At 61.8% G+C, this 134,415-nt stretch overlaps 7 protein-coding genes and 1 long non-coding RNA gene across 37 annotated transcripts; 5 read left to right on the forward strand and 3 right to left on the reverse strand.

Annotated features, from left to right (window-relative positions):
* Nucleotides 1–4,038: 4,038 nt before the first annotated feature.
* SYT8 (synaptotagmin 8) lies at nt 4,039–5,583 on the forward strand (the record flags this gene model as incomplete). The annotated part of the gene is given in 6 exon segments (XM_043923264.1): nt 4,039–4,228; nt 4,231–4,289; nt 4,418–4,585; nt 4,641–5,198; nt 5,301–5,405; nt 5,408–5,583. Coding segments are annotated over 6 exon segments (1,185 nt in total), but the record flags the coding sequence as incomplete, so codon positions are not given.
* A 1,346-nt stretch (nt 5,584–6,929) lies between these two features.
* On the forward strand, nt 6,930–9,398 carry TNNI2 (troponin I2, fast skeletal type). Its single transcript, XM_043923250.1, has 8 exons — nt 6,930–7,037; nt 7,592–7,621; nt 7,795–7,801; nt 8,333–8,374; nt 8,466–8,594; nt 8,717–8,806; nt 8,922–9,098; nt 9,209–9,398. Exons 2-8 carry the CDS (start codon nt 7,614–7,616, stop codon nt 9,302–9,304), a joined length of 549 nt encoding a protein of 182 aa, XP_043779185.1. The 5' UTR covers nt 6,930–7,037; nt 7,592–7,613; the 3' UTR covers nt 9,305–9,398.
* Nucleotides 9,399–15,860: 6,462 nt separating this feature from the next.
* LSP1 (lymphocyte specific protein 1) lies at nt 15,861–56,091 on the forward strand. Of its 9 annotated transcripts, XM_043923292.1 has the most exons (13): nt 15,861–15,922; nt 16,249–16,294; nt 17,038–17,264; nt 43,306–43,443; nt 45,596–45,766; nt 47,339–47,534; nt 47,889–47,978; nt 48,173–48,216; nt 50,154–50,235; nt 51,017–51,151; nt 51,413–51,490; nt 51,633–51,735; nt 55,682–56,091. In XM_043923292.1, the coding sequence occupies exons 1-12, from the start codon at nt 15,876–15,878 to the stop codon at nt 51,720–51,722; spliced, it is 1,344 nt and encodes a 447-aa protein (XP_043779227.1). In that variant the 5' UTR covers nt 15,861–15,875; the 3' UTR covers nt 51,723–51,735; nt 55,682–56,091. The 9 variants fall into 9 exon arrangements, with proteins under 9 accessions (XP_043779227.1, XP_043779259.1, XP_043779284.1 ...); XM_043923324.1 differs by lacking the exons at nt 15,861–15,922; nt 16,249–16,294; nt 17,038–17,264 and adding an exon at nt 29,944–30,125; XM_043923349.1 differs by lacking the exons at nt 15,861–15,922; nt 16,249–16,294; nt 17,038–17,264 and adding an exon at nt 30,582–31,451.
* On the reverse strand, nt 53,192–58,444 carry LOC122677287 (proline-rich protein 33-like). Its single transcript, XM_043877244.1, has 2 exons — nt 58,313–58,444; nt 53,192–54,739 (listed from the first exon to the last, which is right to left on the reverse strand). Exon 2 carries the CDS (start codon nt 54,728–54,730, stop codon nt 53,192–53,194), a length of 1,539 nt encoding a protein of 512 aa, XP_043733179.1. The 5' UTR covers nt 54,731–54,739; nt 58,313–58,444.
* Nucleotides 58,445–60,214: 1,770 nt separating this feature from the next.
* TNNT3 (troponin T3, fast skeletal type) lies at nt 60,215–76,205 on the forward strand. 19 transcript variants are annotated; one of them, XM_043923478.1, is made up of 17 exons: nt 60,296–60,341; nt 63,394–63,426; nt 63,540–63,553; nt 63,968–63,985; nt 65,048–65,065; nt 65,219–65,261; nt 66,206–66,226; nt 66,425–66,439; nt 68,763–68,781; nt 71,317–71,362; nt 72,060–72,176; nt 72,280–72,357; nt 72,628–72,741; nt 72,819–72,928; nt 73,013–73,103; nt 73,991–74,031; nt 76,006–76,205. In XM_043923478.1, the coding sequence occupies exons 11-17, from the start codon at nt 72,093–72,095 to the stop codon at nt 76,058–76,060; spliced, it is 573 nt and encodes a 190-aa protein (XP_043779413.1). In that variant the 5' UTR covers nt 60,296–60,341; nt 63,394–63,426; nt 63,540–63,553; nt 63,968–63,985; nt 65,048–65,065; nt 65,219–65,261; nt 66,206–66,226; nt 66,425–66,439; nt 68,763–68,781; nt 71,317–71,362; nt 72,060–72,092; the 3' UTR covers nt 76,061–76,205. The 19 variants fall into 19 exon arrangements, with proteins under 19 accessions (XP_043779303.1, XP_043779333.1, XP_043779363.1 ...); XM_043923488.1 differs by lacking the exon at nt 73,991–74,031 and adding an exon at nt 74,593–74,633; XM_043923368.1 differs by lacking the exons at nt 65,219–65,261; nt 73,991–74,031 and adding an exon at nt 74,593–74,633 and having other exon boundaries at nt 60,215–60,341.
* Nucleotides 76,206–86,348: 10,143 nt separating this feature from the next.
* LOC122707726 lies at nt 86,349–107,623 on the reverse strand. Of its 2 annotated transcripts, XR_006344894.1 has the most exons (5): nt 107,551–107,623; nt 105,856–105,975; nt 104,685–104,928; nt 92,716–92,962; nt 86,349–90,406 (listed from the first exon to the last, which is right to left on the reverse strand). It is a non-coding gene; the product is annotated as an uncharacterized LOC122707726 (long non-coding RNA). The 2 variants fall into 2 exon arrangements; XR_006344892.1 differs by having other exon boundaries at nt 104,685–105,975.
* Nucleotides 106,148–112,804, forward strand: MRPL23 (mitochondrial ribosomal protein L23). Of its 3 annotated transcripts, none has more exons than XM_043923526.1 (5): nt 106,148–106,230; nt 107,938–108,060; nt 108,912–108,994; nt 109,505–109,560; nt 112,600–112,804. In XM_043923526.1, exons 1-5 carry the CDS (start codon nt 106,214–106,216, stop codon nt 112,762–112,764), a joined length of 444 nt encoding a protein of 147 aa, XP_043779461.1. In that variant the 5' UTR covers nt 106,148–106,213; the 3' UTR covers nt 112,765–112,804. The 3 variants fall into 3 exon arrangements, with proteins under 3 accessions (XP_043779461.1, XP_043779454.1, XP_043779470.1); XM_043923519.1 differs by having other exon boundaries at nt 106,150–106,230; nt 109,505–109,578; XM_043923535.1 differs by lacking the exon at nt 106,148–106,230 and adding an exon at nt 106,311–106,458 and having other exon boundaries at nt 109,505–109,578.
* Nucleotides 112,805–113,009: 205 nt separating this feature from the next.
* LOC122677291 (vegetative cell wall protein gp1-like) lies at nt 113,010–126,612 on the reverse strand. Its single transcript, XM_043877255.1, has 4 exons — nt 126,608–126,612; nt 126,167–126,343; nt 125,949–126,027; nt 113,010–113,459 (listed from the first exon to the last, which is right to left on the reverse strand). The coding sequence occupies exons 1-4, from the start codon at nt 126,610–126,612 to the stop codon at nt 113,010–113,012; spliced, it is 711 nt and encodes a 236-aa protein (XP_043733190.1).
* Nucleotides 126,613–134,415: the final 7,803 nt, after the last annotated feature.

Here is a 134,415-nt window from a genome sequence, read left to right on the forward strand (position 1 = left end):
GCGCAGAAGCCCCGCGTGTCTCCAAGAATCCCCAGGAGGGAGGAAAAGATGCTCTGATGGTGGGGGTGCCCACATGAATAGATCCCCCAAGGGAATGTGAATGGGGGCCCCAAAGCTGCAGAGGAACCAGGGGTCCCAGAGGCCCTTGGGAGATGCAATGCGGGGAGGGAGCTGATGCCGGGGTCACAGAGAACCCCTGTGTTCTGACACGGGTACTGGTGAGCAGGTCTCACTGCACACGCAGCCGGATGCCGGGTACAGGCTGCCTCAGTCTCCAGATGGACAGGGTGTAGTTCACCCAGATGCCCCAGGAAGCAGGGCTTGTATCCCAGGGAGACCCAGGCTCAGAGTCATCAGGGAGACCCTCTGCTGGAGAGGAGCTCAAGGAGCCAGCTCTGCGATGCGGACCCTCCGCGGAGGGGGCAGGCTCCTCGGGTGCCCGCGTGACACGCAAGGCCCTCCTCACACTCAGATGATGGGGTGCAGGCGTCCAGATGAAGAAGGCGCAGTTAGCCTGAGTCAAGGACCACCGGGGCACCCTCAGGCTGGGACCCAGAGGATGGGCAGCGCATACCCCAGCCCACGGAGGCCTGTGGCGAGCTGAGTGCCCGCCCCGCGCGGGTCAGCGCGGGCGGGGTGCACGCGTGCTGTCCCAGCACGTCTCATGGTTCCTTGCCAACAGCTCCCGGCTCCCCCAAGCCGGCGACTGCCATGAGTTCCAACCTCAAACATTCCCCCAGCAACCTCAAAGGAAGCATCCCGTCCAGGAGCCCCGCCAGGGTCTCCATGTGGCTCTTGGCTGCCAAGCCGCCGTCTCGGGGCCGCGGGGCTGGCCTGGGGCTGCCAGCTCTGTTTGGTTTTCCCCTTCCTGCCCTGGAACCTCAGACGCCCGTCTGGTCATGGAGGCGCCCGGATCCTGGGAAAGGCACAAAGACCCTACACAGCTGGGCTGGGGAGAGCCCCTCGTGGGGCAAACGCTGCAGGCGGGCCCGCGCCCCCGCGCCCACCCACGCGCCTCGCCCCCCGCAGCACAGGAGCCCCAGCAGGCCTCCTCTTGGCCCCAGAGCTGTTTCACTGCTCCTTCCGAGCCCCCAGCCCCGGGTGGGACAGGCAGAGGGACCCAGACCTTATACGGGGGAACACGTGCCCAGAGGGACACACACACTCCCAAGCTCCATGAGCCCCCAGAGCCACACGTGACCAGCAGGGACACACGTGTGCACATGTGTGTGCACGCATCCCATCGGTGCTGTCCCCAAAACAGCCTTGGCACCCGGGTCCAGTGTCCCAGAAGTCCTGCCCAACGAGCCCCGCGGGCTGGCTAAGCATTAACCAGCCCCACGTCCGGCCGTGGGTTGATAATGGGTTGGGAGACACCCTGACCTGGGTGGGCCTCTCAGAGCTGGACCCAGGGAGGAACCGGACCTGGAGTAACTGGACCAGATAAACTGGCCGGAGCAGAGTGCGGCTCCGCTGACCGGCCCTGCTGGGCCCGCAGGAGCAGGAGGCACTGAGGCAGACTGGAGCAGGTCTCCACCCGCTGCCTCCACAGCCGGGGCCAGAGGCTCAGACAGAGTGGGCTCCGGAAGGCTCCCTGGGCCCTGGGAGCAACGGAAGGGCCAACAGGCCCAGGCAGTCACCAGTGAGGGCGCCTGGCCCTGCTCACTTTGCTGGGTGCCAAGTGCCCCCGGGTTTGGCTCCAGCAGACCCAGAAAGTCACTCGCCTCCAAAGCCAGGCATCCTCCTGACTCGGGACACCGCCCCCCACACCCTGGTGTACACCTTTCACAAGCTGAGTGCAGCCCGACCTCTCCATTGCCCACCTGAAGGTCAGTCCCAGGGGGCTAGCACACCCCCCGGCAGGGCCTTCGGGAGGACCTGCGATGCCCCAGGGGAGCCCTGCGGGTGGGGCTCTGGGAGGGGCCCTCCTCCCAAGGGAGTTTCCCGGCCCCTGAGGGCCAGCAGTTCCGGCCCCGAGGTGGGGCTCCCCGAAGCCCTGCCTCCCACACCCTGCCACCCCCCCCACCCCACCCGAAGCAGAGTTTCCAGCCAGTGGAGGCTGAGCAAAGCTGCGCGCTCGGGCGCCGTCTTCCAGGGCCCAGGGCCGAGGGGGCGGCCTGGAGGCCGGGCGTCAGGTGAGAGCACGTGGTGGCCGGGCGGGCCCGCTGCGCCCCAACATCTGGGGGAATCCTGTTCTTCTGGAAGGAGGCCCACAGGAGCTTTGTTTCCTGGAAGAATCAAACATTCCAGTTAGACCAAAGGTGGCGGGGTCAGTCAGCGCAGCTTTGGTAGGTGCCCGGCCCCAGGTGGACAGGGAGGCCCTCCCCCAGGGAGAGCTGACATGCCCGACTGGGGGAGGACACAGCGTGGAACCCAGCATCGCTCCTGCAGGTCCCAGGAAAGGCTTCCTGGAGGAGGTGGGAGGCTTGCTCAGGTCTCCAAGGCCAAGCAGGATGGGGAGGGGGCGGCAGCGGGAAGCTCATGGGGCAGCAGGATGGCTTGGCAGCTGCAGTAGCAAAACGGCTTGTGCCAGGAGGTGGGGAGGGGGACGCCACCCTGCCCGGAAGGGGAGAGCAGGGAGGCCTGGAGGGAACCCTGGAGGAGGTGGCGGGGGCTGAGACTCCACTCAGGAAGGACCCAGCCCCCGCTTCCTGGGAAAAGCAGCCTCAGCACCCGGGCGGTTTTCCCCAGCAGGGCCACAGAAGGTAGACTCCTGCAGGGACTTCCTGGCCCTCCTGAGCGGCTGAGGCACTGCCCAGGCAGGGAGGGCATCCAGAGGCCGGCACGGAGACAGGGAGGGCTGAGCAGGGCCCGTGAGGCTGCCCCTGGGCCATCTGCCCTCCCGGGGCCCCTGCGAGCGCCCACCAGGACCCCAGGCCTGGATGCCGGCTGGCGGCCCCGCCCGGCCGCTGGAGCAGACAGTGCCACCTGGTGGCCGCGTGCAGGCCGGAACCCTAACCACCGCAGGAACCGGGCAGTCCAGGGGGACCATGCGCCTGCCCAGGCCTCGGGGCCCCCACCACTCACGGCTGGTGTGCCCAGGGGCCCGTGGTCCCCTCAGGTCGGCTCCCAGGCCCCTCTTGCGGTTCTGGGGCTCCCCCTTCACCAAATCCCAGCGGCTTGAGGTCCACGACTCTCTGGCCAAACAGGAGGGGGACAGCAGCCAAGCGGGGTGCAGGCAGGGTACACGCACACACACTCACAAGTGTGCACACACACACAAACACACACACACATGCACGCACACGCACCCACACGCACCCTCAATCAGGTAAAGGGCTTTCAGCCCCATGTGGGAGCTGGGACTCTGCGTCCACCACAGGGCAGCTCCAGGGGCCCGCGGGCCTGCGGCTCTGGGCAGCCCACCCGGGCGCTCCTCCAGGCGGCCTAGGAGGAGTCAGCGGGGCCGCCTGGTCCTGTGAGCGCCCCGAGCGCCCCCACGCTCCACCACCAGGGCCTCGCCAGCGGCCCCCGGCCAGGACTGGCTCCACAGCTGTGGGGCCCACGCAGGACTCATGCGGCCTCGTGCTCCAAACCTTCATTCCCCAAGCTGGCAGTGGCGGGAGTTAGAGCAAGCCCAGCCTCTGCCCGGAGTCCCTGCCGGCCTGACGCCCCCTCCTCATGCGGGTGGCTCCCTGGGGCTGGACTCTGCCCGCTGCGATCGGACAGCCCCTGTGGGGACGAGACAGGCTCATTTGGGAGGAAGGGGAGACAGCCGGGCTGTGCGGCCGGACCCCCGTGGCCAGGACCCCCTGCTTTGATGGTGGCCCCTTCTTCAACAGGCTGGGCCGGTGCTGGCGGGGGCCACTGAGGCCGTTCGTTAGACGGAGGGGCCTCTTCTGACCCTCCCCGCACTAGGCAGCAGGGTGGGCGGGGGACACGGAAGTGTGGGGTCCAGCCCTGACATCTGCCTGTTCCTGGGGGGCTATGGCTGGGCTGGACCCTACGACCAAGCCGCCGCTGCCCCCGGGAGGAGGGGAGCCCAGGACAAGCTGTCGCGGGGAGCCGCAGAGTTTCCGGAGGAAAGCAGCGGCCTGAGAGGTGGATTGGGGGGCGTTGCGGCCAGCCTTGCAGGGCCGAGCGGAGGGTGGCCTTCTAGTGGCCTGGAGTTCTGCTCCGTCGCGTACCCGCTGCCTGCGGGTTGGGGGCTCCGATGGGCACAGCGGTCAGCATCCTCGCGACGCCACCCAGGTGCAGCCGGAGGTGGGTAACGTGGCATCTGGACCCGGGGGGCCCAGCAGTGCGTGCGCCTGCAGCTGTCCCTGGAGTGCGACTCTTGAAGCCAGGAGGTGAGGGGGTCCCAGAGGATGTGTGGGATTTTGGAAGGGGTGACGGGTGAAGGGTGAGTGCCCAGTGCTGGGTGGCGCAGGGCTGACCGGGGAGGGGCACCTGGCTGAAACAGTCCCCTGGCTCCTAGATCAGGGTGGGCCTCCAGCAGGCCGCGGAGCTGAGGCCCGGGGCGCCGGGCGGCACGGCGGACCCCTGTGCCCGCCTGAGCCTGTCCCCGGACGCCGGGCGCACGCACGAGCCGAAGGTGCACCGCGGCACGCTGTGCCCCGTGTTCGAGGAGACCTGCTCCTTCCACGTGAGTCGGGGCTGGGCCGGGGGCCGGGGCGGGGCGGCTCACACCCCTCCCGCAGGTGCCGCCCGCGGAGCTGCCCGGCCCGCCCTGCGAGTGCTGCTCCTGGACCACAGGTGCCTCTCCCAGCACCGGCCGCGGGGCGCTCAGCCTGCCGCGGGGCTCCGTGGATCTGCAGCGCCTGCTGGAGCTCTGGCGCCCGCTGGGCCCGCCCGCCCCGGGCTCCCGCCCCCCGCCCGGCTCCTCGTGCTGCGGGGGCGCTGAGGCCCTCTCCTGCTGCCTGCTGCCTGAGCAGACCGCGGAGCTGGGCTTCTCACTGAGCCGCGTGCCCGGCTCGGGCCGGCTGACTGTGGTCGCGCTGGAGGCCCGAGGCCCGAGACCGGTGCTGGCAGGCGAGCACTGGACCCGCCCCTCCACGTGGACAGAGGAAACCCAGGCCCCAGCCCTCAGACCTGGGAGGCCCCCGACCCCTTCTGTGCGCCCAGACCCCTACGTGAAGGTCCAGCCCATGCTGAACCAGAGGAAGTGGAAGAAGAGAAAGACGTCGGCCAGGAAGGGCACGGCCGCCCCTTACTTCAACCAGGCCTTCACCTTCCTTGTGCCCTTCAGCCAGATCCAGGTGGGCTGCCTGGAGGAGGGGGTCGGGGGGGACCTCACTCAGGGCCAGACTGACTGCTGTCTTTCCCCCCCTCCTCCTACACCTCGGCCTGCTTCTACCCAGGGCGTGGATCTGGTGCTGCCGTGGGCAGAGCCTGTCGGCAAGGTGCTGCTGGGCTCCCGGGCCTCTGGGCAGCCCCTCCAGCACTGGGCGGACATGCTGGCCCAGCGGCCCGGTGGCCCGTCTCCCAGTGGCGCCGCCTGCAGCCGGCCAGGGAGATGGACCGGGCCCTGGCCTTGCAGTCCCACTGGCGTCTGCCCTTGCCCAGCTTCTGAGGCTGTCCCTGGGCCTGGGTCTCCCTGCGGGTTGCCCCGGGTCCCGCTGTAATAAATGCCTTCCCCCCACACCATGTGTCCTTTCTGAGCTCCGCCGGCACGGCAGGGTCAGGGTCTCCTGATACCGCCACGGCCCCTCCTATGGATGAGGAGAGGGTCTCCTCTCATGGCTCAGCCAGGCCTTGAGGCCTCTGACTGGTGCCTGACCCCTGAGTGAGGGCAAAGGGGCCCCTCTAGGCCCGCTGGAGATGATCCTGGAGGTGGGGCCCCCTCATGTGTGACGACTAGAGAGTTAGGGATGGGTCCCTGGGGACACAGTGGCAAGAGGGAGATGTTTGGGGGTGGTGGTGACAGTGGATGGAGGGAACTCCAATTCCTGGGACCACCCCAGTTCCCCACAAAGCCCCCAAACCGACTGGATGGTGCCGGGCCTCCCCTGCACGCGCAGCAGGGGGCAGTAGATGCCTGCAGAAGCCACCCTGGGGCCTTTGGGGGCTTAGCCTGGCCCAGAAAGCGGCTCTAATCCCCACACATCTGGACGGCTTTAGCTCTCCCTGACCCTCCCCACGGCCGAGAACCCCCAGCTCGAAGGATGCCAAGTCATGGTCGTCTGGATGCCTCTGCTGGGCGGGGGCCAGGGCGGGGGGCCGCAGGCCCGGGGCTGGGATGAGGAGAGCAGTGCTGGGCCTGCCTGAGCCGCCAGGCAGGCCTGGGGCCCCCTCGAGTTAGGGAGAGCTTCCCAGGCCGGTGGCACCGAAATCTGGGGTTAGAAGGACGTGTTCCGAGCTGTGCGGGGAGCCAGCCCACAGGCACGGCGCTTGGGCAAGGCTGCATGTCCATCTGGGACCTCCCGTCCTGCTCTGGGAGGATGGTGGGGTCCCACTCTGGAGGGCAGTCCCTCCACCCTCAGCCCAGAGTCCCCGGGGCTGCTTCAGGCCCCAGAGGCTCTGTCTGGGGTCTGGCCTTGCCCCCGGCCAGCTTGAGGCAGGGAGCACGTGAACAGTTCATGCCCAAGCTGCCCACTGGGCTAGAGGGGACAATGGACAGCAGAGTGTAAGCAGCCCAGGGCTGTTGTTTCCCGGGGGCCCAGAGGCCTGGGGAAGCCGAGGGGAATGCAGAGTGAACCCTGACTCTGGGCAGACAGGGCTGGGCCGGAGTGACCCTTCGGCTGACCCCTGAGCTGGGCCCCACAGCTGCTGAGGCCGTCACGTTGTCCTCGGGCTCCTTGCAAGATACAAGGGAGGCGATTCGAAGTCGTCACCTTGCCCTAAATAGACCAACCCAACCTCAGCACCCCCTCCCAAGACTTCTTGGCCTGGACGGCGGCAGCGGCGGCGGGGACGGGCCAGGCGGCCCGGCAGGTGGGGAGGTCCCTGTGCCCCCATTGGTCTGAGGAGGACTCCATGCCCTTTCTGAGCGGAGGCCCAGCCCGGGGGAGGCCATTTATAGCCCTCCCCCGGACCCACCAGCCCAGCTTGCCGCTGCCGGCCTGACCTCGGTGCCACTGCCGCTGCCCAGACGCGAGGTGAGGCCGGCCCGGCCCGCCGAGGCCAGCACGGGCGCATCTGGAGCGCTCCTGCAGAGGGACGTCTCCGGGGCCAGGGTGGGGGTCTGGGGTCTGGGGGCTCCGCAGAGCAGAGGGCTGCAGGGAGACACCCCTGGAGGGGGCTGGCGTGGCGTGGGGTTCCCGGACGGCACAGCGACGGCCAAGTCTCGGCTCTGGGCCGTGGGGAGGGGACTTCATGGAGTGAGGGACCCCAGGCCCTAATGGGGGGCAGTGTCTTCTATGCACTTGGGCCAGAAGCCGAAGGAGCAGAGCTAAAAATAACCAGCGCCTCGGGTGGCCACCTGCGCTGGCCAGACCCACCCTCCCGCAGGGACAGCTGCAGCAACTCCAGGCCCGTGGGGACATTTCGGGCACACTTTCTCCTCTTACTGCCCCCCCCCCCCGCCCCGGGGAATTCCAAGACGTGGCCCTGAAGGAGGTGGGGGTAGGGGGCGGGTTGGTGCTCCCCCCGCCCCGCTGGGTGCAGGGCAGGCGGGCAGGGGCCCTGACCCCCTCACCTTTCTCTCCCACAGGCTATCAGCCCAGGACTGCACGATGGGGGAGTAAGTGCAACCCTCAGCCCGCTGCCCCCGGGGCCCCCACCCCCGAGCGCTGGGTGGGGGTCTCCGCATGTCCCCACCTGGCCACCCCGTGTGCCCACCCGCCCCATCACATAGCCCCGTGGCCCTAACCTCTCTTCTCTCTCCCCCACACCCCGCCCGCCCTCCTGGGACAGTGAGGAGGTGAGTACTGGCTTGGGGGTGAAACACGGAGGGGATGGGACCCCCAAGTCAGAACAGGCCTGAAACTGGAGCTCCGAGGCCCTGGGAGACCGTCTGTCATCCTGTGGATGAAACTGCCCCACCCCACCCATCGAGACAGCGGGAAACAGAGGAAGTGGCCTCCCCGCCGGCCCCTCCCACGGGCCAGGGGAAGTGAGGCTGCGGCCTGGTCACCGGGGAGTCGCTTCTTCTTTCTCATGGCTGCTCCCCGCCCCCACCCCCGGAGCCCAAGGGTCTCCCCTGCCCTCCTCCCAGCCTCCCCGTCCGAAGTCTCTTCTCCAGACCCCAGGCCTTCCAACCGGAAGGGCCGCCCCGGCAAAGGGTCAGCACGCCGCACCGTGTCCCAGGCTCGTGTCCCCGCACCAGGCCCAGGCCCTGCCGTCCCTTGGGCAAGATGCCCTGGCTGGCCGGGTGGGCAGGGAAGGGTGCAGGGTGCCGGGATCCCGCGCCCCCTGCCAGCCCTGACCGCGCCTCCTCTCCCCTGCCCTGCAGAAACGCAACAGGGCCATCACGGCCCGCAGGCAACACCTGAAGGTAGGTGCGGGCCCGGGGGGGCGGCCCCGGGGGTCTGTGGCCCGGCCAGCCGCGGCCCCTCACCGCCCGCCGCCCGCCACCCCGCCCCCAGAGCGTCATGCTGCAGATCGCGGCCACGGAGCTGGAGAAGGAGGTGGGCCGCCGGGAGGCGGAGAAGCAGAACTACCTGTCGGAGCACTGCCCGCCGCTGCATCTCCCCGGCTCCATGTCCGAAGTGCAGGTAACACTGTGGGCCCCGTCCCTGGCCCGGACGGGCCTCCCCCAGGCCGGGAGGCCGAGCGGGGTGGTCAGGACGGGTGGAGGCCAAGCGTGGGGTCGCCCACCCGCGGTCCCCGCCGCCAGGAGCTCTGCAGGCAGCTGCACGCCAAGATCGACGCGGCCGAGGAGGAGAAGTATGACATGGAGGTGAAGGTGCAGAAGAGCACCAAGGAGGTGAGAGGCGGGGGCGCGCGGGGCCCGGGGCGCGGGGCTGCCCTGGCGGCGGGACCCAGGCTCCGCCGCCGCCGCTGCCCAGCCTCGCTGCCCAGCCTCGCTGCCCGCCCCGCAGCTGGAGGACATGAACCAGAAGCTGTTCGACCTGCGGGGCAAGTTCAAGAGGCCCCCACTGCGCCGTGTGCGCATGTCGGCCGACGCCATGCTGAAGGCTCTGCTGGGCTCCAAACACAAAGTGTGCATGGACCTGCGGGCCAACCTCAAGCAGGTCAAGAAGGAGGACACGGAGAAGGTAGGATGTCCCCGCCGGCGGGGGCTCAGCCCCGGGGCCCGCCTGCGGGGCCAGACGTGGGGGGCCAGGGCGGCGGGGCGCCCGCCTGAGCCCCGTCCTCCTCCCTGCAGGAGCGCGACCTGCGGGACGTGGGCGACTGGAGGAAGAACATCGAGGAGAAGTCGGGCATGGAGGGCCGCAAGAAGATGTTCGAGACCGAGTCCTAGGCCCCTCACCCCTGGCCACCGCCCAGCGCCCCTGCAACCTCGGGGGCCCCCCGAGGCCGGCTTGGCACCTGTCAATAAAGGATTCCAATCCCCATGTCTGCTCCTCCCTGCACTGGTCCGGCGCCGCCCCAGCCTCTGTCCACAGGCGGCCCTGGGAAGGCCCTGAGCCTGGGCCTGGGCTTGGTGTGGGGGAGCCACGCGCGGGCTTTGGGGGTCCTGGCTGTCCTGGGGAGGCGGTCTCCAGGCCAGGGGCCCTCCTCCCTGCCCACCCGCTGGGGCAGCCGGGTGGCGTTGGCAGTCAGACCCCAGGCCTGGACACAGGTGGCCGGGGCCGTCTCAGAGCGACACCCTGAGATGACCGTGCGTCTTGTCGCTGTTGTCACAAAGGTCCCCTCGAGGCCCAGAGACACTGTCCTCAAGGCCCCGGTCCACGCAGGGGCCTGGGGGGCCTCCCTCCCCACGCAGGCAGCCCGTTCCTCCCAGCTGCCCCTCCCCAGACCCCAGGCCCCCAGACGGGCTTGGGGGGTGGTCCTGGACCAGACTCCTGGGGGCTTCAAGGGGCTGGGGTCTGTCTCCCCCCGGAGACTGGTGACTAAAGAAGGCAGCCCCACTCTAGGCCCAGCGGGAGGCCTGGCCCTCCTTCCTGCCCGACCCTGGCCCTGGCCACCCCTTCAGGGGATGATGTCCCTGGCATGCCCAGACGGGACTGTCACAGCAAGGCCGCCTTCAGCCTCCGCCTGAGGGATGACGGCGCGGTCCGTGAAGGCCCCGTGCTCAGATCTCTGGTGGGGAGGCCAGGCCGCAGTGGTGATGGAGCGGCTGTCGACCCTGCCCTTGCCCTCGGGAGGCCCCCGGGACTGATGCACAGGGGCCTGGAGCCTTGAGCCTCGAGGGAGGGATGTCAGCCCGCCCAAGGCCTTGGCCCGTCCCGCTGCCTGGCCCTGCTGCTGCAGCCCGGGGACTGGGCTCCATCCTGCGAGCACCTTCCTGCGGGCCCTCCTGCTACCCTGCAGCTCAGGGCGGGCCCAGCAAGCCCTCCTGCTCGGCTAACCTAGCGCTCCCAACGGCGGGCAGCTCGCGAGTGCGGAGCCCAGCGCGGGCAGGCGGCAGGCGGTGGGCTCCAGGACTAAGTGGGCTGCGGTGGCCAGAGCTCCCAGTGGCAGAGGCGGTACCCGCCCCCCACCCCGCAAAGTGAGCCCAGCACCTGTGCAGGGAAAGGGGGCGTGACTCTGTCCCCGGGGCTGGGGGCGGGGCACCCCAGGGAGGCGACCCCCACAGGCGGGACCCGACTCTGATGGTTTGGGGAATGATCTTCACCCCATGGACTGTAGCCCACCAGGCTCCTCTGTTCATGGAATTCTCCAGGGAAGAACACTGGAGTGGGTAGCCATTCCCTTCTCCAGGGGACCTTCCCAACCCAGGGACTGAAGCCACCTCTCCCCCATCTGAGTCACCTGGGAAACCCCCAGGCTCATGGGTGCTTGTTACATTTTCCAATGAACAAACGACATGACTGAGGACCATGTGAACCAAGCCAGACCGGCAAACACCCACCGCATGCAGCTCGGCCTGGCTCCACGCCCTCTGCCACCCTCTGAGGGTGACCTGTGTCCCTGCAGCCGTATGGACATGGGGCCAATCAGGGAAGCACGTAGTCCAGCAGTGGGCAAGTGGTGAGGACTCGGCCTTCTAGAAAGTTCTCTGCAGCGTGGAGAATGGCTGAGGCTGGAGGCAAGAAGGAGCCACTGTCGCTCCTGGGAGGCAGGGGGAGAGCGGCAGTGGGTGCAGAGAGATTCGAGAGGCAGAGCCCCCAGGACGTGGTGGACCAGGGAGACGGGGCACCCAGGCCTGTGCCCAGAGCGGGGGCAGGGCTGGTTCTGCGGGGGGAGGAAGCGGCTGCTCCCAGACAGACAGCTGGGCACAGGGGTTGGGGCTGAAGACGGGGTCTGAGCATCCTCAGCGCTGGGCAAGGTCCCTGACGAGTGGGGGGAGGCAGCGACTCCTGGAGCGCCCGAGCCGGCACTGCCCGGGAAGAACCCCCGAGGGCAGGAGGAGGCGGCAAGACGTGCAGGGGACGTGCCCACTGGGGGTGATGCTGGAGGTCAGGAAGTCCCAGGGGACTTGGCTCAGCTGGGCCGGGGGCCGGGTGAGGCTGGCGGAGACTGGCTGGATGCTCCCGGGAGGTTCGGGGTGTGTACGGCTTTGGGCCTGCAGCTCGCTCCATCCTGCCCCTGCGAGGGCACCCAGACACCCGGGGCCTCGGTCCCCACACTGTCCTCCAGGAAGCGAGCACGGCCCCGGGGCGGACAGCTGAGCACAGGGGCCGTGGGTGTCCAGAGAGCCTGGACCGTCTCGGCGCCAGAAAGGAGGAGGGCAGAGCGAAGACAGAGCAGACCCAGGGAGGGCAGGTGGGCGGCAGGCAGGGTGGCCGGCGAGAGCTCAGCGGTGGACTGAGGTTGGGCCTGCACTGCAGTCAGGGGAGAGGGCTGCTCCTGTTTTAGGAAAGACTGTGAGTCCCTAGGAGTAGAGGAGGCTGGAAGAGGGATAGAGACGGCAGGTGACAGAGCTGAGGATGTGCAGGGGCTCTGAGGGTCAGTCTTGAAACTTTTCTGACAGCCTGAAATAATTTCCTCCCAATTAAACCTTCTTTTAAAAATGTCAAACCAAGAAACCTCTTAAACAATGGCAAAATGGTTGTTCTTCAGTTGCTCAGTCGTGTCTGAGTCTTTGTGACCCCATGGACTGCAGCACGCCAGACTTCCCTGTCCTTCACTATCTCCTGGACTTTGCTCAAACTCATGTCCATCGAGTCAGTGATGCCATCCAATCATCTCATCCTCTGTCATCCCCTTCTCTTTCCCAGCATCAGGGTCTTTTCCAATGTGTCAGCTCTTTGCATCAGGTGACCAAAGTATTGTTGCTTCAGTCCTTCCGATGAATATTCAGGATTAATTTCCTTTAGGATTGACTGGTTTGATCTCCTTGGTGTCCAAGGCACTCTTAAAAGTCTTCTCCAGCACCACAGTTTGAAAACATCGATTGTTCGTCACTCAGCCTTCTTTATGGTCCGACTCTCACATCGGTACATGACTACTGGAACAACCATAGCTTTGACTATACGGATCTTTGTCAAGAAAGTGATGTCTCTGCTTTTTCATACACTGTCTAGGTTTGCCTAACTTTTCTTCCAAGGAGCAAGCGTCTTTTAATTTCATGGCTGCAGTCACCATCTGCAGTGATTTTGGAGCCCAGGAAAAAAAAGTCTCTCACTTGATGGTGGGAGGCCAAGGACCCAGACGGGGGTCTCGGGAGGGTTCCGGGCCCACCCTTCTTCAGCAGGTCGGGTGAGTGCGGTGGGCCAAAGAGATAAGGCGGGGCGAGAGGTGCCAGCCTCAGGGATGGGATGCTGCCAGGAGTCCACTCGGGAGCGGACAGAGCCCTGTGGACTAGGACGGGTGTCTTCCCTGTCCTTCACCATCTCCTGGAGTTTGTTTAAACTCATGTCCATTGAGTTGGTGATGCCATCCAACCATCTCATCTTCTACTGCTCCCCTCTCCTCCTGCCCTCAATCTTTCCCAACATCAGGTCTTTTCCAACGAGTTGGCTCTTTGCATCAGGTGGCCAAAGGACTGGAGTTTTAGCTTCAGCATCAGTCCTGCTAATGAATATTCAGGGTTGGTTTCCAAGGGACTCTCAAGAGTTTTTTTCCAGCATCACAGTTTGAAAGCATCAATTCTTCGGCATCCGGTGGTTTTTATGGTCCAACTCTTACACCCGTACACGACTATTTGAAAAACCATGGCTTTGATTGTTTGGCCCTTTGTCAGCAAAGTGATATCTCTGCTTTTCAATACACTGTCTAGGTTTGTCATAAGTTTCTTTTCAAGAAGCAAGCGTCTTCTAAGTTCACGGCTGCTTACCAGCTGTAGTGATTTAAAGCCCAAGAAAAGAAAATCAGCCACAGCTTCTACTTTTCCCCCTTCTATTTGCCATGAAGAGATGGGACTGGATGCCATGATCTCCATTTTCTGAATGTTGAGTTTTAAGTCAGCTTTTTTACCCTCTTCTTTCACCCTCATCAAGAGGCTCTTTAGTTCTTCTTCTCTTTCTGCCATTAGAGTGGCATCATCTGTGTATCTGAGGTTGTTGATATTTCGCCAGGCAATCCTGATTCCAGCGTGTGCTTCATCCAGCCCAGCATTTTGCAGGATGCACTCAGAATATAAATTAAATAAGCAGAGTGATGATATACAGCCTTGACGTACTCCTTTCCCGATTTTTAACCAGTCTGTTCTTCCATGTCCAGTTCTAACTGTTGCTTCTTGACCTGCATACAGGTTTCTTGGGAGACAGATAAGGTGGTCTGGTATTCCCACCTCTTCAAGAATTTTCCGCAGTTGGTTGTGATCCATACAGTCAAGGCCTTCTTGTAGTCAATGAAGCAGAAATAGATGTTTTTCTGGAATTCCTGTGCTTTTTCTATGATCCAACAAATGTTGGCAATTTGATCTCTGGTTCCTCTGCCTTTTCTAAAGCTCATACATCTGGAAGTTTTTGGTTCACGTACTGCTGAAGCCTAGCTTGGAAGATTCTGAGCATGACCTTGCTAGCATGTGAAAGGAGTGCAACCGGACGGTAGTTTGAACATTCTTTGGCTTCCTGGCAATTCCAGGCCCACTGAAGCTGCCCCCCTTGCAGGGAGACCCAGCCAGGTGCCCGGGGTCCCAGGCGCACCCCTCGGCCTGACCCCCAGCCCCCATCAGGGCTCACGTGTGTGCACAGACACCCTGATCTGTTCCCCATCTCCGATGGCTCCTGTCACCAACCTGCCACCCCCGGGCCCCCACCTGCCCTGGCAGACTCCCTGCCCTTTCTGTCCCCAGGCCAGGACCCCAGGCTCCAGCTCCCCTGACGCGGGAACACGCGGCGGTGGTGGGGGGAGCTGCACCACCAAACCCCGAAGCTCCTCCCAGAGGAAAGCCCGTCCAGCGTTGCGCACGCTCGCTCGCGTGAAAGCCGAGCACACGATGAGGGTCACGGTGCAGCTGGAGACCCCGGGCCTCCCTCCGGCCTGCTCACTGCTGACCATCTCTCTTCCGGCGTCTCCCCGCTGTGCCCACACCCACACAACCCCCCAGGACGCCTCTGCTTGGGTTTCCGCAGTCGGCATCCATGTCCAGACCCTCTTGAGACACGACCGTCTCCCGCTTTCTGTCTGTGCTTGCTGATGTCACGCCTGGGTCCCCGGTGCCTCCAGGCACTCTGACTTCTCAACCCCGTCCCCAGCCTCTCTCATGGTCTCTCCACCCCTCCCCTGCCAGCCGGGGCTCCGAGGTCCTCGGAGGAGGGGCCTGGGGCCCCAGGATGAGTGTGGGCCCCTCCCCTCCCACCTGGATGGGGCTGAGAGTGACGCGCCCTTGGCGCTGAGCCCTGAGGTGCGGGGCTGTTTGTTGCAGCAGCTCCTTCCTTCCCTGACGGGCACATCCCCGAGTCAGCGTCCAGGGCACCGACAAAGGCGAAGCACAGCCCTGTAACTCAAACGGCAGGGCTCATGTCTCCAGGCCTGGAGGCCGGAACCCAGACCCTGGTGTGGGCAGGGCTGGCCCGCCTGAGGCCTCCCTCCTGGGCGTGCGGACGGCCGTCTCCTCCCCGTGTCCTCCAGGGTCGCCCCTGTGTGTGTCTGAGCCCTGACCACCTCTTCCTATAAGGACACCGTCAGCGCTCGGCCAGATCAGACATGCGTCACCCTCTTCCTGCCTTGACCTGTCCCTGCTCTGACCACTTTCCTGATCTTGACCCCTGCTCCTCACACACCCCACCCTCTCTCTCATTCACCACCCCTGCCCCCAGCATCTCATCACCCGGTCCCTGGAGGGTGGGGTCCTGACACTGCTTTCCCCGGGGCCCTGTCTCACCTGGGCCTCAGAGGCCACCTTGTCCGTGGCCCGGCCTCCCCGGGGTGGTCTGCCTGGGCGTCTCGCAGGCAGAGTCAGTGCCCCTGGGCACTTCTGCCCCCGTCCACCTCGCCCAGATCTCCTCCCGGCCAGCACCTCGGGCTCGGGACCTGCACGCCTGGCTCAGAACCTCAGGGGCCAGAAGCCTCCTTGGTGCGCACCCCGCCCTCCCGCAGGACGCGCTATTTCCCCGGTCCCTCTTGGTGTTGCTGGAGACCCTGGCAGGCTGGGCGCGAGCAGGGGCTGAACGTAGCCTCGGCCTCCTGAAGGCCCCTCTGGAGTCTGTGTGATCGACGGCACGTCTGCTTCCTGGGTGGACCCTGGGGTCTTCCGAGGAAGGCCAGCTCTCCTCACCTGCCCCCCAGCGGGGCACAGGGGCCCTCGGGCTCAGGCACTGGGTCCCCAGCGGTGCTGTCTGCCTCGCCCATGTGGGCTGGACGAGAGGGGTGGAGGTGTGAGGAGGCGGGCCTGGGGCATTTCTGCCTGAAGGTGTGAGGTTCCAGCACATGCATGCAGAAACGGGCTGAAGGGAGCAGGGGAGGCTGGAGGCATGGTCAGCAGCTGGCTGGCCCTGGGACTTGGGGGCAGAGCCTCAAGGCAGGAGCTGGACCTCAGGATGGGAGAGGGTGGTGGAGCGAGTTGCGGCCGAGGAGGGGGACCCTGGTGAGTGAGGGGACGCTGCCCTCCGTGGGCCCCAGAGCCCTGAGGCACCCTCGGACACGGCTGCCATGGGCCCCCACCTTCCAGGCGTGGAGACAGGGTGTCTCCCTTCCTTTTGTTTCGGCAAGTGTCAGGGCCACTTTGGTGGACGCACAGCGGGAGGCAGGGGTGTGAGCGTCCCCGAGTGGCTGCCACACCTCCCGTCCTGCAGCCCGGAGGCAGGGACCTAGCTGTCACAGGGGTTGCTTCTGGCCCCTCCCCAGCGGCTGGTGGTTTCCTGGGGCTTTTCGGTTGGAGACGCACCACCCACACCTCGCTTTCATCTTCAGTTGGCATCTCCCGACAGGCCAGTCTGCCTCCAAGTTTCCCCTTTTGGTAAGGACATCAGTCATCCTGAATTATGACCTAGTGACCTCATCTTAACTGATTGCATCTACAATGACCCTATTTCCAAATAAGGTCCCATTCTGGGGTGCTGGCCAGCGGGACTCCAGCCTACAGATTTGGGGACACAGTTCAACCCCTCCACAGGAGGGATCTGTTGTTTCTTGGCCTTCGAGGGTGGGGATGGGCTGAGAGGACACACTGTGGAGGGCTCTGGGGTTTGGTGAACCCTTGGTGGTGCGGGTCAGTCCCGAGTCCCCGGCCATGGGCGCTGGCAAAGTCCAGGGGCAGCAGAGAGACCCCAACAGTTCAGGAAAGTAAAGAAAACTGTGAGCAAACACGGGGGTGGGTGAGGGGGCATCTGCGGGCAGAGCAGCTCAGGCTGGGTCCTAGACGTTTGGAGAGCAGGGACCAGTGAGGGGTGAGCCAGGCGATGACCCGAGAGTCGGGAAAGGGGACCATGCTCTGGGAGTGCACACAGGAGACACCACCCAGGGAGGTCACCACGCTTCACGTGAAGGCTTAGGGACCGGGACCGTGCCCCCTGCTTGGGGACACCAGCCAAGCAGAGCTGGACTTCGAGGCCTGGACGGCGGGTGGGTGGGTGGCTCCGGTGTGGGGTCCCAGCCCCCACACCCTGCACCTCCGCCTCACCTCTGCCTCCGGGCCCTCCAGGCCCCTGCAACTTGCTTAACGCTTCCTGGCGACTCGTGTTTTTTTCTCTTCTCTTGCAGCAACAGATTAGAAAACAACACCCCAACCCCAGCCCCGATGCCTTCCAAACCTCAACCTGCAGCCGGAAGGGGGAAGTGAAACCCGGCTGGGGGTGGGGGCTCCGGGACGGCCGCCCCAGGAAGCGCCCAGAGCTGCAGCTCACACGCACAGCGAGGACCATGGCGGAGGCTCCCGGCAACCCCGGCTCCGAGGAGCGGCGGGAGCTGCTGGCGGAAGAAGACACAGGGTAAGGCCCGGCCGCGTGCGCGCCCAGGTCCGCACAAGCTTTTGCATCCGCACGTTGTGGGGTCACGCTTAACCGGAGGTCTGCGGCAGCGCGGGGCCCGGAGGAGGCTCCAGGCTGCAGGGCGTCTTCCTGGGTTCTTGTCCCCACCCACCCCCCCGGGGCAGCGAGATGCCTCCTTCCGTCTGCCTCTGCAGCTGGGCCTTGCTGGAGAGGTGGGTTCTGCCACCCACCAGTAGGATGCGAACAGGGCTCCAGGCGGGCTGGACGCCGAGGGAAGAGCCTGGGCCTCGGGCAGGCAGGGCGGAGACTGTGAGGGCAGGAGGTGGGGTGGGCCCCGTCCAAGAGGCCTGGCCAAGATGGGGTGCTCAGCCTCGGGACCCTCGAAGCCTGTGCCGGGAGCCCGGCCGGGCCCTCTCCCGGGCCGCCCCGCCCCGCCCCGCCGGGGTGAGCAGGCGGAGGGCTCCACGGGTTCTGAGCGCCCGGCTGGCGGTGGGCCGTGAGGGGCCGACCAGGGCTTCGGGCAGGGTGCGCGTGAGCACAGCCGGAGCCGGGAGGGGACGCTGGCGACCCGGGCGTCTGCAGGAGGCCGCTAGGCTCTGTGGAGCGCCCCCCACCTGAGACGGGGCGAGGAGGGGTCCCTGGCTGTGGGGGTCTGCTGGTCCCCGGGTGCGGGGGCTGGACACGGGAGCGGACAGGGCTCGCGGATGGACAGACGTCCTCACGGTCGGGGCGTGGGCAGCCGTGTGGAGAGAGACCACGGGCCCAGCGGGAGGATGGCAGAAAGGAAGGGCAGAGGGAGGGGGTGAGACGCCCAGAGCCACAGGACTGAGATGGAGCCGACCAACAGCCCCCCTACTCGCTCCAGAGCTGCTGGGGTTGGGGGGTGGGGCAAGGGAGAGCCCGCCGGCCCACTAGGACCCCCGCCGGCCGAGCCACCGCAGGCTGGGCTCCTCGCGGCCTCAGGCTTTCCTTGCAAAGTGGATTCTGACCCCAGCTCTCGCACGGGAGGCTGGAGGCAGTGGTACCCGGTTCCGTGATGATGCTTTTAGTGACGAGGAAGGGAGGCTGGAGCTGTTGGCGAGGCTCATGCACCAGCAGGTGAGGGAGATGCCCTTGCGTCTCCTCCCGGTCAAGTTCCAGGGGAGCTCTGGGGTGGGGGCCGTGGGACTGAGTCCTGGGGGGGCGGGGGCGGCTGGGCAGCAGCTGGGCAGCTGGGGTCTGGTGGGGTCAGGGTGCGCGTGCCCACCCTGGGCTGTCCGGGGTAGCCGGGGGGTGTCAGGTAGGACCCACCGCTTGCTGCAGAGGAAGGGAGGGAGGCATGACCCAGGCTTGGTGCCCCAAGGAGGCGGCCTGGCCTCCTGCGGGGGCCGGCCACACTGCACAGAGCAGGTGACGGGAACAGCTGTGTCCTTGCTCGGGAACGGCTCCTCACGTCAGCGCCGCCCAGCCTGGGCTCCCCTGCGCCTCCGGCTGCCGCATGCCCATAGAAGGGCATGGCTTGCGTGGCCTGGCAGGGGCCTGCCCGCTCCTTGGCCCCATCCTTGACCCGCCTCCTCCCAGCTGTTGGGCACCCGGAGGGGAGGGGGCGACGGAGGGCACGGCCACCAGCTCCAGGCCGGGCGGCTCCCCGGGGCCTGTACCTGGGACTCGGAGTCTGTCGGGCGCTTGGCGGGAGGACCAGTCCAGAGACACCCCCGCCCTGGAGCTGGGCGACCCCATGACATCCACCCCCCCGGCACGGTGCGCGTCCTGACCTTTCAGAGTGAAACTGAGACCCAGGGTGGGGGCGGGGGGGGGTGGTTCTTGTTTCACAAGGTGACGGAGGGAAGCAGGGATTTTCCTGTCGGGGTAAGGGAGAAGTCCCCGACGCCCAGGCAGGGGACCTGTGGCTGGGAAGCCCCTCCCGGGGGCCCCCGGGAGGGCCAGGGTCTGCTGGGGCAGAGAGCAGAGCTCAAAGACGGCCGCGATCTGTCTCCCAGCCCCCACTGGCCGCCCACGGCAGAGCCTTCAGGTCTGTGGGTCCAGGGCAAGCCATCCCCTCAGACTGCCCAAGCACAGGACCTGCCTCCTCAAACCGCCCCAGACGCCTTGGAGGCCCATGGGCACCCCAGCCGTCCCCGAGGCCAGGCCGGAGCATGCGGGTCCTCCCTGCACCCGCCGCCACCCGCAGGCAGCGTCCCGGGCCTCTCCCCACCTCCCCCGACCCCCCAGCTGTAGCCCTTGCGCCTCCCAGGTTGGCTGGGACAACAGGGTGGCCTGCAGACCCCTGCCCCTTCCCCGGCCACGCTCTTTGTCCACAAGCCATTGGACTACGTCCTTCCACGCGTGGAACCATGTGCCACGGAGCGGCACGACCCACGCCCCGGGGCGGCCACTGCTGCCCCAGCCACACGGCCCTCACTGCCCCACAGTCTGGCCTTCCCAGCCCTTCCCCGTTCTGGAAGGTGCCGGAATCATCTCGGACTTTGGACAGGACCCTCCTCAGCCTCCCTGGCCACCCCACTCCCTCTCCAAGCTTCTGAAGTTTCCTCTGAACTCACCTCCGTGGGTGGCCCCTAACCCAGGTTCCCTTTGCATCCACCACTGCCCATGGCAGGGCCCGTGTAGAGCTCCGGTCTGTCCCCTCCCGGGGACAGGGGCAGGCCCTGGCTGACCGTGACTGGGGTGGGATGGGGTGAGCAGGTCTCCCTGACCCCCAGGCCACTGTCGCCCCTCCCGGCCCGCCAGATAGGGTGTGACCCCCGCCCAGGTGACGCTGCCCCCTCACTGCTCCGTGTGCCGAGGTCAGGGGGCAGGCGGGCAGCGGGGGGACAGCTTGCAGGACCCCTTTCTGGGCCATCTGTACCTACAGGCCCTTTTCAGCCTGCCCTCTGCGCTGCAGGGTCTGCAGGACAAAGGCTGCTGGTCCCCACGGGGCAGCGGGCAGTGGATGAAGGTCTGAGCTGGCCTGGAGGCCTCGGACATGTCCGTCCGGCCGAGGGAGCCGGGCTGGGAGGGGCCCGTGGCGCCGGAGAGGCCCTGGGTGGGGACCCCCGGGCACCCCACCACTCTCCCTTTGCCCACTTGCCCTCCCAGCAGGCCTAGCGCCGCCTGGTACAGCTGGGCATGCAGCCTGGAGCAATGAGAGGCACCACAGCCTGCTCAGGGGGCGGCCGGGCCCAGGCAGCGTCAGGCACCCCCCAGCCGCGCGGGCTGGTGGGGCGGAGGGATGGGGGCCACACACTGGGACTGCTCTCCCGGCCTCCGGCCCAGATCCGGGGGCGGCAGTCAGAGCTGGGTCAGGCCTCAGGACCCCCAGGTGGGCCTCATCTCCTCCTCCCCCAGGTCAGGGGTCTCGGGCGCCCGGAAATTTCCCAGGGGAGCGGGAAGGCTGAGCTCAGCGCAGATGATGGATGCCTTCCTCCTGCGCCTCCTCCCGCCTCCATCTGGACCCTTCACATCCCCTCCTCGGTGCGGGGGAGGGAGAGGACCTTCACACACACTTGGGAAGTCACTGCAGGGCCCACCCTGCCGACTTGGGAAGCCGGAAACCCTTCCCTGCCTCCCCACCCCCTTCCTGGTCCCCATCTGCCTCCTCAGAGAACAATCCTGGAGCTGCCGGGGCAGAACCAGGGGGGTCTTGGGGCCAGGATGGGCGGCCCTGCCCTCCCCCCACGCCCCTAGCCCCGGCCCGCCTCTGCCCCAGCACCCCTCACAGGGCCCAGAGCGAGAGCCAGCCCGCCTCGGGCAGCAGCAAGAAGCCCCCCGGGCTGGCCCTGAGTGTCACCTTTGCCTTCCTCGGCTCTGACCCGGGGCAGGGGGTGGGTGGGCTCACCCCGAGCCCCAGGGCAGATGGCGCCAGCTGCTGGGACTTTCTGGGGTGACTGCACCCCAGCCTGAGGTCTCAGTTTCCTCAAGTGCACAGTCATCGCTCACTCACACCCTGAACCAGCCTCGCTGAGCGCTGTAAACTAAGGTGCTCACTGCCCAGCCAGACAGGCCAGTGCCAGGGCCCCCTTTCCACGGGCAGAGCTGAGGCTGGAGGGCAGCTGGTCGCCAGCTCTGAGCGTCTGCTTCCTAAGCCTGCTGTCCTGCAGGAGCCCAGGCCCCCCAAGACCCAGCGAGGAGTCGGGGGGACCCAGAGTGGGCTGGGCTGACCTCGCAGGCCCTCGGAAACCCCACACACTGGTGCCCCCTGAGTTTCCTGGGATGTGGAGAGCCAGCCCGATTAGGGCACAACTCAGGAGACACCCCGGGGTCCGCCCTCGAAGCAGACACGGGGTTGAGCACGCGCAGGGGGAGCAGGTCCTCTCCAGGGCCCCCTGGAGCGGTGCCCTCAGCTTCTCCCCCAGACCCAGCCCCAGCCCTGTGCATCTCGGGGTCCCCTTCCCACAGGCTGCGCAAGGCCTTCTTGGAGAAAGGGAGTGGGGAGGGGGCCTGGGCCACGAGGCCACCAGTGAGGGCAGTTCCCAAACCTCCCCAACCCTGAGCCAGACTCCCGCCGCCGTGATGAGTGGAGACCTAGCAGGGAGGGCACAGGCGGGCGCAGGCCCCGGGAAAGCTCCGCCAAAGGGAGCCCCTCACACCTCCCCTGACACCCGAGAGCGGAGGGAGGGCGCCGGGCCGGCCTGCGAGGGTGTGGAGTTTACAGGAGATAAGGGGATGGGGAAAATCAGGCCTCCTCACGCTGCTCGGCCAGCACGGCCCCGCAGTGCCAGACACAGGCAGATAAGGGGTGGGGGTGATGGGAGAGGAAAGCCCTGGCCCTTTCCTGGGGTCAGGCCCGTCTGTCCACACTCCGTCAGCTCCCCGCCTCCGAGCCAGGAAGGTGGGAGCGGGTGGGTGGAGGAGGCCGTCTGGTCCCCCTGGCTGGCGGGGAGGGGCTGTCTGGGAACCTGGGAGCTGGGTGCGCCTCGCCCCGCAGGAGCCTGGAGCAGGGCCAGCGCCGGGGGCAGGGGGACGCAGCGGTCAGCAGGCAGAGCTGGCAGGGAGCGGGGGCGCAGAATCAAGCAGTGGTGGTGGGTGCAGCCTCGGCCTCCCCACTGTCCCCCGTGAGAGTGAAGACCAGGAGAGGGTCGCCGCCTGACTCTGTGCCTGGGAGGTGGGGGTCTCAGACGCTGCCCCTTTCCACCCCCAGGGGGAAAACATAAGCCCCTCACTCCAAAGTGGTCTGTGTGCCTCCGGGAGAGGAGCCTGCTCTGCGGATGGCTTCCCTTCTGAGGTCCCAAGGCTGCCCAGGCACCTTCTCCTCTTCAAAAACAAGTGGGACTTGGGACAGACGGATCCAGCCAGTTGATTCTAGAGGGATCTGGAAAGACATCGTGGGTCTTTCTCCTGGTCCCAGCCCCTCCCCAGATCCCAGCTTCATGGGATTCCCACCACAGCACGACCCTGGCCCCCTCCCCGTGCAGGACTGAGACGCACACACGGCAGATGAATACTCAGGAACACTGCTCTACGGGGGCCACCCAGGAGCCCCTGCCGCTGAGACCGCCGGCCCTGACCCCTCTTACACACTCCGTCCCTCACGGGCTCTCACTGTTGGATACACACTTTTAAAGAAAAATTCATTGATCTGGCTTTACTGGGCCTTAGTGGCAGCACGCAGGATCTTCAGTGTATCGTGTAGAATCTTTTGTTCTGACGCATGGACTCTCCAGGGCAGCGCGGGCTCCAGGGCCCGGGGCTCAATAGTTGCAGTCTGGGCTTAATTACTCTGCGGCATATGGGATCTTAGTTCCTGAACCCGTGACCCCTGCATTGCAAGGCGGAATCTTAACCACTGGACCACCAGGGAAGTCCCTGATGCAACTTTCACTGAGATACAGCTCTGTAAGCATGTGTGTGTGTGTGTGTGTGTGTGTGTGTGTATTGAGAATGTCTAAACAAGAGGACAGATCCCTCGCTCCCCAGACCCTATTTAAGTTTTGTCGTGGCACTAACCTTACTGGGGAGAGGATATGGGCCTTTATCTTCTTTAGCCACAAGTTTATGAACCATGTCTTAGTCCCAGAAGAAAGAAAAAAGATAAAAAGACTCAACAAGAGAAAAGTATAAATGAAATGAACGGTAGATGAAGAAAGGTAGGAAGTAGGAACAACTAGATGATGGATGGGTGAATAGATGGCTAATAGGTGGGTGGAGGGATGGACGGATGAGCGAGTAGATGGATGGATGGTGGGTAAAGGGATAGGTGTGTGGATAGATGGGCGGGCGGATGGGTGGATAGATGTATCAGTAATGACTGAATGGATGGGTGTCTGGATAGATAAATGGTGGGGAGGTGGGGAGGTGGATGGATGGATGGATGAGTAGATGGATGGAGGGATGAGTGAAAGGATGATGAGGGGTGAGGAGACACATGGATAGATGAAGGGGTGAAAGGATGCACAGAAGGATGAAGGAGGAATGATAGGTGGATGGATGGAGAGGTGGATGGATGGATAGGTGGGTGGGTGGGTGAATGAATGGATGAGTGAATGGGTGAATGGAAGGATAAGGGGTGGATGAATAAATGGATGATGGGTAAGTGGATGATGAATGAATAGATGGATGGAAGGACAGATGTACAGACGGATGAGTGAATAGGTGGATGGATGAATGAATGGGTGAGTGGATGAGTGGTTGGTTGGGTAAATGGGTGGGTGGATGAATGGGTGCAGAATGGTGGGATGGCTGGCTGGCTGGATGATGGTTGGATGAGTGGATGAAAGAGTGGGTGGCTAGATGGAGGTAGAAAGGAGGGATGGTTGGATGAATGGATGCGTGGCTGATGGGTGAATGAGGGGATGAAGAGAAGGAATGAATGAGTGATTTATGGATGAGAGAATAGTTGGATAGGTGAATGGATGAATGAACAGATGGGTGAATGAATGAGTGTATGATGAGTGGATGGATAGAAGATGGGTGACTATAGATTAATTCTGGGTAGATGGATGGATGAATGGATGGATGGATGGATGAGTGAATGGGTAGATTGATAAATGTATGACTGGAGGGATGTTTGGATGGATGGATGATGTATGAATTGATTGGTGGGTAGGTAGATGGCTGGATGGCTGGATGTAAAAATGGATTGATAATGGGTGGATGGATGGATGAATGAATAGGTGGACAGATGGAAGTTGATTAAATGGATGGATAGATTATGGGTGGATGAATGAGATGTAAGGGTAGATGAGTGAATAGATGGATGATGGGTGGATGAGTGTATGGATGGATGTGTGAATGAATGGATAGGTAGATGGATGATGGATGGATGAGTTTGCGGATAGACATAGGAATGGCATTAGTGTATGGGTAAATAAATGTAATGTTATAGATAAATAACTGGACAGATAAATGCAGATGGGTATACATAATTGGTAGATTTTTATGAGTGGACAAATTTAATTCAAATGACCATTATGTTTGCTACTGTGGGAAAGAATCCCTAGAAGAAGTGGAGTAGCCCTCTTGGTCAACAAGAGTCTGAAAAGCAGTACTTGGGTGCAGTTTCAAAAAGGACAGAACTATCTTGGTTCATTTCCAAGGCAAACCATTCAATATCCCAGTATGCCCCAACCACATCTATGCCTCAGCCACTGATGCTGAAGAAGCTGAAGCTGACTGGTTCTGTGAAGACCTACATGATCTTCTAGCACTAACACCAAAAAAAGACATCCTTTTCATTATAGGGGATTGGAAGGCAAAAGTAGGAAGTCAAGAGATACATGGAGTAACAGGCAAGTTTGACCTTCAAGTACAAAATGAAGCAGGCAAAAGGCTAATAGAATTTTGTCAAAACAATACACTGGTCATAGCAAACACCCTTTTCCAACAACACAAGAGACAATTCTACACATGGATATCACCAAATGGTTGATAACAAAATCAGATTGGTTATATTCTTTGCAGCCAAAAATGGAGAAATTCTCTACAGTCAGCAAAAACAAGACCTCAAGCTAACTGTGGCTCAGACCATTAGCTCTTTCCTGTAAAATTCAGGCTTAAAATAAAGAAAGTAAGCTATGCAGGTATGACCAATAGGTCATTCAGGTATGACCTAAGTCAGATCCCTTATGATTATACAGTGGAAGTGACAAATAGATTCAAGGGATTTGATCTGATAGACAGAGTGCCTGAAGAACTATGGACAGAGGTTCATAACATTGTACAGGAGGCGGTGACCAAAACCATCCCAAAGAAAAAGAAATGCAAGAAGGCAAAATGGTTGTTTGAGGAGGCCTTGCAAATAGCTGAGAAAAGCAGAGAAGCTAAAGGCAAAGGAGAAAAGCAAAGATATCCCCATCTGAATGCAGAGTTCCAAAGAATAGCAAGGAGAGATAAGAAAGCTTTCCTAAGTGAACAATGCAAAGAAATAGAGGAAAACAACAGAATGAGAAAGACTAGAGATCTCCTCAAGAATATTATAGATACCAAGGGAACTTTGCATGCAAAGATGGGCACTATACAGGACAGAACGTTATGGCCCTAAAAGAAGCAGAAGAGATTAAGGAGAGGTGGCAGGAATGCACAGAAAACTGTACAAAAAAGTTCTTAATGACTCAGATAATCACGATGGTGTGATCACTCACCTAGAGTCAGACATCCTGGAGTGTGAAGTCAAGTGGGCCTTAGGAAACATCACTACGAACGAAGCTAGTGGAGGTGATGGAATTCCAGTTGAGCTGTTTCGAATCCTAAAAGATGATGTTGTTAAAGTGCTGCACTTAATATGGCATCAAATTTGAAAAGCTCAGCAGTGGCTACAGGACTGGAAAGGTCGATTTTCATTCCAGTCCCAAAGAAGGGTAATGCCAAAGATTGCTCAAGCTACTGGACAATTTAGCTCATTTCCCATGATAGTAAGTTTATGCTCAAAATCCTTCAAGCTAGGCTTGAGCATTATGTGTACTGAGAACTTCTAGGTGTAACAGCTGCGTTTAGAAATGGCAGAGGACCCAGAGATCAAATTGCTATCTGTTGGATCATAGAGAAAGCAAGGAATTCCAGAAAAACATCTACCTCTGCTTCATTGACTACAAGAAAGCCTTTAACTGTGTGGATCACAACAAATGGAAAATTCTTAAAGAGATGGGAATACCAGACCACCTTATCTGTCTCCTGAGAAACCTGTGTGCAGGTCAAGAAACATCAGTTAGAACCTTACACAGAACAACTGATTGATTCAAAATTGGGAAAGAAGTGTGTTAAGGCTGTATATTATCACCCTACTTACTTAAGTTATTCAGTTCAGTTCAGTCGCTCAGTCGTGTCCGACTCTTTGTGACCCCGTGGACTGCAGCACGCCAGGCCTCCCTGTCCATCACCAACTCCTGGAGTGTACTCAAACTCATGTCCGTTGAGTCAGTGATGCCATCCAACCATCTCATCCTCTGTCGTCCCCTTCTCCTCCTGCCTTCAATCTTTCCCAGCATCAGGATCTTTTTCAATGAGTCAGTTTTTTTGCATCAGGTGGCCAAAGTATTGGAGTTTCAGCTTCAGCATCAGCCCTTTCAATGAATATTCAATACTGATTTCCTTTATGATTGACTGGTTAGCTCTCCTTGCAGTCCAAGGGACTCTCAAGAGTTTTCTCCAGCACCGCAATTCGAAAACATCAGTTCTTCTGCACTCAGCTTTCTTTATAGTCCAACTGTCTCTTGAGAGTCCAAGGGACTCTCAAGAGTCTTCTCCAACACCTCAGTTCAAAAGCATCGAGTCTTTGATGCTCAGCTTTCTTTATAGTCCAACTCTCACATCCATACATGATAGGCAGAGTATATCATGCAAAATGCTGGGGTTGATGAATCACAAGCTAGAACCAAGATTGCTGGAAGAAATATCAACAACCTCAGATATGTAGATGATATCACTCTAATGGCAGAAAGCGAAGAGGAACTAAAGAACCTCTTGATGAGGATGAAAGAGGAGAGTGAAAAAGCTGGCTTAAAATTCAGTATTTAAAAAACTAACATCATGGCATCTGATCCCATCAACTCATGGCAAATAGGAGAGGAAAAGTAGAAGCAGTGGCAGATTTTCTTTTCTTGGGCTCCAAAGTCACTGTGGATGGTGACTGCAGCCTTGAAATTAGGAGATACTTGCTTCTGGAAAGAAAGCTGTGGCAAAGCTAGACAGTGTATCAAGAACCAAAGACATCACTTTGCCAACAAAAGTCTATGTAGTCAAAGCTATGATTTTTTCAATAGTCATATATGGATGTGAGAGTTGGACCTTAAAAAAGGCTGAGTACCAAAGAATTGATGGTTTTGAATTGTGGTGTTGGGGAAGACTCTTGAGAGTCCCTTGGACTGCAAGGAGATCCAACCAGTCCATCCTAAAGGAAATCAGTCCTGAATATTCATTGGAAGGACTGATGCTGAAGCTGAAACTCCAATTCTTTGGCCACCTCATGCGAAGAACTGACTCATTTGGAAAGACCCTGATGCTGGGAAAGATCAAAGCCTTAAGGGGAAGAGCGCAACAGAGGATAAGATGGTTGGATGGCATCACCGACTCAATGGACATGAACTTGAGCAAACTCTGGGAGTTGGTGGAGGACAGGGAAGCCTGGTGTGCTGCAGTTCTTGGAGTTGCAAAGAGTCAGACACAACTGAGTGACTGAACAACAACAATGTAAAGATAAATGTAGAGATGAATAAATAGATGGTTGGTTGGATGAGCTGTTCCCTGGTAGCTCAGACAGTAAAGAATCTGCCTGTAAATGCCAGAGACTGGGGTTTGATCCCTGGGTCAGGAAGATCCCCTGGAGAAGGGCGTGGCAACCCACTCCAGTATTTTTGCCTGGGAAATCCCATGGACGGAGGAACCTGGGGGGCTACAGTCCATGGGGTCACAAAGAGTCAGACATGACTGAGTGGACATGACTTAGTGAATGAGAGATGGAGGAATGAATAGATGAATGAAAATAATAGTAACTACCATTGATTGAAATTTACTATGTTCCAATAACTGTTTTAGGTATTAACTCATTTGGATGGTCTTATGGGCAAAATAATGGATAAATATGTATGTGTGTCCAGTTCTTTGCATCCCCGATGGACTGTAGCCCACTAGGCTCCTCTGCCCATGGAGTTTTCCAGGCGAGAATGCTGGAGTCGGTTGACAATTCCTGCTCCATCTTCCAGACCCAGGGATTGAAACCACATCTCCTGCATCTCCTGTATTGGCAGGTGGATTCTTTACCACTGCGCCACCTGAGAAGCCCAAATATATACACAAGAGGAGGAACATATATATTTTCATGTACAGGGGGATGTGTGAAGTGCTAGGCAGGAAGATGGGTGGACATGTGGATGGATGAATAGGCAGATACATAAATGGATGTGCGAATGGGAAAGATAGTGAAATATTGATATTTAGATGAATATGAGTACAATAGGATATTTAGAGAGATAGAAGGACGTATAAAAGAATGAACAAATAGTTCACCAGCTGAGTAACTGGGCAAATGGATATACAAATTGATGGATACATGGATAATAGTAATTAACATATGTTCAGTAGTTATTTTGTTCAGAATGGATGGATGCCTAGCTAAATGATTCTTTTAAGGTTTTACATGCTTTACATGTATTAAGGCCTTTAAAGAAATGCGCGGATGGACTTGTGGGGGATGGATGGATAGGTGATGGGTGGATTGAGTATGGATGGATTGATATTGAACAGAAGATGGATGGACAGATGAATAGATAGATGGATGGATGACAGATGGTGGAGGACAGATGGATGGAAAGATGATGGACGGAGGATGCACGGACAGGGGGATAGATGGACGGATGGAGAGAAAATGGTGAAGCTGACGTCAAATGCTCTGCCCTATTTTTCCTGTTGGGACGTGCCCTGGTTGTGAAACTGTGAACCCTCACCTCGGCATTTAGAGTTCTACTCTTGCTATTAATCCCTCCCACCCATAAGTCTGATAAGTAATTGTGCAATTCTATTTCAGTTTCAGGGACAGGAGACTCCCACCACCCCAAGGCAGCCGTTTCCCCTGTGGAAATATTTTTCCTTCTTTTGAACCAAAATACGCTCTGGCACATTTCATTCCTGGCTGTCTGTGCCTGGGATTACAGAACTAAGAGCAAGGGGCAAGGAGGATATGGCCAGTTGAGATGGGGACAAAACGTAAGCTTCCTTTCCCGGGGTAATCTGGCTCAGCCTGCAGCCCGTCCCTGCCATCGCCCCCCCAATCCCTCCTCCTCATCCCACCAGCATCCGGGGGTCTCTGCATCTCTGGCTGGGGGCTGGGATGCGCAGTGGGCACAGCGGCCTCTGCAGCGCACCCTGCGAAGTGTCTGGCCCCTCCTGGCTACTGCAGGGGGAGGTGGTGGGTCACGGGCTGCAGCCTGAGGCATGGGGGCCAGTCTGAGCCAGAGGGACCACCGCAAAGTCTCCAGCAGGCAGCACCACCCTGAGGACCCGCGGGCCACGTGGAGTCTCTCCGAAGGCTGCTGCCTCCTCCAACACACGGGGATTCACCCCACGCCCACCCACTCTCTGGCCTGATCCCAGCCTCGCTCTTTGCCCCCTCGCACGGCCACAGTGCTCCCAGCCCCGACAGGCTGGCGCAGCCAGAGGTCAGACGAGTTAGGCAGGCAGAGGCCGCTGAGTGGCGCTGGGGTGGCCGGCGGGCTTGGTTCTGGTTCTACCGGGCCCGGACCCTCTGACCGCGGGTACCAGTCCGAGCCTTGGTCTTCCCACCTGGGGCATGGGTCTACGGTGGCATCTGCCTCTCGGGGCGGTCGAGGGCGTGGGTGAGCCCAGCCAGCTGCTGGACGCGAGGCAGCCCGGCCCGGAGCTGGCCCTCGGCAGCCCCCCGAGGGCGAGCCGGCTCGGGCCCTCCCCGGTCCGGACACTTGCCCCATGTGCTCCGCGGTGAGTCACCCGGGGCGCCTCAGCCCAACCGGAGGAACAGTGGGCTGGGCTGCTGCTCTGGGGCCTCGGCCAGAGCCTGGGGGGCAAGGGGGGCTGCCGGCCAGGCCACCGCGCTGACCTTGTGCCACTGGCCACTGGTGGGGAGCACGGCTGTCCCGCCCCGACGGGCGAGCCTGCGGCGGCCTCAGGAGCCTCGGGGCCCTGAACCGCCCCGGGGCCGTCGGGCAGAGGCTGGGGTGGGCAGCAGCCTCCCCACCGGGGAGCAGACAGCATTCCTGGGGTGCCCCGGCCTGCCCCTCGAGGTGATAACAGGAGCAGGGAACTGGAAAGAAACAACGGGAACATGGAGACCAGGGGAGGGAGGGGAGGAGGGAGGGGAGGAGGGAGGGGAGGGGAGGAGGGAGGGGAGGAGGGAGGGAGACAGAGACAGAGACCGAGACACCGGAGGGAAAGAGGAGGCTGTGGGACGGGGGGGCTGGCGGGCATCAGGCGGAGCGCTGGGCCTGGCCTGGGGCGGCCGGGCGGCGGGCGAGGGCCGGGAGCACCAGGCCAGGGCCAGGCCCGGGGAGGCGGGCGAGGGCGGGTGCCGGGCACCAGCGGGCGGCGGGCCTGGGGCGCGGGGGGCGCGGGCGCTGCGAGGCGGAGGGGAGAGCAGGAGGGGCACCGGCAGGCGGGGGGCGGCCGCCCGCCCGGCACAGGCCTCCCAGGTCTTGCTCAGGCCCCAGGCTGCCGGGCGGCGAGGGCTTCCCTCTGACGTTTTTACTAGTCTCAGAAGGAGTGGGGGTGGGGGGTGGGGGTTGGGGGGGTGGGGGGTGGACGAGGACGAGGCGGGCGGAGAAGGGGGCTGCGGGGGACCAACGCGAAGCAGCTGCTGGGCGTCCTGGCACAGGAACGGGGCCCGGAGGCCTGGAGCCCGCGAGGCCGCAGAGACAGGGCCATTCGGGGTGCCCGGGGCAGCCAGTGGGCAGCCCAGCCAGGAGACCCCCAGGGGCCAGAGGGGCCAGGACAGACAGACGGACGGAGGGTCACAGACCCGCAGAGAGAGAGAGGAGACGGGGAGGGGGTGTCAGAGCCGGAGACCAGCCGGCCAGGCACAGGTAGAGGCAGAACAAGAAGGGGGTGGGGGTAGAGAGAGGAGGGGAGAGGGTCCAGGGCAGGAGGAGCCGGGCCAGCGGGCAGCAGCCTCTGAAGAAGCAGCCACAGCCTCCGGCCCCAGGGCGGGGGTCAGGCCAGGTCGCCGGGCAGCCGGGCACCCACCAGCATCATGAGCAGCTCTGCGCTCCTGAGGAGGAGTTCTAGCAGACAGGGCCTGGAGAGCCTCCTAAGGTAGGTCGCTCCGCCCAGGCCGGGGCGTGGAGGGCAGGGCAGGGTGCCCGCGGGTGCCACCCACGGAGGACGGCTCCGACCCACGCGTGTGGGCACCCGCCTGCCCGCCGTCTCCGCCGCCGTGGCGTCCTTCTCGGCTGCCAGCTGCGTGCCCGCGCCCCGGTGGCAAGCACGGCCCCCACGCGGCGTCCCCCGCCTGCTCTGGTCCTGGGGGCCATCGGGTCACCCCTGATGTTGCCGTGGGTGAAGCTGGACCTGGCCCCGCGTTCAGTGCCCTGGCCGGCCCTTGGTGCGCCACCTGGGGGGCAGGCGTCGCGGCGTCTGCCTCGCAGAGTCCTGGAGAGAGGGCAGAAGTGAAGGGCTGTGGGTGGGCCTGGGGCCCCCGCAGTGCTGGGGGCCGCGCCTCACGTGCCTCTGAGCCACCTGCAGTGCCCTTCTCCTCCTCCACCCTTCCAGGCACCAAGGCCGGGGAGGAAATGCGGCTTCCCCCACCCAGCCCGCCTCTGCCTCTCCCAAGCTGGGAGGACCTCCTGCTTCCACAGGGCTGCTGGCCTGCTCCCCACCTCCTCTGACGGCGTGGTGCTCCCTGGGCGGACTGCTCGCTTCTGGGGGGACGGGTGGCCCTTAGCACCCCAGGTCCACCGCGGCCCTGACTTGGGACGGAGCAGGGGTGCGGTGTGCAGGTCGGCTCCGCAGCGTCTGAGCGGAGCCGGGAGTCCCGGCCCGTCCCGCTCCGGCTTATGGGGTCTCTGCAGACACAGTCATGGCGTTCTCCCCGTGCCGCCAGGCCAGGGTTGGGCCCATTCAGAGTGTTTGCGGGGGCCGCTTTGCCCACCGAGCAGGCAGACCCCCGAGGGTCTGGCCCTGGCTTCACACCTGCCCATTGCTGGCTCTGCTGGGCTCCCCGGCGCCAGTCACCCTCAGGCGTGTCTCAGGGGGGACTCCCGGACAGCTGGGAGGAGTCACGATTGTCCCCCGTGCCCAGCTTGTGGCCCCAGCGTGAAGGGGTGCCTGCCGGGCCTGGAGGCCCAGCAGTGCCCTGTAACAAATGGGGAAACTGGGGCCAGGAGGGGCGTTGGGCGTGGCCGGGGGAGCCCCGGGCCTGCCTGTGTGTGCCTGTCACCCAGGTGTTGCTTTGCTTCGTCCCCAAACCCATTGCCAGATTGCGGCCCTGGCTGAGCCGGGGCACACGAGGTGCTGCTGGAGCTTGGACGGGGCGGCGGGGCTGAGGGCACAGGCAGGCCTGGCCGTGAGCCCCACAGACCCGGACGGGTGAAGGCGGGCCTGTGGGTGACCAGCCAGGGCAGGGACGGAGGGCAGCCTGCCTCCGAACCCCCTGAGAACGCCTGCCGTCAGGGGCGGGGGGAAGGGAGGTGCCTCGTGAACTGTGGCGGAGAGAGTCTGTCCACCCGGCCGACGGGCACAGGCCCGCACGCCCTCTAGGCCCCGGCCCAGTGCGCGTGGGCCCTGACACCCGCTCACCCACGTGGATGCCACTCCCCACTCCGAATCTAAGAGGCCTCTGGCTGGCAGGTCCGCACCCTTGGTGGGCAACAGAGCCAGACTCGCAGAGGCTGTGCCTAGCCGCAGGTGCCCTTGGGATCGGGGAGCCGCCCGCCTTGCCAGGCGGGTCACCCTGGCCCTTCACCCGGGACGCCTGGGTGAGGGGCCGGGGGCGCAGAGGGCCCCGTTTATCACTGTGACGGGTGCTGGGAGGGTTTGCTGGGCCAGCAGCGGCCAGGGTGCCTGGCAGCTGAATCCACCCGGATCCTCAGTGAGGCCGGGGTTATCCTGGGCTGTGGCTGCGAGGCTGTCCAGAGAGCCAGCAGGAGGCCTCAGGCTGGTGGGCCAGGACCCCAGGGCTGACCCCTCTCCCCCGCTGTGCCCCATGCCCAGCTCTGCCCCTTCCCAGGTGGCAGGGAGTTACCCCCACCCCCTCCAGCGGCCCCTGGGGGTCTCAGTCCCCACCGCAGGCCCATCTCAGGCCTGGCCCGTGCAGGGGACCGTCGGGGACAGCCACGGTCCCTGGCCCCGCGCCCTTCCAGAGGACTCTGGACTCAGGGCATCCTGTGGGCCACTTCAGTCGTCCAGGGCCTGGCCTTGTAAGGCGGGGCCGAGCTGATACAGGGCAGGGTAGCCCCGGTCTGCCCGGGGAGGCCCGTGGGGTGGGCCGCCCGCTGCGCTCAGCGCACGTCCGTCTCGGACGTGCCAGTCATCCCCGTGCCCGGCTCTCCCGCCTGAAGAAGCCTGGCCCAGGAGGCCTTGAGGGGCGGCCAGAGGGCAAGGAGCGTGGCCACTGCTTGCCGAGCTGGCCCGAGGGCACTGGGAGAAGCCAGGCCCGCAAACCACAGCGTCTGTGGGGCGGGACTGCCTCAAGCCCACCCAGGGCCCCGCGTCTGGGGGTGGGCGGCCCCCACCCTGGCAGGGCTGGGTGCCCGGGGGGTGGTGCTGTTGTGGGTCTGGGTGCTCTGCTGCTCAGAGCGAGTCCTGCCCCGGGAGCCTGGGCGAGCCGGCAGGAGGGGGTACGGGGAGTGAGCTGCCCAGCCCCATGGGCAGGCGATCAGGGCCGGAGCCCAGAGTGCCGAGGCTGAGGCCAGGCTCCAGCCCTGACCTGCACACCCGCTGGGGTCAGAGCAGCCAGCCAGCGCGCCGGGCTCCTGGGCCCCAGACGTGGCCGGAGGGGACGCGGCCCCCGGGGGCACCGCCTCGGGCTTGGAGCAGCTTGGTGCAGGGTGGCGGCAGGGGGCTGACCCCCTGCAGGTGAGGGTTCAGGACGAGAGCCCTGGGCGGCCTGTGGACTGGCGGGGCAGTGGGGCCCTGGCCACGCACAGCCACTGAGGGGGACGAGACCCCGGCCCTCCCAGGAAGGCGAAGGCACGGGGCCGTGAGGGCTGGCCGCTGCCCACGACCCGCAGGGCAGTTCTCAGCCCGTGGAGGTGAAGCTGCAGCCGGGCGCCGCGTGCCCTGCGGTCCCAGGGCTCCCGTCCTGCTGGGTGACGGGAGCAGGCAGGAGCGGAGACAGGCCGGGCAGGGTGGGGGCAGCGGGACCTCCATGAAGACAGAAGGAGTGAGCGGGAACAGGAGGGGTGGGGGGACAGGGCCGTGAGCAAGAGGACGGGAGGCCGCAAAGGAGACGGATGCTCGAGGGGTCCCGGGAGCCCCGGGCCAGGCAGTATGTGTGCCGGTGCAGGAGGTGGGGGCGACCCTAGCCGCCCGGGAAGAGGGGCAGGGGCAGGCAGGTGAGAGCAGGACGGGATGGGGGGGACAGATAGGAAAGCCCACCCTGGGGAGGGCGTGGCGGCCAGGGGGCCTCCTGGCCTGGGGTGAGGCTGCCTGGGTGCTGAGTGGGGCCTGTGGAGTTGGGACCCCAGCTGTGTCTCCCCAGGATGCGGGACCCCCAATGAGTCTGCGCCTCAGTGTCCTTGCCCGTGGAGCGGTCACTTTGCCCCCTAACGGGACCATCCCGGCAGAGCCCCCAGCTCTCAGCGGAGCCCTTGGTGGGCAGAGGACCAGGGCGGGTCCCGCAGGCTGGCAGAGGCTGGCCCCAGGCTCCCGTCTACGTGGATGGAGAGGCTGAGGCTCGGGGAGGTGGGGTCTTGCCCCTGCCCAGGGGCACGGGCCATGGGGTCTGCAGGGTCAGAGGACACGCAGTGGGGATGGCAGGGCCAAGTGTGCATTAGGGCCGGTTTGGTGGCAAAGCCCCCTCACGCCCTGAATGATCCACCCTGAGAGGGTCGGGGACGAGGCGCCCTTTGGAGGAGGGGCTGGGGGCCGGGCAGGGGCTCTGGCGGCAGAGACAGTGCGGAGGCATCGCCAGAGCGTCCCGCTGCTCCGCGTGCTTGGGGCCCCAGGGCCCTGCGGGGGGGCCGAGCCAGGAGCAGACAGACAGGCGGCCCGTGCCAGGCTGTGCCTGCCCCCAAGGTGGGCAGCCGAGTTTAAATGACAGGCAGACCCCTGGACTCTGCCGAGCACGTGAGCCCCTTTAGCATCGACTGCGGGCAGAGTTGCGTGTGGGGGCGTTGGGGAGTGGGAGCTGGACCTGTGGTCCCGTGCAGGAGGAGACGGGAGGGGGTGGCAGAGGCTCCAGCCGGTGCCAGCCACCGGTCGCGTGTCCCGGAGCGTGCCAGAGCCTGGCCTCGTGAGCGCTCCGAGGTCTGTGCCAGGCAGTCCCAGCTGGCTTGGGAGCGTCCGGCTCTCCTGGAGGGCTGTCCAGCGCCAGGAGGAGACCGGGCCGGGCCCGGGGCTGCAGCTGGAGCGGCCGCTCGGTGGGGGTGCCGGGCGGGCGGGCGGCCCCCCGGTCCCGTCCCCCGAGGCAGTGTGTAGGCGTGGGGGTGGGCAGGGCGGCTCGCTGGTGTGAAGGGTGGGGCGGGGGCGCCCGGGGAGGTCTCCTGGGCTGCCTCGGCCCCGGGCCAGGCCCCTGCAGCGCTGTGGTCAGTGACTCGGAGGAGAAAGGAGGGACCCAGGCGCGCGGGGCACGGGGCAGAGGAAGGAGCGGCCTCAGCCCCGCCGGGCCACCGCAGCCCAGATGGGCAGGCTGGTGAGAGCAGACGGGGGCAGAGGCGTGGGAGCACCTCGGCACGGAGGCTGGGCACGGACCACATCACGAGAGGTAGGGCGTGCGGCCAGGGGAGGTGACGGGCTGGGTGCCGGGAGCCCAGCCTGGGGGCCAGCCTTGGGCACCGAGGGCAAGCCTGGGGTCCGGAGGCGCAGGGCCCGAGTGCCCACTTCCCAGTCTTGTCGGGGTCTTCCAGGGTCATGTGTGGCCAAGCTGTCGGGGTGGGTGAAGCCCCCATAGGGAAGGTCACAGATGCCCCTTGATGGGAGCCTGGCTGCCTGGGGGCCCCGGTTCCCATCAGAACAGGACACCCTCACCATTTGGATGTTCGGGTGGCTGGTGGGGGTCTGCCCGGCCCGCCTGGACAGCTCTAGGGACAGCGGTGTGGTGGGCAGGCCTGACCTGCAGTGCCCCCCACCCGCCAGCATCAGAGCCTGGATCCCCGGGAGCTCTGTGGGTCCTGGGTCTGGGGTAAAGGGTACGGCAGGAGCCTGAGGTAGCAGGACAGCGGGCAGTGGCTATGGAGGGGGGCTGGGGTCTTGTCCAGAGTCTGGGGCCAGGCACCACCGGCTTGCAGGGGGTGGGCAGCGGCTGGGCAGCCACCTCCCCAGGAACGGCAAGCAGCTCCAGATGGGGGGCTGCAGTGGGAGCAGGGAGCCCCGGCCACAGGCACAGAGACCCCTCCTGGAGGGGCGAGGACCAGGGAGCAGCCCCCAGGAGGTGCCAGGGCCGTGCGTCCCCCGGGAGGGGTGGGCCTCCCCCTGGGCTCCGGGGAGGATGGGCAGGGAGAGGCAGGGCCTTGGGGGGGGTCGCAGCTCCGAGGGCCGCACCCACCCATCTGCAGGCCCCTTGGCCGCGACCCCCAGTGTGTCTCCCGGGCGGCCACTGTCCACTTGCTGCCCCGCCCCCTCCCAGGGCCTCCTCCTACCACGGCCTCTTGTCCCTCCAGGCTGAGTGCAGGCACGGGGGTCCCTCATCCGAGAGGATGCCCCCCTAAATGAAGCTCAGAACAGGGGTCCTCTTCTGAGGCCCTGGAGCCACACTGTGGAGCCAACATGAGCTTTCCTGCATCCTCTGAGGGCAGGGAGGGCATCTCACCCATCGCTGGGTCCCTAGGACCTGACAAAATAGAGTGCTGGCAAAAGAAGTGGGGAGGGAGACCCTGACAGGCTGGGGGGGTGGGCTGCACTGGCTGAGGAAGGTGATGGAGCAGGTGGCAGATGCTAGGGTGTCATCTGGGGGTCCCGGCCGGGGCGGGAGGCCAGGGCAGTGCTGGGCGGCTGTGGTCCCCTCACCCATCTTCCCAGGGAGACCACAGGCCCTGCAGCCTCACCCCTGCCCCATCTTCAGCTGTAAGCGGGCACTGAGTCTGCTGAGACCTGGGCAGTGGGGCCAGCAGAGACGGCCCAGGTGCCAGTGGGGTGACGGCCTAGAGGAGGCGTGGGGTGGGGACGTGGCCTGAGGGGCCCCTGGGGGCTGGAAGGCGAAGGCAGGGGTGATCCTCCTTGGTCTGCCCGAGGGGCTGGCTGGAAAGTCATGCAGAAGGGGGTCCGAGCCTTCGGGGGCTCTGGGTGGGCAGGCAGCCAGGGGTCCCCCAAGCGAGAGGCCCCCACGTGCTGCCCCACTGCTGGAGGATGGGCGGGTGACAGGCAGGGAGGCTCCACCTGGACCCTGAGAGGCAGCGGTGCCCAAGGACAGGGGCCAGGGCCAGGGGGAGGGGGCCAGTGCTGGGGGGAGGGGGCCAGTGCCGGGGGGAGGGGGCCAGGGCCGGGGGGAGGGGGCCAGGCCCGGGGGGAGGGGGCCAGTGCTGGGGGGAGGGGGCCAGGGCCGGGGGAGGGGGCCAGTGCTGGGGGGAGGCCAGTGCCCGGGGGGAGGGGGCCAGGGCCGGGGGGAGGGGGCCAGGGCTGGGGGGGTCTTTGGACCGGGGGTGCTGAGGGGGACGGGGCCAGTGCTGGGGGGATCTCTGGGCTGGGGGGGAGCGGGCCCATCCACAGGCTGCTCTGGCCTCGTCCCCAGGTCGGAGGGCCCTCCGCTCCCTTGAGGCCGGAGCAGCCGTGGTCCTGGGGAGGGCAGGTCGCTCGCTGTCTGTCCCTGGGCCGCCCGAGGGTGCTGCGGAGCCCCTGCAGGGCTGGCCTCTCTCCTGCGAGCTTCGGGCTCCCAGAGGTTGCAGCTGTGCCCCCTCGCCCCCACGCCCAGAGGTGCGGGCTGGATGCCCTGGAGACATAGCAGCCCCTCCTGCACCCCCAGTCTGCACCTCTGGGGTGCCATCCTCTCTGTGGTTGTGGGAAAGCTAGTTTGCAAGCTGATGCCCCCTCCTCCAGGGAGGCTTCCCAGATGTGACCTGCCCATGGGGCCAAGAGGACGTGGTGCAGGGGGTAGTGTGGGGTGTGCAGCCCAGACCTCTGAGGGCACTGCGGCCTCCTTCTTGTGGACACGGGTCTGCTGCGGTGCCGGCTGTGGGGAGCAAGAGCTGGGCCCGCCTGGCCAGGGCTGACCTCAGTTCTCACCTTGCCAAGCAGGGTCAGCATCCCTTTTCACAGCTGGGGAGCCGGAGGTTGGGCCTGGGGTCTCGCTTTGGGGAGGAGGGCCAGTGAGGCAGAGCTACAGCTCCTCCCCAGGCGGCCTGGGCCCTCCTCACCCCAGGGCGGGCAACAGCCCCCCTTCCGCATCCCTGGGGCCCCCTCAGTCACGCCAGGGATGGCCGCAGGCTCCCCACCTTAGGCCCCTGCCAGCACCTTCCCGTCTCCTGCTTGAAACCCTTGGTCTCCCAGGGCCCACAGCTCAGCCTCTGCGCTCGATCTTGCCCGGGCCACTCGCGGCCCCCTGCCCCTGAGTCTTGCTCCGGGTCTTGCCCCCCGGTGTTGGGGGTACAGCCGTGGGGAGAGTCAGGAAGAGCTGGCACCCCGCACCCCAGCAGAGGGGGCACCCCGAGGCCCCCAGTGGTGGCTGGCGGTGCTGGCTGGGCCTCAGCTGTGGACAGCAGGCCCTGGCGGTGCCCGTGGGGTGGGCGGGGCCAGAGGGCGGCAGGAGGGGCTCTGCCCGCGGTCGCCGGGAGCTGGATGCCCCCAGCTGGTCGCTCTCCCAGTTCCCCTGGCCGCCGAAGGGGTTACTAATCCCGGGGTGGGCCAGGGCACCCTGTCTGCCTCCTTCCCCACTGCCCTATCTCTCCGAGATCCCAGGGACCCCTGGGGGTCAGCGACCCCAGGCTGACCCTCCCGGGCTCCTGCGTGCCCCCTCCGGGGAGCTCCGGGAGCCTGTCCCTCCTCCCTGCAGTCCGCCCGCCAGCTCCCCACCACGTCTGCCCCTTCCCCGCGGCCCAGCTGGGCCTCCTTCCCAAATGCTGGTCCGACACCACCTGCGCTGCTGTGGGCTCACCTGACGCCTGCCCCCAGGGACAAGGGCACCGCCCCCCAGACACCCCACTCCCCTCCCAGGCCCGGCCACTCAGCTCTCCCGCCCACCCTATCTCTGCTCTTCCCACAGCCTCCGAGGTCCAACTCACAGACCCCTGCTCATCCTCCAGACCCAAGTTCAAGGTCACCTGCTGAGTGTCCCTGAACAGGGGGCGGGGCTGGCCCCGTGGGGTGTCTCCCTGGTCTAAGGCGCCCAGGCGGGCACACACACACCCAGGAAGGTGCTGCTGGGGGTGGGCCAGGAGGGGCTGGACCCGCGCCAGGACGGTCAGGAGGGTGGGGGCCCGGTTACCCGCCGCTCCGTGCCAGCCCCACACCGGGGCGGCCGCCCACACCCTGCGCCACCCGCGTGCTCCTGGCTCAGCCCTCCCGCTGCTGCGGCACGGGTGAGTGACGGCCGGCACCCTGGCCCCCGCGGCCCTCCGTGAGCTGCCTTGGTGGGGCCTGCACTGCACCCAGGGAGTCGTGGAGCGCGGGTGCTGCCCAGCCTCCCGCCCCCTCCCGAGCCCCCCGGCTGGGCCCCGTGCAGTCCCCCAGCCTGGAAGCCGGGCCGAGTGGCCTCTGGGTCCTTCCACACTGTCCCTGCACGTGTGGGCTCTGTGGTCACTCGAGGCACCGGCTGCTCTGTGGCGTCCACCGGGGCGAACGAAAGCCTGGGGAAGGGAGATCCTTTCAGGGGACCGGATGCCCTGCTGGTCACAGGCACACGGGCTGACCGTCCCAGGTCCCCAGGACTCCCGCCCGTGGTGTCCAGGGGACAGTGGTCAGGAGGGTGCCCTGCGGGTCTCCAGAGGGAAAGGCCCTCCACGTCGGCCTGGCCCAGCCTGGCCATTCTCCCTCAGGCCCCAGGCCCCCAGCTAAGGCCCTGGTCCTTCCCGGGACTCTGAGCCGAGCTTTAGGCTCTGGGAGATGGGCAGAAGGTGTGGGGGGTTAGGGGGGACAGGAGCTGCCTGCAGGGGGCAGAGCTGAGACGGGACAGAGGCTTGACGTGCCTTCTGGAGCCGCCAGGCAGGATGGGAGGAGGGCGGTCAGGATGCCGGGGAGACCAGAGCAGGCCTGGCACCGCCGACGCCTTGGTGGAGACCGGGGGGCTGTGGAGGAAGGGGAGGAGGGGCCCCCGAGGCGGTGGACGTGGCCAGCGGGGCCAGCCGCTGGACTTGGGGACCCCCGCTGAGAACGGGGACCCGCAGCTGGCTCACGGGGGCCTGCACATGCTCGTGAGCCTGGAGGGGCGAGGCTGTTCAGTGGAGCGTGACCGGGCTGGGGAGCGGAGGCCCGCTCCGCGGCCCCTGGGGCTGAGCCCTGGGCGCGCCCGGAGCCAGAGCAGACGCAGGAAGGAGATAATTGCGTTTGTGCAGGAACACCAAATCCCTCGCAGCTGCACGCGGGCCGAGCCAGGGCCACGGGCGGCCGCGCCAGCATCCTGACAGCTCCGCTTGGCGTGCCAAGGGGTCTGGGCCGCCGGCCGGGGGCGCCTTCCCAGGCCAGAGGCCCCCACCCCACCCCAGGAGAGCCGCCCCCCTCTCAGTTCCCAGAACGCGGCCCAGCTGCAGAACAGCAAGGGGGTGAGGTCATGGGAGGGGCCCCAGCCCGTGACTCACATCCTGGGGCTGAGGGAGGGGGGCCGGAGGGAAGGGGCCCGCGCCGCGGGTCAGGGCCCGGGGCAGCGCGGCCTCTCCCCCGGCAGGGGCTGTGGGGAGCCCCCCAAGCCCCTACCCCACGTCCCCCACTCTGTCCCCTGCCTGAGGCTGGGGAGTCACGTGCAGACCGCCGGGAGCTGGGCTGACCTTCGGAGGGGCCTCTTCTCAGGAGCGCAGTTCTCAGAAAACATGCCTTGGCCTCGGGCCAGCGCCGTTGTCAGGACGATGGCGGGAAACAGTAAACACGCGCTGGGGCACCCTGGCTGGGCCCGGGGGCCCGGCCGGGCCTGCCACCTGGCCCTCACCTGGTTCCCAGGCCTGGGTCTGCCACATGCAGACCCCCAGTGTGGGGCGCTGGGACCCGCGTGTGACTGTGGGCCTCTGCCCACGTGGGAGAAGGCGCACCCATGTGTGCATGTGTGTGGTGTGTGTGTGGCAGGGAGGCCCGTCTTGCTGGCGGGCCTGGGACCAGGGTTGGGCGCAGGCGGTGTGGGGACTGGTGGCCGGGACACACGGCCCGACTGTGGGTGAGCAGTCTGCGTGGTCTCTGCGCTTAGCTGTGCCGGCGAAGGGTCCCCGAGGCTTGGGGAGGGGGCTGGAGTTACAGCCTGAGAGAGGCCCCACCTGGGCACACTCACCCCCCACCGGGGCCCACGCGTACACACTCAGCCCCACATGAACACGCCGTGGGCGTGTGTGCACACAGCAGAGAGGGGGCCCGTGGCTGGTTTCGCCCCTCCAAGAAGCCCCCCGCCCCGGGTGCCTCCGGGAGACGGCTGTGGACACCTCTCCACCCCACGGCGGGGGGCCTGGTCCCACTGCCCGGCCCTGCTCGCCTCCCACCGTTGGCCTGGGGGGCTGTGGGTGCTCACAGGAGGGAGGACCCCCAGACCCCAGGTCCCCCCATCCTCAGGATCACCCAGGCTCTTCCCCCCTAGACAGGACATGGCCCCCAGCCCCCGCCTAGGGCCTGGAGCGGGAAGCTGGCTCCATCGGCAGTGTGATGGGGCCAGGTGTGGGGGATTAGGGGCTCCCTGGAGCTCGGGGGGGAGTCAGAGGCACTTCTGAGGCGCGGGGGTGGGCGGGCGGGGGGCGCCAAGGTCTGAGCGGGAGGCTGGGTTTGCACGGCTGGGGTCCCCTGCGGCTGCAGCGGGGGGGAGTGGGCCTGGAGCTGGGGCTGTGGAGGGGCCTGGCTTTTGTCTAGGAAGCTCCGGGGAGACCTAGGAGAGATTAGATCATGTGTTGGCAGGCCTGCCGAGACCACAGAGCCGGCCCACCCTGGCCAGGGGACGGGGCTCTGAAGGAGCGGGCTGTGGGGTCAGGCGGGGGACACAGCAGGAAGGCGCTGAGACCCCGGTTCGGGAGACCCGGGACCCTCCTCTCCGGCTCCAGGGGAGCCGGGGCAGGCAGGCTGGCCGCGACCTGCGGTGCACGCTGGGTGCCAGCAACTCGAGAGCTGCTGGGCCAGGGCTGGGGTGGCCGGCCCCGGGACCCGGGCTCAGGCCTCCTTGTGTAGCCTGGGTGAGGGACCTTGGGAATGCTGGGGGTCAGCAGGCCTGCGGGAGGGAGCTCCCCGGGGCCCGGCTCCACATGGGCCTCAGTTTCTCGTGGACAGCGCGGTCTGGAGTGAGCCCGCATGGGGTTCTGGGTTGGAGGGCGGCTCTGGGGGGGCTGAGGGCTCAGGCCCTGGCTGAAGGCAGCCCCTCCCAGGTCCTTTAATGGGGCCTCTGTCTCCCAATGCCTTTTACTCTCGTTGGGGTGGGGGGGCAGGCAGGGATGATCGCCCCCTGCCCAAGACGGCCTCCTGAGGGGCTGGGCTGCCTCTGGCCTGACCCCCACCCGGGCTACCAGTGCCCGACAGTCACGTGACTCAGGGAGGAGGAGGGGCAGCAGCTCTCCGCACCTCTGCCGGAGGTGAGGTGCCCGCCAGGCCCTGCCTGGAGCCAGAGCTGCGCTGGCCAGTGTCCGGCTGCGATGAGGGCCAGGGAGCCGGGCTGCTGGCAGGGGCAGAGGGTCTGGCCCCATCCCTGGGGCTCCCCAGGCCCATCTGACTGTGAGCCCCTCGTCACCAGGAGGCACGTGGACGTCCAGAGGCCAGCTCCACTGGCCGAAGGCACCTTCCTGACCCTCTCTCCTGGTCTCTGCTTTAGAAACGGGGAAACTGAGGCCTCGAGGGTCCCCAGCTGGCCTGCTGGGATGGGAGGCGGGGGCGTGGGCCCCGAGGTCACCCCTTCTCATGTCCCCAGGCTCGCCGCTCAGTGGAGTGTGGAGGATGAGGAGGAGGCCGCCCGCGAGCGGCGCCGGCGGGACAGGGAGCGGCAGCTTCGGGCTCAAGACGAAGACGAAGGAAGCCCATCCCCAGAGCAGTCGGAGCAGGAGAAGCTGTGAGCCCCCCTCGCCGGCTCACCCGTCCCGCACCACACTGCTGGGCAGAGGGGGCCCCGGGCTGGAGGCCCCAGAGCAGAGGGGATGAGGAGGCAGGGACAGGGCCTTCCTGGAACCCGGGCACGGTGGGGATGTCTTCAGGGTGAGGGTCACTGCAGCGCTGGGGGCCAGAGAACTCTGCTGGACCCCCTCCAGCCCCTCCTGGAGGGGCCCCCTCCCATCCAGCCTCCTGGGGCCCTGACTCAGCCCCGTCCCCCTGCACAGTCCCCCTGCTTGGACCGATTCTGAGCGCAGCTGTGGGGCCCTGGGCCCCAAGCCCCCGGCCCCGCTCCTCAGAGCCAGTGACTCACGGAGGCCACGTCCAACTTGGCGGCCGAGGCCGGCTCGTCCCCTCCCGGGGCCCGGGAGGCCGCTGTGGCTGGGCTGGGCTGTTTTTCCAATAATGCCCCCCCCTCCTCCTGGCCCTGTTTTGTTCCATTTTCTCTGAGTCAGCAGCTCTGGGTGGGGTGGTGTGCTGTAGCGGTCAAGGCCCTTCGAGCCAGGTCCCCATCCTAGCAGGCAGAGACCACCGCGGCCGGGGCCCGGCCTGAAGCGGGGCGCAGGGCGCGGGGCTCACCCCACTGCCCAGGGAAGGAGCCTGGTGCCGGCCCCTGCTGCCTCAGCTGGGGGAGCAGAGGGGGCTCCTAACCCACACTTGGGGACCCCAGGCTGAGGGGGGAGGCTCGGCCCAGCACTTGAGGAGCCCTAAACTGATGGGGAAGACCCAGCCCAGCACTTGGGGACCCCAGACTGAGGGAGGAGGCTCAGCCCAGCACTTGGGGACCCCAGACTGAGGGGGGAGGCCCGGCCCAGCACTTGGGGAGCCCCAGACTGAGGGGGGAGGCTCAGCCCAGCACTTGGGGAGCCCCAGACTGAGGGGGGAGGCCCGGCCCAGCACTTGGGGAGTCCCAGACTAATGGGGGAGGCTCAGCCCAGCACTTGGGGAGCCCCAGACTAATGGGGGAGGCTCAGCCCAGCACTTGGGGAGCCCCAGACTAATGGGGGAGGCTCAGCCCAGCACTTGGGGAGCCCCAGACTAATGGGGGAGGCTCAGCCCAGCACTTGGGGAGCCCCAGACTGAGGGGGGAGGCCCGACCCAGCACTTGGGGAGCCCCAGACTAATGGGGGAGGCTCAGCCCAGCACTTGGGGAGCCCCAGACTAATGGGGGAGGAACACCCCAGCACTTGGGGAGCCCCAGACTGAGGGGGGAGGCCTGACCCAGCACTTGGGGAGCCCCAGACTAATGGGGGAGGCTCAGCCCAGCACTTGGGGAGCCCCAGACTGAGGGGGGAGGCCCGGCCCAGCACTTGGGGAGCCCCAGACTAATGGGGGAGGCTCAGCCCAGCACTTGAGGAGCCCCAGACTGAGGGGGAGGCCCAGCCCAGCACTTGGGGAGCCCCAGACTAATGGGGGAGGCTCAGCCCAGCACTTGGGGAGCCCCAGACTAATGGGGGAGGCTCAGCCCAGCACTTGGGGAGCACCAGACCAATGGGGGAGGCTCAGCCCAGCACTTGGGGAGCCCCAGACTAATGGGGGAGGCTCAGCCCAGCACTTGGGGAGCCCCAGACTGAGGGGGGAGGCTCAGCCCAGCACTTAGGGAGCCCCAGACTGAGGGGGGAGGCCCGGCCCAGCACTTGGGGAGTCCCAGACTAATGGGGGAGGCTCAGCCCAGCACTTGGGGAGCCCCAGACTAATGGGGGAGGCCCGGCCCAGCACTTGGGGAGTCCCAGACTAATGGGGGAGGCTCAGCCCAGCACTTGGGGAGCCCCAGACTAATGGGGGAGGCCCGGCCCAGCACTTGGGGAGCCCCAGACTAATGGGGGAGGCTCAGCCCAGCACTTGGGGAGCCCAAGACTAATGGGGGAGGCTCGGCCCAGCACTTGGGGAGCCCTAGACTGAGGAGAAAGACTCAGCTCAGAAGCTGGGGAGGCCTAGACTGAGGGGGAGGAACACCCCAGCACTTGGGGAGCCCCAGACTGATGGGGGAGACCCAGCCCAGCAGTGGAGTGCTGCGTCTGTGCAGACCAGGGTCTCCCATGCTTGGCGCCCAGGGTCTGAGAGCCCCCGGCCCCACCTCCAGCCTGGCCCTGAGACCCTGCCTGCTCTTCCAGCCTCAGCCCCAAGCCCTCAGAGGCCCCTGAACTGGACGAGGATGAGGGCTTTGGCGACTGGTCCCAGAAGCCGGAGCAGCAGCGGCAGCAGCACTGGGGTGCTGGGGAGACCACGGATGCGGGGGACCCCCCTGGGGGCGAGAGTCCGGAGGGGACGCAGGAGGACGACAGGCAAGTGGAGGTCACAGCCTAGGGGTGGCGGGCTCCCTCCAGCCCCCTAACCCGTGTCCGGGCCGCACCCTCTGCGCCCCTCCCCAGCAGCCCCCCAAAACGCCCCTGCGGCCGTGGGGGCAGGAGGAGGAAGAGAACGAGACGGGGGCGGCGGGTGGGGCTCGCTCTGGGCTCCCAGGGCCCCGGCCCGTCCAGACCAGCTGCGGCCCGCTCAGCACGTGTGCAGCCTGCTGACGTCAGGGAGGCCCCGCGCCCCCGGGCCCCTTCCTCCCCGGGGGCGGCGCGCGCTGTTCCCACGGAGGGGAGCAGGTATTTCCAGATGTGCGGCCTCGAGGCGGCCTGGGGGACAAGCTTTCCAGATGCGCAGCCGCTGAGCTGGGGCTGGTGGGGGGAGGGGGCCTTGCCCCCACCCGCCTCGGGGGGCTCTCAGCCGGGCTTCGGGCCCTCGGCCGTGGTCGGGGCCCGGATGGGCTCGGGAGCGCTGTGCTTGGGGCCCTGGCCCCCTCCCCAGGCCATCTGCGGTCCCCCCACCCCAAGGTCCCAACCAGCCCGAGCTCTCACTAAGACCTCTCCCGTCCCTCCGTCAACCCTAGTCCTCCTGCAAGCAGCCCCCACACCCAGAGCCGGCCGGGCCCTGGTCCTGCTGTGGCCCTTCGGCCAGGACCCTTTCCAGGCCTCAGTTCCCCACGGTCTCTGGGGGCCGGGTGCACCCTGCATTGCTGAGCTGGGGCGGGGGGCAGCAGGGAGGCCCCTCTCCTCTGGTCGGAGTGGCCGCCGAGCCGGCTCCCTTTGTCCCCGGCGGCCTGGCCTGCCAGCAGGGGGCACTGTGGCTCTTCCGCGGACCCTCCTGGGCGCCAGGCCTCCCTGCCCCCCGCACCTGCCTGGCCGCCCGCAGCCGGGGCTGAATGGGCCTCTGTGAGGCTGCTGCTGGCTCCAACCCGGCGCACCTTGGGTGGTGGGTCTGGGTCTTGGCTGGCACGAACACCAAGGGGCCTGAAATCATGGAAAATGCGAGAATTTCCCATCTTCTTCTCCAGGTTCAGTCCCGCTCAAATGCAGGCCTGCACGGGCTGCCAGCGGCCGGCCTCCCCTGCCCCCAGCCAGCCGTGTCCGGCCTGCTCCTCTGGGCTGTGGTCCCGGCTGTGACCCCAGTTCTTGCCTTGTCTCCCACTGCACCAGCTCCCAAACCCCCCTCAGCCCCCTCCTCAGGCCTACTGGACGCCCAGGCCTGTCGCCCCTACACGGATCGGGCAGGAACAGGGGCCCCGCCTAGGCCAACCAGGCAGACACTGACAAGCAGGACACGGGCCCGGCCTGGGGCCTGGGAGTAGCCTCAGTGAGCCGGTGGCCCTCTGTCCACGGGGCAGTGGGCACTGGTCACCATGGGGCAGACGCTGAGGTCCTTGGCCTCACTTCCCCAAAGATGCTGGGGTCTTGGGATTCCTTGGCACTCAGCTGGTCTGAGGGCCCCAACTTACAGACGGGGAAACCAACGCTCAGACCTGGGGAGACCCTCAAAGCAAACCATCAGATGACCTTTGACTAATTGGATTGCCTCCCCCACGACCACAGGCCCCACCAGCGCACCTCTGGGACCCAGGGTGCCGACGAGCTGAGCCCCGCTGAGGTCCGTCTGGAGGAGCTGCATCTGAGCCCTGACTTGGAGCCCCGGGAGGGGCTGGCCGCAGAGGCCCCAGAGCCCAGCGGGCCCGAGGAGCCCGTGCAGGGCAGCCCAGGGCTGGCGGGGACCGAGGAGGCAGAGGTGCAGGTGCGGGGGCTCCCCACAGGTCTGGGTGGCACTCCAGCCCTGGGCTGGCTCTTTCTCTGCTGCCTGCAGGCCCTGTGGGCCTCATGGGACCGGCCCAGAGGGAGCCGTCACCCCCACCTGCAGACAGTAGCCCCTGCAGCCCCCGAGGGCGGTGAGGCTGGTGACCGAGGGATGGAACAGCATGTTCCCAGACTCACCAGCTTCCGCGACAGAGAATTCAGAATCAGAGCACGTCAGGCAGGAGAGGAGCCGAGGAGGCCCAGGGAGGGGCAGCGTCCGCTGGGGCCCTGGGGGGGCAGGAGGGGGGACGAGGGGACAGTGGTCCAACCCTAACCCCAGACATTCTGCTCCCAGCACCAGAGCTGCCGACAGCCCAGGACACCCAGCCCCCTGGTCTTGGAGGGGACCGAAGTGGGCTCACCTCCCCTGAGCCCCAGCACCAAAGTAGGTTCCGCCCCATGCCTTGTCCTTTTTCCTGCATGGGCTGCTGCCTGTGTGCCGTGCGGTGCTTGGCAGGGCCTGGGATGGGCATGAGCTGAGCCGTGGGACGGGGGGTGGGGCACGGGGCGCAGCTGTGGGGCGGGGGCTCTGGGCCTCGCTCCGGCTTTCAAGGCTCCATCTCCGCCCGCCCTCCACAGCTCAGCGACAGAACCGAGTCCCTGAACCGCTCCATTAAGAAGAGGTATGTCTGGCTGCTTCCCAGGCAGTACCCAGGTTCTCCAGGGGAGGCAGGACCCAGGGTTCTCCAGGGGAGGCAGGGCCCAGGGTTCTCCAGGGGAGGCAGGACCCAGGGTTCTCCAGGGGAGGCAGGACCCAGGGTTCTCCACGGGAAGGCAGGACCCAGGTTCTCCAGGGGAAGCAGGGCCCAGGTTCTCCAGGGGAAGGCAGGACCCAGGTTCTCCAGGGGAAGCAGGACCCAGGGTTCTCCAGGGGAATGTAGGGCCCAGGGTTCTCCATGGGAATGTAGGGCCCAGGTTCTCCAGGGGAATGTAGGGCCCAGGTTCTCCAGGGGAAGGCAGGGCCCAGGTTCTCTAGGGGAGGCAGGACCGAGGGTTCTCCAGGGGAAGGCTGAAGAGGGGGCCCAGGGTTCTCCAGGGGAAGCAGGACCCAGGGTTCTCCAGGGGAAGACAGGGCCCAGGTTCTCCAGAGAAAGCAGGGCCCAGGTTCTCCAGGGGAAGGCAGGGCCTAGGTTCTCCAGGGAAAGCAGGGCCCAGGTTCTCCAGGGGAAGCAGGGCCCAGGGTTCTCCAGGGGAAGCAGGACCCAGAGTTCTCCAGGGGAGGCAGGGCCCAGGTTCTCCAGGGGAGGCAGGGCCCAGGTTCTCCAGGGGAAGGCAGGACCCAGGGTTCTCCAGGGGAGGCAGGGCCCAGGGTTCTCCAGGGGAAGCAGGGCCCAGGTTCTCCAGGGGAAGCAGGGCCCAGGTTCTCCAGGGGAAGCAGGGCCCAGGTTCTTCAAGGGAAGACAGGACCCAGTGTTCTTCAAGGGGAAGCAGGACCCAGGGTTCTCCAGGGGAGGCAGGGCCCAGGTTCTCCAGGGGAGGCAGGACCCAGGGTTCTCCAGGGGAAGCAGGGCCCAGGTTCTCCAGGGGAGGCAGGACCCAGGGTTCTCCAGGGGAGGCAGGGCCCAGGGTTCTCCAGGGGAGGCAGGACCCAGGGTTCTCCACGGGAAGGCAGGGCCCAGGTTCTCCAGGGGAAGCAGGGCCCAGGTTCTCCAGGGGAAGGCAGGACCCAGGGTTCTCCAGGGGAAGGCAGGACCCAGGTTCTCCAGGGGAAGCAGGACCCAGGGTTCTCCAGGGGAATGTAGGGCCCAGATTCTCCATGGGAATGTAGGGCCCAGGTTCTCCAGGGGAATGTAGGGCCCAGGTTCTCCAGGGGAAGGCAGGGCCCAGGTTCTCTAGGGGAGGCAGGACCGAGGGTTCTCCAGGGGAAGGCTGAAGAGGGGGCCCAGGGTTCTCCAGGGGAAGCAGGACCCAGGGTTCTCCAGGGGAAGACAGGGCCCAGGTTCTCCAGAGAAAGCAGGGCCCAGGTTCTCCAGGGGAAGGCAGGGCCTAGGTTCTCCAGGGAAAGCAGGGCCCAGGTTCTCCAGGGGAAGGCAGGGCCCAGGTTCTCCAGGGGAAGGCAGTGCCCAGGTTCTCCAGGGGAAGCAGGGCCCAGGGTTCTCCAGGGGAAGCAGGACCCAGAGTTCTCCAGGGGAGGCAGGGCCCAGGTTCTCCAGGGGAAGGCAGGACCCAGGGTTCTCCAGGGGAGGCAGGGCCCAGGGTTCTCCAGGGGAAGCAGGGCCCAGGTTCTCCAGGGGAAGCAGGGCCCAGGTTCTTCAAGGGAAGACAGGACCCAGTGTTCTTCAAGGGGAAGCAGGACCCAGGGTTCTCCAGGGGAGGCAGGGCCCAGGTTCTCCAGGGGAGGCAGGACCCAGGGTTCTCCAGGGGAAGCAGGGCCCAGGTTCTCCAGGGGAGGCAGGACCCAGGGTTCTCCAGGGGAGGCAGGACGGAGGGTTCTCCGGGGGAAGGCTGAAGAGGGGGCCCAGGAGGTGGAGATCTGGGGCCCGAGAGACCTGTGGCGGGTGCTCAGGGTGAGGCCAGAAGCTGAGGGCGGGGCCCTGGGCCAAGACCCTTCTCTCCCCAGTAACAGTGTGAAGAGGTCCCAGCCGGCCCTGCCCATCTCCAAGATTGATGAGCGGCTGGAGCAGTACACCCAGGCCGTTGAGGTGGGCACAGGTGCCCTCACTTTCTGCGGGGTGCTTTGTCCCTTCGTGTGCCCTTTCCTTCATCCAACCAGTGTCCCTCCACTGATCCTACTGCCCTCAGCCAACTAACACCCTTTTATTCAACTAACCTTCTATTTGATCTACACTACTCCACCCTTCCACATTCTTCCATCTCGCCCTTTATCCATCCAACCACGGTTCCTCCGTCGATCCTACCCCCACCCCGCATCCAACTAGCACATTGTTTATTCAGCTCTCTTCCATCCAACCTACACCCCTCCTTGCAATCAACACCCCTTTATCCAACCAATGACCCTCCAGCCAACCAATACCACTCTGTCCAGCCAACATCCTTCCATCCAACACTTCTCTATTCAAGCGATGGCCTTCTATCCAAGCAACACTTCTTTGTTTAACCAATGTTCCTCTATCCAACCAACACCTCTCCATCCGACCAATGTCCCTCCTCTAATTCCACATCCCTCTATCCAACTAACACCCTTCCATTCAATCTGCACCCCTCCATCCAACCAATACCCATCTAACCAGTACCCCTCCATTCAGCCAGTGTCTTTCCACCCAATATTTCTTTGTTCAATGTATGTTCCTCTATGCAACCAATGCCATTCACCCCAACCCACACCTCCATACAACCAGCGCCCTTTCACCCAACTAACTCCCGTCCACCCAACCGTCAATCCATCCAAGGCCCTTCCGTTCAAGCCCTGCTCCTCCAACCCCGTGCCCGAGCAGAGCGAGGATGGCCCTGTCTCCTCTGCAGACCGCGGGCCGGACCCCCAAGCTCACCCGCCAGCCCTCCATCGAGCTGCCCAGCATGGCTGTGGCGAGCACTAAGAGCCGCTGGGAGACGGGAGAGGTGCAGGCTCAGTCGGCAGCCAAGTCCGCCCCCTGCAAGGTAGGCGTCCCTCCTGGGGCGGGGCCGGGCCCCTAGGCACAGCAAGCGCGGGCCATCCGGGCTGAAGTGTGGGCCGCAGGGCCCGTGGTCGCAGGGCTGGTCCCGGGGGAGGGCTGGGGGGCGGCTTCCGGGCCTCGTCCGTGGGCGCTCCCCGCAAGGAGGCACGCGGGCCGGCCCTGCGGTCCTGGAATTGTAGCCGGCCCGGGGCTCCCAGCTCCCCCGGTGGGGGCCCCCTGTGACGCGGCTTCCCTCTGCCCCCAGGATATTGTGGCCGGAGACATGAGCAGGCGGGATCTCTGGGAGCAGAAGGGAGGCCCCAAGACTTCGTCCACGGTCAAGGTGCGTCTGAACGCGGCTGACGCCGGGGGCGGGTCGAGCAGGTGGGCGGGGAGCGCGGCTCCTCGGCGCCCTTGGGAGGCCTTCCCGCGGCCGGCGTTGTCTCCCTCCGCGGCGCTCACCTTGGCCCCGGACTTCCCGGCAGAGCACCCCGTCTGGGAAGAGGTACAAGTTTGTGGCCACCGGACATGGAAAGTATGAGAAGGTGCTTGTGGACGAGGGCCCGGCGCCCTAGGCCCATCCGCCTGGTGAGTCCACAGCAGCGGCCCGCGTGCCATGTGTTGTGTGTGAAATTTGCCGCCCTGGGCGCCAGGTGGCCGGGGCCAGGAGGAGGCTCGTGAGGGCGGAGTGCCCGGCTCAGGGCGGGCCGGAGCCTGCCCCTCTGGTCCCCCTGCCCACCCCCGTCCTTCTGGGGTCCTGCCCCGACCCCGGCAAAGCTCGGACTCCCTCCTGGGAGGAGCCATGATTCCCCGTCTGCGCCGCTTGGGCAGGGGAGGCCTTCCCAGGCACTGTAGGGCGAGCGTGGCCAGAAGCGGAGTCCCGGGGCTCGGTCCCGCCCGTCAGTGGGCGGAGGGTCTCGGCGGGCCCTCCCTCTGGTCCCGGCGGGAGCTGCTCCTGTGGCTACCGCGCCCCATCACCTGGTGGAGGCAGAAAGCCGACGGCGGCGTGGTCATGCACAGTTTTATTAGTGGCCTGGATCCCAGGATCCATGTACAGCACGCGGCAAGTCCCCCTGCCAGCCGCCTCCTTCCCTCCTGAGTCCTGCCCGCCACACGTCCGTGTTTCTCTCCCACTGCTGGTCAGAGCCCCAGCGCTGGTCCTGAGTCAGACCCCGTCTGAGGGCACAGTGGGGGCCCCCTTCCCCACCTGTCTAGGCCTTGGCTGGACCTTGCCCACTGGGCCAGGCTGTTCTCCCCCAGTCTTCTCATCCAGCCTTGAGGCTGAGACACCCCCTCCCACCCCGTCTCATCAGCAAGTGCCCCCGGAGCTTGGCCCTCAGTCCGGGGGGAGCAAAAGCCACAGCAAAGGGCAGCAGTGAGGGGCTGGCTCACCACCCCCACCCCGGCCTCAGCCTGCTCCCAGCGCTGGCCAGGGCCCCGTCCTCGGGCGGCACGTCAGTCCCACCGCCAGGGAAGCCCACACAGGCGACCCCGCCCGAGCCCCCAGCCACTACCCGCCCCCACGGAGACACAAGTCTCCCCCCGCTTTCTCGGCAGAAGGGAGCGGCCCCAGAGTCCTCCTTGTCCTGGCACATGTCAGGACTCACGACCCAGAGCTCCCGGGATTCACCCTGGCCCTGCTTCCTGGAGCCGGGCAGACCCTCCCGAGCACCACGGCCCCTCCAGCCCCGCGGGTGACCGCCCCCTGCAGCCCCTGCCCCAAGCCCCGTGCAGATGCCCAGGTTGGCCCTGCCCTGTGAGGCTACTCAGACAACCCTGACCTCAAGGCGGCCTCCTGAACTGTCTGCCTCCCCAGAGGTTCACCCCAAAGCCCCCACACTCAGACCTCTCTCTGCCCCTCCGCACCGTCCAAACCCGCCTCCTGGCTACCTGCTTCTTCCCGCCGTGCTGCTTCCTGCTCCCGTCTGCCCCAGCGCCCCTCCAGACCCCAGGCCGCCAGGCTCCCCTCTTGAACTGTTTCAGTTTCCCAGCTGGACACTCAGCCCCTCTCGTCCACCCCACGGCCCTGGGGTCTCCCAGCCATTCAGTGGAGCCCCCAGCCGGCTGCCGTCCGGTTGAAGTTCTTGGGCTGGGGGTTCAGGACCAGGACCGGGGAGGTCACGGGAGGGGGTCGGGCGGCCACCTCCTGCAGCTTGCGGGCGTTGAAGCGAGGCCGATAAAGGAAAGGCAGGCGACTGAGGCCGGCCAGGGTGGGTGCCCCGGCTCCGGGCCCCGCCTGGCCGCCGCGGGACGCGGCCACCGACATGCGGTAGAGCACCGCATCCCACATCTTGGAGGCCCGGGAGGCGGGGGGCCGGGGCGCTGGGCTGGCGAGGGCGCTCCCGCCCTGGCCCACCTGCCCCGGGCTGGGCTCCGGCTCTGGGAACTGGGGCTCCTCCGACTCCTCCAGCAGCTGCTGCTTCAGGCGCGTCCAGCCGCTGAGCTGGGGCCTGGCTGCGGCTCTGGGGGCCAGGCAGGGCTGGGGGCCTGCCGACGGGGTCGGAGGTGAGGCGCCGCAGGGGCTGGAGGCTCTCTCGGCCTCAGCAGGGCCAGCCGCGGGGGGCTCCTCCAGGCGCCCAGCTTCGGGGGTCCCAGAGGCTGGCCTGAAAGGCGAGGGCCCCGGCGAGCGGTAGGTGGGGGCGACGGGCACCACCACCCGGGTGCCAGCCTCCCTGGGCACCGAGGCCTGCAGGCCAGGGGGAGGCCTGGGCACTGGGGATGCCGCAGGCCGGGGGCTGGCCGCCTGCGTCCCAGTGGGCAGTGGGCGGATGTGGGCCACAGGGATCAGGGGCTGAGCCCCAGGAGGGCGGGGGGCCGTGTACTGATCCTGGGGGGCTGCCGGGGGGGGCTCGGGGGTCCCGGCCTGTGGCGATGGCGCCAGCCGGACGTGCACTTGGCTGACGTGGCGGCCCCTCGCTGCAGGGGCCGAGACCTGGGCGAAGCCGCTGGGGCACCAGGCGAGCTCCGGGGCTGGGGCTGCGAGCTGGGGGCCCGTGGCCCTGAAGTGGGAAGCCAGGCTCCTGCGCTGGGCGAGGCTGAAGGAGAACGTGGACCTCTGTGTGGGGGAGGCCACGTGGTGGATGACAGGTGTTGGGGGGCAACGGGGCGTGGCAGCCACAGCCTGCAGGGCCTCAGCCGGACGCGGGGCCTCTATGGGACGTGGGGCCTCTGCTGGACGCAGGGCCTCGGTGGGACGCAGGGCTTCAGCCGGACGCGGGGCCTCCATGGGACGCAGGGCCTCTGCTGGACGCGGGGCCTCTGCTGGACGCGGGGCCTCTGTGGGACGCAGGGCTTCAGCCGGATGCGGGGCCTCTGCTGGACGCGGGGCCTCTGTGGGACGTGGGCTCGGGGCCTCCTGGTCGTGGCTGGCCTCGCTCACAGGGGACAGGGAGGTGCGGAAAGCCCCGGGTTGGGCGGTGGGCCCACCCCCGCCCATCCTCTTCCGGGCAGCCTTCCTCAGCAGCTTCTGCAGGCGCAGGTTGTCTTTTCCCGGCTTGGGCAACAGAGGTGGTGGAGGTCCGGGGTGCCCCGGGCGACACGGCCCAGCCGTCCCAGGGGCCACGGAGGCGGCCGAGATGAGCATGGCTGCTCCCTAGGGTGGGAAGGAGGCGGCGGTGAGCCGAGCCCTCTGCCCGCAGGTCCCGTCCCTGAGGGGGGCACAAGGCCCCCTCGTCTGCAGGGGGGCCCCCAGGTGCTCTGCTGCCTGAGGCCAGGTGCACTCGGGGCAGGAATGTTCGCAGCATTGATCAAGGGGGTGGCCCCGACATCACCCCCAGACTAGAAGTGAGCCCACCGTGGCCCGAGGTGCCTGGTGGGAGGCAGCAGGAGCCGGGCTGGGAGACCCACAGGCAGGCGCCAAGCGGGGGCACGTGCTGGGCCGGCCGCCCACAGAGGCAGGAGGGGCGGCCGCCCGCAAACGTGAGGGCCGCCTTGCCGTCGCCGGGCCAACCACAGGCGCGTCCGCTGCGAGCCGCGGCGAGGTGGCGGCCAGCGGCCAGGGAGGCAGGGGCAGCGTCCCGAGAGGTCGGCTGGCTGGGCGGAGGCGGGAGCAGCTCCCTCCGAGCTCCGGCTAAACGGGACGTTCCCACAGGCCTCCCGGCGGGCTGGTCCTGGCCAAGCCGCCCACCCCGCTTTGTGGGCGCCACGTGCTCGCAGGGACGTTGACGGATGGTGGCTGGGCAGAGCGGGGGCTGCGGGCTGGAAAGGAGGGAGGCCAGGGCTGTGGCCGTGGGGCCGCTCGGTCAGGCAGGAGCTGGGGGGCCCAGGAGGGGGTCTGCTCCCGGCTGCTGCCCGCGACTGGAGGACCGGGACCTCCTCGGGAAGGGCGGGGTGCCCAGGCCAAGTCCCTCCACTCTGCGCCCTGAGCAGGGTCCAGGCGGCAGCGTCGGGAGCAGGCCTCCAGGCTGCAGGGGGACCAGGGAGGCTGCTCCTGGCGGCCGGAGGGGTTGGATGGAGCCGGGTGGCCCCCGGAGAGAGGCAGCGGCCCTCCTGGGACTGCGCCTGATGCCCCCCCCCACCTCCCCGTATGTTTCAGCTTTCCCAGGAGCAGGGCACAGGCCAGCAGCACGTCCTGCCTCCGAGTCTGCACGCCCAGGGGAGAACCTGGTCAGGTCCACCCTCCCGCCCCCCGAACCCGACCTTGCTGAAGAAGCTGCTTCTCACACCTGCTCTCGCCCCGCAACCCTGGCCGCTCTTGCTGCGGGGCCTGCCGACCTCGCCCTCCGACGTGGCGCTCACTGCCACCACAGTTCCAGGAGGAGAGGAACTCTGGCTGTTGGTTGGTAAAGGGACCCTCTCCAGAGAAGCCACAAGCTCCCAGGGAAGGCGCCGTCAGTGCTGGGAGCGGCCACGTGCCGGAGTCTCCAGGTCAAGAGCCACAACCCCTGCCCTGCCCGCACTGTCCCCCCGCCCCCCGCTGTCCAGTAAAGCTCCCATGTGTCTCCACGTGCCGGCTCTCTGGGGCTCGCTGACGGGGCAGGGACGAAGCGCGGGGGTCTGGAAGGGCCGTCGGCCCTGCCCAGTGGTAGGGTCCGAGCCTCTGCAGGTCCTGTCCTGCCCAGTGGCCTTCTGCGCGTGAGGCTCTGGGCTCTGAGGGGCGTGGTGGCCACAGTCAGGGTGCACACGGGCTCAGTCCTCCTCTGGGACATCTGTGGCACTCGCCCCGCAAAGTCTGCAGCCCCCGAGACTGTGTACACGTCGCTCTGTGCCCCTAAGCTGTGCGTTCTCTGAGGACGAGACCTTCCTTAGGGTCATCCTCATCCTGGTACCCAGGAGATTTGGTGGATGTGTGGATGATGGATGATGGATGATGGAGGGTTAAGATCCATGGATAGATGGAGGGATGGATGGATAGGTGGATGGAGGGATGGAGGAAGGAATGGTTGGAAGGAGGGTTAAGGCTGATGGACAGATGGAGGGATGGGGAAGGGAGGGAGAGGTAGGTGGATGGATGAGGGGATAAGGTTTGTGGACAGATGGATAGAAGGAGGGAGGGAGAATGGACGGAGGGAGGGAGGAAGGTATAGATGGATAGATGGATAAAGGGATGGATGGATGGATAGATGGGTGGAGGGATGGATGGATGGATGAAGAGATGGAGGGATGGATGGAGGGATGGATGGATGGATGGATGGGGAGGGAGGGAGAGATAGGTCGATGGATGAATGGATGGAGGGAGGAATGGATGGGTGGATGGGGAGGGAGGGACGGATGGCTAGGCAGATGGATGGATGGATGGATGGATGGAGGGACAAGGTTGATGGACAGATGGATAGAAGGAGGGAGGGATGGGTAGGCGGATGGACTGGTGTGGAAACAGCAAGAGAGGTGAGGCCCTCTTGGGTGACAGATTTGCACCACGTGCACGGACAGGCCTGTGGCAGGGGCAGGCTGGGGCTGTCCTTCCGGCCCGTGTGCGCCCCCCCGGCCTGCGACCCCCTGCACTGCGGGGCCCTGCTGCCCTCCATGTCAGGGGAGCCCCTTTGATGAGCAGGCCCCCGGGTCCTTTGGTACCCCAGGCCTGGGTCTGCTCAGAGCCCACTTTCTGAGGCGTCCTGAAGGGGAGCAGGAGTACGGGCGGGCCGGGGGTGCTGGAGCCTGGGCACGGCACACACGGTCTGTCGCCCGCGGCCCCTCCACGGGGGCGTCCAGGGCTGTGCCCGCCAGCTGGGGGCATCTCCTAGGGAAGGAGGGCTTCTTGTCCACCGACCGGATGGGACATTAGCTGAGGGCCACAGGCAGAGGCAGCCCCTGGGCCTCTGGGCAGCGAGCGGAGCCCCGAGGGCCGAGGGGTGGATGGGGCCGGGCAAGAGAAGCAGCCGGTCACTCAGCCCGCACCCAGCCCAGCCCCTCTCGGGGTCCTGGCCTCGGGGACAGGACTCCAGGGCCTGTTTCCTCTGCTGCGGCAGCATTAAGTCCCCGCCTTACAGAACCTGGGGTCAGGGCCTGCCCACCACAGAGGTCGAGAGGCTCGGGGGCCACTGCCTGGGCTCTGGCGCTCTGCCCTCCGTCTTGACTGCCTCAGTGCCCCCCACCCCCAGGCAGCCCCTGATCCCCAGCTACGGGCGCAGATGCCAGCCCCACACAGCGCAAACCAGCGACCCACTGTGGAGCCCGCAGAAGTGCTCAGGGTGTGTGGGGGTGGCCACCCAGGCTGGGACGAGCTCACCCCACAGTGCTGCGTCAGCGGCTTCTATCTGGGGCCTGGCAGAGCCTGAGCCCGCAGGCTGGGCCGACTGGGAGCTCAGACCAGTGCTGGAGTGGGCGCCCAGGTCAGCTCAGGGCTGCCAGGCGCAGTTCAAGGTCTCTGGGCCCTGCCACCCCCAACCATGCACACGCGGGGGCCCCTGCCCTCCCCTGTCCCCTGGGCGTCAACCCTGCAGGAACCTGAGGGGGCGCCCCCCCCCCCACCACAGCCTCCTCCTGCTCCGTGGCTCAGCTCAGCTTTGCAGGCTTGAGAAGCCCACCCCAGCCCACCGCACTCTGTCCCCAGGCCAAGGCCCTGCCCCGTCAGCCCTCAAACTCTTCCTGGGGCTCAGGTCATTCCCTTGCTGCAGCCTCGGGCTGGGCCGCCCGGTCCGTGCCTCCAGCCCAGATCCCCAGGCCCGGGGGGACCCAGCCCTGCCCCCTGCTCCCAGCCCAGGCCGGCACACGGGGTGTGGATTACCTGTCGCAGGCCCCGGGCAGCCGGCAGCCGGTCCAGCAGCACCCGCTCGACGCCGTCCTGCTGAACCCCGGGCCTGGCGCCCCGAGAGGGAGGTCGCCGATACCCAAAATAAAACCTGCCGCATCCCTCTGACCTCAGCGCCCGCTCTCTGGCAATGCCCGCTCATGGGCGCGCTCCTGCCAGGGCCAAGGCCGCTGAGCGGACAGCCACCCTCCTCTGCTGGCCGAGCAGGGTCACTGCAGGGCCAAGGAGTGCCCCCCTGTGGGTAAAGATGCCCCAGGCCTGGGCGAGGTGTGGCCGGCTGCTCCGGGCACTGGCGGCCGGTGGGGCTGGACGCACGTGAGCCCCTACTGTGCTCCCCCAGAGTCTCCCTGCATCTGTGTACGGGGGGACGTGGTCACTGTCAGCAGAGCACGGGGTGCCCGCCTGAGAAGGGCCGTCAGCTCCCACCATGGGGAGCAGACGGGGCAGGGGGTCCACAGGAGGAGCCCAGGGCTCTCATGCGGATGTGTCTTTACGGCTGAGCCCACTGGACATAGAGTTGGTCAGGTTATCCCAGGGTCAGCGCTGTGTGTGGCCTGTCCCAGGTCCTGGGCCAGAGGAGGGATTCAGAGACCCTGCGAGGGAGGCAAGACAGCCCGGCGCCTCTGGCTTCGGGGGCTCCCCACCCCCAGGAGCTCTGGGAGGGTGGACAGGATGGGGGCTCCATCCGCCCTCTGGCTGAGGACGGCGGGCCCACCCTGCCTGTCTCGAGCCCCACGGCCTTATCTCCGGCTTGCAGAAATTGGATGAGGTGCTGAGGGAAACCTTCCAGAAGGCTCGGGGGGCCAGAGCAGGGCGCGGAGCCAGGGGGCTCCAGGGCTGGGGTGTGAGCGCGGCCGTCCTGACACCCCTGGCCCTCAGCCTTGGGAGGACAGGACCCTCATCCGAGTCTGCCGGAGACCACCCCCTGGCCTGGCCCCTGGCCCACCAGCCTCGGCTCTGGGTCAGGCCAGCATCCTCGGAGCAACCACGGCCCCACCGAGCCTCTCGGGTCTTTCAGGCCCCTCTCCCCTGCTCTGCATCTCGGCTTCCCTACCCGAGGGGCAGACCCAGAGGAGCGTGTGGCCTCAGTGGCCCACGAGGGACCCATGGGAGGCCGTGGGCGAGATGCCTGCCGATTGGATGGTGCCGCCTGGGGTCTGGTGAGAAGAGAAAGAGTGGGCTCCACGGGCGCGTGGCAGAGCCCGCCGTGGGCAGCGTGCGGAGCCCAGCCTGCGGGCAGAGGGGGGCCCGCAGGGTCTGGACCCCGAGGTGGGAGTTCCCGGGCTCACTGCAGAGGGGCGGCCCCCGGCACCGGGAGCTGCCAGACCCCGCGCGGCCAGACGCGGGTTAGCGTCTCACTCGCCCGTGTGTTCTGTGTGTCCCCAGCGCGTCACCCAGGGAACCCGGTCTGGCCACTAAACGGGCTCCGACCCTCTGGGGGCCTGGCCGAGGCCTCACAGGCCCTCCGTTCCCCAAGGGCGCAGAGACCGCAGGCCGCCCCCTCCGACGAGGAAGCTGGGTGGGCCCGGGGCCTGGCTGGACAGACGGCAGACCCCCTCTCTGGGCATCTCCTTGGAGGGAGGGGCAGCTGCCGGGAAGTCAGAGCCCCAGCCCTGGGGGCTCCAGTCCAGCCAGGCCCCAGGAGAGTCCTTGGCTGCCTCCTCAGAGCCACCCAACACCTTCTTCACCCTCCTCGGCCCATCAAGAATGTGCCCGCTGTCGGGGGAGTAAAAATAGAAGCTGACACTTGCGGGGGAGGAGGGCGCCCCCGACTCCTCGGACGCGGCCCCCTCCTCAGGCCTCCTCTTCTATTCCTATACTTGGTCAGGGGCCTCGGGGCACGGCCCCTGCCCGCCTGCACGCGCCCGGCCACCCAGGCCCAGCCAATGGGCTGCCGGGCAAGATCGAGTGTCACTATAACTCGAGGGCGTGCGGTTGGCGGGCAGTGCCTGAGCCGGTCTTGTCCACAGGGAGCTCCTGCCCGTCTCTCCAGACCCAGCTGCAGGTCAGTAGAACCATGGGCAGCCCCGGGCCTGGGCCAGCCTGCTGCGTGCTGGCAGCCTGGGGTCCCTGGACGTGGACACTGGGTCTTCCAGCCTCTCCACTCTAAGGACAGCATCTCAGAGATGCCGGGAAGCCGCCCCGGGGTCTCAAGGGTCTGGGATGTGAGCACTCCAGGGTCACGTACTCTGAACATTGGATGGGGAAGAAGCTGTTTTATACCTGAGCTCTGGGAGGATCAAGAGGGAGGAAGGAGGGGGCCTCTGGAAGGCCCAGGGGGGTGGTCCCCGGGGAAGACAGCCAGAGAGAGCTGAGGATGTAGGGTGAAGAGGCCAGGAAGGGGCTCTGTCCAGGGCTGCAAGGCCACCCGCCGCTGTGGGACCACTGCTGCCCACTTGGCCTCGGCCAGCGTTCCCTCGGAGGCTGAAGCTCTCGGCCTAGTGGCTGCTGCCCCCAACACCACCGTCCGTGAAGACGAAAATGAGGGTGGGCCTTGTGTGACGCCCTGCAGAGCGGGTTTGTGCAAGAGGGCGGCTGGGACCCCAGCAGTCTGGGAGTGAGTATCCAGTGGTCCAGGCCAGGAGTGGACAGGACGGGGGCCGGGGCAGAGGGAGCAGCGGGCAGCCGGCGTCTGTCCTGCCCGCCCGCCTCGGCCTGGGCAGAGAAACACGTGCTCCCAGGAGGCCCAGCCCGAGCTCCCCAGCCCCGTCCCCCGCCCGCCCGCCTTTCCTGTGCCCCCTGGGGCCGGGGCCCAGCCATCCTCCTGACGTCATGGGATGGGGCACCCTGGCTAGGCAGCAACCTTTCTGGCGCCCTCGACCATTCTGGGAGGAGACGGCTGGGGAGCCACGGCCACACGGGACGGCGGGGCCCCAGGGGTCATGGAAGAGGGTCAGGGTCCCACAGTGAGCAAGCGGCAGGGCCTCCTGGCTCCTCGCCCACACCCCCCCCTTGTCACTTGGGAAGGAAGGAAGGAGGAGGGGTCCCCGAGGAGCAGTGACCTCAGAGGCTGTTTGCACAATGGCCCCTCTGAGGGCAGGACACGAAATGGACAGCCGGTTTCCTTCTCAGCTGTCTCAGTGCCAGCCTGCCCCCAAGCGCAGCCCACCCCGGGCCCCTCCCTGGCGGCGGGGGGGTGGGGGTGGGCACAGAGGAGCCACGGCAGGCATCACCCCCCGGCCTTCACTGGGCGGGGGAGCAGGGGCCCCGAGGGCCCTCAGTTTCCCTGTTTGGAGGCTGGGCACCCTTCCCGGGGGTGCAGGGCAGAGTCCTCCAGCCCAGAAGACAAGAGGGCAAGTGGAGACCTGCAGGGGAGCTTACGGGGGAAGAGGGGTGGGCAGGCCAAGACCTGAGCCAGAGGCTGTTCTCAGCCCCCCTCCCACCATCTTGGGTTTCTGGGCAGAGGTGTCTTGGCTAATCTGGGTGCCTATTTCTGGACGTCTCAGCTGCCGCTGACTCCTTAAAAATAACCCACCCTGGACTCCGGCCATGACCACCCCTCTCAAGGCGGTGACAGGTGTCAGGCGCTGCCAGGGGGAGAGGTGGGCACAGCCAGGGTGTGATGGCATCCTGGGTGGGGTGGGGGCCCATGGAAGGCTGTGGGAGCCGTGTGCTGGATGAAGCAGGAGGCTGTGACTTGAGGGGGCAGCAGGGCCCCAGGAAGGGAGAGCAGGCTTGGGAAGCGCTGCTCGGTTTCCTGGAGGGGGTTAGCAGAGATCCATCCGCTGGTTAATTTTGCATGGAGCTTAAATTGCTTTGGGAAAATTAACATTCTTGACAGAGGCTTCGGAAAACTGTTCCCACCTTAGCAATGCGATGTAAATGCATTTTTCGATGATGAACTTGTGTTTTTCTTATACAAAGCTCCCGGGGGGACCAGAACGATTGTCTTCAAGTGGGCTGTAGCGTTGTCATGAACTCTGTTTTTCAAAACCCCGGGCCAAAATTCTGATGCAGCTGCCCCGCGCGTTCCCAGGCCCCGGCTGCCTCAGGCCTGCACGGGGGCCAGCTCACGGAGAGACGGTCCCTGAGCGTGCTGGCCCGGAGCCGGCCGCACCTGGACGCACGCAGCCGGGCCCGGGCAAGAGCTTCTTTGCAGACGTTGACAAATTCAAGAACATCTTTGGGGCCTGGGAAAGCAGGCTGAGGAGGAATGGGGCCGTTCGCTCGGTTCTCAGAGGGCGTGTGGGCCTGGCAGGGGCACCAGGCTGGGGAAGGGGGTGGCCACGTGGACTCTCAGAAACAAACCAGACCCATCCCGATGAGCTCAGGGCTCAGCCTGCGGGGGCAACGGGGAGAAGGGAGGGAATGGATGCCTCGTGCTCTCTGGTGGTTTTGGAAAAGGGCTCTGCAGAGGACCGTGAGGGACCCCAAGGAATCCCCGGGTGCCCCCATCAGAGGACGCAGCACCCTCATGGGAAACCATGAGTGGGAGAAAGGAGCGTGGCTCATTCCTGAGGAGCAGGCCTTGTGGGCATGGTATGCAGGAAGGCCAGGGAAGGTCCACGGTGCCCATTTTGAGGAGGCAAGCTCTGAAATTCAGAGACTCCCTGGGAGCCCCCTCCCCTCCCGCCCCACTATCTAGACCCAAGAGCAGAGACCACCAAGAGGGATGTTTTGAGCAACCTCAGCAGGGCCTCGCGGGGGCCCGGAGCTGCCAGGAAGGGCCCCCCGCCCCGGCCCGCTCAGCCGCATGCTTTCTGGATGATCCTCCTTGGGGAACGTTGCAGAGAGCATTTCGGCCCGGCCACCACCTCCCAGCTCCCGCCCAGCTCCAGGATTCCAGGCTGCAGGCCGGAGCCAGGTCCGGAAGGGGGGCGGAGGGGGATCGGATCTGGGGCGAAGAGAGCTGGGGGCCTGGGGCCTCAGAGGAAGCAAGGCAGCCTGCCGAGGAGGCCCCGCGCAGGCCCGGCCCGCCCAGGCCAGGGAGCTGGCCCTCGACCCCTGTGCAAGGATGGCCCCCCACAGTCAGCTCGCTGAGCCCACCCCCCACATTCCTGCACCTCGAGGCCCAGGCAGCTCCTCACTCTTGCCCCGTCTCCCCCCACCCCCCGCAGAAAGCACCCAGCCGCCATGTCGGACGAGGAAGTGTGAGTACCCGCCCGCTTCTGGACCCCTGGACCTCGCGTGCTCAGAGGCCAGAGGAGATTCCCCCCCCACCCCGCCAAGAATCGACCCCTCACCCTTGCCCCTCTCCCCACAGTGAGCACGTGGAGGGTAAGTGTGGACGCCAGACTCTCTCTGCATCGGCTCTAGACAGAAAGCCCAGGTGGGACGGGGCCCTCCATCTGCGGCCAGTGCCTCGCCCGGGGAGCCCCCCGGAAGCCACAGGCGTGTGGACGCCCCTCTGCAAAAGGGCCCCCACCCCTGACCCTGCGCCTCTTCTCAAAGGACAGGTCCCCAGCCCAGTCTGTGGACACCCTGCCCCGTGACACCCTGCTTGCAGAGTGGGGAGCGTGCTCCCATCGCAGGACCAGGCCTTCGAGGCCCAGACCCCTGCCCACGAGCCTCGGCCTCTTCGCCGTCCTCCCCTGACAGTGGGCGCCAGGCAGGCTGGCCCCCCGCCTCTGTCCAGGCTGGCCCCCTGCCACCCTCTAACCGCTTCCTCTCCTTTGTTCTACCCCCTTGCAGAAGAGTACGAGGAGGAAGGTAACGGAGGCGCCCCCCAGGCCCCCGCCCAGCTCACCCATTAACCGTCCACCTCCGTGGTCATTAATCCCCACCTCCCGCACCCCTAACAGCCACCTCGTCCCTCCATCGAGAGGCGCTCATTAATTGTTCATTAATACTTCTGTATTATTATGTATCATTTATACATAATAATCTCATGGTATCCCTGGTGTGTGAGGTTAGCTGGAATTTGGCCATGAAGACACTCACCTCATTAATAGCAAGTCTGGTATGCCGCCCACCCATCCCTCACTCTCTGATTGTCCCTGTCTGTCTCTCTTTGTCTATCTCTGTCTCTCTCTCTGTTTCTCTATCTCCATCTCTACGTCTCTGTCTCTCCCAGCCTCTCCCCCTCTCCCTCTCTCTGGCAGTGGGGACCCCCAGGTGGGTCAGGAGACCCCTCCCGGCAGGCGCAGAGCCTGGCCCCGGGAAGGGTGTGCAGGGTGGTCTGCAGGCCCGACGGGCGCCCCTGGGCCCCACTCAGCCGCGGCCAGGCTCTCCCGAGCTCCGCTGGGCCGGCTCTCCTGTGGGCTGTTCTGGGCGCTAGGTTTTGAAAATATTTTGAAAACACTTGGCTACCCTAACAACGTGAGCAAAGCTCTTCTTTTTTCTGCTGAAAAGGTGGAGAGACTTCTTTCTGAGAAGGAAGCGTGGTCCCAGGCAGTGCCTTCCCAGGGAGTTGATGGGGCGCGTTGGCAGGTCCCGCGAGTGGGCTCCTCCAATGCCTGCCTCTGCCACGGGGCCCCCGAGGATGCCAGCCCACACCTGTCCAGGTCCCCACCTCCGGGACCTTCAGGGCCAGGTTACTTAGTGACGCAGAGACACCTCAGTCCACTCCCCAAGGACAGGGGAGGGCGGGACCCCCAGGACCCAGAGCAGGCTGTGCCGCAGAGGCCCTGTGGGTCCATGATGCCCACCAGCCTCCCTGGTGCCCGCGGCCCCCACCCCGGGGTGCCTCCCTTCCCGGCCGCCCCACGCCCAGCCCGCTAACGACTGTCCTATTCTCTCTCTCCCTCCTGCTCCCCCCGGTTCCCACCACAGAAGAGGCCCAGGAGGAAGGTAAGTGGGGTCCAAGACCCCGGCCCCAGCCAACGCCCAGCCCTCTGTCCCGCGACCCCAACCCTCACGCGACCCCGCGTGTCCCACCCTCTAAGGGCGTGCAGTGCGCTCCCGGCCTAACCTCTCGTCTCTCCTTTGGCCCTGCTCACCCAGCGCCCCCCCCCGCCTGCAGAAGTCCCTGAGGTCCACGAGGAAGGTATGCGGACGCAGGACTTCTGATCCCCATGTGGGGCCCGGGGCTGGCTGCGGCACAGTGGGCGGGGGAGGGGGCGGCGAGGTGCCAGCCAGCCAAGGGGCCCCCACATGTGGCCGCCCCGTAACCCACTAACCATGGCCAATGCTTGACCTGAGCGGGCCGGCCCCCCGAGGGCCAGCACTACCCCCTCAACATGGGCCCAGCCACCCCCTAGCCCAGGGGGCGCGGGTCAGCGGGGAGACCGCTGGACCACATGAGACCTAGCTGCCCCGGGGGCATCCCTGAAGCCAGCCTCCTGCCCCAGGGTGGGCACCTGAGAGCCCCCGGCACCTGGCCCCCCCACAGGGGTCTCTCCTGCGGTCTGTGCCCCCGCCAGGCAGCAGTGCCCCCCGCGGGCCCCCTCCAGCCTGCCCCCGGGAGCTCCCTCCCGGGTCAGGGGCGGGACTGGGCAGTGGCAGGGCAGGGAAACCTGGGGTTGGCGCAGTGGTCAGGGCAGCTGAGAGCTGGTACCCAGCGCCCAGGCTCCTCCATGGGTGCAGAGAGAAAAGGCAGTGGGCGCCCTGGCCTCGGGCCGGTAGGAAGCTTCCCTTCCAGGCCCCGTGGGCCACCCTGCAGGCCACGGCCCTGCCCCCATGGAAGTCCTCGGGGGCCTGAAGGAGACGGGAAGCGGCGGCGGGGGCGGCCAAGTGAGACAGGACCCCAGTGGCCCCTCAAGCAGCAGGGGTGTCCCGAGAGAAGCGAAGCCCGGCGTGCAGGCAGGGACAGGACTGGGGGCGCTGCCCCGGCCGACATTGACCTTGTCTCGCTCACTCCCCACACGCTTCCCACCCCCCGGCCTCGGCCACTGACCCTCCTGTGGCGACCGGCTGTTTCCATTAACTCGGGATCCTTGCTCCTTTGACCTCTGACCCGCGTGTTGCCTCTTGCTCCATGGCCCTCCTTAGTCCATGAAGTTCATGAACCAGGTATGTGCCATGGCTCCAGTCCCGTGTGGGCGCGTGTGCACACGGGGTGTGTGTGGGTGTGAGCCGCAGCCTGGCCGACGAGGAACAAGAGGGGCCACGTAACCCACTCACCTGCTTGCCCGCCGCCTGCCCCCCGCCTCTGCCCGAGGTTCACAGTGGTTCTCTCTCCCCCCCCCCCCAACGGTGCCGCTTCTACAGAAGAAGTCCAGGAAGGTAGGCTCGCCCCCCATGCTGAGGCCTGAGCTCCGCCGCTCCTGCCTGACTCTCCCTGCCGCCGTCCCGAGGGCTGGGCACGGGGTGGAACGCTTAGGCCGGGGATGGGGAGGGTGGCTGTGTGTCAGACGGCCGACAGGCAGCGAGCATTCGGGGCTGAGGGGGTGAGGCCCCGCCCGGGTCGCCGCAGGAAGGTGGGGGTGGCCAGCCTCGAAGGGCCTCAGAGAGGGGTGCTGGGAGGATGCCACTGGGGTCCACTGGGACCCCCGGGACCCACCAACCTGGGTGGAGAAGGGCAGGGGGGAGAGGCAGGGCCCCAGACAGCAAGGAAGGCAGAGTGGGGAAGCCGCGGGGGTGAATGGGAAGGGTGGGGAGGCAAGTGGGTGAAGCAGAAAGTCAGGCTGAGGTCGCAGGGGGGGCCCAGGGGCCTGGAAGTGCTGGGGCCCCCTGGGTGGAGCCATCAGGGCCCAAGTCAGAGCCCCCCGCCTTCACACAGCCCTCGTCGGGGCCGCAGAGGGCCTCCCTGCAGGGCCTGCACCCAGAGTGCAGGCTCCAAGCTGCCTCCCTGTCCCAGGCCTCAGCGAGACCGCCTGCAAGACAGAGGGGCCGGCCGGGCCCGAGGTCACGGGGTGGACACTGGGCCTGGCAGGGATGTGGGGGTCAGGAGGTCACCCAGTCACCCTGGAACCAGCCCTGGGGCCTACAGACAGACAGGCTGGGGATGCCAGGTTGCTTCCCGCTCGCCCGCCGCCTGGGAGCTTTGCCGCGTGGCGCTTTGCCTCCCCCTGCTCCCCGCCCCCCTCCCAGCCCTCCACCAGGTGCCGGGGGTGGGGGGCAGTGACGTCAGGCCCACCTGAAAGCTGAGCGGCCCCAGCAGGCGCAGGAGGCTGTTTGTGCGAGTGGGGGCTGGTTGCTAAGCAACCCAGGGATCTGCCAGGGGAGACCCTGACCACAGTCCTCCTGCCCCGGCAGCTCAGACAGGCTGAGGGCCAGATGTGAATGGCGCTGTCCCTTCCACCAAAGGCCCGGGAACAGGGGCAGGCCCTCATGGCCGAGCTGATCCAGGCTCCCGCGCCCCTCGGGGCTCAGCCTCGGTGCTCTCGTCCCCTTGGCTTGGGACCTCAACTAGCCAGGCTTCTGCAGGTCTGAGGCCCCAGGAGACATTATCAGCCTTCTTGTTTGAAAACCCCTGGGTTTCAACCCAACGAAATCCAGGAGTCAGGCCCCCAGAGCACCCAGCCCTGGTCACTGAGGCTCAGTCACTCAGGCATGTCCGACTTTGCTCACAGTCACGTCCGCGGAGTCGGTGATGCCACCCAGCCATATTATCCTTTGTCACCCCTTTTCTTGCCCTCAGTCTGGACCAGCATCAGGGTCTAGGTTTCCCATAGCTTTTCTTCCAGGGAGGCCACCCCCAGTGGAAAGGCTTAAGGAAGCCTGCAGCCAGAGCCCACAGGCCCTCAGCAGCCCCTCCAGCCACTGCTGGCCTTCTGGGGCAGGGGGCAGTCTCCCTGGGCATCCTGGCCCTGCAGCTAGCTCTTCCGACCCTCCTGGACAGAAGCGCTGCAGCCCTCAGAGGGGGTCAGCAGTGGGGTCCAGGACAGCGCCCGCCCCGGGGGGGCGCGGGCTCAGCTGTGCCCTGGCTGGCCCGCCCCTAGCCCGCGCCCGCGCCCGCCGCTTTCTCTTGCATGTGCGCTTTCACCCGAAGACGCGGAGCAGGAGGACTGGGAGGACCAGGCAGGTAAGGCCAGGCCCCTGGCCGCACGCGGTGCCTGCGCGGTCCGCACAGACCCTGGCAGAGAGGCCCGCCCGCCCGCCCGGGTCCGTCTTGAGGGCTCTCGGTGCCTCTGGCTCGGCCGCCTGCCCACCCGTCCGTCCTCCTCTTCTGACGCCGGGGCCTCCGAGGGCCGGGCCTTGCTGCTTCGAGCTGCGTCTGCCGCAGGGCTTAGCTCTGTCCTGAGCTTCACACCACCCCACATGGACACCAGGGGGTCAGCAGGCACATCAGGAGGCGGGCAGGAAGACGTGTCCTCCACCCGGGCCCCCAGCCTTAGCCTTGTCTCTGCCCCGAAGGCGTGGCACCCCCGGGCCCCTTCTCCCCTTCTCTCCGCGCCCCCTGCCCTGAGCCCTGCACCCATTCTCCTCCTCAGATCCCACAGGGAATCCTGTGGGCCCCGGTGGGGGCAAGTCCCTGGCCCCTGGTGGGTGGGAGGGCGGGTCCACTGTGGGGGGGGGTCCTGGTCAGGGGCGCGGGGACCGGCGGGCTGCCCTCTCACCTGGCCTCCCCTCTCCTCTCTCCCCCCGCCGCTGCCCTGCTGATCAGAGGAGAAGCCGAGACCCAGGTGAGTGCGGGGCTGGGCCGGGCTGGACGCCAGGCGGGCGAGGGGAGCCTGTGAGGCCCAGGGGCCGGGCTCAGATGGGGCTGCGAAGCTTGTTGGGCCCTGCGGACCCAAATCCTCCAGGGGCCGCAGCCACTCCTTTGCTCCTGAATTCGGGGTCCTGGATTCTGGGTGAGGCTCGCCCGGGGAACGGGGTCACCGGGGCAGTGGTGCACTCCTCCGGGTGGGGCTCACACCTGCCCTGGGGCTTCACCCCGGGGACGGGTAGGGACGGACTCTGGAGGCCCAGTCCGTGCCCCGACCATGCAGAGTAGACAAAGATGGCTTCCTGCAGGAGCAGGCGCTGGGCAGAGGAAGGAAGGGGGCAGGAAGTTGGGGGAGTCGGGGCAGAGAGAGGGAGGCCCCATGGAGCTCCCACGGCCCTTTCTGGTGCCCACCCTCCTGGCCACCCTGCCCCCTGCATCTCCCGGGGCCCCCGATATGAATGGTGGGGTGCTGGGAGGGAGGCTTTCGGCCTTGAAACCCGCCTGGGAGCAAAACCCTGACCGGAGCCCCAATCTTCCCCTTCGTGGGGGCCTTGAGCCCCCGGGGGAAGCTTCGTCCTGGTTCAAAGAGACTTTGGCTCATTTGGCCTGCGTGCTAGTGGTTCAGAGGTTTCTTGTTTTAATCTGGCGTTACTGATTTTCTGTTTCTGATAAGTACGTGTGAGCCCACGGCCCTCGTACGTGATCCACCCCCCGTCCTCGGGGGACACGTGCCTCCTTGCTCTGCGGGGGAAGGCATGTCAGAGCCCGTGAGCACAGGCCAAGTGCTCGCTCCCACTCAGGGGAGCCCCGCGGACTCTGCACAGAGGGCTGGAAATATGCGAGTGTGTAGCCAGCACATTTCCATCCGTTACACTTTATTTTTCAGCAATTTTAAAGAAAGCTGCCGGGTCACAAGATATTTTCTAGTTTTAAAAAAATGTTTGTGTTTTCATTATGAAAATAAAACACCTCATTAAAGAAAATTTGGAAAATACGTAAAAGTCCAATGAAAAAAAAAATCATCTATAACTCTCCCACCCCGCCAGCCAGACTGCGGAAAAGAGGAGAAAGAAATAAAAAGGCTTATTTCTTCCTACTCTTTTTCCATGCATAGGACTTGGAAAAAAGGTTTGAAACTCTGAGCTGTTTTTCAAACATCGTCTTGTCTATACAGCCTTGAATTCTGCTTTTCTAAAATGCAGAGCTGTGTCCTAAGTATTTTTCCATGTTTTTACATAGTCTTCTTAAATATTTTGAATGGCCACATAATATTCCATCAATTGGACAAACCATAATTTTCCTAACCATTCCTCTATTGCAGGATATTAAGGCTTTCCCCAATATTTTACTATCATAAATAACGCTGGGTGGAAAGCATTTTCTGTCTTTCGGGTTATTTCCCTAGGCCGCATTCCCAGAATGGAATTACTGGGTCAAAGAGTAGGAACGTTCTTAAGGCTTTTGATGTCCTCTGCCAAAAGGCTTCCACGAGGGCCGCCAGCGGCCTCCACACCACATGCCCAGGGCCCGCGACGTGCCTGCACATGGGCCTCCGGCGGGCGGGTGAGAAGCGGCCTCTCTGGCTGTTTTTGTTCACATTCCTTTGACGGCTCGGGAGCCCCTCCCACGTGTGTTGGCTGGTGGTCTTTCTTCTCGGGGCGCCGCTAGCGTTCACCCTCTGCCCATTTATCTAACGGCGGGGGCGTCTCTATGTTTTCTTAATCATCGGTTTGCATAAGGATATAAGTCTTCTCTGTATTTGCTGAAAATATTTTTCTAGTCTGGTTTTTCCCCCCCTTTCACGTTGTGCCTTTTTCCATAAGTTTTTCATTTGCATGGCCTCCTCTGGCCATCTTTGCCTGAGTGGGACCTTCTGAGCTCAGAAAATCGCTTCCCTCGCCAGCATGCCGATCTACGTTCAGTTCCACTCTCTTCTTTTTTGAAGAAGCTCTTGTTTCTGTTGTTGATTTAACTCTGTGCTCCTTTCGAGATGTATGGGGGGAGGGGGAGTCACGGCCGAAGGGATTCGGGAGGGATATCCTTTCTTCTCCGCACGACGTGCGTTCTGCCCAGCACCCCCTCCTCTGGATCCCCAGAAAGAAAGGTCAAAGAGGGACCAGAGAAACGCAAAGGGTCAGCCGAGATGGCCGTTCCTGACCACAGAGGCCAAAGACCCCAGAAGGGCCTATGGTGACTGCCTTGCCTTCTTTTGTTTGAGAAAGAGAGCAAGGTCACCCTTCCTGGGTGAGCAGGGGTGAAGCAGCCCTTGAGAGGCCCAGGAGTGGGCAAGACAGGCTGACGCTAAGAGGTTATAAACTTCTAGAAGGGTCAAGCCACTCTGGGGACAGTGGGCTATATATTTGACAAGAACAAGGTCAGGCCATGTGCCCTCAACTGGGTGCCAGGGTGAAGGGCAGGAGGGCCAGCCTAGGGCCAGGCCAGGTTGGGTCCAGCCCACCGTCCTGGTGGGGACCCACTCACCCGTACTCATGAGCCTCTCTCTCTTCTTCAGACTCACTGCTCCTAAGATCCCGGAAGGGGAGAAAGTCGACTTTGATGTAAGTTTACGGGAGCTGGGTTCACACAGACTCCCCAGGCCTCCAGCCTTCGGCTCCAGGCTAAGCCTGAGAAGGGGACATCATTTAGAACAGCCAGAACTGGGGCCTCCTGGCTCCATGCACTCTTGCTATGATTCATTCCTGCATCAGAGGGAACTCATCCAGGAATAACACCTCCTCCCCACTCATCCATCCACCCATCTCCCCGTCTCTCCCCATCCATCCAATCACCCACCCAACTATCCATCATCCATCTGTGCATCCTCCCATCTGTCCATCCACTCCCCACCCATCCATCCACTCATCTCTCCATCCATCCAGTCACCCACCCAACTATCCATCATCCATCTGTGCAGCCTCCCATCCATCCACCCACTTCCCACCCATCCATCCATCCCCCATCTACTCACTCATCATGCCCCCACTCACTGTTACACCCATTTACCCACCCATCCATCTGTGTATCCAACAGACTACTTCGTTCCCCAATTTCCTTTCTGTCCAACCCACCCAGGCATCTCTGGGCATAACAATGAGGCCAAGTCAGAGGAGTCCATCCCAGGGGTGCTCACTGACCTCAGGGCTCTGCATGGCCTGGACTCAGCCACAAGGAGGGTACCACTCTGACCCCATGGCTGAAGGAGCAGGCAGCCCGAGGATCGAGAGGAGAGCGGGTGTGATGGGCCTGTCCCCACAGGACATCCAGAAGAAGCGCCAGAACAAAGACCTCATGGAGCTCCAGGCTCTCATCGACAGCCACTTCGAGGCTCGGAAGAAGGAGGAAGAGGAGCTGGTCGCCCTCAAGGAGAGAATCGTGAGTCCAGCCCTGCAGCTCTGGGTGGAAGTCGGGCTGGTGGATGTGGCCGGGGGTCCAGGGGCGGGCCAGGCCAGGCTGACCCGCTTTCCTCCGGCCGCAGGAGAAGCGCCGAGCAGAGAGAGCTGAGCAGCAGAGGATCCGGGCAGAGAAGGAGCGTGAACGCCAGAACAGACTGGCGGTGAGACGGCCCCCCAGCCCCCAGCCCGGCCCCCAGCGCGGCCCCCAGCCCCCTGCTTCAGGAGCCCCGGCTCCCAGACCTCCCCCTTTCTGACAATCCCCTTGACACTGGCCTAGGAACCCAGGCCATCAGCCAAGTCCCCCTGCCCCGCAGAACCCCTGCGAGAGGGTGGACCCAACAGGGACCAGGACCTTCCAGAAGGTTCCAGGCCCAAGCAGGTCCTCGACGCCTGCGCTGAGGTCTTGGTTGGGGGTGGGGGTGTGCCCGCAGGAGGAGAAGGCGCGGCGGGAGGAGGAGGACGCCAAGAGGCGGGCTGAGGATGACCTGAAGAAAAAGAAGGCTCTGTCCTCCATGGGTGCCAACTACAGCAGCTACCTGGCCAAGGTGAGTGCGGGCATGGGGCTGAGCGCCCCGCCGCGGCCCCGGACCGGCTCGACGCGCCCCCTCCCGTGTCCCCCCAGGCAGACCAGAAGAGGGGCAAGAAGCAGACAGCCCGGGAGATGAAGAAGAAGGTCCTGGCCGAGCGGAGGAAGCCCCTCAACATCGACCACCTCAGCGAGGACAAGCTCAGGTGAGGACCCGCCCGGTGGTGGGGGGCGCCTGGACCCTCCTGCCGGGGCTGACCCAGCAGCCCCTCACCCACGGCCACCCCCAGGGACAAGGCCAAGGAGCTCTGGGACACCTTGTACAAGCTAGAGATGGACAAGTTTGAGTATGGAGAGAAGCTGAAGCGTCAGAAATACGACGTGAGTGTCCTGTCCCTGGCTTCGCCCGCTGGCGGGCGCCCCGCGTCCCCAGACCTCGACCGAGCCCCCTGCCCTGCGGGGGGCCCCGCCCGGGGTCCTCCAGGCCGGCCTCACGTCAGGACGGCGCTTATGGCTGGCGGGGGGTGCGGTGGCGCAGAGTGCCCTTGTCCGGGAGCAGGGGTCTGGAGACCCAGTGTCCTGAGCCCGCCAGGGGGGCATTGAGTTCCTCTGGGGTGGGGTTTCCACCTCACCCAGACTCCTCTGCACACCCAAGTTCCGGCCAGGCCAGCCCTGGGGACTCAGAGCTGAGGAGGGGGCCTGGGCGGGGTCTCCCCCACCCTGGAGTCACAGCTCAGGTCGGCAGCCCTGGGTGGACACTCCCCTCGGAGTCAACATGGGCCTGGGATGGGGCTGGGTACAGACCCTGATGATAGACCAGAGGCAGACCCTTCCCTCCAGCCTCCGGCGTCCCCCCGGGAGGACCGTTCACTCTCAGGGCCCCTCTCCCGCTGGCCCTTGAGACAGAGGGTGTGGGCGAGCAGTGCTGACAGATGGAGGAGTCCTGCCTCCTTCTCAGGAGCCCGGGGCCCTTGGGTGGGTTGCCTGGCCCTCCTGCACTTGAATTTCTCCACCTCCCTCTGGGGGAAAACGCTCCCCCGGCGGCCCAGGTGAGGGGGCACCACGCTCTGTGCCAATGCTCCCGGCCGGCCTTGGAAATGGGCTTCAGAGGGTCCAGACGGGCCCCACTCGTGCTGAGCCAGGAGAGCAGGCCCCGACACACGTGTGCACAGGGGTTCCCCAGAGCTCGGACCAGGCTGGCCCTGAGCACGCAGGGCACCCAAGCCTCGGCCGCCCACCCAGCCCCCTAACCATCTCGGTCTTTCTAGATCATGAACGTCCGGGCCAGAGTGGAGATGCTGGCCAAGTTGTAAGTAGCCGGGGTCCACCCTGGACCAGGCTCTAGTGTTCATGCACGGTGGGCCTCGCGCATGGCGGAAACCTGGGTCGTTGCGGGTGTCGGCAGCAGCGGGCACGGAGAACCCGGAGGATGTCCCTGGGTCCCCCGCCCGCCTCCTCCCCCTTGCCTGCCACCTGGGGGCTTCCGAGGCTGACCCGCTGCCCTTCGTCGGCAGTGGAGGCTGGCCCTTACCTCTCGGACCTCCCCTGGGCGGTCAGCAGGAGGGAGCAGCCGGGCCAGGGAGCGAGACGGCCGCGGGGCTCTGAGCTCCGGCCGCCAGGCGGGGGCTGTGTTTGCGAGCCCACCTCCGGCCCCTGCCCCCGCGCCACACCCTGCAGAGGTGGGCAGGTAAGTGGCCAGCTCTGGGGCTGCAGTGTGTCGTGGCCCAGGTGTCCAGCTCAGGCCGCCGAGAGTGAGTCAGAGACACGAGTCTGAGCTCCTCCAGACCAGAGGAGCCAGGACACGGTGAGAGCGCCGAGGCCTACCAGGCCCCGTGCGGACGCGCAGGTGAGTCCCCTGTGTTGTTTGCAGATCACCAACCTCAGGAGCCGCATTGACCAGGCCCAGAAGCAGTGAGTAGCCCTGCCTGCCCCATGCTCTGCGCCAGGCACGCAGCCCCACGGGGTTGGCTGCCACTGCCCCCAGGGGCCCGGAGACGTCAGCCTGTGCTGGTGGCATGCGGCCCTCAGCAGAGCAGTAACAGGACTAACCGGCCGGTCCCTTGGGCCAGCATGTTGGGCCCTATGCCCCAGACCTGCAGCCTCCAGTCTCCCCCATCCCCAGAGCCCAGGAGGTGGGTTGGGAGGGCCAGCAGGAGGCCCCCAGGGTGGCCTTCAGGGTGACCTGGTGAAGCCAGCCTGGGCTCCTGGACAACCCGCAGCGTGTCACCTTGGCGATGACCTGGGCAGGGACTCAGCAGACCCTGCACAGCCTTGGGTGAGACCCCTGGTCTGGGGTTGATGAGCCTGCTGGGTCCACGGGACCCTTTGCAGCTGCTGCCAGGAAGGGCAGGTGCCACCTGCTGGGGTTCAATGCCCGAGCCTGGAGGCTGAGCTGGGGTGCCCCGAGGGCTGCAGAGGGGGCTGGCGTAGGTGCACGCCCTCCGCCCTGGGCTCCATGGCAGGAGGCAGGGGTTCTCGCAGGTCACTCGGCTAGGTGTGAGTGTGAGCATGCACGTGTGTGTGTGTGTGTGTGCATGGCCCGAAGGGTTCTCAGGCTGGCTTCCGCTCAGGGACACGGGCTGTGGGCAGGGCTCTCAGTGCCAGGCCTTCCCCTGCAGCCTCGGGAGCCGCAGGGCCCACTCCAGCCTGAAGCTGCCCACGACGAGTGCCGATGACCGCCCCCCGCGGCCCGGCCCCCGCCAGCTCCTGGCTCCCTGCTGTGCAGAGGGCTCAGGCAGAAGGGGGGCTCCCAAGGACCCCCATCCCCCGAGGTCCCGGTCTCATTGGTGACTGACGGGCTGAGATTCTAGAACAAGACAGAGGCCTCCCAGGTTCCAAGTCTGTCAGGCTGGACTGCTGGCCTGGAGTGAAGAACTGGACCTGCCTGCTGCCCCTGCCCATCCTGGCCAGGGTGGGGGCTGGCTCTTTCCAGGCCAGAGTTACTGAGAGGATGGCAGCTACCAGTAGGGACAGGCAGGCTTGGGTCCGCCTGACATAAGGGCCTGTGCCCCGAGTCCCTTGGGTGGGGAAGGGAGGGAGAGGGGCCCAGCCCTTGCCCACACCCCCTTAACCTCACTAACCTCCCCAGCACACAGTCGCCCAGGCCTGGTGGGCAGGCACAGGTGAGTCACCGCTGCTGGACCAAGGCTGGGGATGCCCCTGGGCTGCTAGGGCTGGGCCAGGCCGAGCTGCCAGGGTCTGGGGTCTGCTGGGGGCTGGGGAAGGGGCCAGCCAGGGTCCCAGACCCCCTCACGCTCAAGACCAACTTGCTTCCCATTTACAGCAGCAAGAAGGCCGGGACCACGGCCAAGGGCAAAGTCGGCGGGCGCTGGAAGTAGAGCGGCCAACGAGGCTCCCAGAGGCAGAGACCCTCGGCCCGGGGGACTCACGTGCGGGGGTCCAGCCCCCAGGAGCCCCCTGCGTCTCTGTCCTCACTGCGTCCATGCTCTGGGGCCTGTGAATAAAGGAGCAGGCTCCCCTTCACCGCGTGTGTGCTGGCTCATCAGTGGGGCCCCAGGGTGGGGAGGGTGTGGCGGGGGCTGCTCTGCAGCTTGGGAGCCCACGGGACCCAGCTGCTCACCTAGGGGTCAGCTCAGGAGACCCCCAGCAGTGGTCTTCTACGCCACAGAGACCCCCAGGTGCCCACCGGCTCTGCCAGCGGCTTCCACTTGTGTCAACGGACAGTCACCCCATCCCCACCCCGCGTGCGAGCCCACTTTGCTGGCCCCCAGCCCCCCCAGTTTGGGGTAGCAGAGCTTGGCCTTTGCAGGGCGTCCGGAAGGCAGGTCTGGGGCATGAACGTCCCCCAGAAACAGGGCAGAAGGGGGCCCGGAGCAGGGGAGGTGCACGCGGCCCCAGGGAGGGGGAGGAGAGCACATCTCAGGGAGCAGTCGTGGCAACACAGACCGTTCTTTCTATATTCTACAAGAACAGAGCACTCCCTGTGTAATAAGTCTGAAAGGCCTGACCAAGTAGAATTACGGAAAATATAAATCACAAAAATTGGATCAAGACATAGAGCCTTGCTCAGCCAAGTATTCACGGAGGAAGCTGCCGAGCCTGGATGGCCCCCCGGGAGGGCTCTGCGGAGAGGGGGGAAGTGGGGAGCATCCCAGCTCAGGCGGCTGCGGGGCGCCAGACCCCAGACAATGAGCTCGCCCACCCGGACGGTACGTGCCTGTACACAGCATGAACTCCAACACACACACACACACACACACACACACGTCCTCAGGCCCTCGGGCAGCCCACCCCCACACAACAGGGCTCCTTGCAGTTGATGTGAATACCCTGCGCCCAGCCACTGTGCCCTCCTGCAGCGGGGGCCTCGAGGGTGAGCACCTCCATGTAACAGTGGGGTCCCCCGATCCCAGCACTGTCCCTCCACCTCTCACAGGAATGACGGGATGAGAGCCGCCCTGGGGAGAGGCGGTCAGCGCACGGGGGCGGGGGTTCAGCTCGCAGAATCCTGCGGGTTCAGCACAACGTGAGCTGAGTTGCAGATGGTGGGAACACCAGGGAGGAACAAGTCGGGGACGGGAACGGGAGAGTTTCAAGCACATCTCGGGGTCACGGAGTCAGGAAGATGAGGGGCATGGGGGTGGGTATGTGAGCTCCGAGCAGAAAAATTAAGCCTGACTGATGGATGCCAATGGACCACAGTCCTTCTGAAGGAGAGTGTACATGGGAAACTCTGCAGGAACAGGTTATAGACAAGGCTTTGCAGCAAGCTTCAAGCTCTAACGGGCATGTCTCAGCCAACAGTCAGCCCTCCGCAGCCCAGTCAGAACCGATGGATGGCAGCTTATGAGCATAGGTTTAGAAATGCAAAAATGCACTCTGAACAGTTGATGGATCTCAGAGGAGATGGGGAGGACACTTAGGAAGCACCTTAGGACGAGTGATGATGCACGATCACAGAACAGGTCCTGCTGACTCGGGACCTACAGTGGGATGGCTTGTTCCGACCGCCTCGGTTAGAAAAGTGAGGGCAAGAGCCGTATTCGTAGTAAGTTAAACAGCTTCCTGGGTGGCTCAAATGGTAAAAAATATATTTGCAATGCAGGAGATCTGAGTTTGATCCCTGGGTCGGGAAGATCCCCTGGAGAAGGGACTGGCAACCCACTCCAGTATTCTTGCCTGGAGAATCCCATGGACAGAGGAACCTGGCGGGCCACAGTCCATGGGGTCACAAAGAGTCGGACACGACTGAAATGTCACAGTCAGAAGTTAGCAAAGGAACAAAAAACCAAACCCGAGCAGAAGAGAAGCACGGACGTGAGTAAGGAAGACAGAAGAAGACAATAAATAAAGAGACAAGATTACCAGGGAAAGTCAACAAAGTAAGAAGCGGGCTCTTCTGAAGGACTGATAAAATGTCTGGTGTGAAAACCAAGCAGATGAGGTGGGAAGGGGAGAAGGCACAAACCACAGTGAAATGAAGAGAAAGCCCATGGCAGAGACAAGTCTGTGGTAACTTTTCTATGAAAAAATATTTGAAAAATGAGATAAAATGGTCAGTTTCCAGGGGAAACGAACTGACTTCCCTGAAGCTTGAAACTTGAATAGACCGATTTCACATGAAAAATGTTGAACCAGTGATGAAATCCCTGCCCACCAAGAGCTTTTGCAAACTACATCATGATCAAGGGAGAATCCCCTCCAATGCAAAAATAATTTTATATTAGAAAACCGAGTAATGTAATAATTAAACACACATAAACATAAACAGTTTAAAGCCTGGGGAAACACGGGATGATACAGAGCACAGTTCATGGTTTCTTAGTCAACCTAGAAGGCAATTTCCTTACCGTGGGAAGGCGTCCTCCAAAATCCTACAGCAAATCATCCAAATAGTGAACGGTTGGAAGATCACCTTGAAGATCAAGAGTAAGGCAGGAATGTCAGCTTCCCTATTTTCTAGCCTACTAATCCCTGGAAAGAAATGATCATTCATCACAATCAGATAACTGTCTATAAAGAAAACCAGTGAAAACTGCAATTTTAAGTTGTGGATATGTCTGGTGTTGAAAGTAAAGTCCAATGCTGTAAAAAGCAATATTGAATAGGAACCTGGAACGTTAGCTCCATGAATCAAGGTAAATTGGAAGTAGTCAAACAGGAGATGGAAAGAGTGAACATCAACATTTTAGGAATCAGTGAATGGTCTGGGATGGGTGAATTTAATTTAGATGACCATTATATCTACTACTGTGGGCAGGAATCCCTTAGAAGAAATGGAGTAGCCATCATAGTCAATAAAAGAGCCCAAAATGCAGTAGTTGGGTGCAGTCCCCAAAATGACAGAATGATCTCTGTTTGTTTCTAAAGCAAACCATTCAATATCACAGTAATCTAAATCTATGTCCCAACCACTAATGCCAAAGAAGATGAAGTTGAATGGTTCTATGAAGACATAGAAGACCTTCTAGAACTAACACCAAAAAAAGCTGTCCTATTCATCATAGGGGACTGGAATGCAAAAGTAGGAAGTCAAGAGATTCCTGGAGTAACAGGCAAGTTTGGCCTTGGAGTACAAAATGAAGCGGGGAAAAGGCTAACACAGTTTTGCCAAGAGAACGCACTGGTCATAGCAAACACCTCCTTCCAACAGCACAAGAGGCAACTCTACGCATGGACATCACCAGAGGGTCAACACCGAAATCAGATTGATTTATTCTTTGCAACCAAAGATGGAGAATCTCTACACAGTCAGCAAAAACAAGACTGGAAGCTGACTGTGGCTCATTTCAGATCATGAACTCCTTGTGTAAAATTCAGACTTAAATTGAAGAAAGTAGGGAAAACCACCAGGTCATTCAGGTATGACCTAAATCAAATCCTGTATGATTATAGAGTAGAAGTGACAAATAGATTCAATCATCAGATAAGATCTGACAGAGAGCCTGAAGAACTATGGACAGAGGTTTGTGACATTATACAGCAGGCGGTGATCAAAGCCATCCCCAAGAAAAAGAAATGCAAAAAAGCAAAATGGTTGTCTGAGGAGGCCTCACAAATAGCCGAGAAAGGAAGAGAAATGAAAGGCAAAGGAACTCTGAATTCCAGAGTTCCAAAGTATAGCAAGGAGAGATAAGAAAGCCTTCCTAAGTAATTATTGCAAAGAAATACAGGAAAACAGTACAATGAGAAAGACTAGAGATCTCTTCAAGAAAATCAGACATACCAAGGGAACATTTCATGCAAAGACAGGCACAATAAAGGACAGAAACTGTATGGACCTAACAGAAGCAAAAGAGATTAAGAAGAGATGGCAAGAATGCAAAGAAGTACTATACAGGAAAGATCTGAATGACCCAGATAACCACAACGGTGTGATCACTCACCTAGAGCCAGACATCCTGGAGTTCAAAGTCAAGTGGGCCTTATGAAGCATCACTATGAATGAAGCTAGGGGAGGTGATAGAATTCCAGTTGAGCTCTTTCAAATCCCAAAAGATGATGCTGTGAAAGTGCTGCACTCAGTATACCACCAAATTTGGAAAACTCAGCAGTGGTCGCAGGACTGGAAAAGGTCAGTGTTCTTTCCAATCCCAAAGAAAGACAATGTCAAAGAATGTTCAAACTACTGCATAACTGCACGCATCTCACACACTAGTGAGGTAATGCTCAAAATTCTCCAAGCCAGGCTTCAACAGTATGTGAACCATGAACTTCCAGATGTTCAAGCTGGATTCAGAACAAAGAAAAAGTCAGAGGAACCAGAAATCAAATTGCCAATATCTGTTGGATCACAGAAAAAGCAAGAGAGTTCCAGAAAGACATGTACTTCTGCTTCATTGACTACACTAAAGCCCTTGACTGTGTGGATCACACAAACTGTGGAAAATACTTCAAGAGTTGGGAATACTAGACCATCTTACCTGCCTCCTGAGGTCAAGAAGCAACAGTTAGAAGTTGACATGGAACAACAGACTAGTTCCAAATTGGGAAAGGAGTATGTCAAGGCTGAATATTGTCACCCTGCTTATTTAACTTATATGCAGAGTACAGCATGTGAAATGCCGGCTGGATGAAGCACAAGCTGGAATCAAGATTGCCAGGAGAAATATCAATAACCTCAGATATGCAGATGACACCACCCTTATGGCAGAAAGCGAGAGGAACTAAAGAGCCTCTTGATGAAGGTGAAAGAGCAGAGTGAAAAAATTGGCTTAAAACTCAACATTCAGAAAGCTAAGATCATGGCATCTGGTCCCATCACTTCATGGCAAACAGATGGGGAAACAAAGGAAACAGTAACAGACTTCATTTTCTTGGACTCCAAAATCACTGAATATGGTGACTGCAGCCATGAAATATAAAGACGCTTGCTCCTTGGAAGGAAAGTTATGACAAACCTAGACAGCATGTTAAAAAGCAGAGACATCACTTTGCCAACAAAGGCCCATATAGTCAAAGCTATGGTTTTTTCAGTAGTCATGTATGGATGTGATATTTGGACCATAAAGAAGACTGAACACTGAAGAACTGATGCTTTTGAAATGTGGTGTTGGAGAAGACTCTTGAGAGTCCCTTGGACTGAAAGATCAAACTAGTCAATCCTAAAGGGAATCAATCCTTAATATTCATTAGATGAACTAATGCTGAAGCTGAAGCTCCAATACTTTGGCCACCTGATGTGGAGAGCCGACTCATTAGAAAAAACCCTGATGCTGAGAAAGATTGAGGGCAGGAGGAGAGTTGGGTGACAGAAGATGAGATGGTTGGATGGCATCACTGATTCAATGGACATGAGTTTGAGCAAGCTCTGGGAGTTGGTGAAGGACAGGGAAGCCTGGTGTGCCATGGTCCATGGGGTTGCAAAGAGTTGGACACGACTGAGTGACTGAACATCAAGTTTCAGAATTTAGGGCTAGGGTGTGTGTCAGTGAGCACAGGAAAGAAAAACTGAAAGTTATTAACAGAAGCAGGGTTCCCAGATGTCATTTAGAACAGAAATGTAAAAAACACAATAAGAATAAATCTAACAAAAGACGCACAAGATAGAGGTATAAGATCCCTTTGTTGAAAAGTATCGAAGATGATCGACATCCCTGGAAATGTCACCCCTGCTCAACGAGAGGAAGATGCAGTATCTTTAAAATGTTCATTATCCCTAAATTAATCTGTGAATTCAGGGCAACTCACCCACATTCCAAAATAGATTCCCAGATAAACTGACATTAATTCTAAAATTCCCGTGCAAGGAAATAGGGCCTGGATATCATAAGACTGAGGGAGGGGATCTTTCCTACCAGCCACCCCTCCGTGTGAAGCTGGGTCCTCTAAGCCAGTGGAGTGGATGGTCCTCTATGGACACAGAAGCGTGGAGCCCCCGACACAGGCAAGCCTGATGGGGGGACAGGTGTGGTGCCAGAAGCAACGGGGATGGGATGGGCTGTGTGGGCTGAAATAAGAACCTGCAACAGGCGATGTGTGAGTTTCAGTTTTATTTGGGGTTTTCGAAGGACTGGGAACCCACGTGGCTCGGTGGTAAAGAATCAGCCTGACAATGCAGGAGACGTGGGTTCTATCCCCGGGTTGGGAAGATCCCCTGGAGTAGGAAATGGAAACCCCCTCCAGTATTCTTGCCTGGCAAATCCCAGGGGTGGAGGAGCCTCGTGGGCTACAGTCCATGGGGTCGCGAGTCGGACACCATGGAGCGTGCACACAGCTCGCACCTAAGGACCACAGTCTGAGAAGCAGCCTCACAGCAGCTTTGAGGAGCTGGTCCCGAGAGCTGGGGGCTGGTGATCAGCATAGCCGTGATTTTGTCAAAGGGTCCCTGCAGCCAAGCTCCTGTCTTGGTAGAATGTTGCTGAAGGTCATGAGGAACAGGTATCTGAGTTAATGGTTTTAGTGCTTCTCTAAGTATGAAGAGGTGCAAGAATGTGGGTTCATAAATTCTCTTCTGAAAATGTCTAACTAACTGAGGGCCTGTTCTGCCTGTTTCCCCAGAGCACAGAGTGTCTCATTCCTGGTCTCTGCATTGAATTCCTTCCAGGGTGTGTTGTAGGTGGGACTGGGTGGTGGGCAACATTCTTCTCAGCTGAAACAGCTGCACACCCACCGAGAGCGAAACAAAACACCAGCGTTGCCCTCCTTTGTGGTGGTTTGTGTTCCGTCACGACATCGTGTCTGACTCTCTGTGACCCCATGGACTGCGGCACGCCAGGCTCCCCGTCCCTCACCACCTCCCAGAGTCTGCTCAAAGTCACGTCCACTGGGTCAGTGATGCCATCCAACCATCTCATCCTCCGTCACCCCCTTCCCCTTCTGCCCTCAATCTTTCCCAGCATCAGGGTCTTTTCCAGTGAGTTGGCTCTTCAAATCAGGTGGCCAGAGTTCTGGAGCTTCAGCATCAGTTCTTCCAATGAATATTCAGGGTTGATTTCCTTTAGGATTGACGGGTTTCAATCCTGGTCACTGAAAGCTCTACATCTAATAAAGAAGGCATCTGAACTTTTAAGAAAAAAGTACAGGAGAATCATCAGAAAACTCAACTATCAAGGAAAATGTCTTAAACAGGCACAAACTCCACAAACCATAAGACAAAAGATCAATACATTCAACAAGAATAGGGTTTTAAAAAAATAAACTTTTCTACATCTAAAGAACCCACAAGTGAAAATGCAAGGCATCTCTTGGGAGGAGGTATTTGTAACACAGACATCAGCGATGAAGAATTAGTATTCAGTGTATACAGTAGGCCCTCTCCCTCTGGATTCAACCTGCCTCAGATTGAAAATACTCAGGAAAGAAAATTCCAGGAAGTTCTCAAAAGCAAAGCTTGCATCTGCTGCATGTCAGCAACTACCTATGTACTTATTTACGTTGTATTTACAGCTAGTCACACAACATATACATTGTCTTGCTGTTGTTGCCGTGGTTCCGTCACTCAGTCACATCTGACACTTTGCAACCCCATGGACTGTAGTCCACCAGGCTCCTGTGTCCATGGGATTTCCCAGGCAAGAATGCTGGCAAGAATCCCAGGCAAGAATGGGAAAGAGTGAGTTGCCATTTCCTTCTCCGGGGGATCTTCTCTACCCTGGGTTCGAACCTACGTCTGGCACATCTCCTGCATCGGCAGGCGGGGTCCTTTATCACTGAGCCACCAGGGAAGGGCTTCCTTCCTACCAAATACCAATACTGTATTTGGTATTTTAAATAATGTAGAGAGGATCTGAAGAGCGTGGGGGCATGTAGGCAGGGTACGTGCAGGTGTATCACTGTTTTATAGAAGGGACTTAACCATCCCCGGATTTTGGTATCTGTGGACCAATCCCCCTCAGACACCAAGGACCGCTCTGCAAAGAACTTGAGGACACCATCAGGAAGGCAAGAAATCGCACAGAAAAGTGGGCCAAACTGGGAGCCATCGACCACAGAAAAGGGACCCTGAGTGATCACAGCAAGTGGGAAGTCAAATACAGAGGATCACTGATGTCAGCTGAGACCAACGAGATGAGCAGAACCCAGATGCCAGGGAGGGGAAGGAAAGAATGAGGTCCATCAGCGCAGAGGGAGTGGTGGCCTGAGAGAGGCTCCGCGAACGTGATACTTGACTGAGGCAAAGGTCATCACCGGCTGCAGACGAGCCTGGATGAAAAATCACGCATCCAGAACACTCCGTCCCCGGGTCACACCTTCTGATGACTCAGGTCGACAGAACTACGTGCACAGTGTACCATGGGCATGGAAAAGAATCCTGAGCCAAACGAAGGACTATAACCCGGAAGGCAGTCTCTCGGATGACGCTGAGGGACCGCTGCCTGGAAGCGTGTTTTTCAGTCCCGTTTTATGTCTTCTCAGAACAAAGAACATCAAACAAGTCAGGGGTACATTCCTTCAAGGTTTCGAAGAAAAACAGACCAGCATGTACACAGTGAGTCAGGATGGCCTTGGCGCCTGGGAAGGCGGTCTTATCATCAAAGGAGCGCCAGCATTGGCATCCCAGGAAAGGAAGTGTTTGTCTTTATCTGTAATATGGACATTCTTTACCTCTGGTCAATACGCCCTTTTCTTGAATGATTAAAGCAGATGCACAATGCCTGTGGGGTAGGCCATAAACAGGCCGTTCTGACTGAGCTTAATAAAGTTTAAGCTGAATCGTGTATAAGCCAGAATTATTTCCCCCCAACCCTGAATATGCCAAAATTACTTTCATTATTTCTCTCCTTTGATCATACATGTTTCGATAGAAAGCATCAGTAACCAAAATATTTGTCCCTTGATGGCAGGGTGCTCATCATCCGCCCTGGGTCCATCCTGCCCCTTGCGTTAGGCCTCCTTTGTTCGTTTCCATGTGTGAAGAGATTGTCTTAGTTATCCACGTAGGGTGGACGCTAATCAGACTCAGTAAACAAGCACAGAGTCTTGCTAATGGGGAAACATTTCACAGGCTATGCATTTTATCAACCATGTCGAACGGTCACATAAACATTTAGCAGTAGACTTGTGTCATGGACGGATTGACAGGAAAAGACTGATAAATACATGTTATGAAAATAATAATTATCTATAAAGCAGACTGGGAAAAAATTGCTCATGCCTGCAAAGAGCCAGCTAAGCAGGTCATTTGAGGGGTCAGTTTTTCTTACATCTTGGGAAATTCCTTCTAGGCGAGTCTCAGCTGCTCCGGAGGTAAATGCAACAAGAAGTCTTCGCCGTAGCACAGACGCCCCCCGTCCTGCCAGCAGAGCATCCGAGGCAGCCCTGTTATCTAATGTGACCCGGGCGAGGGAGTGGAAGGATGTCTGTTTTGCTTCAGTGCGTTTTGCAGCCTCCTCAGCTATTTGACCAGTGGTGCCTGATAGGTTTCTGATCATCTTGTTTACACACATTCCTGTGTCAGGAATTCGTTTTTCTAAGAGACTTTGCCACCAGGGTCTTGGTATCCTGCTGACACGGATCTCTTGACTCTGTAATGGGGAGAGTAAGGAGGATCGCTCATTTCCTTGTGTATTGACAGTGGGGAAACTTAATAAGCCAGCGACCATAAACCTGTTTGCCAGCTGTTGAGATGTTTACGCGCCCATCCTTGGCAAGGTGGATCGTTTCCAACGCCACACGTGAAACAGAGACCTGGGAAAGGGAGCGTGATTCCTCCCCGAGAGCCCCCATTGATAGCCTCATTAATTGGGAGTTTTGTTAACACGGTGTTACACCATGGGTCATTTCCTTTGCAATCTTTCCAAAAGCCATCTGTAATGGTGGTTGACAGGGGGACTCGCTGGCTTCATTTACTTGTGTTTTTCTCTTGACAACATTTGTTAATTAAGAAAGGGTCAGAGCGGGGCTGGGGGTGTCCTAGGGAAGTTGTGCTCAGTCTCTTAAGAACAGAGGGAAATATCAGACAAGAGACAGACACGTTCATATGCTGAAGAATTTGAACCTGAAAGGTCAAGCCAGAGGGAGGTTTGTCGAGCTGCGTGGTTATCTCGGGAACATCTGAAACGTCAGTGACGGCTGCTATGAGGGGCCTACATCAGCCTTGCACTGACCGAGGAATTCGATGACAGGCCCAACGGTCAGTTACTTTGCTCGACGTAGAGGTACTTTGTGACAACTTTACCAAAGAATTTTCTTTCCATCCTGAACACTGGGGCAAAAGAATAGGAAGAACAATAACTTTTTATTTTGCTAGGGAGACAAGCATTTGAATAACCGTTCAGCTGAACTAGCGGGGTGGGTCCCACAGGCCTGGCCCGGGTCCTTGGGTCAGCGGCCCCTCCTGCAGTCTTAGTCGTCCTGATGGTCGTTTTAAGGTGAGTTTGAGGTCAACAGTCCTCTCTGCAGACCAGTCTGATGCAGAGGCCTTTGTAAAGTGGGAAGTGCGAATTCAGGAGTCAATTCCCTTCAGTTTCACTGTGCGTGAGCTAGTGAAGAGTAGCTGGTAAGGGTCCTTCCATCTAGGTTGGAGAGAAAGTCCTTTAAATGATGTCTTTTTCAGTCTACACAATCTCCTGGGTGCAGGTCATAGGGTGTCTGATCTTCATCCAAAGTTAATTTACTGCGATCAGCCTCAGAAAGCAGCTTAGAACATCCTTTTAATAATTCACTTAAACTTTACAATAACGTGACACAGTAACAAGGAGTCATTTAGGAAGTGAGTTTTAAGCAGAAAATACCAAACCTCAAAGACAATAGCACCAGAACTTAATATCCACAAAGGTATACTGTTAAAAAACATATTTTGTCTCTCTAAAATTATCCTTATTTCCATCAAGTATAGCCAGATTGAGACTGTTTGCAAAAAATAAGTCTGGTTTCAAGAAACTTGGCCTGATTATTTACCTAAGGTTAATTGGACACATGGGCTCTTTCTTTTTTATTGAGGTATAGTCGATTTGCAATATGCCATTAGTTTCAGGTATGTAACACAGTGATTCGTCATTTTCATAGATTACACTCCATTCACAGTTATTACAAAACGGTGGCCGTGGTTCCCCGCGCTGCACAACATACCTTTGCTGGTTATCTGCTTTTCACTTTTATTTTATTTTTCACTGCACTGCACAGCAGGTGGGATCTCAGCTCCCTGACCAGGGTCAAGCCTGGGTGCCCTGCATGAGCAGCAAGGAGCCTCAACTACTGGACTACCAGGGAAATCCTGGTTATTTACTTTACGTCGTTTGTACCTCTTAATCCCATGCTTCTATTCTGCCTCTTCCCCCACTGCTTCCCAATGATAACCACTCATTGGTTCTTTGTATCTGTGAATCTGTTTCTGTTTTCTGATGTACAGTCATTTGCTTTATTTTTAGGTCCCACATAAAAATGATACCATAGACTATTTGTCTTTCTTTGTCTGACTTATTTCATTAACCATAATGTTCTCTAGTTAATCCACGTTGCTGAAAAATGGCAGGATTTCATTTTCATGGCTGAGTAATATCCCTCTGCGGCTCCCCAGAGTGAGTCACTAGTAAAGAATCCATCTGCTAATGTAGGAGAGGTGGATTCAATCCCTCAGTCAGGAAGATTCCCCTGGAGAAGGAAATGGTAGCCCACTGCAGTGTTCTTGCTTGGGAAACCCCGTGGAACGAGAAGCCTGGCAAGCTACAGTCCATGGGGTCATAAAAGAGTTGGACACGACTTAGCGACTAAACAACACCAAAACACTCCATTGTGTATATGATATATATACCACATCTTCTTCAGACACTCATCCTTTGCTGAACACTTGGGTGGCTTTCATATTGTAAACCATGCTGTTATGAGCAAGGGGGGGGGGGTGCCTTTTCAAATGAGTGCTTTCCTATTCTTTGGATATATACCCAGAAGTGGAATTGCTAAATCATAGGGAAGGTCTATTTTTAGTTTTTTAGGAGCCTCCATACCGTTCTCCATAGTGACTGCGCCGACGGACGTTTCCACCAACCAGGCCTCTCTTTTTCCCATGTCCTGGCCAACCATTGTCACTGGGGGTCTTTTTGATGACGGCCTTGGTGATGGGAGTGAAGCTACCTCTCACTGTGGGTTTGACTGTGATGCTTCTCTGATGATCGGTGACATGGGCACCTTTCCACGTGCTGTCTGCCCACAGGACGTCTTCTTTGGGGTTAAAGTGAGAGGCGCTCAGTTGTGTCCGACTCTGCGACCGCATGGACTACACAGTTCATGGAATTCTCCAGGCCAGAATGCTGGAGTGGGTAACTGTTCCCTTCTCCAGGGGACCTTCCCGACTCAGGGGTCGAACCCAGGTCTCCGGCAGTGCAGGCGGATTCTTCACCAGCTGAGCCATCAGGGAAGCCCTCTTTGGGGTTGTGGGCACGTTCACATTCGGCTGTGCTGAAACTAACTCCTAGAGAATCTCAAATTGGACTTTCCAAAGGCCTCCCACGGCCAGGAAAGCTCTGCTATCAGACTCTGCTGGCAGCACCTGTGCATTTGGCTGGATTCCTGTCTTCCCAAGGTCCAGAGTGTCTTGAGCTTCCTGTGCCCACCAGGAAGTGGCCTTCCTTACTCACCTGGAAAGGCTGCTGGACGCTGGGGTTTCCTAGTGCTGAAGGGGTCAGGCAGAGAGAAGAGAGAAATGCTTCAATTCTGTTTACAAGGGTGGTAATTTACAAACTTGTTTCCAGTCATCATAAGCTTAAGGGGAGAGGTTCTTTTACATCTGGAAAACAAAGATTAAAAGCCAATAACATGTCAAACAAAAAGTCGTAAAAACTGTAATCACACTTATCAGGTCGCTCAGTGCCGTGTGATTAGTTTTTGTCCTGTTTTGAGTCCAGGCTTCCCGTTAGCTTTGTTGACCTCGCCTGATGACTGAGGGTGATAAGAATACAGATAATTTCAAGAAGTTTGTGAGGTTTTAGTTGTTGTTAAGACTTGTATGATTTGCCCAGCGAAGTGGGTGCCTTGATTATTGGAGACCGTGGGAGGCGAAAGGCCAAGGGGAACACACATTCTTAAACTGTTTCTTTGTCATTGTGAGGCCATAAGCCTTGCATCAAGGGAAGGCTTTACTCCATCAAATAAAAAATAGGGTTTGTCAGGGAGACGGGAGGAAGCAAGCGGCCGTCTTGGGTTTCCCACAGCTCTGATTGTTCATTTAATTTACAGCCGTTGTTTACCCATCTTAATTTCTCTGATTTAGGAGCAGGCTATTGCCATTTTACAAGGTCATCAGGATGGGAAACGTCTGACAGTGAGGGATAAATTTTGTAGATGCAGAGTGGACTTTGTCTACATACACCATAAACTTTACAGATTCTGTTTTTTTACCCTAATTCTTGGGTTCAGCCCCTTCAGTGGGAGCCTCAGTTTTTATGTCAGATAACATTTTATGTCAGAACACACAAGGCTTCCAGGAATTTCATGTAATTTCTGGAACACATAGTGTATAATATATTTATACAGACATAACATAAAGAAGGCTTAATGTTGTTTTTTGTTTGATAATATTTCCCATGTAATTTAACATCCTAAATAAGCCTAATTAGTTTAGTATCTTTATTTTTTAAATTTATTTATCTTTAATTAAAGGATATTTGCTTTACAATACTGTGCTGCTTCCTGCCACACAAAAATCTCTCTTAAAAATTCTTCAGGACAACATCACACTCTTTGCCCTCAACAAAATGTATTTCCATTTTTCACCTCTTATTTTACTGAAAACATTCATCTTATTATTTTCCTTCCTAGTTTCCTTGTATGCTGAAATGTTTCCCTTTTTAAGGTAGCTTTTTAAAATTTTATTTATTTTTAACTGGAGGATGATTGCCGTACAGTGCTGTGCTGGCTTCTGCCATAGACAGACATGAGCAGGCCACAGACACACGTGTCCCCTCCCTCCCCCTCGCCCCAGCCCGCCGGGCTTGAGCCCCCTGCGGCACACGGCAAGTTCCCACTGCCTGTTTCACACGCGGTGATGGACGTGTTTCCGAGCTACTCTCGTCCTCCTCTGCATCCACACACCCGTCCCCCACGTCTGCATCTCCACTGCTGCCCTGAGCACAGGCTCATCCGCACCATCTTTCTGGACTCCATGTACACGTGTTAATACACAATAGTTGTTTTTCTCCTTCTGGCTTATTCCACTCTGTATAACAGGCTCTCGGTTCATCCACTTCATTGGAACCGACTCAGATGTGCTCATCTTTACAGCTGAGTGATATCCCATTGTATATATGCACCATAGCTTCTTTCTCCATTCATCTGCCTGTGGGCATCTAGGTTAAAGTAGCTTTAATTACATATATATTATAATTTGTAGCCCTTAAAAAAAACCTGAATCTTTAGCAAAAACCAAGAAGCAAGCACCTGTGAACTGCTTGTCATCTCAACATCTCCTGGTGAGCAAACTTGTAAACCTATTCTGTAACCTCTAGAAACGTCCGCCCCCCCCCCCCCGCCCCAGCACAATTTATTTTCTCAATGTGGTATAAGACATGTGTCCAGGTAACCCAAACAGCTTTAGTTTTCCCTGTTAAGAAGATACAGTAGGTAAACTTAGACTTGCTTAGCAATTAGTGTTTTAGTATTTTATCTCCATTGGAAGTGATCTGGCTATGTAATGAATTCCCATCATTTAATTTAATTTAGCAAACCTAAAGTTTCAAATTACCAAAATCTGGAGAAACTGTTTTTAAGTAGACATACCATAAAACACAATTATCCTTTTTCTCGATTTTTTTAATTTTTAAGTTTTTGGCTGCAGCCCACAGCATGTGGGATCTTAGTCCCCTGAGCAGGGATCAAACCCACACCCCTTTCACTGGAGGCGCAGAGCCCTAACCACTGGACTGCCAGGGAAGTCCCTCAGTTTTTAAGAATGAAGCACAGTTGATTTACAGTGTTCTGCCAATCTCTGCCGCAGGGCAAAATGACTCAGTTATATACACACATATACATTCTTTTTTAATATTCTTTTCCATAACAGTTTATCACAGGCTATTGAATATAGCCCCCTGTGCTAGACAGCAGGGCCTTGCCCTTTATCCATTCTCTGTATAATAGTCTTCATCTGCTAACCCCAAACTCCCCCTCCTTCCCTCCTCCTTGGCACCCAGAAGTCTGCTCTCTTAATTATACTTAATGTCGATGGCCCTAAGGACATGCCTGTGTTAATCAAACCAACAACTTAAATTTATTTTCATTTATTGAAGATCAATCTTATATCACAAGGTTCCTTCTAAAAACTTAGTTTTTTGTTATATTTAGAAATATTTACACACTATATTTAATGTGTAAGCACTTGTGCGTGTGTGTATGTTCAGTTCAGTCGCTCAGTCGTGTCCCACTCTTTGTGACCCCATGGACTGTAGCCCGCCAGGCTCCTCTGTCCATCGGATTCTCCAGGCAAGAATACTGGAGTGGGTTGCCATTCCCTTCTCCAGGGGATCTTCCCAACCCAGGGATCAAGCCCAGGTCTCCTGCATTGCAGGCAGATATTTTACCGTCTGAGACACCAGGGAGGCCTCTACTGTAAGCCAACTAAATAGAGCTCTTTTATAAATTAATTTCAGTAATATTAACCGCAAGGAACAAAGGACCCTATTTATAAGCGTACAAAGATGTACGTACATCCAGATAGACACAGACAAAGATCTCATAGTTTTACTGATTCAGTTTTAAAAGTTTCCCCTCATTTTTTTTTCAGTTTTATGTTCTTCTCGCTGAGCCAAGGCTCTGGCCACAAGCAATGGGGGTTGTGCTTGCATTTCAAGGACATGATGAGTTCTAACACCGAGCTTCCTCCCGGGAGCGCTTCTGTCCTCTCAGGCTCAGAATCTTGAGAAAGGGATGTTTTACAGAGCTAGCTTCTTTAACTATAAGTGCAAAAATAAAAATCCATTTTGAAATGTCCGAAGGGTCCCCATCCAGGCCATTTTAGGGCCAGACAAGGCCTTGCAAGGATGGAATTTGTTCCAGGTATAGAAGCCAGCCAGGGCTCCTGTGGGCACTGCCCATCTGATGGGAGCTGGCAGGCTTTAAAAGCACAGTTCCCCACTTCTTTTTTAAAGTTCCATTTTACTATAAAATGGGCTTCCCTGGTGGCTCAGACGGTAAAGAATCCGTCTGCAATGCGGGAGACCCGGGTTGGATCCCTGGGTCAGGAAGACCCCCTGGAGAAGGGCATGGCTACCCACTCCAGTATTCCTGCCTGGAGAATCCCAGGGACAGAGGAGCCTGGCGGGCCACAGTCCATGGGGTCGCAGAGTCAGACACGACCGCGGGGACTAAGGACTCACCCAGCGAGTCAGTGTGGCCTTGGCACCTGGGAAGGGCATCCCACTGAAGGAGGGCCGGCACTGGTGTCCCAGGAGGGGAGGCGCTTCATCGTTATTTTAACACGGACATGCTTTCCTTCTGGTCAGTGCACCCCTCCCTCGAAAGATTAAAACAGACGTCGAGGGGACGTCTGATCGGCCACCACCAGGCTGCTTTCCTTAGCATAAAATTCAAGTTAAACTGGAATAAGTGCCTCACACCCTAGAGGTGAACATTTCTCCCATTATTTTTCAAGTTAAAAGTACACCTGAAAACAGAAAACTGGTGAGCCTCATCTGAACCCGGTTATCAGTCTCATTACGGTCAACAGCGAGAGACACAGGCCTTGGGTGCCTACACGACCATGAACAGCCCAGAGGACCCAACGCCACTGAAGCCGTGTTCTGGCCCCAAAGTTCAGCCTTGGTCTGACTGTGCAGAAACTGTCCAACCAATTCAATTGTGAGATCCTCTTCAAGAAAACTGGCCCAGACTCTTCAAAGCTGTCGCCGATCCTTCAAAGCAAAAAAGAACAAATGAATGACAAGTTCCTCCTGTGTGGCACAGGGAACTATGTTCAATACTCTGTGATAAACAGAATGGAAAAGAATATTAAAAAATGTGCACATGTGCATAACTGAATCGCTTTACCATACAATGGTATGGACACAGTGTTTTAAATCAACTACACTCCCATGAAAATAAATGAATAATGCATGCTGGATGCTACAAAAAATATAGAACCCACACAGCGACATATACAATTTGTTTGTTGTTTCTAATCTTCTTACACTCAGGTTTACCATGAACATGAGTGGAGAAATAATGAAATATCATGTGAAAACAACGATTTCATCATGGCTACTTAAGAAAAGAATGTATATCTGGCAATTTTATGTTCAACTATAAACAAACAAGAATGTTATGACACTGGCATCTGAAAAGTTAATAAAGTGACTGAGAAGAACAACAACAGAAAAGTGATGACTTCTGCTAGACCAAGAGAGATGAAAGGGCCGGACAAACGGGATACGTGGCCTTGATCATGTCCGGAACGCTGGAGGCCCTGTGTCGGTGGTGTGATCGGGGGGCGTGATCCAGGAGGGGGCCCTGTTCTCACAAGACTCCTGTCTGCACCTCCCTTTCAAGGCTCGGGGAGGGAGGTGTGCACTGAAGCGTGCTCGCCCATCCTGGGAGAAGGCGTTGGAGGATGAGACCTGGGAGACTCATTTGTCCGCCCCTGGGCAGCTTGCAAAGGCCCACTGGTTTCTGCTGAGTGCACACTCTTGTTGGTAATTATGGAAAATGAGAGCAGCTCCAATCCTCCACCGAGAGAAGGCACGTTGGGGAGTATTTGTGAGTGGGGTTGACGGTTAAAACAATGACCCAGAGCTGCATGCGTGCCCTGGCAAAGGTTCCCAGACAGCCCTGGGAGCGCTGAGAAAGGCGCCAAAGGAAAAACACAGGGCGATGGGACTCCGCAGACGTGGTTCAACACATGGAAATAAGTTCCATAGGCCTGGCTGTGAGGACTGCACCTCTCAGATGAGCAGTCCCCTCTGCAGGGGAGGGCTTCTCTGGTGAGGGGTCACTCAGAGCCACGGGACCCTTCCTCACATCCTTCGTCTTTCTTAAGCCAAGTGGTGGGCGGCAGATGCAGGTTCTTCCTACTTTTATTTATGTTTCTGGCAGGTCTTAAATAGTTCATGATCGTTAAACATCAGGGGAAGGATCTTTGCTGAAAGTCAATCCTTATTTCTGAGAACAAAACACCAAGCTCAATAAACTATAGAAAATTATAAATAAGCACTTCCTTTATCTACCCTGGATGGTGGAACACAGGGGTATCTGCAGTCCAAGACAGGAACCAAACAAGGATGCCTGCTTTTACCATTACTGCTCAGCCCTGCTTTATAAACTGAAGACAATGCAAAAGATGTTAAACGGAAATAAGATGTACAACTTCTGGAAAGGAGGAGACCAAAATACCACATTCCTAGGAGCCCCGAGAGAGTCAGCGGAAGAGCGTTCAGAATGAATGAGAGAATTCAGGAAAGGAGCCAGATGCAAAATACATATTTTACATCAATATTTTTATGATTTTCTAGCAACCACCAGTTAGAAGATAAAGCAGAATTTTAAAAAATGTTATTCTAAAACAAAAAGGAGAGGGGGAGCGAAGAACATAAAAATACTTGACAAAAAACCTTCTTCAGAAATGTTCAGGATCTGTAGGAAGAAAACAGCATACTTTAATGAGAAATAAAAACATGAAGTCTGAAAAAGAAAGAAAGAGAAAACACACCACGTTCTTGGGTAGGACATTTGCAAACATTAGATCTTCCCAAATTCATGTATAGGTTCGCCAGATTTCCAACCAAAATTCTGATAGGATTTATTTGGGGGTGAGGGGTGAGCCAGGGGTGGGGAGGGAGCTGGCAAGACAAACCTAAAATTCGCATACAAGGAAAAATAGGCAGGAAGAGCCAAGAAAATTTTGAAAATTAAGAGCAGATTTCAGAAGTGAAGGCAGCATATCTGATGTGTGTGGAGAGCTCCCTGCAGACCAGCAGTCAGGCAAAGCTGCCTCGCCTTTGTCTCTTGAAATCCTCACAGTAGCCCCAGGAGGCAAACACTCTCATCACTCGCATTTTCCACAAGAGCACACTGGAGTTCAGAGTGGGCTAAGCTGAGTGCCAAGGTCACACGACTGCGAGAAGGCGCCAGACACAGGCAGCGCTGTGGGGCCCCTCGCCCTCCTCTCCTGTAGGTCGGGCAAGCTGTTTCAATTCTTCAACATTTATCACCCTGATACCACGAAACCAGAAGAATCTGGCAGCACCTCCATCAGAGGTTGCAGGACATTTAATCAGGAGGTTGAGAAAAATCAGAAAGGTATTCAGGAGGAGAAAAAGGTAATGAGCTTTTTACTCCAGGACCAAATATACCAAATATCAAAATACAAGCCAGGAGAGTTACAGAGGTCAGTATGCGAAGGGAAAAAAAAAAAGTTTTAAAATAAAACTATAGAGAAATATAGGTATGTATTTACCTGCTTTCATCCTGGCAACAGTTTACAAACTTACAAACAATGAAAGTATCATAGAAGAAAAGACTCAGTAAATTTCATTGCTTAAAAGGCTTGTTTTTGTATATCAAGAAATGCTCATCCAAATTAAAAGGCAGACATTTGCTTCTGGCAAGATGGAGAAACAGGGACCAGATTTATCCTCCTGCCTGGAGCAACCCTCCAAACAAAACCAAACAACAAAAAAACATATAAGTACAAGAAACAATTTATTTTTCAGGGCAGTAAACATCAGACAGTTAAGAGCATCGGTCCCTAGGAGATGAGAAACAATCAGCTTCAGGCTTGGAATTGCTCAACTTGCTTCCTCGAGAGAGGAAGGGGGAAGTTGGGGGGGAGCCCAGTGGGATTCTTGAACTGATGAGAAAGAGCTGAGGGTCCAGGGAGACCCAGGCAACAAAAGTTCATGGCACAGAGTATCGGAGCAGAGAGCGTGAGCGGGGCCCCAGAGGCCTGCAGAGGGGCCCGCTCGCATGTCCAGTCGGGGAAAGAGCAACACGTGCTTGGGAGGAAATTATTCAAGGCTTGGAAGAGAACCACCAGGAGGGGTGGAGGGGCCAATGTCCACTGCTCAGGCAGGGCTGGGAACAGGGTCCGTTCCCACCAACCAGACTCGGAAAACGGACACTTCACGGGGCCGTGGGCACTTGGAAAATTCTGGGAGCAGTTAACCCCGATGGGGCACTTCCCCAGGCCCACCTTACAACCGAAAAAATCAAGACCAGAGAGGGTCAGATCATGGCCGGGTAACTTAACTGCTCCCCAGAACAAAGCTCCAGAACGTTCGCAGGAGTAGAAAGAGGTCCTGCACAAACAAGGGGGAAACACACAATGTCTGGCATCTGATCAAAAATTAGCAAACAGGCAAAGAAGCAGGAAAAAGCGAGCCATAAGGAGGAGGAAAACCAATCAATCAAAAACAACTGTGAGAAGTCCACACTGTAAACCCCTTAACGCCAGAACAACAGCACAGATCGAAAGACCCAGCAAAGAAGACAAAACGGAACATATAAAACTCTTGATTGACGCAGAAGAAGAGGTAAGAGGGAGGAAAAAGAGACAGGACCCGTAGAACATGGACGAGAAATGACGCACTTGCTTCCTTCCATGGTTAAGCACGTTACGTGTAACTGGCCTAAACACCCCAGTGAAGAGGCAGAGATGGTCATACTGGGGTTAAAAAAGGAAGAATCCTCCTACGTACTGCCTACAAGAAGCATGGTTTAAATATAAAGACACAAAAGGTTACTAAGAATTACAGACCTTTGAAATATACATAAAGTTAAACAGGCTATAACTGGTAGGATAATTATATGCACAGTTACACTCCGAGATTTCAGTACCCCTCTATCAATAATTAATTGGAAATTAATGATTAATTGTTTAGTGCAGAAAAATCAGCAAGAAGTTAGGAGACTAAAGCAGTACTTGACTTGATTGACATTTATAGAGCATGCCATTCAAATACACATTCTTTCCAAGTGCACATGGAACATTTACCAATATAGATCATGTTCTGGGCCATTAAACAAGACTTAATAAGTTGAGAAGGATTCAAGTTACATAAATTATATTCTTTGACCATAATGGAATTAAATTTTAAATCAATAACAGGAAAAAGTCTTTGGGAAATTCTCAAACATTTGGAATTTAAATAACACACTTCTAAATAGTCCTCGAGTCAAGGAAAAATCAAAAAGGAAATTAGGAAGGATTCTCAACAGACTGAAAACAAAAACACAGCAGATGAGAACTTATGCAGGACTGAGGGTGAGGTTTCTCCTACAAATGCCTGTGTCAGAAAGCAAGAGCAAGCTCGAATCAGTCCCCAGCTGAAAAGAAATGCGAATCGGCCCAAAGTAAGCATGAGAAAGGAGATAATACAGACCAGGAAGAAGCTGATGAAATAGAAAACAGAAGAACAATAGAAAAAGCAGGAAAACCAACCCAAAACTTTGTTTTTTGAGAATACCAATAAAAATGGATAAACCAGATCAGGAAAAGAGAAAAAGCGATAGAACTGAAGTGACCAACATCAGGAACAAGGAGGTGACATCAATACAGATTGTGAAAGTCAGTCAGTCATGTCTGATTCTTTGTGACCCCATGGACTATACAGTTCATGGAATTCTCCAGACCAGAATACTGGAGTGGGGAGCCTTTCCCTTCTCCAGGGGATCTTCCCAACCCAGGGATCAAATGCAGGTCTCACGAATTGCAGGCAGACTCTTTACCAGCTGAGCTACCAGGGAAGCCCAAGAAGACTGGAGTGTGTATCCTGTCCCTTCTCCAGCAGATCTTCCCGACCCAGGAACTGAACTGGGGTCTCCTGCACTGCAGGTGGATTATCTACCAACTGAGCTATCAGGGAAGCCCAATACAGATTGTGCAGCTATTAAAAGAATAACCAAGGAATATTATGCACAACTTTATGACAATAAATTTAACAAGTGAGATGAAAGTGACTTTCAAAACAAAATACCAAAGACCAATCAAAGAAAGATAGTATGAATAACTCTGTATCTATTAAAGAATTGAAAGTGTAACTTAAAACCTTCTCACAAAGAAAACTCCAGACCCAGATGGTTTTGCTGGTGGGTTATACCAAATGGCTAAAGAAAAAATAATAGCAATTACATCAATCCTAAAGGAAATCAACTCTGAATATTCATTGGAAGGACTGGTGCTGAAGCTGAAGCTCTAATACTTTGGCTACCTGATGTGAAGAACTGACTCATTGGAAAAGACCCTGATGCTGGGAAAGATTGCGGGCAGGAGGAGAAGGGGACGACAGAGGATGAGATGGTTGGATGGCATCACCGACTCAACGGACATGAGTTTGAGCATGGACGGGAAGCCTAGCGTGCTGCAGTCCATGAGGTCACAAAGAGTTGGGCACGACTGAGCTACTAAACAACAACAAGGTACAAATTCTACAAAAAAAATTTTGACTCATCTATGAGGCCAGTATTACCTTGATAACCAAAACCAAAGATAGTACAAGAAGAGAAAATCACAGACCACTATTCCTCATAAACATAGACACAAAAGTCCTAAACAAAATTTTGCAAATAGCACTCAATATGTATAATATTGATAACACATCAAGACCAAATGTGTTTTATCCCAGCAACGCAGGGTTGGGACTTTTAAATATCAGTCAGTAACTCACCATTTTAACAAACTGAAAAATAAAAACCATATAATCATCTCAGTAGGAGTAGAAAAAGCATTTGACAAAATTCAACACTCATTCCTGATTTCGTTAAAAAAAAAAAAAGTAAAGCTCTCAGCAAACTTAGGAGTAGAGGAAAACTTCCTCTGCCCAACAAGGGCATCTAAGACTGAATGTCTTCTCACTTAAGCCAGGAGCGAGGCAAGAGTGTCTGCTCTCTCCACTTCCACCCAACATTGTACTCGAGGTTCTTGCTAGTGTAATCAAGCAAGAAGAAAAAGTCATGCAGATTGAAGAGCAGGAAGGAGAAACTCCTTTATTCATGGACAACTTGATCATCCACAGGTGCAGGGGCAATTCAGTGCAGAAGTAACAGCCTTTCCAATAAATCGGATATCCACAAGCAAATGAAGGGGAAAAAAAGAAGAAGAAGGAGGAGAACTTGGATTTATACCTCATACTACATCCAAAAATTAACTCAAAGTGAATGAATCATAGACCTAAATGTAAAACTAGAACCATACAAACACAGGGGAGAACTTCTGTGAATTCAGACAAAGCAAAGATCTCCTACATTCGATACGGAACGCATAATCCCTAAAAAAAAAATAAAAGAATGGGTAAGTTGAAATTCATCAAGACCTTTTAAAATTTGCTCTTCAAAAGGCATTGTAAAGACAATGAAAAGATAAGCCACTGACAGGGAGAAAATCTTTGCAAAGCATACATTTCATAAAGGGCTGATCCAGAATATATAAAGACCTTTCAAAACACAACAATAAAGCAACTTTTGACAATGGGGAAAACCCAGTCTTAGAAGTGACACTTCACGAAACAAGATAATTGGATGGCAAATCAGGATGTGAAAAGGTGCCCGACACCATCAGTTACTGGGAAAATGCAAAATGAAATCACAGGGACACCATTCTAGGAGAGAAGCTAAAATAAAAAAGACTGACCGTCCAAACAGCCAGCGAGGAGGGTCCCCGCATCTCTGTTGGAAGCATAAACCAACACAGTTTGGCAGCGTCTCTTTTTCTGTAAAAGTTAAGCGTACAAGTGATCTTGTAATCCTACTTCTAGGCATTTCCCCACGAGAAAAGGAAATGTTTGTCCTTACAAAGACTTTCACATGAATGCAAATAGCAGCTTTATTTTTAATTGACAAAAACTGGAAACAACCCAAACGTCCATCGGCAGATGAACGGATAAACAGAATTCTTTCTGTGTCCATACGATGGCAATCAGCAGGAATGTCCCACTGATGCATGAACAGGCACGGATGAACCTCAAAATAGTTATGCTGAGAGACAAGAGGTCAGGCAAGAAAGAGTACATGCTGTATACTTCCATTTATAGAAAGCCCTAGAAAATGTACACGAACACAGCCACTGTTATTTAAGACCTGGGGGTGGGGTACGGCATGGCGGGGTGGCAGGAGAGGTTGCAAGGGCCAGAGGACCCTCTTAGAGGTGATGGATGTGCCTGCCTTCCTGAAGGGGGTGACGGCCTCACGGTGTCTGCACAAGTCAGAACTTGTCTTGGGATGTGTTTTAGAATGGGCAGTGTGTTGTATTGATATGCCAACTACATCTCAACAGAGCTGTCTTTGAAACACTAGACGTATAATGACAAAAGTGGGAAAATATTTGGGGTGAAATATGATAGACAAGGGGGTTATTGTTGCTCAGTCACTAGGTCATGTCTGACTCTTTGCGACCCCGTGGACTGTCGCCTTCCAGGCTGCTCTCTCTTGCCTGGGCTTTCTCAGGCAAGAACACTCGGGTGGGTTGCCATCTCCTTCTCCAGGGGATCTTCCCGACCCAGGGATTAAACCTGTGTCTCCTGCGTTGGCAGCTAGGTTCTTTACCACTGAGCCACCAGAGAAGCCCCAAGGGCGTAATATAATTAATACACTAAATGCACTTGGAAATCCATAAGGAAAACATTAACACCCTAATTAGTTTGCTAGGTGACCATAACAAAGGCCCACAGCCTGGGCAGCTTAAATGGCAGACATTTATTGTCGTTTTCCTGGAGGCTGAAACCCGAGACCCAGGTGTGGGCAGGGCTGGGTCCTCCTGAGGACTCTGCTCTGCCTGCAGACGGCCGAGCTCCCCCATGTCTTCACAGGCCGGACCCGCTGCGTGTCTGTGTCCTGACCCCTTCTCACCAGGACCCGGGTCCGGCTGGAGCAGACCCACCCTAGTGACCGCATTGTCATCTGGTTGCTTCTGCAAAGGCCCCGCTCCTAACACAGCTGCATGCTGAGGTGCTGGGGGTCAGGACCCCCAGAGACGGGCCCATCGCAGAGCCTCAGAGGGGGCCGTGAGCAAATGACGGGCCGGTGACAGGGTCAGAAACACGGGTGACCCAGAAACACGCCGGAAAGGTGTGCAACTGAAGTGTGAGCGCAGACGACTGCGGCGCTGAGCCCCCCCCCCCCCCGCCCCGACCCCCGCTGCCCTCGAGCCGAGGGCCCTGGTCGTCGTGTACAGACCCCAGCGAGAGGCGGCCCCTCTACCCTCCAGGAGGCCAGACACACGGTCCCACAACGGGGCCAGGTCCCACAACTCCTGGGGGCAGACCCGCAGGGCTCAGGCGGCCTCCTCCAGCCAGGCCACACCAGTAGCTCTAAACATGGACAGCAAACACCTGAGGAAAAAAATTCAAGCTCTAAGGCAAGGCAAGGCAAATTTTAACACGACATTTTTTTCCCCCTGCCCTTTGGCCTCCCCGCTCCCCTCTGGTGGGCATTATGCATCTGCATTATGCATTAACCAGACCTCCCCAAGGAAAGGAATACCTGCTCAACCATAAAAATCTATTTTTCTTGTTTTGACGTCAACCATGTAACTCTTTAGAAGATAACATTCCTTTCTCGGTCCTGTAAGGGGTCACGATGACCCACCGCTGGCCTTGGACGTGCAGACATCTTTGGTGGACTTTATGAGCAGTGTATCATTTCCCTTAAAGATAGCAACTGGTACAGAACAGACGGGCCAGATGACTGGGGGAGATAGCGGGCCGCACCTAACATTCTCAGCTTAAAGACACGCTCATGACCTTATTAACGCCCTTTGTTATATTACGTGTATTCCGCCTATTTTACAAGACGATTGTTTCTTTGATCAACAACAACGCGATTGAGCCTCAGATAAAATGAATGATGATTACAGACGACTTGAAAGGATTGACCAGCCAGCCAGTTTTGTCAGATCAATCACTGTAACTGTGTAAAATTCTAGGGGTAGGAAGAAGCAGCAAGAGCGACCCGTTTCCTGGCCCGTGACAGAGGAGTCAGACTGGGGGTCCAGAGGTTCGGGGTGACTGTTGACAGGGTCTAGTCCAGTCACATAACCCAAGCCACCCGTCACGGAAATCCTTGCCATGGAACACACTGGTCATGCAATGCCATTGGAGTCTCGACTGAAGTGAAGGCGGAAGGGGAAGGGACTGTAAAATAAGGAATGTTGCCCACCATACAGTTCTACAGGAATGAAGTCATCGCCCAGCACAGCGCTGGCCGCCAACACGCCCTCCAGGAGCTTAAGACAAAGGGCAGGATGGGGGGCACTCTGGGAAAACTGGCAGAACTGGCCCACAGACAGTTTTCCAGGAGAACATGTCATAAAGCCGGCTTCCTGCATCTCCTCATACTTAGAAAAGCATGAGAACCATTGAAAACATCTTCCACGAGACGTGTGCTTGATCGCACGTACGCTCCATCAGGACTGTGTGCTTACTGCCCTCCCCCGCCCTCTTCAGAACGGCCCTCGGAACTTTCTGGAACATTCGGAGTCGCCCAGGTTGCAAGGCTAGGCTGTGATGCTAAGATTCGTGAGACCCGTATGTCTGGTGTTGCCCCCAGTCCCCGGCCCACACCTCCCTCCCCTGGAGCCCCCAGCAGTGAGACCCCCGACAGCCTCACTCGTTACAGCGTCTGCTGTCTTGTCCCCAGTTCCTGGACCTTCTGAGAGCCATGGAGCGGGCACGGGTGCCTTCTCATTTACGTTCAAGTCCCTTCTCCGCGCTGCTGGGTGACGCTCACGAGGAAGCTTTGGGAAAAGACCCAAGGAAGGGGGCTGACGGCCGGAGAGCCTGCCCTGAGTAGGGAGGGCCTCCAGGACCCCCGCCGCCTTGAGGAGGGGAGACAGGCCAAAGGCTGAGCGCACGGTCAGTAGCCAGTGATTTACTCAGCTGTGTTCTGTGATGAAGCCCCCCCCAACCCCGACCCCAGGACGGGGGGACCTGCTCAGCTTCTGGGCCTGTGAACCTGGGGAGACCTGCAGGCCCGGGGCTCGCCCCCACCCTGCCCTCTGCCTCTCTCTCATGTGGCTGGGGGCCTTCGCATGCGGCCTCTGCGTGCCCTGGGAGTGCTGGCTCCTCCAGGAGGCGCACTGACAGCCGCATGCAAAACCACAGCCCCATCCCACCTCTGCCCCAAGCTCCCCACACCCCCAGCCAGGCCAGTACATCTCACTCTTTTATGTTGAGGCACCGTGGTCCTCAGCGGCAGCCCCAAAGCACTTCCAAGCTCATCTTATCTACCCCCCCACCCATTGCCCAACTTGGAGCCCTCCAGGGATGCCCACTACTCTCAGAAAGAAGCCCTCGCTCCCCAGTCTGGCTTGCAAAGCACAGTGGGGAGGCCGCCCCTGGGAGGGCTCCTGCCCACCCTCCTCCTCACCCGCCTGTGGGGGTGCCTCCTCCCCCGGGCCACTGCCGGGCCTCCCCGGCACCAAGCTCTGGGGGGCCCCACGTCAGGAAGTCAGATCTAACACATGAAAATGTTTGTTTAAAATAAAAGAACTATGTCCCTACACGTCTGTAAGGCCCGAACCAAAACACGGACACCAACAGATACCACCCTGTGGCTGGTGGGAAGGCGAGGCGCCGTCTTACGCACGGCACACACGCACGACGGGGTTCACCCACCACGATCCTTGGTTCCGAACCCCGAAGAGCTGAAAACACAGGCCCAGGCAAAAACCTGCTCCTGGATGAGTGCGGCGGCTTATTCATCACGGCCAACATGGGGAAGCCGTCAAGACGCCCCTCAGTGGGGGAGTGGGGACCCTTCTGCAGTGCATCAGGTGAGGGCCTATCAGCTCAGTTCCGTTCAGTCACTCAGTCGTGTCCGACCCTTTGCGACCCCATGGACTGCGGCACACCAGGCCTCCCTGTCCATCACCATCTCCTGGAGTTTACTCAAACTCATGTCCATCGAGTCGGTGATGCCATCCAACCATCTCATCCTATGTCGTCTGATGGAGTATCATTCAGCTCTGAAGACAAATCCACTCACAAGCCGTGAAAGGACGCAGAGCAAATGTAAGTGCCAAGGGAAAGAAGCCAGTCTGAAAAGGCTACAGAGTGTGTGGTCCTAACCACGGGACAGCCTGGAAAAGCAGACCCATGGAGACAGCAGGACGACCCACGGGTGCCGGGTCAGGACCGGGGGCGGACGGGAGCAGCCCAGCGGGTTTTCTGGGCAGTGACCCCCCCGTAGGTGTGGTGCTGTTACGTGGACACGTGTCCCTGTACATCTGGCAAAATCTGTAGACGGCCCACCAAGAGTGAGCCTCGAGCCGACTGTGGACTTCAGCTAATGACAACATACTAGCATCGCCCCATCAGCTGTAACATACGTGTCACGTTAGTGTAAGTGTTAATGCTATGGGAGGCTGAGGGGCGGGAGAAACTGAGTGTATGGGAATCCTTTGTACTTTCTCAGCAATTTCCCTATAAACTTAAAATCATTCTTTAAAGAGTCTATTAAAAAACAATAAAGACAGTTGTTTATCTGAGCTTTGAATTTAATTGGCATCCTCTCCTCTGTTTGGCAAACTCAGCCCCCAAAGCTGTGTGTTGCTTGGGAAGGGGGGGAGGTGATGACCCGGGCTGGGGGGAGGGTGGTGGGGAGTGGGGTGGGAGGCCGCCCGCGGGGCCCGGAGGATCAAGACTCACCCACCTCGCACTCACAGGTCCCAGGCCGGAAGGGGAAGAATCCAGCTGGCAGATAATCAGAGAAGCGGTCTAGTGTTGCGGGGTCTGCATTGTTGAGAGCCCATCGAGGACCTCCGTGCTCTCAGCCTCACTGATCAGAGCATCGCCTGCCGAGGTCCAGCAGGATGCCGACCCACACCGCCTCCCATCCGCGTGTTCCAGCCACGTTCTGAGCAACATGGAGACCTCTCTCTGGGTTGGCCACGTGTCTGCTGAGTCAAAGCTTTACAAATGAAGCAGAAAGTTTTCCGGCCTCCAGGTTGGGGGACCCCTGTCCTCCAGCTCCCGCCCTCTCCCCACCTCCGGGGCCCTGCCACGGTCACCGTCAGCCTCGCTGGGCCCTGGCCACAGCCGGCCATAGCCCTCCTCTGCCCTCCCCTGCAGGCACGCGGCCCCCCCACTCACAGCTGACCCCCCCAGCAGCCACGCCCCACCATGGGTCTCTTCATCTTAAATGAATCCACTTAGGGTCTCCGGCACCAAGCATGACAGTGAGGAGGGCCCTCCAGCCCCCTCCCACCCTGGGGCCCCCAGGAGCAGCCCCTGCGCCCTCCCAGGCTCCCCTGCTCCTGCCTCCTTGCTGTCCTGCCCCCACCCTAGAGCCCCGCTCCCCCCAGGTCTGCCCGCTGTGTGTACGTGGGGGTGGGTGTACAACAGAGGGTCTCTGATCCTGCTCTGTGACAGGGCCCCAGTGAGGGCTGTGCCAAGGCTAGAAGCAGGGCGGGCCCGCTGCGGCCTGGAAAAGCCAATGGCCTCACGGAGGCTGGGGGGGCAGGCATGGCTGGGGGGCCCTGGGGGGCATCTCAGGCACGAGAACTTGGCCAGAAGGGCTGGGGTGGGGTGGTAGAGTTCCACGGACAGAGGGAGGCAGCCACTGTGGCCAGGTGGCGAGAGGTGGTAATTCAGCGATTCAGTTGTGTCTGGCTCTTACAACCCCATGGACTATATGTAGCCCATCAGGCTCCTCTGTCCATGGGATTCTCCAGGCAAGAACACTGGAGTGGTTGCCATTTTCTTCTCCAGGGGATCTTCCCAACTCAGGGATTGAACCCAGGTCTCCTGTACTGGCAGGCGGATCCTTTACCGACTGGGGCCTCCCACGAATTCACACCTTCCCCACTCCCCCAGTCTCCCACCTGGGCCACCAGCTGGAAGGGTGGCAGGCTCTGGGTGGTGGGTGGCCAGCAGTGTGCCTGGGCACTAGGCTGGAGTCGTGGGGGCATCCGTGGTGGTATCCGTGGTGGTCCACTTGTGCGCTGGGCCCCGGGGAGGAGGGAGGACGTGAGGGGCTGGTGGCACTAGGGTGTGCTGCCGGGCACAAGTAGGGCGCTGGGTGTGCAGGGCTCAGGGCCCAGGTGGGGCCCAGGTGGGGCCCAGGTGGGGCCCAGGTATGCGGGCGGCGCGCGTCCTCCCGGGCGCCAGGGGGCGCTGCGCCGGGGGGCGGGCCTAAGCTGGGCCCGCCCCTCCTTCCGCCCGCGGCCCCGGAAGCGGGCGATGGCGCGGAACGTGCTGTGAGTGGGGGGTCACGGCGCTCGGGGTCGGGGGCGTGGCCGCCCCCAAGCGTGGGCTCGGGGCGCCGGGCCGCGGGGTCGGGACTCGGGACCCGGCGGGACGCGCGGCGTCTGGGCGCCCGTGGGGGCGGGGCGGGGCGGGGCCGGGGAGGGGGGTCGTTCCGGGGGTCGTTCCGGGGCCCGCGGGACCCGAGCCTCTCCCGGGGTCGAGCCTGGCCTTCGGCGAAGGTGAGCGGGAGGTCGGTGCGGCCGGTCAGCGCCGGCCTCGGGCCTTGGGCCTCGCGGGCTGCGCGCGCCCCCCGCCCCGGCAGCTCCCAGGGGCCCGAACCGTGGCCCCTGCAGTGCCCGCGGCCGGTCACCAGGGGGAAGAGGCGAGCCTGGTGGCCACTCTCCGGCCCAGCCCCACGAGGACAGGGCGAGGCTCCGTCGTGGGCGGGCACGCCGCCCACCCCCCCACCCGCGCCCGACGCTTTGCCGTCGGGAGGTGCTGCTGCTGGTGTCCGGCAGCTGCCACGTGCGACGGGGTCACCAGGAGACCCCAGTAGATGTCAGCTGGCACTTAGCTCAGAACTGGTCTGCCCGCGGGCGTCCCCACCTGTGTCAGGGTCCAGAGCCTCTGCCACTCCCAGGATGCCCCATCCAGGACCTCGGCCCGGCCAGTCCTACTCCCCAGAGTTGAGAGGCCCAGAGGCATCCTGGGACTTGGCTTCACCGAGCCCCTCTCCCCTGGTTCTTGGTGCCCCCCCAGATCAGAGGCCGCCGTGTGCCATGCTGCAAACTGATCACCAGGATCCCTTGATGGCATCGTCAGCCCCTGTGCCCACCCTCCACCGAAACACCTCTCCTTGGCTCCCAGTGGACCCCTGACCCCTCACAGGCCCTGCCGACCTTGGGCCCCCACCTCCTTGGACCATGAGCCCTGAGGCCTGGTTGGGTCCAGTTGGCAGTGTGGCCCTCCTCACCCACCAGACCCACGGGGGCATAGGTCCAGTTGGAAGGGATGGGTTGGAACCACAGGTGGTGCCCACCCATACGTTCTAGATGTCTCTGTCCCGCTTTGGGGTTTGAGGGGTGAGGGAGGCAGGCAGTGAGCATGTACTGGTGACCTGCAAACACCGCCTTCCTGAGCCCCTGAGTCCCTTATCTTTTTTTTCCGTTGTTTGTTCACCCTTTATCGTTTGATCTTCACTCTTGTCAAGGATGAGCAGGCGCTTCCAGCATGGGGTGGGGGGGAGCGGGGGTGGAGGTGGCCCTGTCCTTGTCCTCTCAGCGGGGCTGAGCCAGCGCAGATTAAGCTGGTTCCGACTGATCCCACCTCACCTGAGCGGAAGGGAGCTGGAGGCCATGCTGGGTGTGGGGCCCATTCCGGGGGGACAGCCATGCGGGGGCTGCGTGCCTGTGCAGCCGGCACTTTGAACAAACACATGACTCTGAGCCTGTTGACAAGGCAGGGTGGGCACGTCGTCTGTTCGTGAATCATTCACTGGTTCTTTCCAAAGGCCGACCTTGAGGGTCAACAGGCCACACTGCCCCGGGGATGGGACTGGCTGCCCCATACCGGGTGAGGGAAGGGCTGACCTGTGGGTGACTGCCCCCTCGGCTCCTCAGCCCCGTGGGCGTGATGACCTGTGCACCCTGCTGGGGCATCCTGGGAGCCTCGTGTTCTGGGCGTTTGACATGACCTGTTTCCCCCCCCCCGCCTTGCAGGTACCCTCTGTACCAGCTGGGCAACCCCCAGCTCCGGGTCTTCCGCACCAACTTCTTCATCCAGCTGGTGCGGCCCGGCACGGCCCAGCCTGAGGACACTGTGCAGTTCCGGATCCCCATGGAGTAAGCCTCCCCTTACCCCAGAGGAATTCAGGCCGGGGGCCCACGGCCTTGGAGGTGCCGCTGAACCCCACTCACAGCAAGGGTCTTCCTACCACAGAAACTCTGCAGGCAGCCCTGCACCGACACCTGGTGTGTGCAGAGCCTTGGGTGAGGGTGCCTTGGGCTCCTTGCCACCCCCGGGAAGTCCAGCCTGAGAGACCCAACTTCTTTCCTTGCATTGGTCTGGCTGCCCTTCCCAGGAGGCTGGGCTCTGACCCCGGCACCCGCTCACCACAGCTCCCAGAGCCTCCGTCCTTCGGTGGGTCCTTCACAGAGGCCTCTGTTGCTGAGGAGACACAGCTTCTCTGCACCCCATGCTGAGGTTTCAGGGCTCTGGGATCAGCTCGAGCCTCCGTGGGAGCTGAGGGTCATGCCGTCCGCCTCGGAGGCCAGGCCAGGAGAGGCTGGGCCCTGTCAGGGGAAGAGGGGACGGCACCGCCATCGCCTTGGCCATCCTTGCTGGGAGACGCCTGTGCTGGTGGGGGGCGGGGGCGCCATGGACAGGGCGGCAGCTGCAACGCAGGCGACTGGGCACTGCAGGCGGCTCCCGGCAGCCAGAGGGCACTCGCAGGCCGTTCCTCCCCTCCGCTCGTCAGCTAGGCCCCTAGGCAGGGTGACCAGGACTGAGTCCTGGGAGCCGGTCCCCCATCGCCCCCATGTTGCTGCGTCCAGACGCCTCTGCAGGGTCAGCAGGGCCCGGCCCCAGCCCCGGCCGGCTCCCACCCGGTGTCTGCGCTCAGCAGCTCACGCCACCCGGCAGGCTGCTTCCTTCTCCACCCTGTTCAGAGGCCCCTCTTTCCCTCCTGCCCCAGGATGACCAGAGTGGATCTCAAGAACTACCTCGAGCGCATCTACAGCGTGCCGGTGGCTGCCGTGCGGACCAGGGTACAGCACGGTGGGTCGCAGGCCCGGGGGCTCCTCCCGAGCTCAGCAGGCCTGGCCCCTGTCAGCCCCGCCAGCACGTGGTCCTTCGCCTGGGGGGAGAGGGGCCCTCCTTCCCGGGGCTGGGACTCGGAGGCCTGGTTCCCACCGGCTCCTCAGAGCAGGGCCCCCACTTGGCGCCCCCACGCTGGCCTTGGTCAGCAAAGTGCTCATTTTACTCCACTGGGGCTTTCTCATGCCTCCCCGTTGACCCCTGCTCCCCAGCCTCTGGTTTCCTAGTTGTAAATATGACGATCCTCTGTCGAAGGGAGGTCAGGCTGTGAGAGCCTCCATGACACCAAGGGAGAGCCAGTTCTCCGATTGTCTTAGACCCATCTGGGTTTGCACCAAGCAGAGGCTGGTGGCCATCCTCAGACGTAGGTGCCCACGTGTGTCCCTCTTTCTAGAAAGCGGGTTCCTGGGTTAGCGGGGCTGAGAGCTGCATGCTGGGAGTGAAGGCTTCTGTCTCTCCCGCTTCCGACAGGCTCCAGCAGGAGGAGGGACCACAGGAACGTCGGGATAAAGCAGCCCGATTACAAGGTGGCGTACGTGCAGCTGGTGAGCGCTCACCCCGCCGGGGCCCGGGCCGGGCAGAGCCCGGGGCCCAGGCTGGCCCTTCGTTCTGGTCCGCACGGGGCCCCTGGAGGAGCTGGGGCGGGAAGGGCTAGGCGGGCTCCCGGGAACTTCTCCGGGGCCAGCTGTGAATGTGCTGAGGACAGAAGCAGGCTCCCTGGCCTAGGGGTCGGTTCAGACAGTAACCAGCGTCCAGGCCAGGGAGCGGTTGGTGCCTGGGGTGGAGGTGCGTGGCTGCAGGGGCCCCCGTCTCAGGGGCAGACCACGTGGGGAGTCCTGGGTCCTGACTGACCCCCTCTCCTCTGGCCTGGACTGTGGGGGTCGGCACCCCCGCACCCCACCCCGGCCAGCTTCTCTTCACACGGTCTCCTGCCTAGCAGGGGCTCCGGGAATGGGGTCCAGCACCCCAGCTGAGCCTTTGCTGACCGAAACCCCGAGCTGGTGAGAGTGAGACCCGCATTTCCAAAGCCCCTCTCCACTCCTTCCTGCCGACCTGAGCTTCCCCTAGACAGAGAACCCCTGGAGTTAGGATCTGCAACCTTGGCCGCCGGCAGTGAGGCCCGTGGGCTCCCGGTGGGATCCCTCTGATGGGGCAGGTGACCTTGGACCCGCGCATGGAGTCAGCTAGCTGCTGTTTGAAACCCTGGCTGGGGTGGGGTGGGGGCAGGGGTCTTCTAGCTCCTTCAGTTTCCCTGTAAACAACCTGGTCGGGCAGGCGCCCGCAGGCCGGCCGCTAGGTGGCAGTGGTGTTATTATGAAAACACCTCTGCCCAGGGCCCTGTTTCGGGCCTTAGGAGGCAGTTTGGTGAAAGACCCAGTTAGCATGGCAGCTTTTCTGAAAAACAGTCACAGTTGTTCTAAACAGGGGCCCCCGTAATTATTTGGCCTAATATTTGCTGTGCATAAAATCAGCCAATCCAGGGCAGGAGAGCAGCCGTTGGCCTTATAAAGACGCCTGTGTCCTCTGCGTTCAGCCGGGCCATCTGTCTTTGTCATGGCAGCCGGTTGACACCCCATATGTCGGCATTCGCCACGAGGCCCTTGAGCGGGAGCTATAGTTACAAGTGGCTTTTGAGTCACCCGAGCCTGGCGTTTCCCGCCCCACCTCGCTCTGGAAGCCGAGCCGCGTATCTGCAGCTGCCGCCCGGCCGCCTTTCTTCCCTGTGAAGCCCCAGCGCGTCCCCGCCCGGCACGCTTCCCTCTGCTCCAAAATTAAATTCGTAACGGACTCCCTCCCTGCTGACTCCAGCAGATCTCTGCCTGGAAACGGGCCGGGAGGTTGGGCCCTCGTCCCCTGAAGGGCTCCGTTCTCTGTCCCCCACGAGTCCTGGCAGGCCTCCCCCCCAGCGTCTCATCAGAGCTGACAGTGCAGTGCCCCAACATCGGGCAGCAGGACAAGTGAAGCCCCCAGATGCATGTGGGGTTGGCTGCTTTGAGAAAGCCAGTCTCACGTGGTGGGGGTCCTGGATTTCCCCCCACAACCCAATGAACGTCTTTCTGGTGGAGAGTTGGGGAGCTGGCGAGCCTGGGTCACCCCACAGCATGGAGCCTCGGCCCCCAGCTGCAGCCTGCCAGGGACAGAGGCTATGTGTTTGTGGAGACCTCTGTTTTGTAGAGAAATCGGGACTCGGCCCCCACGCCCTCCCGGTGTCTTCACTCTTCACTGCGATGCCCCCCCCACCCGCTCCTTTGCTTTTCTGCTCATCAGCTTCACAAGGGTGGAGAGTTATTTCTGAAAGCACAGGGCGCCTTTCTCTAGGAAGGGAGCCCCGTCTTGGAGAGACGGTGGGGGAGAGCACAGGCTGACCTTCTCCAGGCACGGAGCCCGTCGCAGGGAGAGGCGGTGGGGGACTCTGCGTGGCGCCCTCCGTCCCTCCCAGGCTGTTGCAGATTGCCATCTTTGTATTTATAGTTAAAAATGTCACTTTGGGTTCCCCACCTCAGAAAGCTAGCAGAATCACCTCGGTATATTAAACATAAATCCCCCATTCTGGGCAAGCAGCCCTGCATGTAAACTATTGCCCTTTGGTATTTTAAAGAAGAAGAAAGAGAGTCTTGAAATGTGTAAGCGACCCCTCCTGCAGGCGGGCTACCGCGCGCACAGGCGCGGCCTTTCATGGCTTGGGGCCTGTGCTCGCCGCGTGAGCAGGCTTTGTGAACGCCCCACTCTCGGGGCCGGCGCTGTGGGCTGCTGCAGATCACGCTTGGCCGCCTGCCCAAATCCAAACTTCTTCACAAAACAAGGGTCTCCAAGAACCAAGCTCACTTCACTGATTTTACTTATTAAAACTTTCCAGATCCAGGTGCCAGCCTCCATCTCTCTGCCCATCCAGAGGTGGACGGCATGGCCCTGCAAACATCGGCAGGTCCCCCCAGTCTTTGGAGCCGCTTTGCCACGTGCAGCGTGCGGAGGTGGCTGCTCACCTCCCGCCATCGGGGTCCCCTCTTCTCCCCAGCCCCCTGACGGGCCGGACTGGTGTACCCTGGCCATGTGTTGGGGGTTCAGGCTGGGACTTAGCCAGCCCTCCTGCATTCTGAACTTTCAGTGAAAGACGTAAAACCAGTTAATTTGCAAAGCCGGTCTTGATTTATAGACGGCTTGCGTGTACATTTCGTTGTACGTTACATGTGTTTTGTTTGCCAAGCTGAGCCAGGAGGGGTCTTGGTCTTTCATGTGGGTGAAGGCATGTAGGTACTTCGGGTGGGAAACGTCCCGGGGAGGCAGCAGACGTGCGCTGTGCCCCGTTCTACTTGCCCCCCTGCCTTCAGTCTGGCCTGGCAGCTCCTGCTGGGAGCGGGGCTTCACTGGGCTCCGCCAGTGAAGAGCCGGCCTCAGTGAGAAGGGGCCTGTCACAGCAGTGGCTTCTGCTGCTGAAGGCCGAGGCCCAGCCCGCGTATCTGTCCTCTGGCCGTGCGTCTGTCCTGCAGGCGTGGGGCAGGCAGCTCCATCTCCCCCCGGACCGCCCCGCCAGGGTCCCGGGCTGAGCCCGTCTGTTTTGTCCGCAGGCACACGGGCAGACCTTCACGTTCCCAGATCTGTTTCCCAAGGGAAAGCAGTCCGGAGGCCGCCCCACAGACGAGGACCTCCGGGACCAGGTGCTGGAGGAGCAGCGGCGGCTCCAGAGCCCCGACCCGCGGCGCGGGGGCGTCCCGGGCTGGTTTGGCCTGTGACGGGCTGGCCGCCCCGCCAGAATAAAGTGCCGCTTGTGGAGACGGCCTGGCCCTGTGTGCTCTGCCCCCACCCCGCGCCGGGATCCGCCGTGTGAGCCGGCCTGGGTCCTCCTGGCCCCCTGGGCCTGCGGGCCCGAGACAGCCAGGCCGGCCCTGAACCGCACCCCCCCACCACCCAGCGGCAGGGAGGCCGCCTGCCCCGAGCCCTGAAGTCACCCTGAGCCACTCCATTTAAAAGCCTGCCTTCATGCCCTTTGGGGAAGGGGGCAGTTAGAAAGTGGGGGGGTGAGGGCAGGGGGTCTGGGTGACGGGAGGGAGCCCGCCTGGCTGGGGGTCCTGTGGGGCACAGTGGGCTTGCTGTGGAGGGTGGGGGGTCCGCAGGAAGCTGAGCTGAGTCCAGAGCGAGGTTGGTCCCCAGCAGGAAGCAGAGCCCGCAGGGAAGGTGGCTGCCGCCGAGGGCTCCGGGACGGGACGTGGCGAGCGGTCAGCAGAGGCTGCACCCGGGGGCAGGCGGGAAAGGAGGGGGTCTGGGGACCCGTGGGGTGGGGGGCAGAGGCGGCACGGGGCTCCAGGAGCTGGTGCCTGGGAGCTGCCCATGGCCTGGTGTCTCCTGGAAGCAGGCTGCCGCTGGAAGCTGCCTCGAGCACCCCCGGGGGGTCAGCTGGGCCCGGCTCTTGAGTGTCCGCGGTCTTGGTCTGGGAGACAAGCAGGAAGGCGTCGTGGGTGCTCTGGGAATCAGGCTGTGTTCTCCCTGGGTGGGGGGGGGGGGTCACAAGCCACAAGGGCTGGGGGACCACCCTCTGTGCAGCCTCCCGGGTCCCCAAAGCCCATCCTGGAGCTGGGCCGTCCCCTCGGTGGGGGAGACAGTGGGGAGCCAGCCCGCCGGCTCCCCCTCCCTGAGGGACCCCAGAGGCGTCACGTGGGCCTTTGAAGCTCCCCTCGCCTGAGGGTGAAGGTCCGGGCAAACTGCAGCCTTCAGCGTTGATTTAAAGTGATGGGGAAGGTCGGGAGGGAGGCCGAGCGCAGAGTCAATGGTATTTTCCTGAGAGAAATAATTCATGGGGCCCCGCGGCCCCGAGGACCCCGACTCAAGGCCAGGGGAGGAAGCCCATCCTTCATCCGCTGCACGTCCAGAGCCGGCCGCCCCCGGATGCAGGCCCCCCGAGCCCCCCCACCCGGTGGCCCGCCGCCCCGCTCGCGGGGGCCCCCATGTCCCCCAGGGCCCGGCATCTGCGGGTCACGGCCACGGAGGAGGGGGCCGCCCCCCACCCACAGTCTCCTCAAAACCCCCAGGGCCGGCGGGTGGGATGGCCACGGCCGGGCCGCTGGGACAGAGGCAGGCGGGAGGGAGGCTGGGCGCGGTGGCCAGGCAGGGGTGGGGGTTGCCTTGCAGGCCGCGCAAGAACAGGAAGCCAGTGGGCCTTCGGCTGGGGGGCTGCCCGCCCCACCCCCAGTCACGGAGCCTGGAGAAGGGGCTGTGTGACCCCCCCGCCCCTCGCCGGCTGCAGGCTGGAGGCTGACCGAGACAGCCGGCGCCTCGGGAGGCCCTGCCCCGGGATGCGGGCCCCGCGCTGCCTTCTCTGAGACCCCGGCTCCCACTTCCTCCCACAGCTGGGAGATGACGGTGCTGCAGACTCCTGGGCCCCGCCGCTTGTTCCCCTCTGCTCCCCACACACGGGGCCTGCAGGGGGGTCTCAGGAGCCCCTGGGCTGGGCTCGCCGAGGCCTCTGCTAGTCAGCCTTGTGGGGGGCTGGGCACAGGAGGGCCTGGTGCAGTGGACTTGGGCTCCCTTCCCTGTGTGGGGACAGCCCTGCTGGGAGCACCCTGGGCCAGCGCTCGGGGAGAGCCAACTGCACTGCCCCCCCAAGGTCCCCATCTACTGTGTGGCCACGGTGGCCAGTGCGGGGCCGTGAGACTCAGGGTCCAGCAGGGAGAGCTGGCGGGCCTTTGCCGCTGAGTTATGGCTGCAGCAGGCCCGGCCCATGGCCCCCAGGACACATCCCAGACCCCCTGGCAGCGCCAGGTGAGGCCTGCCCGCCGGGCAGGGCCGCCAGGATGGAGCGGAAACCCATCTGGCCACAGCCCCTCTGCCGGCGTCTGGTTTTCCTCTCCCAGGGCCGGGGGCCCCCGGGGGGCCTCCCCATGGTGTCCTCACTCCAAGCACATTGCGGGAGTCGCCCACTGCAGGCGCCCGCTGCCTGGCCGGCCCCTCACCACTCGGGGAGGAGTGCTCGCTCCTCCTGCTGCCGGGACCCCCGCCCGAGTCCCAGGAAGCCTGCCTGTCTGAGGCTCCGTCCTCTGTGCTCTGGGTGGGCTCCCCGGCTGCCCCGACAGGGGGCCCAGGACAGGGACACAGCCGTTACCGTTGCCTGCCCCCCCGCAACTCCACACCCCCCAACCCCCTGCTAGGCCTTAAAACACAGAGGGGACTGAAGAAATCAGATCAGGGGCCCTGATGGGGGCTCTGGCGGGGTCCCCCCGCCTCCCGACTTCCGTGTAATTCAGAGCTCCGTGCACAAAGGCCTGAGTGTGCGCCCCGGCCGGTCAGCCGCCCAGTCCTGCACGTCGGCTCGGCCACCCAGGAGAGCCCAGCCTGGGGTGCGAAGGGGGGGGCGCCTCCTAGGCTGTGGCTCCTGCCTCCTGGCTGCGAAGACTGGGGCTCCCCCTCCTCACATCACAGAGGAAGGAAGAGCCCGCCAGGGTGGTTCTTTTGTGCTTCCAAGCAGCTTTATGGAGGTGCGGTTCGCATCCGTACAGTCCTCCCCGGCACGGAGTGTTCCGGCGGGGGTGTCTCCGTGGCTGGCATCACTTTGAACACAGGTTGCTGTCACCCACAGAGCGACCCCGCGCCCCGCCCCGGCCCCTGCCCACACGAGCCTGCACTCCGTCTCCGGACCTGCCTGTCGACGTGGCATGGCCGTGGAGTCACGGGGGTGTGATCTCCTGGGTCCTGCTTCTGTCACTCGCCATCACGGCCTGCAGGCCCACCCAGGCCAAGCGGCACCTCTTTAAGGTCGAGCAACACTCCGCCGTGAGCGGGAGTGGACTTCACGTGCCGTTTGCCCGTGGGAGCTCGGCATGCGTGTTACCGCTGCTCTGGGGGGTGGGGAGCTTAGCCTGGAATGTTTCACGGCAGGCTGGGCCTGCCACACCACCACCCAGGTTGTTTATCAGCCTCTGAACGTCCCCGCAGGCTGTGGGGAGAGGGGCCGGGTCCAGTGCTGAGGCCTGGGTGGGGATGTCACCCCAGCCCGCCCCCTTGGGGGCCTGGGAGCACCACTGGGGCCAGGGTCGGGGTCGGGGGACTGGCTTGGGGAGGGGCTTTCCAGCCAGCCCTGGGACGGCATTCCCGTGCCCCCTGCTTGCCTGCAGTGCTTCTCCCCGGGTGCAGACAACACATGGCTCCGGCCCTCAGAAGGCCTGTCAGCCCCACGTGAGCTCTGGCCCTTTTCTCCTGCCTCAGCTTCATGACCCACACTGAGTCCCGTCCTGACCAAGGTGCCCACCCCCTCCTGGAGCCACGCTGGCTCTCCCTCGGGGTGCCCCCACCCCGGGCAGTTCCCTCCACTTCCGCCCGCGCCCCCACCTGCCTGCCCGGCTTGTCTCAGGGTGCTCGGCACCCTGGGAGAAACGGCAAGGTGGCCCAGAGCCTGGGTCTCCTTCCCAGCGCCCCACCTGCCCCACCCGGGGGAGCCTTGCCCCGCATGTGCAGCCGGACACCCCGAGGCAGACGCAGGGACCCCAGGGCCGCCAGCTGCCTGCACGGCACACACGTCGCTCCTTTGTGCCTGTGATCACCCCCAGCGCCCATTGCCCCGGTCACTTCATTATTTCTCTGACCAGGGCTTTTCCTGGTCAAAATGATCAACATTTTTTGTGCTGCTCCCACATCTGGCTTTGATTGGCCCCCGCCTCCTCGGGTGGGTCTGGACCCCTGAGTCTGCAGTGGAGGGAAGGCAAACCGGCCCACTCTCCTCCCCGGGGGTGCCTGGGGGACGCCGTCCTTCCCCCCCCCCGCCCCATATCTGCACCCTGCCTGGGCCCAGCTCTGCGGGCACATCCCCGGTTCCGCCTCTGCAGGGCTGGGGCTGGGGCGCCCCTCATGCCTAGGCCCTTCCCGCCCCGTGGCCCCAGTGGCCTCCAAGGGGGCCCCACAGACTCGGCCTGCAGGTCTCCTCGCCGGGGTCCTCCCTCTCCCCTGGGCGGGTGCTCTTTTCTCCATGAAGGCGCCCCCAAGAGTGTCCTCAAGGAGAGTCCTGGTTTGGGGCGCCCAGCAGGCCACTCTGCAGGTCGAAGTCAGCCCCCCTTTCCTCTGGCCCGCCCGCCTGGGTGACCTGTCCCTTTAGTCCTCCCAGCCCGAGTCCCAGGAGCTGCTCGCCCCCCGAGCCTCTGCCCCGAGCCAGCCCTCCTGCTGCCGAAGCTGGTGGAGGGGACAGCACAGGCTCTGACATGGGGGGGTGCTGCTTTTTGAGCGGGAGAACCCGCCAGTGCCTGGATGCTCTTAGAATTGGCACTGACGGTGTAGGGGGGTCTGTGCCCCCTGCCCCGCTCCTAACGTGCATGTGCAGAGGCTTTCTGGATGCCCCCCTTGCTGTGCCTCCTCCAGCCCCGTGACACTCCGCATGGCCACAGACCCTGGGCAACAGGCCTCTGGGCTGTGGGCAGAGGGGTGGCGGGATGGTGCCCGCCTGCAGAAGCATGCCCGCCGACCACCAGGGAGGCCGGCCCTCAGGGGCGACCGCTGGGCTGGGCCTCGCGTCCCCTCGGAGGCGGGCGGTGCGGGCCTCACAGACCCCCTCAGGCCGCGCCGGAGCCCTGACAGCCGGGACAGCTCACGCTGCTGCCGGGGTCTCTCTGGACTTTGCTGGCGGCCAGAGCCCTAAATAACTCTTAGAAAAACCAGCGTCAGCCCCAAACCGTGGGATATCTGATTTGTAGCCCTAATAAAACCCCACGCCTGCGGTCAGAGGGGGAGCCGTGTGAGTCCGGAGGTAGAGAGGTCGTGTGTCACGCGGGTGTGTGTGCGCGTGTGTGAGCGAGAGTTCGAGTGAGGGGAACTGTAGGGGGAGGCCCCCTCAGCTCCGGGCCCCACTGAGGCCTGCCGTGGGCCCCGGGGCGGGCGGCCCCTCGCTCTAGTGCTGCGGGGCCTCGAGGCCCAGGCGTCCGGCCCTCCCCTCCGAGCTGCCGGCCTTGCTGCCATGAAGCCTGGGCTGCGGCCTTGTCCTTCTCATCTACTGATGTCCACGTTCTCCACCCGGGGGTGCGTCCCCCTGCAGACCCCTGCCCAGGCCAGGGCTCTGTCCCTACGGCTGCCCATCACCGTGCCCGGCGTCCTGTGCGGCCTGCCATGCCCCAGGTCCCTGCCAGGTGACCCCCGCACGTGGCCACGGAGTGGCAGGGTGGGCACGGCAGAGGCCCCAGGAGGTCAGTAGAACTGTGGGAGGGCCCACGGGGCATCCAGGCCTGGGATGGGGGGAGGTGGGCACCTGGTCACTGCCGGTGTGGCGGCCCTGAATGTGCCACCCATCCTGCTGGCCTGAGAAACATCCCTTCACGCTGGCCCGTGACCCCCACGGAGCCTTGGCGGCTGGTCCCTCCGGAGCAACTCCAGGACTCTGCTCCTCCAGCCCGTGTTCAATCTAACCCGCATACAGAGTGTCCCTGGGGGTGCGCCCAGCCCCACACGCTGCCCCTGCTGCCCGGCCAGCCCCTGGCACCCCCAGAACCCCGGCTGCCCGCTCTGTGGTCCAGGGGGCCACCTGGCCTCGGGAGTCTCTGCGCTGCTGTTGGTTCTGTTTCCACCTAAGGAGACCCTCCGTCCCCGGGTTCCTTCCTGCTGTGTCCCTTGGCCCCATGTGTCTCTCAGCTCGGGGCTCGTGAATTTCCCCTCCCACCGCTCTACGAGGCTTCCCCCCGGGCCTTGGGGGGCTTCAGGAAAGGCCCTCGCCTCCCGAGGTGCATCTGTGTGGCTGAGTGTGTGGGGGGTGATGCCCCCAGAACTAGTCCTAGTCACTTGTCCCCAGACACCACAACTGGTGTGCCCCCCAACCCACGCCACCCAGGTCTCCCCTGGATCTGGGGGCCACCTGGTGCGTGACCACACTGGGCTTGCCCTGTGTCCCCAAGAAGAGGCAGTGCAAGTGCCCCAAGGTGTCTCCTAAAAATAACAGTCGGGCACGGGGCCCTCGGGGCCAGTCCTGAAGGAGGCCAGTGGGATTAAGACCAGCTGCCGCTCCCATCCCCAGCCTGTCCTCACCTCCCGAGCGTCCCCGGCTTCCCCGTCCCCTGGCCTCACCCCGGCTAAATCCGCCTTGGCCCCTCGGCTGGTACAAAACGGGAAAACTGTGCGTTCCGAGCCTCCTCTGGGGCTTAGGGGGTAAGGGGAGCCGCAGCTGTGAGCAGAGTGGTGAGCGACGCCCTTTATCTGAAAATATCGAGTTGCCGCCGGGATGCTGGGCCCGCGTGCCAGCCCTCCTGGCTCCTGCTGAAATTCAAATAGCTTCGGGAGGTGGGTCGCAGCTGTCCACATCAGTCAAGATGACCCCGGCCGGAACGGGTCCCAGCTCCCCTGAACGCAGGCTTTGCCAGGGTGCTGGAAGGCCCCCCGGAGAGGCCCCCAGGAGGGGAGCAGAAAGTGACCACACTGGCCATCCCAAAGCCCTGGCGGCGGGCTTGGCCTCCATTCCCAGGGCCGGCCGATGTCCTCCCGATTTCTCCTCCCCACCCAGAGACCCCGTACGGGCCGGAGTGCTGGGCCCCGTCCCGGGCAGAGCCCCGGGCACCAAGGCCGCGGGGGACCGCGGGGCGTGGGGGCAGGAGGGAGGCAGGACAGGAAGTGTCGCCCGGGGTCTGTGTGCCGGGACAGAGGGGCAGGGAACCAGGAAGGCCCTTACAGCAGGAAGCTGGGACCCAGAGCAGCAAGGAAGAGGCTGCAGGCCGTGCGGTGACCCCGGGGCAGGAGGGGGCCAGGCGCCGGCTGGGCGTGCTGGGCCTGGCATGCGGGCCACATGCTTGCCCACGGGGCTCATGGAACATTCTTGCAGGGGGCCGGGGCCCGAGGTGTGTGCATCCCGAGGTGGGGGAGTGGGCGCCGGGCGCTATAACGGGAGGAACACACACACTTAGTCACCTCTGAGGTATGGCTCCCCGGCCGCACCCGTGTCGTTGCCATGGCGACTCCGGGAGGGGCTGCAAACAGCCCCAAACAGAGTGGCCCCCTGACTCCTGGTCGCCCCCTCGAGGGGTGGGACGCTCGGAGAGACACTGCCAAGTTTGGGAGAAGGAGCTTGCAGGCTGGCCTCGCTCCAGCCCTGTCCTGGGATGTGTGCACCCCATCCCAGCCCTGCCCCGCCTGGCCCGGAGCCTGGAGCCACTTGGGGGCCAGGGCACCAGGGCTGAGGGGCTGGGACCAGGTGGCCAGGCCCCCCAGGTTCAGGGCACCCCAGAGTGCTGGGCTGGTCTCTTTGTCAAGAGAGGGGCCTGGCTTGCTTCAAACTCAGATTCCGGGGGCTTTCGGGCCTGTGGCTCACGGACAAGCCCCCTCCCAGCACATCTGCCTCTCCTTCCATTAAAGTAGAGACCCAGTGATCCCCACCGCAAGTCCCCCTGCTGCTCAAGCTGTCAGGGTCCTGGGCCATCCGAGCGGGACTGGAGTAGGGGGCACGGGTAAGGAGGGGTCCCCAGGATGGAGTCCCAGGGCGGCCACCTGATGAGGCAGTCATATTACACCCTGAGGGCAGTCAGGGCCAGCGTTCAGCCTGGGAGCCCTGCCCCCTAAGAGAGGCCCCTTCCTACCGCCCCCTCCCCAGGAATGCGACCCGGGGCTTGGCACCCACATGCCCAAGGAGCACCCACCCGCCTTTCTGGGGTGCCGGCCTGGCCCGAGCAGTGACCTGGGATTGGCCAAGGGCTGAAGAGGAGGCTTTGGTCCAGGGCAGGGACTGCCGGGGACCACCTAGAGGGGTTCTGTCTGCAAAGCGGGGAGCGTGCCAACGGCCTGGGCAGCCTGGGGTATCTTCCATGCCCCCCAGCAGGCTGACACCTGGGCCCACCAGGGCAGCCCAGAGCTCCCGCACCCACCGCACCCAGGCTGGGCCCCCGGAGGGCGGACGGCCTGGGTGGACCCAGCGCCAGGGCTCGGGTGGGAGACGGTGTCTCTCAACTGTGCGTGCATCATGCCCCCGCGGGCGGCGCTGTCGGCCAGGAGGGAGCCAGGCCCTGCTCGGAAAGGTCGTGTGCGGTGACGGCTGCACTGCCCTTCCCGGCCCAGCTGTCAGCAACCTGAACCCCGGGCGAGGGCTAAATCAGGGTCTGACGCAGGGGCCGAGGCATCACGGGACGTCCGAGGCTCCATGGCCGCAGGCGCGTCCAGCAGGGCAGCCGGCAGCCACACGCGTTTCCCATCGCACTCGAGCATGCCCGCCGTGTGGATGCCTGGCCCCCCGAGGGCCCGGGCTCAGCCCCCTCCCCAGCCCCAGCTCAGGCCCCCAGCCCCTGCCTTCCGGCCCTCATCGGCGTTCCGGGTTAAGGGCCCGGGTTCAGCCCTCCTCGCACGGCTGGGTCTTATCTCTGGGAAAGAGATTATGGTGCTTCTGACATTAAATTTTCATGCTGAAGTTTTCAGCATGTAGTTTGAAAAGTTTTTTTTTTTTTTTTTTTTCCCCCAAATAGCACCTGGAGGGGAGGACAAGAAGGATGTTGAGTCTGCACAAAAACGACTTTGAACCTGGGGGTGGGAGGGACCCGCCATCCGTCAAGTCTCGCTCCATGCTGCAGCCAACCCCTCCCCCTCCCCGAACTTGAGTTATGGATTCTGGCCACACAAGCCTCCTCGCTGGGGCTCGGCTCCCACCAGAACCCCTCCAGCCCCCCAAATCCTGCCAGCTGCCGGTCCCTGGACTTGGGGTGGGTGCCCAGGGTGGCCTGAGGTCACAGGGCTTTAGCATCGCGCATTGTTCTTTGTCCTGGGCGCCAGCCCCAGGCGGCCACGCTCACGTTTGCGGGGCTGCGGGCAGCCAGCTGTCCTGTACCCCACCCCCACCCCCGGCCCCAGGAGAGGCGCGCTGAGGGAACCAGGGGCTGGAGACCGCGCTGTGCCCCGGGGGTCCTGGGGTCCCCACTGCGGCAAGCGTTTCTGCCCAACTGTGTCTTCAGGAGGCTGAAGGGCCTACTTGGGAAACCTAGTCTCAACTCGTGGGTTGGGTCATTTCGATCTAGGGCTTTCCGAACATCGGGTCCACTAGAGGTCACCCACTGACCCCGGCCTGCCTCATTATGTCCCAGCCGGACGGCTGTGACACCTGATGGGATCCAGAAGGCCTGGGGCGGGCGGCGGGCTGGAGGTGGGGGTGGGGCAGCCGGCCGGGGTGGGCTGGGGGCTGCGGGCTCTGCTCGCCCAGCCTCACCCGAGCTCCAGGGCTCTGAGCAGAGGGCCCCCCTCATTGCCCACAGGCCAGCCGGGGCCTCCGGGGCCCGAGTCCGGGTGGGCTCCCCACATCCTGAATGTCCTCAGTGTCGGCCAGGCCCGCGTCCTTGGCCTGTGGGCCTGCTCCCACTCGGGACGTGGCCCTGCGCCCTCCAGGCCCACTCCCTTCCCACGGCCCCGAGGGTGAGGGGCGGCCCCAGGTACACCGTCCCCCAGGAGCCTCCTTCCAGCCTCAGCAAGCCCCGCGTGCCCCTCCTGGCGAGACGAAGTGGCCCCCACCCTGCCCAGCCCACCACCCCGGAGCCCCAGCTGCCCTCTACAGCCGGGGTCCCTCTCGGGCCATCCCTCCTGGCCCTCATGGCCTGTTCCTCAGGAAACGGAATTATCGGGCTTGATCCGAGACCCCCTTCTCTCTCGTGACCTCCCCGTGGCCCCAGATGAGGCCCACACACAGAAGAGGTCTCCCCGAGGTCCAGCGGGCTGCCCTCACCTCATCTCCAGATGAGCCCGCCCACCTGTGGTCCCAGCCTTCCCCTCTTTCTCCCTTGGGGTCCCTGACGGACGCCCCCTACACCCGCCCTGTGGCTCTTGGCCCTTCTCTACTTCCTGCCCAAGTGCTGCCCACTCTCACCCGCAGTGACCCACCAAGAGTGACCACTGGGGCATGCTCAGGTCCTTCCTGTGCCCGCCAGGCCTCCTCCTGCAGAAAGACCCTGGGGATTTGCTTCTGGGCTGCTCTGCGAGCCCCCCCAGTGCCCCCACCCCGCCTGGGGCCGAGCCCCGCCCTGCAGCCCCCGTCTTCCAGGCGCCAGTTAGCCCTGAGGTCAAGCCTTCCTCCGTCAGGAGGGGGCCCCGTGAGAACTGGGGGCAGGAGGGGGGCACGTGGGAAGGTGCCCTCGGGGCCGGCAGGGCCTCTGGCTCCATCCGCTTCCTTCCTCCTCCCTCGGCTCCCAGGGGAAAGGTGCTCGGAGCAGGGTCTCGGAGGAGGCCTGAGTGAGGGACCCGCCCCGGGATGTCTGACGCATGGTGGACGTTTAACCCTCTCCCTGGTGACGCGGACAGCCCGGCCCGGAGTGACCAGGCATGCCCGCCCCGGGCACAGAGCCGGCAGGGCTGGTGGCCCCGGAGCCCTGGAAAGGGGAGACAGGGCCGCAGTGTCCAGGGCGGGCAGCTGCCTCTTCCTGTCCCCTCTGGGCCCGGCTTGTGGGCTCAGAGCTCCGTGCTTGCTGCAAACCCCGCACGCAGCGAACGGCCCGGCCACCTTCCCCGGGGACCCTCCCACCACGCTCCTCTGGGGCCTCTCCTCTCTCCTTACCCTTCCTGCCCACCCCCAAGGCCCTTCCCAACTCCTAAGGGGAGCAAAGTGGCCAGGGTACCCTCTTCCCCGCCGCTCCCCCTCCACCTGCCGGCCCAGCTACAGAGACAGGCAGGCAAGCCCCGGGAGGAGGGCACCCCGGACCTGCCTGGAACCCCGCAGGCAGCCGTGGCCCCTGGGAACGGGATCCAGACAACAGGCCAGCACGTCTCTTGGGATGGGAAGTCCTGTTCAAGTAAGGCCTTGGCTCTGCTGGCTGGAGGACCGGGTTGTTTCTGGATCCCCTGTGCCCTCACCTTGCCAAGGGACCCCAAGTCCAGTCCCACCGAGGTTCAGAGGCTCGTGAGCGCTTCAGCGGGGCCTCAGGGTCATGTGGCAAGGTGAGCGGCAGTGCACCCTCACCCGGCGCTGGGACGAGGCGGCCTCGGCCAAACTCACATGGTCCGCCGGGGCTCAGCTGCCGGGGCTCAGCTGCCCCTTAGATGGAGATGCTCAGGCCCCAGTGCAGTGACCACTCACTGGCCCAGGCCAGACACGGCCCCGCCAGGTGAGACCCGCCCCCGTCCCAGGACAGGCTCCAGCCGCCCCTGGCTGAGGTTCTCCATCCAGCGGTTCCACAGAGAGATCCCCTGGCCCCTACGCACCCATCCCCACCCGCCGGCATGGCTTCCCTGGGCGTCCGTCAGCCACCTCGACCCCCAGGGCCCCCAGGCCACCACCGTCATGGCCCAGAGTCTCACTGCATCTTTCTTGCCTGCTGCCCTCCTGCTGCTCTGGGAGAGGCAGAGCAGGAAGCGGGTGGGAGTTTCAGGGTGGCCCAGAGCACCTCTGGGGAGAGGAGGTTGCCAGGAGGCTGGAGCAGAAACTGAACCACCTGTGAGAGAGAGCCTGGGAAGGGCAGAGAGCGTTCAGTGGGGACAACGGGAGGAGAAGAAGAAGGATTTGGGGGAGAGAGACAGCTCGGGGCTTGGGGAAGGGGACAAACATGAGCCTGGAAGAGGCAGAGGACTGGAGGGGAGGGAATGGAGCTCCGGGGCCGGAGGGAAGAGTGTCCTGATGCCCACTCCAGGGGAGAGGAGGGGGTGGGCACAGGGTGGGCAGCGTCCGTCCATCCGAAGAACAGCATCTTCCTTCTTGCTGAGGAAGCAAGATGGGAGCGATTGTGTGTGGCCGTGTGTAGCTGTGGGGGCCCTCGGCGCCCCCCTCCCCCACCGCCATCCACATGGGCAGCTGGGGTCCCCTCCAGTGGCGGACACAAAGCTGGAAGAGACATGTGTATCTCGGAGGTTGTCAGTGGAGGCAGGGGATGTAGGATGGGCTGGGAGTCCCTGGCCACATTCTGCCCTCCTGGCAGCCCTGTTGGAGGCTGGGGCATCTCTGGGCAATGTGGGGGTCGGGGCGGGGAAGGAGGGGTTATAGACAGACAGTGGTCTTCAGAGCTGTCCCGTGTTCCCTCCCAGACTGAGGGCAGGGTGCTGGGGTTCGGGGTCTGGATGAAGGGGGCCTTGTCCCAGGGGCCAAGTGGTGTCGAGTCACTCAATCAGAAGAGACACTGAGGAGACTTCTAGAGACCCAGATCTGCCTCCTCGCCCTTGCCCCTTTCCCAGGACCCCCCTCAGGGCCAGCGGGGCCCGAGCTCTGCGGCCCCCTGTGGACCCCGCCGCGCCGGGCCACGGGCCCCTTCCCTCCTGGCCTCTGTTTTCTCACCTGAGGGGACGGCCTGTCTCCACGGAGCTGGGGCTGGATGGTGTCTGAAGAAACCCCACAGAACGCACAGCACCGTGGTGTTCAAGGCCCAAGTCGGGGGGTGGGGGGGCAGGACAAAGGCGCGGGGCAGGGCCCGGACCCCTGGCGCCTTTGTTCAGCTGGCACCAATGATTTGCTTAAATCAGAGCTCCCAGCCCAGTGGGGTTGGGGGCTCAGGAAATAGGGTGAGGGGCACAGGGGCCTTTCCCTGACGACGTCTGCTTCTCCCTGAAGCCGATTAGACTCCACGCAAGGCCCGTGGCGGTGGCCTACTTGTCCAGTGGGAGCAGGGTGCGAGAGGGTGGAGCGGACCAGCCTTCTGGGACCAGGGCGCCCTGGAGGGCCAGCTGCACTCCCTACCTCCTGGAAGCCAGGGTGGGAGGAAACAGGCTGACACTGCGTGGGATTGGAGACACTTCCTGATTCGGGGTGGGGCTGAGCTCCCCCAGGGGCCACGGCTGGACACTTGGGTGCCAAGGTCCCGGCTGGGGCTGGCAGAGGGGCGGCCGCCTCCAGGTGGGACTCGGACTCTCCTTCAGGGAGCGGTGGCCAAGGGGAGGCATCACCCCCTCCAGAGCAGGAAACCCAGCACCCCGTGGTCACATCCTTAGAGCCCAGAAGCCCTCACCTGGCCCTGTGCCGGGCTGGACCCTGAGGCTCTTCAAGGGCTAGCTCCAGCCTGGACACCTGGGAACTGACCTGTCCCAAGCTGGACAGCCGAGACGCCGTGGCCGTGCTGGGCTCCAGCCCAAGGTGGTCTCCGGGTTGGTGCTGGGGGCTGGGGGGAGAGGGTTGCTTTTCATGGTTTGGCTGAGGGGACGGCAAAGATGTCCTCCGTCCCAACCCAAGCGCCTCCTTCACGCGTGGACATGGCCGCACGCCAGTCTCCATCCCAGGTCCATCCTTGACCATCTCACCAAGACCCGGGGAGACACAGTGTCTTCTCCCCCACCGGCCGGCTGGGAAATGGCCCACGATGCAGGGCGCACGCCAGGATGGCCGGGGATTGGTCACTGCCTGAATGTCCGCGGACGGATGCCCGGGTGCCCTTGGGCAGCCTTCCCCTCGCCACAGGCTGTCCAGGCCGGGAAACCCTAAGCCAAAGGGATTAAGAAGAAAGGACAGAATCGGCAGTTCCTTTGGCTGTGCCTGATTGAGCCTCGTTTAGTGTATATTCGCTCGGTGGGTACAAACACGGAGGTGGCGACGCCAGGAGCCCGGCCCCGCTCCCATCTCTCTACTTAGCGGGCTCGGAGGCCGCCACGCCCCCACCACCACGCCACGCCCCCCACCACGCCACGCCCCCACCACGTCCCACTGCCACGCCACGCCCCCACCACGCCACGTCCCACCACTACGCCATGCCCCCCCCCCCCCCACCGCCACGCCACGCCCCCACCGCCACGCCACGCCCGCACGGCAGCCATGCCCCGCCACGCCCCCACCACGGCAAGGCAGGCCCCAACACACCAAGCCCTCACCACGCCTCGCCCCCACCTGCCACGCCTCACCCCCTGTTACGCCACACCCCCTGCCATGCCACACCACGCCCCCTGCCACGCCCACCGGTCCCAGGGGCGCCTTCTTGCACATTCCTGTCGTCAGCCAGGAGGGCTCCTTCGGAGGGATGGGATGCGTGGGGACCCTCTGCGTGCACCCCTAAGCCGGTTCCCAGGACCCCGCTTGGCCCCCGCTCTGTCCACAGCCCGGAAAGTCCTTCCTCCCCGGGGTCTCCGCTCCACCTGGGTGCAGGAGCTGCCAGCCTCTTGCCCTGGGCCACGCTGGGGGACGCCCTCCCCAGACCCCGGCCCCTTCCCACCTGGGACCCAGGCATCTCCTGTCAGCTGAAATTCACTTTGAGGGGGGTCTGGGCACCCTGAGCTCCTGTAACTGCAGAGCTGGGGTCTTGGGCTGCCTGACTGGGGGCCCCAGGGTCCCCCCTGCACCCTCCTGGCTCCCTCCCCTGCTGGAGGCTTCCTGGGGTGAGGTGAGGTGGAGGGAAAGCCACTTGGGTCCTTCCCAGGGTGAGGGGCCACAGTGCCCTTTCTGCCCTCCCACCTGTCAGAAACAGGACATTGACGGTGGCCTAAACTGCCAAATACTGCAGGCCCCTTGGGGGTGGGGGAGGGCTGCCAAAGGGACCCCAACGGATGGTCCAGGATCTGCGCTCACCACCCCCGAACACACCCCTCCAGCCCACGCTGGTCTATCCCCTGCTGGGCGCAGCCTCCCACACAGGACCCTCCCGGGGTTCTGGGATGGGCCTGGTTCTGTTTTACTCCGTGACAGAGCCGCCGCAGTGCTGGCTTGGAGGGGTGTGGGTGGGGCTGGCTGTCCCCCGGCCCACTCACAGACCCGACCACTTAACGAGTAATGAAGTCCAGGTGGCCCCTTGTGAGCCTAGATCCTCGCTGGCTGCAGGACCCACATCCTGCCCTGGAGCAGCTAATGACAGCCAGAGGCTGCAAGGCGAGACCCCCTCCCCTTTGCTGGCAGGGCCATGTGGCCAGCCCTCCAGCCGGCAGGTGGGCAGCCGGGCCCCAGCCTCGGGACGTGGGCCCCTTCTCTGCATCTCCCTGGTCTATCCCCCTGGGTCCTGCCGCCTTGACCCAGCCTGGGGACTTGGGGAGAGTAGTTGACATTTCTGTCTCACGTGGCCCCTGAGGAAGTGACACCGACTGGCCTTCCTGCCCGTCTGCCTCCTGGGGTGAGGTTCCAGGAGGCCGGGTGAGGCAAGGCCTTTCTGCTTGAGCAGAGGAAGAGCCCAGAGCGATGGTGATGGCTGCCCAGGCGCGGGAGGGTGCCCACCACCTCCCTACCCCTGACAGATGAGCCCGATGCAGCCTCTGTTACATCCTTTTCACCCCAATAAAGCAAAGACCACTCACAGGGCTGTGACACAGATGCGCTCCGGACTGTCTGTAGGCGCCACGCTCCCCAGGGGGCAGTACCCATGGGCAGCAAGGGGGTGTCCCACCGGCCCAGCCCTGGGGCCGCTGCACCTGCTGGCTCCACCCGACCCCACCAGGACAGTCTCCTCTCACGCCGCCTGCGCAGACAGGCCCAGCCCAGGCCCAGGCCAGCAGCGGAAGCTGATGGGTGGGATGTGGGGACACACTCGGGGCTCCCTCTTCATGTCTCCCAGGAAATGGAGGATTTGTCCTCCAGGAAAGTAGCTGGGCTCAGTGACCAGGCCTGCAGGGTGGACGTGGAAAGAGTCTGGGTTTGGGGGGGCACTCTGAGAAGTTCAGAAAGGCAGCAGGAGCCCCCCCCAGAGAAGGGCGAGGGGGTCACAGGATGCAGATTTCAGGTGGCCAGCTGCAGGTCAAAGTCAGCCAAGGTGGACACCAGGCCACACTGCCTCGGGGTTGTCCGGTAGGCAGGAGATGGAATTATGATCTTTGTTACGGAAAGGATTAGAAAATGGCTGCTGGAGAGTGTTGAGTTGGAGCTGCAAGATGGAGGAGCTGGGAGCTGAGCAAGGGGAGGCCGGCCAGCCTGGGGGAGGCCTAGGGTCCAGGCCCGTGTAGGGGCCGCTGGCTGCAGCCCGAGACCTGAGCGTTGCTGCAGCCCACCCCGGGCTGCCGTCCAGCAGAAAAGTGCTGGCCTTGCAACTTCAGATGGATCCAGAGCTGTTGTGCAACTCTGGGCTGGCTGAGACCAGGGCGGGCCTGCAAAAACGTGTGAGAGGAGGCCTGGGGTCTGCAGTCGGGCCCCCTGCTCCCCCGTCGTCGGCAGGGAGCCCACCTGGGGCTGCGGGGTTGGGCACCTCGCTGACAGCTGCGCCTGTGCAAATACGTCCTTCGGGCCCCGGAGCCCTCGAGCCGGGCCTGGCAGAGCGGGTCCGGCACCCAGCAGCTCCGGCCCTGTGCACTCCTGTGGCCCAGCCCACGTGCCAGCCTTTCCAGGAGGGCGCCTGGCCCCGCGGGAGGCCCCCTCCACACATCCAGGGCCCTGTCTGTGGAGCCCGCCTGCAGGCCATGTCAGGGCGTGGCTGGCCCATCCTGGGTCCCACGAGTGGGTGTCAGGGCTGGTTCCCGCGCCCTGAGCCAGGTAGCTCTGCCCAGGCTGATGGACTTGTGGGGCAGAGCCTGTGGCCAGGCGGACACAGTGGTTCCTGTTGGAGCCCCATCCACCTCCCTCGGGGGCCACTTGGAGGCCAGAAATCCAGTGAAGGAGCGGAACGGGGCTGCGGGCAGGAGGGGTCTGGGGAGCATCTCCTCGCAGCTTTCCCATGACGCCCCCATAATCTGGGCTCTTCTCCTTGGCACCCCCGCACCTCACAGCTGCTGGGCCCGGCCAGCTGCTCCTCCCCCTCCCCGGGCCAAGACGAGCAAGTGTCCGGGCACTGCGGCCTTTCCCATGGCAGGGGGGGGCGCTGGGGGCGGCGAGGAATTTGAGGAGGAAGCAGCAGTGGCCCGAGAATTTGGAAAATGTGTCCAACTGCTTGGAGCACTGGGAAGATGCCGGCCGGGGGATTAGGAGGAGGAGGGGGTGGACGCAGTCCTGGGTGGGCCATGACGGATGGGGCGGCCGGGGCTCCAGCGGGAGAAGGCGGCCCGTCCGAGCGGGTGAGCTGAGGAGGGCAGCTGTCCCCATCCCTCAGCCGGGCCCCTCCTGCCGGCATCTCAGCGGACACCTCTGACCCCAGGCTGCTGAGGCTGGACCCTGGGCCTGGTCTGCTCCCGCAGGCTGCCCTGGCCTGAGACGGGCCCTGGGTGTTCAGGGCGTGGGGTCCTCGGCAGGCAAGGCTGAACCCCGCTGACTGCCTCCTCCGCCAACTCTGTCTCCTCTCCAGCTCTCTCCTCAAGGGCTGGAGGCCCCCAGTTTGGGCCCTCAGTGGGGGCACCCATCCGGGAAGAGGGGGGAGCTGAGGCTGCTGCCTGGTGGGTCTGGCCCCTGGGAACCCTCAGAACAGCAGCTGGCCCTGCCGCTTGGAGCCGGCTGACAGGTTCGGCCAGCCCTGGGCTAAGCCCTCCGTGATTAATTGTGGTGGATATTCACACCAGGGGGAGTGGGCCCTTGGCTAAGCCCAGCAGCTGCTCGTGGGGGCCCAGGGGGGCTCGGGGCGCCTCCTCCATCGTCCACGCCCCACCCTGCCGGCCTGCACCAGCTTCACCGGCTTGCCTGAACCGGCCCAGTCCCCTCTCGGGGGTCTCAGGGAGGTGCCCCTTCCCCCTAGAGTGAACAGGCATGGGGGCCGGGGCTTTGATGACCTTACATAAACCAGATCGTCCCTGGGCCATGGAGGCAGCACTGGGACGTGAGATTCCAGCTGCCCCCCGCCAGGTCTGAGCTCATCTGCAGCCCCAGAGCTGCAGAAATCATGCTGCCCCCGCAGGCAGAGGCGGGCTCCGCTCCTGGGGACAGAGGGGCCCCAGGACCAGTGACTCCATGGGGATTGCAGGCCCTGGGGATGGGGAGAGGGGAGGAGCAGGGCGCGGACCGGGTGCCGGGACCACCGGGCCTTCCGGAACATCCGACCCCGAGGGGGCGGATCCGGAGTTGGATTTTGACCTGGAAAACAAGCTTTTTCCAGAAAAGGGAGAGGGGGCCCGCAGGGGCCGCTGGCCACATCTCCCTGACCCCTGACCCCTGGCTCTGGCGTTTGCTCAGCCAGCTTTGCAGAGACCCGGCAGAAAATCCCCTGGGTCACTGACTCCCGGGCCCCCTCCTGTGTCCTCCTCACTGGCCTCCTCTCCCTGCCCACCCCTCCCGGCTGCTCGGATTCTCCAGAGGTGCCTGGGAAAAGGCCCTGCCCGCCGCATCCTGGCGCCTGCCTGCCTGCCTGCCCCCCCAAGGGGAGCAGGGGTTCCGGCTCTGTCCCCCGTGGCCCTGAGTGCGGGGCACCCTCGTCGCTGTGCTCAGACAAGGGTGGGAAACTCAATGTGAGGCGACCCCAGAGGCCGGCCTGGGCGCAGAGGGCATCAGGCCTGGCGAAGGTCTCGTGCCGCCCACCTGCGTGGGCAGCGGCCCCAGAGTGTGGGCCACCTCCACCCCGTCCTGGCCTGTGGTCCCCTCTCTTCACGGGTCAAAGCGGGGTCCGCCTTACAGGGCTTCTTTATGCCCCGTCCTGGGCGTCCCCCAGGGGCAAGAGGGTGCAGTAGGGCCCTGCGGGCGGGTTCCCGGGGCACCAGCCTGTCCAGCCTGCCCCAGCCCAGGAGCCCTCCCAGGGCAGCGTAATTGTGGGAAATGCAGGCCGCATGCCTCAGGCTCATTTATACCTAATTCAATACAATGAGCTTCCCGGGGCCTTTGATGTCCCAGGACCTGCCGGCCTTTAGTGCCTTGTGGGCTGCAAGGCCGGAAGCCATGGTTTAGGGCAGAGCTGGGCGCCTCCTCCCCTCTGCGGTGGGCTGTCAGGGACCCAGGGGCTGGTTTCCCTGGGGAGGGAAACCTGGTTGCCAGGCAGCCTTGGTAGCCGCACGGGCCTCCCCCAGCACCCTGGACCCCTCCCCAGACCACGGGCATCCTCTGGAAGAGCCAGGCACTGCAGGGCGGGGAGGGCCAGGGGGCCTCACGGAAGCCAGATTTGGAGAGCAGGTTCCAGGGTGGGCTCAGCGCCCATCAGGAGCAGCCCCAGGCCACAGGCCACCACACTGAGCCGCTGCCACCCAGGGGCCTCCGGACCAGCCCCTGGCCTGTGGGTGGAGGTCACACCTGGGGGACAAGGGCCAGCCGGCTCGGCTTGGGGGGGGGGCTCCTGGAGATCATCGAGGACGGGGGCCATGGGGCCAGCTGGGCCCCAGTGTGCCCAACTGGTCAGCCTCCACCTGAGGGCCTGCGGGCAGGGGTGTCCCAGGGCCTTGCTGCAGGCAGCGGGTGGAGGGTGGGTGGGAGCATGCCAGCTACCCACTGGGAACAGGCCCTCCTGAACTCTTCCCAGGGGCTTCCTGGAGGTGGGGGCTCGGAGGGCAGAGAGGGTTGTGTCAGGCTGCAGGCCGTGGTGGACACCGGCTGGGAGCCCAGCAGGACGGGAAGCTCGTAGCTCCCCCGGGCGTGTGGTGAGAGAACACGCGAGCTGGAGCGAGTGTCCAAGAGCTCCGGGCCTGGGGCGCTGGGGCCTGTGGGCTGGCCAAGACAAGCTCGCCCTGCTGGGTCTGCAGGGGCGTCAGGGCCACGAGGGCACGGGAGCCCGAGGAGGGCCAGGGCCCGGGACCGGGCTCCACGCCGTGCCCGCGTGCACACAGCGTCCCCCAGGATGGCCTCCGCCCCCGCCCCCACCCGGAGGGCCGGGCCGGCTCTGGGGAGGGGGGGACAGCTGTTGGTCTCTCACATTCCAGACTCGGGGCCAAGCATTTGGGTGAGGCTGTTTTTCTTAAAAAGTGTCATTTGAAAATAAACAGTGTTGCTGGCGCTTCTCTGATTGCCCCAGGTCCCTAGGGAGCAGCAACAGGCAGGCAGCGTCTGGGGGTCCAGGTGGCCAGGGTCTTCCAGCCAGGTCGGCCCCCCTCACCACCTCCCAGAACGGGCCCTGCCGCTGAGAAGGCCCACCAGGCTGGGGCCTCCCTCACCATGCCGATGGCTCCAGAGGCTGGGTGACCCCGTGGGCAGCCAGGCCTGGGGAGGTGGCCAGGAAAGACAAGGTCTTCCTCGTCACAGGGCAGGTCCAGGCAGGCCCAGCTGGTCTCACTGCCCAGGGGCTGCGTGGGGTGCCCAGAGGCCTGATGCCTCTGATTCACCTACACGCCCAGGGCTCTGGGGGGCCCAGATTCACACACACACACACCCCTCGCCGCCTTTGCTCTTAGCTTCTCAGTGAAGGGGGTAGGAGACCCCTTCCTGAGCTCCAGAACCTGAAGGCTCTGCGCTTCCTGGGGGGCTGCCCACCACCACCCCCCTGCCAAGCACAGTCCTAGCTAAGGCAACCACACTTTCTCCTCTTGGAACCCAGTCCAGCTCCCACCTTCTCAGGGTCATCTGAACCAAGGCCAAACCATGCCCTCTGGGCGCCATATCTCTCTCTCCTGCTTGCTGCCCACTGCCCACAGGACAGTCGTGCCGTGACCCACCCGGCAGGTGTGAGCAAGCCCTGGGCTGTCAGTCTTGGGGGAGGTGTGTGGACCCCCGCCGGCCTGAGGGCCTGGAGCCCCGTCGTGGCCCTGCGGCGTCTAGAAGCAGGGCTCACTCGCCTCTCCCACACGCTCGCTGCTCCCTCTGGCTGGACAGGAGGGGGGAAGAGGGAGCTGGCTTTGGTGCACAGGCCCACCTTGGCCTGCTCCCAGGCCATGCACCCCTGCAGAAGCTGCCTGGGGTGGCAGTTACTAGGGGTCTCATGGCCCCCGATGCTGCATGGGATGCTCTGTGCCTGCCCCGCACCCCAAGGAGCTAGGAATCCGGCTGCAAGGCCCTCCCCACCCAGGCGGAACCCAGGGCCCCTGCTGAGCAGAACAGCAGGCCTCAGAGGGAGAGGGTCCTCCTGGGTGGGGGTTTAGGGGGTGGCCCACCATGTGCCCCCGACACCACACTGCTGTGACACCGTGAAGCTGGGCTGCCCTGGGGGCGCGGGCAGCAGGAGCCCCCCACCCCATGCTGGACACAGTGTGAAGGACACAGGAGGCGAGGCGGCTCCTGCCCACCCCCAGAGCGGCCCTGTGTGCTTTCCTCCGCTGCGGACGTGCTGACCCTGACCCTCTGTCCATCCGGGGTGGGCCCGGCCCCACTGGCCCTGTTTGAGCTCCGAGGTCAGTGCCCAGGACTTTGCCTGGGGGCTGCACCCCAGAGACCATGCACTCCTCACCTGCCTGACCCGCCCACCCTGCCGGGGCTGGGGAGTGGGTGGCGGGTGGTGGGATGACATAGAGCCCGCCCCTCTCCGGCTCGGCCCGCGGAAGCCTTTGACCTTCCAGGAGGTTCCTCCTCTGCTCCCCGTCCGCCCCCAGGCCCCTCTCACACGCTCACACTCTGGGGCTGTCTTCCTGCTGGAGTTTGTCCCTCCGGGCCTGTGGTGACCCCTCCACCCACAAGTGCACACAAAGCCAGAAGTGGGGTCCGAGCCAGCTGCACCCACGTCCTGCGGGTCCCCTCAGAGCCTGTGGGGCTCAGAGTCCCCTCCGCCTCCCTGTGGAATTCAAGGGAGTGGTCGGTGTGCACGAGAAGCTTCCTGTTAGTGCAGAAGCACTTCCCCGAGGTCTACCTGAGGTTCTGGCGGCAGGGCCCACGGGCC

This window comes from Cervus elaphus, chromosome 2 (genome assembly GCF_910594005.1).
Source record: "Cervus elaphus chromosome 2, mCerEla1.1, whole genome shotgun sequence".
Lineage (NCBI taxonomy): Eukaryota > Metazoa > Chordata > Mammalia > Artiodactyla > Cervidae > Cervus > Cervus elaphus.

Excerpts from the sequence above, each read along its gene's own strand:
- TNNI2 (XM_043923250.1), top strand. Across the intron at positions 8,807-8,921 it reads TGCAGAAGAGCACCAAGGAG|CTGGAGGACATGAACCAGAA; the intron begins GTGAGAGGCGGG and ends CCCGCCCCGCAG. Across the intron at positions 9,099-9,208 it reads AGAAGGAGGACACGGAGAAG|GAGCGCGACCTGCGGGACGT; the intron begins GTAGGATGTCCC and ends TCCTCCCTGCAG.
- LSP1 (XM_043923331.1), top strand. The coding sequence starts at position 41,249 with ATGCCTTGGCCTCGGGCCAGCGCCGTTGTCAGGACGATGGCGGGAAAC. Across the intron at positions 41,587-43,305 it reads GACACACGGCCCGACTGTGG|GCTCGCCGCTCAGTGGAGTG; the intron begins GTGAGCAGTCTG and ends TCATGTCCCCAG. Across the intron at positions 51,491-51,632 it reads AGACTTCGTCCACGGTCAAG|AGCACCCCGTCTGGGAAGAG; the intron begins GTGCGTCTGAAC and ends ACTTCCCGGCAG.
- LOC122677287 (XM_043877244.1), bottom strand. The coding sequence starts at position 54,730 with ATGCTCATCTCGGCCGCCTCCGTGGCCCCTGGGACGGCTGGGCCGTGT.
- TNNT3 (XM_043923368.1), top strand. The coding sequence starts at position 60,223 with ATGGGCTGCCGGGCAAGATCGAGTGTCACTATAACTCGAGGGCGTGCG. Across the intron at positions 72,177-72,279 it reads TCGCCCTCAAGGAGAGAATC|GAGAAGCGCCGAGCAGAGAG; the intron begins GTGAGTCCAGCC and ends CTCCGGCCGCAG. Across the intron at positions 74,634-76,005 it reads ATTGACCAGGCCCAGAAGCA|CAGCAAGAAGGCCGGGACCA; the intron begins GTGAGTAGCCCT and ends TCCCATTTACAG.
- MRPL23 (XM_043923519.1), top strand. Across the intron at positions 108,061-108,911 it reads CAGTTCCGGATCCCCATGGA|GATGACCAGAGTGGATCTCA; the intron begins GTAAGCCTCCCC and ends CTCCTGCCCCAG. Across the intron at positions 109,579-112,599 it reads AGGTGGCGTACGTGCAGCTG|GCACACGGGCAGACCTTCAC; the intron begins GTGAGCGCTCAC and ends TTTTGTCCGCAG.
- LOC122677291 (XM_043877255.1), bottom strand. Across the intron at positions 126,028-126,166 it reads CTGTGTCTCCCCGGGTCTTG|CCCCCAGCACCAACCCGGAG; the intron begins GTGAGATGGTCA and ends CTCTCCCCCCAG. Across the intron at positions 113,460-125,948 it reads GGCTGTCCAGCTTGGGACAG|ACCAAGACCGCGGACACTCA; the intron begins GTCAGTTCCCAG and ends CTTGTCTCCCAG.